This window comes from Bactrocera dorsalis, chromosome 2 (genome assembly GCF_023373825.1).
Source record: "Bactrocera dorsalis isolate Fly_Bdor chromosome 2, ASM2337382v1, whole genome shotgun sequence".
In the NCBI taxonomy this organism is placed as follows: domain Eukaryota; kingdom Metazoa; phylum Arthropoda; class Insecta; order Diptera; family Tephritidae; genus Bactrocera; species Bactrocera dorsalis.
The window spans coordinates 96,001,600-96,145,778 of record NC_064304.1 but is presented as its reverse complement, the minus strand read 5'-3'; the positions used below and the strand labels follow the sequence as shown (position 1 = coordinate 96,145,778).

General features: G+C 35.6%; 6 protein-coding genes and 1 long non-coding RNA gene across 8 annotated transcripts; 1 reads left to right on the top strand and 6 right to left on the bottom strand.

The window, feature by feature from the left end:
• Positions 1-16,934: 16,934 nt before the first annotated feature.
• Positions 16,935-18,858, bottom strand: LOC125776610 (uncharacterized). The gene is made up of 2 exons (XR_007421864.1): positions 18,565-18,858; positions 16,935-18,466 (listed from the first exon to the last, which is right to left on the bottom strand). It is a non-coding gene; the product is annotated as an uncharacterized LOC125776610 (long non-coding RNA).
• A 768-nt stretch (positions 18,859-19,626) lies between these two features.
• On the bottom strand, positions 19,627-21,369 carry LOC105231671 (uncharacterized). Its single transcript, XM_011213091.4, has 4 exons — positions 20,914-21,369; positions 20,683-20,848; positions 20,090-20,621; positions 19,627-20,000 (listed from the first exon to the last, which is right to left on the bottom strand). The coding sequence occupies exons 1-4, from the start codon at positions 21,297-21,299 to the stop codon at positions 19,822-19,824; spliced, it is 1,263 nt and encodes a 420-aa protein (XP_011211393.2). The 5' UTR covers positions 21,300-21,369; the 3' UTR covers positions 19,627-19,821.
• A 4,368-nt stretch (positions 21,370-25,737) lies between these two features.
• LOC125776601 (uncharacterized) lies at positions 25,738-27,387 on the bottom strand. The gene is made up of 4 exons (XM_049449793.1): positions 26,915-27,387; positions 26,683-26,848; positions 26,081-26,606; positions 25,738-25,957 (listed from the first exon to the last, which is right to left on the bottom strand). The coding sequence occupies exons 1-4, from the start codon at positions 27,298-27,300 to the stop codon at positions 25,776-25,778; spliced, it is 1,260 nt and encodes a 419-aa protein (XP_049305750.1). The 5' UTR covers positions 27,301-27,387; the 3' UTR covers positions 25,738-25,775.
• Positions 27,388-31,009: 3,622 nt separating this feature from the next.
• On the bottom strand, positions 31,010-32,657 carry LOC125776602 (uncharacterized). Its single transcript, XM_049449794.1, has 4 exons — positions 32,177-32,657; positions 31,945-32,110; positions 31,343-31,868; positions 31,010-31,219 (listed from the first exon to the last, which is right to left on the bottom strand). The coding sequence occupies exons 1-4, from the start codon at positions 32,560-32,562 to the stop codon at positions 31,041-31,043; spliced, it is 1,257 nt and encodes a 418-aa protein (XP_049305751.1). The 5' UTR covers positions 32,563-32,657; the 3' UTR covers positions 31,010-31,040.
• A 20,339-nt stretch (positions 32,658-52,996) lies between these two features.
• Positions 52,997-136,283, top strand: LOC105231698 (uncharacterized). Of its 2 annotated transcripts, none has more exons than XM_049449799.1 (6): positions 52,997-53,961; positions 63,574-63,960; positions 111,661-111,815; positions 118,722-118,932; positions 120,131-120,388; positions 128,417-136,283. In XM_049449799.1, exons 2-6 carry the CDS (start codon positions 63,891-63,893, stop codon positions 128,905-128,907), a joined length of 1,185 nt encoding a protein of 394 aa, XP_049305756.1. In that variant the 5' UTR covers positions 52,997-53,961; positions 63,574-63,890; the 3' UTR covers positions 128,908-136,283. The 2 variants fall into 2 exon arrangements, with proteins under 2 accessions (XP_049305756.1, XP_049305757.1); XM_049449800.1 differs by lacking the exon at positions 52,997-53,961 and adding an exon at positions 53,980-54,099.
• Positions 81,690-82,815, bottom strand: LOC115066528 (fibrinogen C domain-containing protein 1-like). Its single transcript, XM_049449810.1, has 3 exons — positions 82,556-82,815; positions 81,957-82,493; positions 81,690-81,897 (listed from the first exon to the last, which is right to left on the bottom strand). Exons 1-3 carry the CDS (start codon positions 82,735-82,737, stop codon positions 81,756-81,758), a joined length of 861 nt encoding a protein of 286 aa, XP_049305767.1. The 5' UTR covers positions 82,738-82,815; the 3' UTR covers positions 81,690-81,755.
• Positions 85,167-90,976, bottom strand: LOC125776603 (ficolin-1-like). Its single transcript, XM_049449801.1, has 4 exons — positions 90,692-90,976; positions 90,482-90,635; positions 85,523-85,902; positions 85,167-85,463 (listed from the first exon to the last, which is right to left on the bottom strand). Exons 1-4 carry the CDS (start codon positions 90,925-90,927, stop codon positions 85,289-85,291), a joined length of 945 nt encoding a protein of 314 aa, XP_049305758.1. The 5' UTR covers positions 90,928-90,976; the 3' UTR covers positions 85,167-85,288.
• Positions 136,284-144,179: the final 7,896 nt, after the last annotated feature.

Sequence of the window (144,179 nt, the reverse complement as noted above, 5' to 3'; positions counted from 1 at the left end):
ACCGGTTTGTAAGCTGCTCTAGCTTGGTTTCAAAGTCTTTCCTTTGAACTTGTAGTGCGGCGCTAACGGCCGCATTGATAATGCCCTGCAGTTGTTGTTCGTTCATGTCTTGTTCGCGCCTGAAACGTTTACTTGTCAATAGTTGGTTGTCAAGTCTATCCAACAGTTCACTAGTGTCAAGCTTGCTCATGCAAGGTAGTTAAGATGGCACGAAAGGGTAGCGGACGTAAGTGCACAAAAAAAACAAAAATGGGGAACAAAGTGCAATCCTGTTTATTGCAAATATCTAGTACGTATCTTAACTGGCAGTTTATGCAGTTGATTGATATAAATTTTGTTGCCCGTTCACTTATTTTTCCAGACAGATTGTTTATTGCAATCACACTAACCACACTTAATTGTCAAATTTTCACTGATATGATTATGTAAACAGAAGGCGGAGGGAAAAAAAGTTTCACTTACATTATTTGTCGGTTGGTGTCTCAATTCCTCTAGAAGGTGTCTTGATTCCTCTGCCTCCAGGTGGTGTTCCTTCCGGCGTGGGTTTTATTCTGGTTGGGCGCCAGTTATTTTTAATCTTCTTGTTATTACTCCTTTGGGATAGCGACGGTGTTGTCGACTATCCAGAGTTAAGTTATTCTTGAAGATGATATTCACACTAGTTACTTCTGATCTTCTTGTTATTACTCCTTTGGGATAGCGACGGTGTTGTCGACTATCCAGAGTTAAGTTATTCTTGAAGATGATATTCACACTAGTTACTTCTGATCTTCTTGTTATTACTCCTTTGGGATAGCGACGGTGTTGTCGACTATCCAGAGTTAAGTTATTCTTGAGAAAGATACTAACACGTTGAGTTTCGTACTAAAACTGATTTATTTCATTATTTGCAAGCTTATTGCTAACCTCCTATCTTTGCCGTCGCTGCTGCCGTTTGCTCGACGTTATTGCTTGCATAGGCACTTCCCACGCTCATGTATCGAACTGATCGAATTACTACAGCTAACCCAGCATGTTGTTTTGTTTACATAATTTGGTCGCGCATGAAGTGACCGATGCAGACTGCTTGCCTTGCAATTTTTGGCAGCATGAGCGCTTCAGTGCGTTAACTATTGTTAACTTGCATGCGAGACGGAAAAGAGGATTAACTAAAGCGGACAAAATAGACGGCGAATGCGAGCCACGCGTGCACACAGACATCGTATACTCACACATGCGTTAGGCTTCAATTGCACACAAATCTGCGAGTATTTTGTTTCTACCGTTTTAATTCCATTTAAGTGCACTTAAGCAAATATTCGTGCCGCACAATTGACGTATTAAATTTGTGCTTACGCTCTTCACTGCCATTCAGATATTAAAGCTTAGCTTTTGATTTAATAAAAATATAATATGAACAGTTGGGTGCTTCTTAATTTCAAACCTGCTTTTGGTACAATTTCTCAAATCATGGCATTTGAAGTTATTTCTGCAGGAGAGCAGCTTTTTATTGATTGTGCGAGAGCCAGATATTTTTAGTGCAAAAAATAACGAAAAAATACGAATATACATATGTATGTATATAAGAGAGCAGGAAATATAGTCTCTTCAGTTGAAATGCTTTAACATTGCAGAAGAAAATTTGTTCAAAAAGTTTAACATCCGATTGATTGATAACTTGATTTTGTAATCATTAATGTGTAATAATTACACTATAATCATTACTCAGTAATAATTTTTCTTGTAATCGTCACTCTGTGACCATTACTTCGTAAACATTAAAATGTAATCATTTCCAATGTAACTAAATCTCTTGTAATCATTACTATGTTATCATTTTTTGCGTAATCATTACTCTGTAATTACTACTATGTAATCATTCCTCTGAATTACTCATTACCTTAAGGTGTTTTAAATTCAGTCAACTTTGCACTGTGTGACGATTATTGCAGAAGAAAATTTGTTCAAAAAGTTTAACATCCGATCGATTGATAACATGATTTTGTAATCATTAATGTGTAATAATTACACTATAATCATTACTCTTTAACAATTACTTTGCAAAAACGTACGTGTAATCATTACTCAGTAATCATTTTTCTTGTAATCGTCACTCTCTGACCATTACTTCGTAAACATTAATATGTAAACATTTCCAATGTAATTAAATCTCTTGTAATCATTACTCTGTTATCATTACTATGTAATCATTACTTTGTAATTACTACTATGTTATCATTTTTCTGAATTACTCATTATCTTAAGGTGTTTTAAATTCAGTCAACTTTGCACTGTGTGACGATTACGATCCCTAAAACACGAACAGTAATCGCATAGCAATGAACCGGTATGCGGACGTGCTTTGGTCCGCTGCTACAACACAGAAAATCATTTTAAGAGTACTCTAATATTCCACATATGAGCCTCATGACCCAATAATTTTTGCAGGGAGAAACCTGTGTACATTTGTGTGTGTGTCTACATGCGACCAAGCATCAAAAAGTCCACAACTATGTATGAAGCGTGTAGACACAAATGCGGTTAGAGATACTCAAACCAGCAGCAAAGTAAGAACTAAACAAACTTTCTCTAAACAGCATAAAAGTCAACATGCTTTCGAGTGTGCTTACTCACTTACATCCAAGTATTATATGCATTTTCGAAAAAAGGGGTTATGTTAATAAGCATCAATACTCCCTGCTATAAGAACAGGCAAAGAAGTTTCAGTACAAAGAAACAAGAATAAAAATATACGCTTTTCTTGAATAAGATTTTTAATTTATTTAACCGCCACTTCGCATTAAGCATTTATTACAAAATATAACATTTGTTGAAATTGATTTTTTGGATATTTTTATATATATCCGCAGATTAAATATTAGCATGCAAATAATGCGACAGGAAAGTCAATTGGTCTGTGAAATTTACAATTCGTGGACAATTAAACCACTCATGCAATTCAATATTTAACAGCCGTGACTTTTACTAAAGCGAATGCCTGCGTATATTTTTAACTAATTAATTCTTAAAAATCGCAATTAATGTTTTATTACTAAATTCAAATAGTCATTTGTAACCTTAAATACTAAATTTGTTATGATGTCAAGTTGAAATATATTTTTTTTTTATTGCAGTTTTTCCCTAAATAAAGCAATCAACGCAAACAAACTCTTTATATTCACACAGTACACCATGTCGTATGAGCAACACAGAACTTGTAAGGCATTTGTATGATTTTTGTTTGTAAATTGCAATATGTTTACTTGTATGAAAGCACAAAAAAACCGTAATATTGATGTGTAGAGCGAAATTTTTTGTTTTAATATATCACCTTTTCAAAATTGTAGATTTACCTGCTTAAAGCGGAGTATCAAAAAATCCCATTTTATATATGCCAGCTAGTGCTCCAGCGTTTAATCTGCAATTTTCCACATGTGTTTTCTCACTAATAAAGCTGCTTATTTGTTCGAATCACCGACATTGGATCACTATAGCAGTGGTATGTTTTTCAATTTAATTTTTCACCACTATATTTAATACATTTTTCGAATAAAAACTGTTTCTCAAACATTCTATTTCCATTATCTCTTCATTACGCATTGCAATGTACATATGATAACCATAAATTCGCGGTAGTTACTAAGAAATTAATAAAAAGTTTATAAATGTTATGCACACATTACAATGGTACTTGAGTGGGAGCGCAAAGGCATTTAAGTATAGATGTATGCATGCATATTTTACGACCGCAGAACAACCCACACTAGAATAACATCAGTACTACTTAAATGGAAGCGTTGAAGTTGGAAGTTGTTGTTGGCTACTTTCTTGTCATGTAATACCTGTGGTCGGAATTTTTTACATGGGCGAAACGACTAAATTCCTGTGAAACGAATTAATAACATAACAAGTAAGAAAGGGCTAAGTTCGGATGTAGCAGAACATTTCATACTCTTGCAGCTTGCCAGGATCAAGTGAATAAATACATGTACATAAGGCTTGTTGTTTACATGGGGTCTTGCGCAGGTTTTCATCCGATCTTATTCATTCTAAGCACAAAGTTGCACCGTTATTAGAACAACACGCTTTTTCAATTTAATTAATATAAGAAAGTATTGACTCTATTCCATGCATTTTTAACAACTATAGGCACTGGAGTCGCACATATTATTAGTTAATCGCATATTAAAAACGTTTGGATAAATGGGCGTGGCTTCGATATTTAATAGGTTTAAATTTTTCAGATTGAACTATTGTAAAGGTGTCATGGGAAGTGTACAATCGGAATCAGGTTTTTGCATGGAAAACTTTTTCATTCGTGAAGGGTATTACACCTCCTAAGCAGCGGAAAGTAACTTATTTTCTGGTCTTTAATTGCAAACATCAGAAAGCACATATTTATGTCTGAAATTCTATTTTCATGTGCTGCAATACTTCAGCACAGATTAGCTGCTTGAGTGGCCTTTGATTAGATTACCAGTGTGTGTGTATAATAAAATATATTTTCTTTGTATTTCCCACCCATGGATTTTTCACAGGAAAGTCTTTATTTTCAAACTGACTAGAAACTTTTAAATTAATTAGTAAAACATAAAGTAAAAGGAAACAAATAAAGGATATCTCGATTTCTTAACAATATATCTCAAAATGGAACACTCTTTGTCTATGATAATGCTATTAAAGAACAGGCTTATTACTCCCATTTGGAAAAAAATTTAAGTGAAACACATAATAATTTGGCATGATGATTTGAAGGATAATTTTGATTTATTTTTATATTGCTTATGTGCCTTTAGCTTCTCTCTCTGCTCGATCGTACTCACTACTACTGTGGGCAAAAAATAATAAGACTTTTTATTTCAAACCTCATTCCTCGAAATATCTTTTTCTAGGTTGGTATAACCATCAGTGACCTCTGTATCAAATGTCACATCAAAACTATCCTTAGTGTTTAGTATACGCTTGTCTTTCTGAGGTACATATAATGCATTCGGCGAATTTTACGATGAGTGAAATTATTCAAAAAAGAAATTCAATTAAATTTTATGTGGAAACAAATTTCTGTTACCGAAAGGTTCAGAATGTTGGAAAGGCCTTCAGTGATAATTTTTTGCCACGAAAAAGTGCTTTTGATTGGCGCAAATTGTTCAAATAGCGTCGAGAACGCGTTGACGACGAAACATGTCCATGACGGCCATCAACATCAACTGATGATCAACATGTTAATAAAATAATAATGGGATTGGTACTTGAGCCTCGGCGATTAAAAGTCAGGGATGTTAATTTCATCGTTGGAATGTCGAAGGAGCAGTGAACCATTTTGCACGATCTGTTGGGCCTAAAAAAGGGAAAGCATGTTTGGTTCCAAAATTACTAAATTTTTTCGAAAACCAGCGTCGCGTTAACGCCTGTGAAACAATGCTTTCCGATTATAAGGATATCATGAAACGTATTACTACTGACTTGGAGCCATGCTTACTACCTGAAAACAGACGATGATTCGGCCGAATATCATGACAAAGTAGTTCAAAAATTGAAGTTACGTTGACAGTTTTCCTCTATCATCGAGGTGTTCTGTACACCGAATTCCTTCCAACCGGCCAAACTGTCAACAAGGAATACTATTCGAGTATTATGCGTCGTTTGCGCGAAGCTATTCGTAAAAAGAGGTCGAATTATGAGCCAACAGCTCTCAGTTTTTGCACCAGGCTAATGCGCCGTCGCATACTGTATTGATTCTTCTTGAGTTTTTCACAAAGTTTTGAACCAATATCGTTCCGCAACAACCGTATTCGACTAATATACATAGAGTAGTGTGACTGCTGGCTATTCAGTGAACTTAAACGATAGTTCCGGCAAACCGTTTCGAGTCAATTGAAGACGTTGAACGTGAATAGCTACTTTGAAGGCTCTACCGGAAATTGAAAGTCAACCAACAGGTTTGGATAAATCGTTGGCATAAGTGGGGCCACGAAAGATTATTTTGAGGAGTACAACTTAAATTTTGAGGAATAGATTAAGAATTTTTAAATTAAAGTAAAGTCCTACTATTTTTTGCTCATAGTTAGTAGTAAGTATAATATTATACCATTTTTTGTCTTTTAAGTCTTTACACAAATAGAAAACGGAGTCAATTGTTTTGGATTTATGCACTCATCACGCACTCGCACACAAGCACAAGCACTTTCATTTTCGAGAAACCGTTCCAATTTGAGTGTATTAGCCCCATATGTGTACTATATAGTATATGTGTGTATGTATATATGTATACTCCGTATATGCATAACACTCGAGTGCGTAAATTCTTTCGATTTCCAATGTTGTCTATGTTTAGCGCTGCTTGCAAGCTATAGGGAAATAAAACTGTCAACCCACTAAGTGACATTGTGAAAAGGGGCCAAATATGTATATATCTATGCATATATGTACATACATATGTGCTCATGTCGTTGTTTGTTTTTGAAAAGTACGCTGTGTACAGCTAAAATGGCGAAAGTTCAATACACATGTGGAACTAAATTGTTCTCGAGCAATGAAGACAAAAAAAGGAAATGAAATGGAAAGCGAAAATGTGCTTGTGCCAGCGCGCTCTGTGCTATAATTGTGCAGTTTCCCAATGAATACTTTGATTGTGCGCACAATTTGCGCTTGCGAATCTACATATATATGTACTCTATGTCTGCATTGTATGCAGTTCATGCAGTTTTATTAGGATTGCAGCCTTGAGCTACTAAAAAATGCAAAACGCTCACAATCCGAATAAAAAGCAAAAAGCAAAGCAAAATTTCGAAAAAGCAAACAGCTCAGGCAATTGAGACTTTTGCTTTGCTGTTATTTATACACATATATATGCAAGTTTGTATGTAAGTTACATAGAAATATCAATTCTTATCGATCACGTAGTCGGAGAATCATGCTGTCACTGGCAGTGACTTCCAACGCTAAGTGGGTGATTTCGATGAAGTCAAGTGGTTTGCAACAAATATCGAGGCACGAATAGTGGTGCGTGCCGAAATTCAACGGAGAGAACGCGTATGTGGAATGCATGTTTGGCTTGTGAATCCGTGGCTGAAATTTGCCCCGTTTTCTATCAACAAAATACGCTAGCCGTATTGAATGAAGTGCTTCACATGTGTCGCCATATATATGTATTTGTAGTTACTTTCATCAGCCACATTCGTTTCTATATTTACTTTGGACAATTGACATTTTGCATTTTATTGATTTCTGATTTTTATAGTGAACTCAAAAAGCAGAAAAGGCGACTTGAAAATTTTATTTCGTTTTGACTGTTGTTGAGTGAGTTGTTGTACAGTTATTTTATTTTGCAGCTTCACACGCGCTACAGCACATGGCAGTATACACGTGACCATTTTGCGATTGCAAGTTTTACGGCCAAATCATCGCGAGTGAGGACGTGGTGAAATAAACATTTATAGGAAGTATTGTTCTTGCCGCACGACACACAGTGTCATAAGTGAGATGAAAATAATAAATTGCAAAGCGGAAAATCTGAGTTTATAGTTTAGTGGACATTTATGAATCACTGTTTAGCCGAGGAGGGACAGCTCAAAATCTGCGCCAACCACCATGGGATAAGCCTCCTCAACATCGCAAATAGGGTTCTATCGTTCGTAGTGTGTGAAAAATTAAAGCCCACCGTGGATTCAAGCCTGAAAAATCGACAACTGACCAGATATTTACCATGCGCTTAATCTAGGAAAAGACCCGTGAAAAGAGGAACGACACACACCACCTCTTCGCTGATCGTAAAAGCTCCGTCAGGATCGGGAAGGATCTCTCGGAGCCTTTCGATACCAAACGAGGTTTCAAGCAAGTCGACCCCTTTAGTGTGACTTCTTAAATTTACTTTAGAAAAGAAAGAACTTAAAAAGAGAAGTTACCATCTTCTATGAGAGTGTGCAGATGCTGGCGTATGCCAATGACCTTGATGCAGGTGCTACTTCGGACTGAGTAGGCAATTGAGTTGTTAAGTCTTCTCTCGAGGAACAAACACCAAATTTTACAAGTCACTCATCAGCCTCGTCTTGCTATATAGTGCAGAGCCATGGACGATGACAACATCTGATTAGTCGGAGTTACGAGTTTTCGAGAGAATGATTTTGCGGAAGATTTATGGTCTTTGGGGCATTGGCAGCGGCAAACACCGCATTTGATGGAACGATGAGCTGTACGAGTTACACGACGACATTGACATACTAGTATACATACTATACATAATAGTTCAGCGAATTAAAAGACAGCGGATACGCTGATTAGCTCATGTTATCCGAATGGGCGAAAACTCTCAAGCTCAGAAAGTATTCGACGCGATAACCACCAGGGGAAGCAGGGGAAGAGGAAGACCTCCACTCTGTTGGAAAGACCAGGTGAAGGAGGACCCGGCTTAGCTTGGAATCTCCAATTGGCGCCAAACAGTGAAGAGGAAGAACGAAAGTTGTTGTAAACTCGGCTATAACCACGTAATCGATGTTTAATAAAAAGACGAAGATTTACCCAATGAATTTCGGAAGTTTTCGGAAAAATAATAGAAATATTTGGAGTCAAGCCAACGGCTTAAAAAGTATCAAAACATTTTCGTGGTCCTTCGAAGCTAGGTTCTAGTTCAAATAGAGACTCTTTTAGTTGAAAGCAGTAAGTTCCAGTGTTAAGTTGCATGTCGCAGAAAATTTTTTAGAATCTTAAGTTGACAAGAATTAGTAATTATTAATAAAAATCAGATTTCTTTTATTTTATAGTATTTTTACGGTAACATTATATGTGTCAGAGTGCTGAGGTACGAGTTCATATAGTAGTCTACTAGGGTATAATAAAGACAATCTATAAAATTCATTGAGTTTAAAGAGTATTTCAGTCTTGCGCTTATAAGATTGGATCAGTTTTTACTACATTTCAGAACGAAGTTAAAGCTTTTTCTTATTTTTTTAAATATTTTTTTCCAGAATAGAAGAGGGTATATTGGCGTTTTGACTCCCATACTACGACTACACACCTTCCAGTAACTACCGTCGTTTATATTATATGAGTGACGTATATACATATGGTTATCAGGCCTCTCTCCAAGTTCAACTTTACTTATTTATAGTTGCGTAATCTCAATTATCGCAGAAAAGAAAGAAAGAATACTATACAAGATAAGTGTGTAAACTCTCAGGAAGGTACGATTAAATGAACGTTAATGAAATGATAAAATGTTAATTTAAGGTGCCCCTCACATACAGTCTCTCACATGCCGCTTCAACAACAAACCACACTGCAATAAACTCTTCATAGCACAACACACATACGCACTTGTGTACACAGGCACGTTGACTCGCGTTTGTCAGCGGCGCTGCTGAAGTATGATAAACATAAATCTTAATATTGTATATTTGCCAAAACTGTCATAAATAACGACTCAATGCGGCGGCGACTGTAGTTGCGGCTGGAAGATGTTGTTGAGCCTGAGCGCACGAATGTGGAGAATGTTCATTGGAGCGTATGCATTCGAGTACATACACTAAGTTAGTGTGAGGAAAATGCATGAGCGTATATGCAAGGCTATAAACATATCTATTGAGCGTGCGGTTGAATGTCTCTCTGAATGCGTGAATGGGCATGGCACGTTTATGACACGAAATCATGATAAACTACGTTTGCCAAGTAATAATGTTCACATATGTACATACACAAACATGTGCGTGTATTTGACAAATTACTGTATGCACTCGTACTTTGCAGTGAAATCAACTAGTTGCAAGCAAATGTGCGACTAGTATGAACATGATAGTCTAACTAGTCTGCCGACTTTATAACTGATGCGCGCTGGTCTCTTATTGCTAGATTGTGGTCAGATATAAAGTAGTTTCATACTTTTTCAAAACAGATACATAAATTACTGGCTTAATTTATATTAAAAAAAATATATTTTACAGTCCTCGCATTCTTTTATTAAAAAGCTCTTTTTCAACCTGTTTTATGACTAGTGCGTTGTAAGTCAGCCAATTGTGGTTGTAAACTAATATCCAGTTCGATTCGATTTACCGCCTCCACGCTGTTTTATACCTTGTTATTTTATATTTGTATGCTAGGGGGTGTGCTGTGAGTGATATTATAATTTATGATGTCTCAAATGCATAAAGAAGAAAACGTAAATAGACCTCCTCAAACATGCCTATATAGGTATATGGTACAAAAACATGAATGTACAGAAACTAAACACGCCATAATATGGTACATGGAACCACTCACTTATATGTATGCGCTCTTAGCAATACAACAAGTACAAATTCACTCCCAGAGAGCTATCGCACACACTATGCCAATATTTATTAGAAAACGGACTAAGCTCTACATTTTCCCTAATCGAAGCGGGTGTCTAAGTTTTTTGTATTTTTTTATTGGCAAAATTCAAAACAGAAAACTGAAAGACCTTTGCATAAAGGAGAAAGGCAGAAAACAACGATAATTTCGTGGGTTTAGAGAGTCCAATTATCGAATGTTCTTTTGTTATATTGATATACATACATGTTCTTGAAGTACCAACAAATTTTCAGGAGTATTCATTGTTTACTTTGCCTTTAGTGGCCGCTAAGGTTAGAAGTGTTTTTAAAAGCTTGGCACAGACTAAGTTGTTTGTTTATGAATTCTTAGTCGAAAACAATACTGAAACAGCGGTGCCTACAACGAGCATCCATATTTGCCAGACAAGGCTCCGTATTACATTTTTAAATTTCCAAAAATGAAGAGAAACTTAAAGAACTGTCGTTTTACAGTTGAAAAACGCTGAAAGGGCCAAAGTCTAACCCAAAAATGGAGTTAGAGAAGTGTTTCGACGATTGTAAAAAAATCAATATCATTAAGATAACTAATATATTGGCCGATATATGCGGTGTAAAGTCATCCGGAAGTTCGAAAATCTTTATTTTAGTTCTATGGGGGCTAAGAGACGTATTGACCCGGTTCAACTCATTTGTAACACACAAACATACTACTATCAGGAACTGAGCAAATCCAAAATAAAGACATCAAAGGCATCGTCCACCATAAATTTGTACCTCCTGGACAAACCGTCAATGCCAAATTTTACGTGGAAGTCTTCAGGAGACTCAAACGAAGGGCCGGATCTGACAAGACATAGCAGCCGATTGGAAATTCACCACGACAACGCCCTGGCTCACGCCGCCTTTCTTGTAAACAGCTACCTAAGCAAGGCTGGTATCCCAACGCTTCCGCAACCTTGCCTGAAAAGGCCGATGAAAGGCAAGCATTTTGACACTATAGAGGGGATCCAAGCAGTATGCACCTCGGCTCTCAAGGCTTTTATTGAGAATGCCTTCAATGCTCGGAAATTGCGCTGGCAGCGCTGCATCGGAGCAGAAAGAGCGTATTTTGAAAGTTTTTAAAGAATTATAACGGTTGGTTCAATCCTTTTTTTTAATCGTCTTAGTCCTATTTCTTTCCGAACAAACCCTGTATATCTCAAAATGACCGACATTTTTTGTAAAATGTCAAGTATAAGTACTGAGGTCCAAACAGTTGAACAGTTTTGTTTTTCGAATTTCAACTCGTCTCATCAATCCAATATTTTATATATTGTATATAAAAAATAAACATTATTTTTTTTAAACTTCTCTCAAGAAGTCCGCTTTGAGTCTATCTGGACTTAAATAAGCACACATGGTTTGTTTTTAATATATATTTTTATTTTCAATTAAATACTTCATTTCGCTTAACTTTTTATATTAAAGGTTCTAACAATTAAGGGTCTGTATTCTAACATCGAACTCTTGAAAAACGTGTCGCTCGGTCTTTTACTCCTGCATATTTATATAAATATGTACATGCCAATGCGTCTGCGGTTCGTCCTTCAGAAACCTCATATATTAACGAGTTCTAACACACGCCCACCTTCAACTGCACTTCTTGATGTTGATGACTACACATTACTTACTCGCACTCGTCGAAATTTTAATTATAAAAGTTTTTCAAACGAAAACAAAGTGAAGAAGTTTAACACAAAAAAAAAGAAACACACACACAAAAGAAAACAAAAGAGACTTTCTTTTGGATATGTTTTCTTTTTTGAATGTAAATTTTTTTTCTTGACACTCATTCCTCATCGTTCTTGCTTTCATTTGGAAGCGAATCAACTCAAGACTATTGCACTGCTTTTTATTTGGGATCCAAAATTTGTTGTTTGTCTCGTCAAAGCGCTTGGCACTGAGCTTCGTGTTGAAAGCGTCCGAATCAGCAGCAGCTCTAGTTGGTGCGTGTGCGAAGATGACGCGCATTTAACGACACATCGAGCACCTGTTGGGCAACAGGGGGCGGAATTTAAATACATGTTTTTGAGCTCACTTGTATACATCGAAGTTTCTTGACAATGATGTGCAGCTAAATTCGTACAAGTCAGCGGATATGAACGTTTACGCGCACGAAGGAGGAAGCATGTTGGGATGTGCTTTGTACTCGATCTCATGCTTATGAGTGCGCCTTTGATATAAGGATTCTGTCGAAAAACTATATTTGAGAATTCCAATACTAAATTTTAAAAAATAAGTTAACGGACTTTCAAAGGGTGCGAATATTTGCCAAATAAAAGAGAAGTGTATCGCTCTGTAGATGCCGTAGACCACCAATAATAATTGAAAATATGTTAAAGCTTCGAGCATGTTTCCATGTGTGACCTCATAATACTCTCTCTTCTCTTCCTTAAACTACTGATTTTTCTTTGTTATAAAGCACTTGTATGCTTTGTACAACAACCTTATTAAAACAATAACGTTGTACTGATATTTGTATATACATACATATATATAAATATATATATATCCACTCACACGTTGTTAAGTGCGCTTCGTTTGTATTATATTAAGCTGTCTCATAGGCGTTTTTATTTTATTTTCTTTAATTATTAATTATTCCGTGTGCGTGTGCCTGTTTACCATATATGAACAATTCTCTCTTTAAGTTGTTTGCTATTACAAAAATAATAGTCAAACAAATGTATGTATGTATGTATATATCTACTCGCAAAACAATAACTGCAATGCATATGCGGCGAATTAGAAGGTACGACTCTCACTCTCTCTTTATTAGTCGAGCCGCGCGTTGAGTGAATACAGCGGAAATGAATAATTCTCAAGTGGCTCATGCTGAGAGTAAAAGCTCTTACGTGAACTACCGCTCAGCTTAGGTCAGTGGTCGGCATGAGAGGATCTGTCACTGTGTTGGTGAGCACGAAAAAATAGTAGCCCAGTGAGAAATTGGAATTAAAATTAAGCAATTTTTATTATTAATTAATAGTATAATGAAAATTAACAAATTGTCTTTTGAGGATATATTCCCTATTATCTTTAAAAGACTTGGAACATAAAGGCATTGCGTGGCATCAAAGGCATTTAGAATCATAAAATATTTCTCGCAGGGCATATTTCGTTTTGCGCTATGGTCTTGCGTGATGTTAATTCGTTGATGGCTCGACAACGACTGAACGATAGAGCGTAAGCGTACGTGTGAAGTTAGTTTGCAAAATTTTGCTATGAAATGCCGACCACTGGCTTAGGTATACGTATAATCACAATTAACTTTTTTGTTTTCTTTTTAAGCAAATTTGATAACGAACTTTCGTAAGAGATTGTTAACAGATTGTGACAAATGGTGAGAATAACATTCGCTGCTACAGCCTTCATCACTAGCTGTTATATTCACTAACATTCTGCGCTTATACTGCAGCTCTGTTACTAAAATGTTGGTGTTAGTTGAGCAGCGATGTAATAATATCGACCAAGCGTAGGAGAGTGGTCAATCGAACAAACCATAGTAATAGTTTAAAGTTTGCTCCGATGTTTTTGCCATCCAAAAGACTTCCTATATAGTATAAATATTAGTAATTAGCATAGCGAGCTTAGTTAATTTAGCCATGGTCGTTTAGGTGTATGTACTGAACTGGTTCCTGAATTTTTGAAATATTGGTCATATGTTTAGCACACGTTCTTTTCTGCCCAAATTGCTGGTCATTTATCGGAACCGTTGATATTGGACCACTCTATCATATAACTCCCATATTAACTCAACCATCGGAATCAACCGCTTGCATAGAAAGCTTTTTCATTTGACGAGATATCTTCACGAAGTTTGGCACCTGAGGAAATTGTTCAGATCGGAACATTATGCATTTACCTGACACACAAATTTTTGTTTCAAAATCAAGTCTTGTAAAGAATCCTTTGTATGTAGTTATGCAGACAATGATAGCTTTGGGGAGCTTTATGCAGGACATTATTATTTTAAACTCTTCCTATTCCATTACTGTTGTTTTAATTATAATTTTGCATACTATTTTTCCACTAGTCCAAAACGTTCAAATTCTTTAGTCGTAATAAACGTGTAATAACAACAACGTTTCGTTATGTAACAATTATGCCAGCTGATTGTTCCTGCGTAAAAAGCTTCAGACACACACATTTTTTCGCGCAAATTGCTGACCAGAAAGTACTTGACACATTTTGAATCTCAGTAATAACGCTGTCAATAATTCATATTAAATTATAATCGAATATGCTGGAAGGGAAATTCGCTCATAAAAGCAGCTGCACACCCCGAAGAATATAACTAAAGTAAATGCGAATACGAAAAATGCAATAATGCGTCTTTGATGCCAATAGGAAGAGTTTTAAAATGTGTTGGAATGAAGGAAAAAATTGCAGACATGCTAACAATGACGCCGATGAATGAAAACGCTGCTTCAGATGCTCAAGTAATGACAAATTATTCAACAAAAAAAAAAAAACTGAGCAAAATGCCATTCACTTGAATATGTGTCAGTTTTACAGTTTTTTGAGCAGATTTCGTTTTCAATTTTAACAATTTTTCGCCACTCTTTGGAAATCCGTAGAAAATGCAACTAATTTTTTGCTGTCACCATGAGAAGTGGCATTTGCGCGTGTAAAATGCGCGATTGAGCTTCTAAATTGAAACTATTTGCGTCAGCTCGTTGCCAACCGCTTTGCGCCCTTGCGCGATCACACTGCTGCCTGCAGACAGAGTCATCAATATAACTTTATGCTGCTGATAGTTTTGTTCGTGCTCAGACAAATGCGAAGCTGCTAGTTTAGCACCACCATGCCGGCGTTCTGCGTCCACGCACCCACTCATATGTTGGCGTGTGGCCACCTGTACCCGCACAGCTTGAGCTAGTTTCTGCGGAGTCTAACCATTTAACGGCAGGAATTCAATTACCAAAGTTTTGACAGTGAAAAATTTCAAACTCACTTGTGTCATTGCTTTTGCGTGGCACGCTGTGGCAGACGCGTATACAGGTGTATGAGAAACAGACAACAACTTCCTTAATGTTTGAAAGCACAATCTTATGTAAAGTTTATAAAAATAAACATGTAAGGAACCAGAAGGACCAAAAACGGTTTTGTGGATATATGAGTAATATATGTAGATAGCTTTGGACTAATTTCATCTACTTTTGACACAAACAAATATAAAAACAAAAATTCTAAATTTTTTATCAAGAAAACTTCTAACTAAAAGATAGGTAGCACTGGAAATAAACGACTGCAATGACATCGACTACCCAACGTTCACAATATACGGCCTATGGTCATTCAGAACATCGAAAATCATAAAGCGTAAAGAGGCTGGGGCTATTCGTATTCCCATGTGGCTCGGAAGACCAGACGCTGAACCCAATTTTCGGCGGTTTTCAAGCATAAATCGGCTGATACTGCTGCAATTTCACGTACGGCTCAATGACGCCGCCGGTCCATAAACCGCACTAAATCGTGATTTTTTCAGGATGCAATGAGCTAGAAATGAGCTTCATCGCTGATTACGATTTTTCGATGAAAATCCGGATCATTTTCAAGTTGTTGCTTAGCCCAATTCACGAACATACGACGATTCTGGCGTCAAGCGGCTTCAGTTTCTTGCGACAATTTGATCTTGTAGAGATATAGGCCGAGATCTCTTCGCGAAATTCGCAAAGTGAGGGGCTGATTTGCGTCTTCCTTTTTTGATGCGCTAGCGGCAGCAATATACTCGGCACTACGAGCACTTCTTTGACTCACTAAACGTTGCGCTCTTAAAGTTGAGACCAGACTCAGAATTTTGGAATATCTTTTTATGGTGAAATGCCAAACCTTACTGAAGCGAAATGCCAAAAGAGCCTAGAAAAATATGGCGTCGTTTGTTGTTGCTATCGGTTTTGTAGCGTTCGCATTGAAAAACCCGGAGTGGATGCTGCTTATTGATTTGATTTCTAATTTACTCGTAAAAATTAATTTGCTGCTTTCCTTGCAAATAGAAATGTAAATATTCTACTTTACTCCTCACCACTGACTTTTAATCACAACTTACGTTTATTCACTATTCATGCTATGATCTACTTGTCAATTCACTTGTCCACACCTTTTACTTGTATTTGTAGTTTTCGTATAGAAATTAATTTGATAAATTACAACAGCAACAAGCTAGGCAGATAAGAAATCCGCGACAGCTTAACCACGAAAGGGACATCACACAATCAAACGATTCACACTACTCGCTTTCCAACTCTCTCAAGCGAATCAATTTAATTTTGATTTTCGATTAAGCTTTGATAATGATTTCAATTAAAGCATGTTTCTAATTGCATTACGCTTGTTGCAATTTATCAATCAATGCCATCTCCAAACGTTCACCTAACCGAGTAGTCAAACAAAGCGACCCACCGAACAAAAAGTGTTTGCATTTTAAATTGATTTTCAGAAGTTAGCGATGCAACTCCCAGCAGCTGCAGTGTAAAGAAAAACGACCTTACGTAGACCTTTAAACAACAGTGCAGTTTGGATTTCTTCAAATCACTTTTAAGCTGTCATGGACATCAATGAAATTTAGAATCGCAGTGACTCTGATAGCAAAACACCCGGATATAAAATAAAGTAAAAGAAAGTCGGGATAAATACAGCTATTTTTTATATTTTATTTAAAGATATACATTTTACATTTATTTTCACTTACTTACTTTTTTACTTATCCTTAATTCTACAACAAAGAAGCAAAAAAGCTACTTCACATCCAACGCGATTTTTAATTTCCGTTTTCTCTGAATTTTTTCTTCATGCAAGCATGTGTCTATTGTGTGAAAATATTTCTTGTACCTGCATGTATTCCACTTTCCTTTGCGTACTTCTGTCCCGCTCTTTAGCGCATATATTGCGTTTCTGCTACTTTTTACTACTACTTTTTTAGTTGCAGATACGTTTTCTTCGGCTGAAGGGCTGATATGTTGAAAGCAACTTTGGGGCATAATCAATCTTGTTGCCTGCTATAATGGTTGCACCTAACGCAATAGCCACTCAGCAACGGCGGTGGCCCGAACCCAGGTGCACTCACACAGACGTCGCCGCATCGCTGCAGAAGTTTTTAGATACAAGTACATTTTCGGGTTGCACTTCCGGTGGCAAAATTAAGATGCCACGCATACTGAAATAGCTGGTTGCAACTTTCTCGGCCACGGTGGGGATTGAGGGTGTAAGTAAGACTGAAAACAATTGTATTTGCTTAGCTTAGAAGGATATAATGAAGAACTAAAAGAAATTTCAGCAGCAAACGGTAAGGACGAACTTGAAGCTATTGCATTACCTTGGTGGCTTGCGCTGCTTTCTGCGTGTTTGTATTATGCTGCAAGTGTTACCTGTCCGTCGGATGTGCTTGTCTCAGCCGCAGCAGGCGTTAAAGGTTGCACCTTGCCTTAACAAGCAGAGCAAACTGTTTGTTTATTTCGCAGCATTAAGCGCATTCACTTTTCCAACACGTTTTTATTACTAACTAAAGCAAATGGCTTGCTAAGAGAATACAGCTTGAGCGCTGCTTTCCGTTCTTCGTTATGGCGTATTGCAGTGAAGAATTTTAATCAGTATAGTAGTACTCGTACAGTGGTAAGATAAAATTGCTCCAAATCATGATTAATGTTGCGTTTCTAATTTTACTTCTGTGGCTTTATTAATAATGACAAGTAACGAGCGTGCTACGCTTACTTAGTGCAGCAATGTTGATAACTAATTGAAGTCTGAGCTAGAAAGTGGTATGAAATGGTTTTTCAAGTGATACTTCAATTGACTAATGAACAAGAAAACACGTTAACTTCGTCTGCATCGCAGCAACTGTAATACTATTGACAGGTGATACTCTGAAAATATAGTTTATATATAATATATAGGGTACTAAAAGGCCTTTATCGTGATTTGGATCAGTCAGTTTACGTGACAGCTATAAGCAAAAGTGGTCTGAACTAAAACATATGTTTGAAAATAACCCTTGCCAGATAATCCATGTCATATTTCATGCAGACATCTCATCAAATATCTTGTACAGCCCATCCTTCTATCGACTGCGATACTCGCCGTAGCCAAAGGACCATAACTCTTCCGCAGTACTTTGCTCTCAAAAAATCATAACGTCGACTTATCAGCCGTTGTCCTCGTCCATGCCTCTGTACCATATAGAAGGATAGGAATTATAAGTGACTTATAGTTATGTATATAGTCTGAAATTATTGCAGTTATGTAATAGATCAATATATGTACATACTTTCGTCTAACAATCCGATACATTTATACATACTATATTTTCATTAATAAAGACATGTTTTACACTTCAATCAGACAAGTGATTGAAATATAAATATTTTTATAGCGTTTATCGCTTTTTTTGTTTGTTTTAGGTACAAAGTCAATCACGGGCCGCAAACGTATTCTCAATTCATTTGTAGTCGAATAGCGTTGCAAAAATAATACTTAAATGTGCAATTACTACTTGATATTCACATAGTGTTGACAGTACATATTTGATAACAATTATAAATATATATGTAAATGTATGTTAACTCACAATTACGCAGCAAAATGTTTAAGCGTGCCGTTTCACATAATATTAACTGTTTTTGAATTGTTCACCGCATTTTTATTTTTGCTGAACACACTTATATTTATGTATGCCAATTTGTCTCTCACATAGAGCAACAAAAGTTAAGCGCTCACAACTCATTTGCTTGCGGACTGAAGAGAAAATTTGTTTATTAAATATTTGCATCAGCGCTGTTATATTTAGTGCCGCCTAACTCAACCAGCTTGGAGGGTATACCTAGCCAATAGAGCATGCTAACTACTACTTCTAAAGTAGTCTTAAATATTTTCTGCTTTAATGGAAACATGGCAGCAGCTCGATCACATTGTGGGCTTAATTATCTAAATTGCTTTACAAATAACATTTCAATGAGGCATTTTTAATTGTCTGTCAGGCATTATTCACAATACTTGAATTCTTATTATCTAACTGAGACCGCCTTATGCCATTTCAACTGCAGTTTTACACTCCAAGTACTGGTATATTGTTGGGTATATACACTTTTGAGTTAACAATGCTCAGCTAAGAACCATCAGACAACTGCTCGAAAGATACTCGAACTGAATACTTACGAGTATATTTATCAAGCAATTTAGCGCTAAGTAAAAATGTATACCCATTTTTGCGTATCAACACACTATATCATTTATGGTTGTGATGACACCACCAAAGTGCAAAATCAAATGGAAAGGGCGTTTACAAAATTTATCGCTAATATTAATTCTTTCAAAATAAAAATCACTAATATATGCAAAAATAGTATTTATTTTATTTGGTCCTACATTTGTTTGTGTCGAGCAAAGTATATAGCTCTTTTGACTTAACAACTTTATTGCTTGCATCACATCTCGTTTAACAACAGCCTTTATAAAATTAACACTAATTTGCACTTAAATCATGTACATATTTGTCAACTTATAGAAACTTATTTCTAATATTTTACTAAACATCAAGATAACCCAAATGCAAATAGTTCGGAATAATCCGCAGCAACTCGTCGAGGTATTCTTTGTCATAAATCCTAAGAGCGTACTCGCTGTCGGTGATCAGCAAATCTGGTGAGATATCTCCTCGACAAAATTTAGGCCACATCGGCAGAAATATCATCATCATTAGCAGTTCTTTCAAACGAAAATAAAAGAATATTAGCAATCTTCGGTCTGCTTATGTAAGACTTAAGACAAATCTTGAAAAACTTTCCCTCACTTACCGGCATATCTGTGACGGAACAATTGCTCCCGAAATTTGACCAAATTCGGCACAGGGCCGTCATATCCGATTTTCTCAAGAGTTTCCTTGAAAATCGTGAAGTAGTAATGCAGGAATTCAGCTGTACGTGGACGCAACTTATCATCTAACAACATGAATATGGAATATATCAAATCACTGGTTATTGGACCAACGTGGGAAAATTGATAGTCCAAGAGCATAACATCCTCAAATTTTCCGGTATCTGGATTATGCTTGTACATCATATTTTTCGAATGGAAATCACCATGATTGAGCACATAGTAAGCGTCATCAAGCGGCGCAATCCGATATTCTTTATAGGAAGCAGCAGCCTCATCGAGCAGATCTACTTTTTCCAAAAGTTTCTCAAAAGCTGGCAAATATTCCTTCAACTCTGGTGTTTTTTGCACAAATTTCATAAACTTTTTTGTACCGTTCATGAAGAATGGATTTTCCTTAATACCGTCCTGCGAGAAGAAACTGTGACGATATTCATCGAAGTAGTGTGGTTCCTAGGCGATGTTTGCAAAATAAAATTACTAAATAAAATTTAAGTTGAACCTCCTCACATACCTCTTTTATTATCTTGTGACTGATCGCGTGCCATTTGGCCAATTTGGCGTAAGCGGCTTTTACTTCTTCCTCATTCGCAAAACGTCCACGCATTACTTTGTAGCCCAGTGGCACGATATCCTCAAATACGATAAGTTTGTGTGGAGATAATGCATGGTAGAGTACACTTGAGCGCAAAAAAGAAATTGCATTATATCACTTTTATGTTTAACTACAATTACTGGTACTTACGGTGCTTTCAGCGTTGTGTTATCACCTATATCCCGCAATTGCTTTTCGAAGCGTGGCAGTACCTGCGTATACATGCCAATCTCAACCTCGAATACGTCAAAATTTTCCAACATTTCTTTTTTGGTGCCTTCCACCTCTGGCATTGTTTTTATAATCATCGATTTGCTTTTCTCTACACCACCTAACCGATACTCTGCCAATGCACGAAACATTATGCTGGCATAGTGGTCACCCTTAACAGTGGCGGGAGTGAGTTTGAAGCTTTTCAGCACCACATCACTTGCGTTTTGCTCACAGTTCTGCAACACTTGCGTAAAAAACTCACTATCCAACCATTGTGGCGGCTGCAGCTCATCCTCGTTGTATTCCTCGGCTTTAGGTGCCATATTATCTCAATTAGCCAGTCACTGCTTACTTGTCGATCGCTGTGCGTAGTTTGCGATCTGCGGATAAACGAACGTAGCTTTAAATACGAAAGCGCGAAGTGTTGAGTGCGATTTCTCTCAAATGACCAAGCAACATTTTATAAGTAGATAAGATCATTCCGCTAAAATTCTATACAATGAAGCAGAAATAGAGTATTTTAAAGAAGACAGGTTTTTTTTTCGTTTTGTTTTGATTTTGCTATTTTGGTTCTAACATCACAACCATAAATAATATAGTTTGTTAATACGTAAAAATAGGTATACATTTTTATTTAGCGCTAAATTGCTTGATAAAAAATATTCAGTTCGAGTACCGTTCGAGCAGTTGTCTGATGGTTCTTAGCTGAGCATTGTTAACTCAAAAGTGTATATACCCAACAATATACCAGTACTTGGAGTGTAAAACTGCAGCTGAAATGGCATAAGGCGGTCTCAGTTAGAAAATAAGTATCCAAGTTTTATGAATTATGCTTGAGAACGATCAAAAATGGCTAATTGAAATGTTATTTGTAAAGCAATTTAGATAATTAAGACCACAATGTGATCGTGCTGCTGTCATGTTTCCATTAAAGCGGAAAATATTTAAGACATCTTAGTAGTAGTAGTTAGCATGCTCTATTGGCTAAGTATACCCGCTAAGCTGGTTGAGTTAGACGGCAATAAATATATAGATAATTTTCTCTGCGGTCCGCAAGCAAATGAGTTGTGAGAGTTTTACTTTGATTGCTCTATGTGAGAGATAGATTATTATAACAATATATATGTATGTATATTAGGGTTTTTTTTTTTTTTAAACTATTCATTGTTTTCAATCTTATCATTAAATTTCCGTAGAAATACCCTAAAAAAATTCCCAGAAAATGTTAGCCCTTAATATTAACATTATTTATTACATACCATCTATGAAAATGCTATGAAGACTTACTTAAAAAGCCGAATATCTCGAGAAGTATTAATGATGACGGTTTTGACCTTAGACCTTTTTTATAGCAAATAAAATTTCCTACAAGTTTGTCATGTACATTTTTTCCACAGCTCTTGTCATTTACGAGATATATTCAAAAAAATTCGAATTTCGTGGAAAAGACAGGTTTTGAGCCCCGTGCTACATCGCCGGCGTAAGTTTCGACTTTGTCGCACTAGGCATTTTTGTAGAGTGTTCAATTCTGGGAAACACGTGTTGAAAGTCAAAGCGATACCATAAAATGCCTCTGCGATAGAGAAATTTAAAGATAAAAATCACGATTGTCCTGTATTTTTTACAGAAAATTTTTACATGTCTTGATCCAGTCCCTAAAGTTAATATTAAGGGCTCAAATTTTCAGGGAATTTTTTTAGGGTATTTCCTAGGAAATTTCATGATAGGATTGAAAAAAATAAATAGTTAAAAAAAACACCCTAATGTATATACTAATGATATGATCTTTAATTAATTCAAATATGACACTCATGATTTTGCAATAAAGCGATGGAACGACAAGCGTGTTTCTAATTATATGCTTCGTATCTAAGCAGTAGCATATGACGTTAGTAGAGAGCAAATGAGAATGTTTAGCAAAAAAAAAAAATGCGGTAACAGTTAAGATTATGTAAAAAAGCACGCTGGAAAAATATGCTGTGTAATCGTGAGTTAACATATCTACATTTGTACATATCAAATATGTACTGTCAACACTATGTGTATAGCAAATAGTAATTGCACTTTTAATCAATATTTTTGCAACGCACTTAGTATTCCTAATAACAGCGCTGAAGCTTTTGTTGAAGATCCTTGCTGAGCGCCTCAGAATATTTTTTAAGTTATGGTTTCGTTGTCAGAAATTCATTAAAAATATGAATACTGATTTTGATCGTTCTCTTTATATGATAGCTATATGCGGCAGTGTCGATATCAATGGCTCTAAGACATAAGCAGCGTCTCTGAGAGGAAAGATCGTGTGCACATTCCAGATCGATACAGACAGACAAACATGACTTAATTGACTCAGCTCATCATGCTGATTATTTATATATACATTTTGTAGGGTCTTCCATGTTTCCTTTTGGGTGCTACAAACTTTGTGCAAACTTAATATGCCCTGTTCAGGGTATAAATATGATAAAAGATTCTATAATGACTGTTCATTTGAATTCCATTTACATATAAAGTCTGGCCACTTCATCAAGAACTGCCCACTTTTCAATATTTATTTTTTAAAACTAAACAAACTTTCCCTTAATTTGTATATGGTATATGACATAACAAGTTGTGTAAATTAAGACACAAATATTAAGTGGCTTTGGGTCAGGGATCAGCATTTTATAGCGCAATCTTGCTCACCTCACACCTGCAGCTTCACTTTTTAGTTGGGGCATTGTCCATAAAACAATGAAAAATCAACGCGCATTTCAATATGCGAACTGTTATATAATTACTTAAGGTTTCTGGCGACGTTTAATACATTTCGTGGTGTAGGTCAATATTTTTTTTACTGCTGATATGAACAAAAAATAAATAGAGAAACACGCGGAGGAAGATAGTCTCCAAAGATAAGATATATAATTCTCACTTTGTTGCTTGCTTCAAGTGCTCACTCACACCACCATAGTTCCTCTCAAGCTGTCCAACAGCTGTACTAACTTATGGTAGAGACAAGTGAAATAGAATAGCCGTAGGGAAGGGAAAAGAAAGCAAATTTACATGCGAAGGGCAACCAGAAGAAACCAGTGGTGATATTTATTGTAATTAAATAAAAGTAAACATACATATATATCTATATATATCTATATATGTATGTTTAATGTGTTAGTTCACTAAAAGTGAATTGATAATGTTTGAGAGCTTGCGGCAGGTGTTCTCTATTATTAACGAGTAAGTTATTTCCTGTTTTGTTCGAGAACTACTTAAAAGCAGTTAAAAGCTCACTGATAATTCACAAGTACCAACTGTCAAATACCGTTATATCAATATTTATTTTATACTCACGCAACATGTTGCACGGAGTAAAATAGTTGATTTAAAAAATTGTTTTATTTAAGCAAATTTGTTGTTTCTGGGTCATAGTAATGGGAAATTGATCGAAATCAGACTGTAAACACGCCTACTTTACATACATATATCACAATTGTATCTTGCATTACGGTACGTACCTGTATTGCGGTACTTATTTACATGCCAACGAAGATGAGAATTGTGCTGATGAGGACATTTTGGCCGAATTTGAGGTTATCTTAAAAAGAATTGAGTGGAACAAACTTCACAAATTCTTACCACAAATTTTTGCAAATTGCGAGAAAATAAACCACTCGTTAGATCTAAACTTTGTACTGCTTTACTTTCTTACTAAAAAAATTTTTGCACCTGAGAACACTTCACCGCCTTCCGGTTATACCTTCATATAGCACTCCGTACCCAGTTATTTTTATTTCTTTCATTTTCAGGTACTTATGATTAATAATGACTTTTTTCTTATCATCGCACTTGAAAAACGTCGATATTCAACTATAAATATTAAAATAATGATATCAAGTACTACAGTAAGTGCTGAAGGTTGAGTCAATACTTTTATCTGTCTAATCTCACAATGGTTTTTTCGTAAAATGTCGAGATTTTTATCTATTGGTTTTTTCACCTTTTGGGGAATGCGTTCTTTCATTCCTTTGTGAAATAAAAAAGGTCTGAATATTTCACCAAATGAATTGAACTAGCTGTAAGTATCCATAATTTCCTAAGAGTGCCTGTACATGGCTTCCGCATCCAATATGTTTTCCAGATCTGGCCCCCAGTGACTATTTCCTGTCCCCAGATCTCAAAAAAATGCTCGCTGGGAAGAAACTGATCGCCAAAACTGATGCATATTTGGAAGCAAAGGACAAATCCTACCAGACAGAAGGTATCGAAAAGTTCAAAGGTACTTATAAACAGTGAGTTATGCTTGGAGGGAATTTTGCTGAATAAAAAAGTTACTTTTGCCAAACGCATGTGTTTTACTGTGGCAGACAGGGGACTTGTTTCTTGATTTCAATACTGGAAAGTGAAAGAATCTGAAATAATTTAAATTTTGTTATATGAGAAATAGGCGTGATTTTTGTCAATTTTCCCAGTTTTGTAATGGTATATAAGAATGAAATGATAACTATACCTACCGAATTAAGTATAAATCGATCAAGTAGGTCTTGCGATATGGATTTTCATCTAAATGTGGACGCTGTCCATTGCAATATCACCTTGGAGAATTTACATTCAGGAAAGATAATGGAATTAAACCACACATGCATAATACGTCTTCGTTTCGCCACTCGCTACTATGTTTGAGAGCAGTACACCAAATATCTTAGTTAATTTGTTTAAATAATGTAAGCTTGACCTTAGGTACTTTGCCAAGTTGTCAATTTCATCTTTTAAGAATAAAATAATGTGTTTTCTTTTGTTTTTTTTTTTTTATTGTTAATAAAAATTTAGTCCTCCAAATAGCCTAGATGCAAGTACTGAGGTAAAATATGCTCCACATATTTTATATATTCCACTGAATCGTACAAAGAGCGACGATATTCGTCGGATGTCATCAAATTTTCCACGTTAGCGTTCTTTTCCCTGAGCGCGTACCACATAGGCAAAAATGTCACCAAGAGAAACAGTTCTAATGAAATAAGAGAAATTTATTTTATTATATATCGGCCAGTAGTATTACGTTCGTTATATAATTATTCTACGCCGTTATTTTCGAACAATTTTTAAAAGTAATTAAGTGCCCAATACTTGCCCAAGTCTTTATGATGCATATGTTGTTGTCTTATCTGCAAAAGTGATGGTGAAGTACCCTTAAAACCTATATTGGCTAGAGTGTCTTTGAAAACGGTGTAGTAATAGTACAGCAGTGCTGGAAAGTCTAAGCGTAACTTCTCATCCATCAAACAGTAGATGGAATATATCAAATCATTCACACTCGGTCCCACGTAACAAATTTGGAAGTCTAACAGCATAACATTGACCATATCATCACTTTCCTTGTGATGTTTGAACATCATATTTTTGGCATGAAAATCACCATGACAGAGAACATAGCAAGCGCCTTCTTTCGGCGATTCACGGTACTCGGCATAACTTTGACGACAACTTTCTAAGAGTTTGGGTTTCAATTTCTCAAAATATGGCAAATAAGCCTGTAAAGAAGGCGTTTTTCTCAGTAAATCTACGAAATTGACTATACCAGTTGCCATAAATGGCTCTTGTGCTATGTTCGGCATGTTGAATATTCCCTGCTGAAATTCGTCAAAATACTGCGGTTCCTGAAAATGCATTGAAGAATGTATTTAATTACAGGCGGATATCCAGTTCGACTAAGTCTTTTAAGTGTATAAGAACCTCTAGATTGATTTTATAACTGATGGCATGCCACTTGGCTAACGTAGAATATGCCGCTTTCACTTCGTTCATGGTAAGAGCTCGATCACGCACCACAACATAACCGGCGGCCACTAGGTCTTCAAAGACAATTACTTTCCTGGGCGTCAAAGCACTGTACAAACACCTGCAATTATTCGTTCATTTAACTGTATGTGAAATCGCACAACTTTGTTGTTTGTAAAATACTAACGGCACTTTCAGCACTGTATTATCGCCAACGTCGCGTAGAATCTTTTCGAAACGCGGTAGAATCTTAGTATACATGCTTATTTCCTTTTCAAAAATATCCGTCTTGCCTAGCATCTCCTTTTTGTGGCCATCGCTTTCGGGCATAGTTTTCAAGACCACAGATTTAGTTTTGTGCACACCATTCACTCGATATTCCAGCTGCGCGCGAAAGATTACGCTTGCATAGTGATCACCCTGCATGGAAGCTGGTGAAATGTTCACATTCACAATTTCTATTTTGCTTGTTTTCTGCTCGCAATTCTTCAACACCTTCAAGAAGAAATCATTGTTCATCCATTCGGGCGCCTGCAGTTCGTCGGCATTGAAATCTTCGGTGTTCCCGGTCATTCTTCGTTACACACGCTTCCGTTTATTTTGCGAATTCAATGTGAATTGAAAGCATTCACAATTCTAACTGAACGCAAACTGCAAATTACTAAAGGAGCTGAGCATGCATTGATAAGCGATGTGACAAACTATTTAATTAATAGAATACACTGACTGAATGCAAACATTAGTTACACAACATAAGTAAAATAATTGAGAGAGTGGGCAATGTAAATATCAACAAGCACAAGTAAGGAAGAGCTTTATTCGGGAATAACATAATATTTTGTACTCTCGCAACTTGCAAGGAATAAAGCGAGAGAAGTATCAGTTCAGTTGCGTAATGTTTGTTAGTTTTATGGGTTGTAGGGCAAGTTTTCACCAAATCCTATTCATTGTAAGCACAAATCTGCTTCGTTATTGGAAAACTAAACCCTCTAAATTGTACTAAAGTGACTCACGTATTGGTCGATGTACCTATATGCATTATAAAGTCACCCGGAAGTCGAAAATCTTTATATTAGGTATATGGGGGCTAAGGGAAGTATTGACCTGAATCAACGCATTTGTGGGTCACAGATATACTACTATCAGAAGAAGGATTCTCTCTGAATTTCTATTAGACATTACTCACATTGACCGATATTTTCGGTAAAAAGTCAACTCACTGAGTTTACATATTCACTACCTAGGGACTAGAAACCGCTTCGTTTGATTTACTCAATTTTGGGTCATAAGCTGGCACACTTCAAAGGCGCTATTCGTGCAAAGTTTTGTCCTAATATGTTCTCGACAAATATTTTGTTTGGTTAATGTTGACACAAATGTCCAATATCGAAATAAAACGATTTAATCGACCAGTGTTTGACCCTAGAGACATCTATGGAAAAACGGCGGAATTGATTCTTAATTTGTATGCTGGAAACCGAATGTTTCGAATGGAATTTAAAATTGTTTTATATGGCAACTAGGCGTGGCGGTAGTCCGATTTTGTCTACTTTCACTCCGATTATGCTCATCTACGAACTCGTATTTTTTCTACCATACCAAATTTCATCGATATATCTCAATCTTTACTCAAGTTACTTTTTGCACGGACGTACGGACGGACGGATAGACAGACAGTCACCCGGATTTCCACTTGTCTCGTCATCCTGATAATTTATATATTAATAACCATATATCTATCTCGATTAGTTTTAGACTGTGCCAACAACAGTTAAGTAAACAAAACTATTATACTCTGTAGCAACATGTTGCAAGAGTATGAAAGCAGAATAAGGGGCATTTAAAAGCTTATAAGACGATAAAGTCAATTTCAGTTTATATATCATCCTTTTATGTGTTATATTGATCCGATATTGACATACCGACAAATGAGTAGGTTTTTGGAAAAAAAGTATGTCAAGATCGATACTCAAAGACTGTAACCAGTTCGCACATAAGCAGATAGTCGGACAGACAAGCTAAATCCACGTAACTTCTCGCGCTGATCTTCTATAAATATATCATATATTTAGAGACTCCTTTGTTTACTTATGTGTATTACAAGTTTGAAAGGTTTTTTATTATCGGGTGTGGGCTTTTTAACAAATATGTTCTTTATTTGATAAATTTTTGTTTCCTTATCTTACATACTTCGTAAAATAAATGCTTAAAATTTCGCAAAATTCTAAAGTGTTGTTGTTGGCGTGACAGTAATAGAATTTATAGCACAATAAGAGTAGACAACCCAGATAATGTGAATGGACATTAGAGAAGCGTCGAGCAAACTAATCTAATATGTATTTTCTGTAACTCGTTGTTATCTCATTTGTGCGAGAGAACTGCTATTTTAAAAGCTTATAGAGATATGGAATTTTTTAATTATTCAGTTCAACGTAATAATTTTCCCATCACTGCACAAGGTGGATTCCAAAGTAAACAGGACATTAAAAACAACAGAACAAATGGTTTTTTCGACAAAATCAAATTACTTTATTCAAAATAGTCTCCTTCTGCTTCAATACAGCTTTTTCCTGGTCCAAAAGCATGTCGAAAGAGTGTTTTAGCTCGTGGGCCCGTATGGTCGCCAGATTGCCGGTGCAAGCCTTTTGAATGGCCTCTACGTCTGCATAACGCTTTCCTTTTATGGGCAAATGCATTTGTCCGAAAAGAAAGAAGTCGCACGGTGTCATATCAGATGAATACCGAGAGTGATTAATGGTTACGTTATTTTTGGTCGTCAGTCAATTTGTGCGGAACAAACGGTGCACACACCTTTCGTAAGACAAAATAGTTTTTTAATGTAGTCCCTTTGTTCGAAGCTCATTTTTGCACCGTTAACACATTCATACTGACATTGAAACGCAATTACTTCACTTCCAATCAATGAAATGTCATGAAATTCTCTTTCTACTTTCCATATGTCACAATTTTATTTTCAACTACGGTACATACCTGTATTACGGTACTTATGTGCTTATATATAGAGAGCCAACGAAGATGCAAATTGTGCTGATGAGAATATTTTGGCCGAATTTGAGGTTATCTTAAAAAGATTTGAGTGGAATAATGTTTACGAATGCTCTCCAAAATTTTTTTGCAAATTTCGAAAAAATAATTTACTCCTTATATCCGAACTTTTTACTGCTTTACTTTCTTATTAAAAAAGTTTTTGCACCTGAGAACACTTCACCGCCTTCCGGTTATACATATTATACTCTCATTTAGCATGCCGTACCCCGTTATTATTATTTTTTTCATTTTCCGGTACTTATGATTAATAGTGACTTTTTTCTTATCATCAAACCTGAAGAGCATCGATTTGCAATTATAAATATATAAATAATGATATCAAGTACTACAGTAAATGCTTAAGGCTGAGTCAATACTTTCATCTGTTTAATTTCACAATGGTTTTTTCGTAAACTGTCGAGATTTTTATATATTTACTTTTTACCTTTTGAGGAATGCGTTCTTTCATTCCTTTGCAAAATAAAAAAGGTCTGAAAATTTCAATAAATGAATTGAACTAGGTGTAAGTACCCATACTTTCCTAAGAGTGCCTGCACATGGCTTCCGCATCCAACATATCTTCCACATCTAAAAAAAAAATGCTCGCTGGGAAGAAACTGATCGCCAAAACTGATGCCTATTTGGAAGCAAAGGACAAATCCTACCAGACAAAAGGTATCGAAAAATTTAAGGGTACCTATAAACAATGAGTTATGCTTGAAAGGAACTTTGCTGAATAAAAAATTACTTTTGCCAAAAGCATGTGTTTTACTCTGGTAGACAGGGGACTTGTTTCTTGATTTCAATACTGGAAAGTGAAAGAATCTGAAATAATTTAAATTTCGTTATATGAGAAATAGGCGTGATTTTTGTCAATTTTCCCAGTTTTGTGCTGTTATATAAGAATGGAATTATAACTATACCTACCGAATTAAGTTTAAATCGATCAATTAGGTCTTGCGATATGGATTTCCACCTAAATGTGAACGGCGTTCATTGTACATTTGAGTCCTCGGCTACTATAGAGTCCCTAATTTCACCTCGCAGAATTTACATTCAGAAAAGATAATGGAATTAAGCCATACATGCATAAGACGTCTTCGTTTCGCCACTCGTTATTATGTTTGAGAGCAGTACACCAAATAACTTAGTTAATTTGTTTAAATAATGTAAACTTGACCTTAAGTACATACTTTGCCAAGTTGTCAAATTCATCATTAAAGAAGAAGAAGATTTTTTTTTTTTGTTTTATTGTTAATAAACATTTAATCCTCCAAGTAACCCAGATGCAAGTACTGAGGTAAAATATGCTCCACATATTTTATATATTCCACTGAATCGTACAAAGAGCGACGATATTCGTCGGATGTCATCATATGTTCCACGTCAGCCTTTTCATTGACCGCGTACCACAAGGGCAAAAATGTCACCAAGAGAAACAGTTCTAATGAAAATAGAGAAATTTATTTCATTACATATTGACAAGTAGTATTACGTTCGTTATACAATTATTCTACGCCGTTATTTTCGAACAATTTTTAAAAGTAATTAAGTGCTCAATACTTGCCCAAGTCTTTATGATGCATATGTTGTTGTCTTATCTGCAAAAGTGATGGTGAAGTACCCTTAAAACCTACATTGGCTAGAGTGTCTTTGAAAACGGTGTAGTAATAGTAAAGCAGTGCTGGAAAGTCTAAGCGTAACTTCTCATCCAACATACAGTAAGTGGAATATATCAAATCATTCACATTCGGACCCACGTAACAAATTTGGAAGTCTAACAGCATAACATTGACCATGTCATCACTTTCCTTGTAATGTTTAAACATCATATTTTTGCCATGAAAATCACCATGACAGAGAACATAGCAAGCGCCTTCTTTCGGCGATTCACGGTACTCGGCATAACTTTGACGACAACTTTCTAAGAGTTTGGGTTTCAATTTCTCAAAATATGGCAAATAAACCTGTAAAGAAGGCGTTTTTCTCAGTAAATCTACGAAATTGACTATACCAGTTGCCATAAATGGCTCTTGAGCTATGTTGGGCATGGTGAATAGGCCCTGCTGAAATTCGTCAAAATACTGCGGTTCCTAAAAATGTATTGAAGAATGTATTTAATTACAGGCGGATATCCAGTTCGACTAAGTCTTTCAAGTGTATAAGAACCTCTAGATTGATTTTGTAACTGATGGCATGCCACTTGGCTATGGTAGAATAGGCCGCTTTCACTTCGTTCATGTTAAGAGCTCGATCACGCACCACCTCATAACCGGCGGCCACTAGGTCTTCAAAGACAATTACTTTCCTGGGCGTCAAAGCACTGTACAAACACCTGCAATTATTCGTTCATTTAAATGTATGTGAAATAGCACAACTTTGTTGTTTGTGAAATACTAACGGAACTTTCAGCACTGTATTATCGCCAACGTCGCGTAGAATCTTTTCGAAACGCGGTAGAATCTTAGTATACATGCTTATTTCCGTTTCAAAAATATCCGTCTTGCCTAGCATCTCCTTTTTGTGGCCATCGCTTTCTGGCATAGTTTTCAAGACCACAGATTTAGTTTTGTGCACACCATTCACTCGATATTCCAGTTGCGCGCGAAAGATTACGCTTGCATAGTGATCACCCTTCATGGAAGCTGGTGAAATGTTCACATTCACAATTTCTATTTTGCTTGTTTTCTGCTCGCAATTCTTCAACACCTTCAAGAAGAAATCATTGTTCATCCATTCGGGCGCCTGCAGTTCGTCGGCATTGAAATCATCGGTGTTTCCGGTCATTCTTCGTTACACACGCTTCCGTTTATTTTGCGAATTCAATGTGAATTGAAAGCATTCACAATTCTAACTGAACGTAGATCGCAAATTACTAAAGCAGCTGAGCATGTATTGATAAGCGATGTGATAAACTATTTAACTAATAGAATATAGTGACTTCATACAAACATTAGTTACACAACAGTAGTAAAATAATTGAGAGAATGGGCAATGTAGAAATCAACAAGCACAAATAAAGAAGAGCAAAGCTCTTCATAACATAAGGTATAACATAATATTTTATACGCTCGCAACTTGACAAGATCAAAGCTGGGGGAAAATACCTTCAGCTGCATAATGTTTGTTAGTTATATGTGTTCTAGGGCAAGTTTTTACCAAATCTTATTCATTAGAAAACTAAACCCTCTAAATTGTACTAAGATGACTCTCGTATTGGCCAATGTACCTGTATGCATTATAAAGTCACGCAGAAGTTCGAAAATCTTTGTGTTACTTGTAGATATATGGGCTCTTGGGCGAGTATTGAGCCGATTCATCGCATTTGCGGCACACATACAAACTACTATCAGAAAAAGACTTTCTCTGAATGTCAATTAAATATTGGATAATCCGAAAAATCTTTTCGTACTTCTAGTCAACTTTCAACTTATTTTTTTTTAATAAATAATAATAATTAAATAAAAAAATACGTTCCATTTTGGTCGACCAATTTTTGTCATTTTTCCGCTAGAGATATTATTCCATCAGTGTAAATCGAAATTTCGAAGTTTTCAGAACGAAAGCGAACGAACCAATGTCGTGCTACCTGAACTGATACAGCATCGTCTCCGTAAACTTCACAAATTTCATTGGTGACTTGTGTGGCATTCTTCTCTTTTTTATACAAAAATTGCAAAATATAGCGTCATCATTATGTTAATTTTTGAACAGCTGTAACTTTTTTTTCAACTTTCCCGAACTATTTTTTTTGTTATGCTTAAATGGAGCACGTTTCCAACACTATATGGTATGACACAATGTGATAGATAGCACTGGAGATATACGAAGGCAACTACATCTTTTGACAAAATACGAAAATACTTTTTCGACTACCGATTATAAATGATCAACGTGACGAGCTGAGACTTTTTCCACTACCCAGTATACTTTGTATTTAGATTCTCCTATATTTTCTTCTGTATATTACAACTTATTTAACAACTTAGTATAACCTCTATAGGATATAAAAACAGCTGAACAGCTTTTTATTATCAAGTGTAGACTTTTTAACAAGTATGTACTTTATTTGATAAAGTTTTTTTTGTATACTTATCTGATATAATTTGTAAAATACCACATAATAAAAGTGGGCAATCCAAATACTGTGACTAGACATTAGGGGAGCGTCGAGCAAACTGATCAAATACTAAGTATTTTCTGAAACGCGTTGCTATCTCATATGTGCGTGAGAACTGCTACTGTGTGTTATGTAATTTAATTTAAAATTCAGTTCAACTTAATAATTTTTCCATCACTGTAACACGTAATTATCTTCGCCATTATTAATTTGATAAATTAATTTAGAGACATTATAATTATACAGAAATAACAATATTGCCTTTTATATTTTGAGGCAAATAATATTCTTTTAGAATTGCTATAATGTTTTTTCAACATATTCTCCATTAAGATCTTTACCCTACACATAAATGCCAAACAAACAGTGGCAACATGTCAATTGAAAAGTCCCCGGCCTAAGGCAACCCTCCAACTTTTCGATACCAATTTTGTAACACAATTTTTTCAGCTTTGGCGATCATCATGTGGTGGATGCGGAAGCAGTGTGAAGCTAAATTCATGAACTTTTGCCACCACTCTCACTAACTTGTTTCACGACGTTTTGTCTCAGTGAAATAGCACATTCTTTTTCTTCAAATACGGCCGTTTTTGGGGGGATTTCGTTCTTCAAACGATTTGTAATAGTTATACAAGTAGTAACGTTGTATTGTATAAAAGTCGCTGTTGATGGTCTTACCCTTTTTCAAGATAGCGAAAATAATCTTGCCGGCCGACTGTTTTTTCCACGCTTTGGAGCTGGTTCACCGTGTTCAACCCATCTGATGATTTGTCGATTGGAGTTCGGAGTAAAATGATGTAGTCATGTTTCACGTCTTAAACCAACAGCTACCAAATAGGCGCCAATTGACAATATGCGAATGAATTTTAAATAGACCAGCTCAGGGCAAAATCGAACAACTGAGATACGAAAAAACAACTAGCTCTATTTTGCTAATGCTCTAAGGAACAGTCGATTAAGTGCCGAGCAGTGATAAAGATCTTCAGAAAGGCAGACGAATGGTGTCAGATTACTGATCCATTAAAAACTCGGTAATATTCTGACTATTTCAATATCATAGAAACCATTTGACTCAATATAATAATTTTTCAAGTATTACACCGACACTTATATATGTACATACATATACAAACGCATATACATATGTGTACCAGAGCTTCCTGGTAGGAAATTCCACAAGCATTGTAAGCTCATTAAATTTAATCTTCTTCGTATGTCTTATACGTACAAAAAATAGGAAATACGTTGAACAAAAAAGTATTCATACAAAAACTTGCTTTGGATTAATCACTTTATATGGCAGCTATATGCTATAGTGAGCTGAACAATTTGTTCAAGGATTGTCTTAAACAAAAATCCATGCTAAATTTGAAATTTGTGAAGAAATCTTCTAAAAATCCAAGAATTTGATCGACAAATGAGCAGAAATGTGTTGTTTTCTTAGTGGATCCAAATCCCTGTTTCACAACAAATCCGCAGTGGGTCCCAGGATATAGAGACGTCCATGAAAACTATGAATCAGATGTACTGGCGAGAACAGGCGCTACACTACAAAAGAGTGGAAACTTTTATGCCTCCTCTTAACGATATAAGAAGTCTGTTAAGCATGTTAACAGAACATTGTCAAATAAGCAGGTATTCCAGTAGATTAGAAACATAATATAACAACTATTATAGCGAAGACTGTAAGGCTCTATATGTCGTGGCAATTCTTTGCCAGTTGTCGGGGTTTTCTTGACGACGTTTTGGAGGTTGCGCAGATAAAATTTTTCGAACTGATGAACTTTATCCAGAGCATGCTGAGGTTCAGAGAGGAGACTGTAGAATGTGGAAATTATAGTCCCGGTGGTATTACCTAGATGTGTAGTTAGACAGCCACTCTACCCGACTACCTATATACCTAACCCTGTTTAAATAAATAAATTTCCAACTTGAAATACTCGCAATACTAAGCCTGAATTTGCTTTAAAGTCAGATTAAATGCAAAATTTCTTATAGTGCTGACGCAAAGCATTCATGTTTATAAAGCTTACTGTAATTTATTGCTGTTCTCTCGCACAATTACATAATAACCTACAAGCACTTCACATAAGCACACTTCTCGTTCTCTCATATAGCATGCTCCGCCGTTTACCCCCTACAGCTGTTATGCACATACGCCTCCGCACATACTTGGAATTACGCTCTTGGCTTGATAGCAATAAATATTCATTCATATTTGTAATTTGTGCGCTCTCTGGCTGCAGTTTTCTGCTTCACGCTGATTTCTTATATATGTATATCTCATGGTGTCGTTGTTGTTGTTGCAGTTATTATTGTTAAGCCTTTTGACTTACAACAATGCGGCGACGATAATTTATGAGCTACATGTGTGAGGATTGTACGGTGGCAGGTAAAAACTGCCACACAACACACACACATAAATGCACACATGCATAGTGGCTCTGCCGTGCAATGTTTAACATACATTTGAAATGAGAATACAAAAACGGCATAGTTAATGTCATCAGCAGCAACAACGCTAACAAATAAGCAAAATAATTGCTCTGCTGTAATAATGCTTTTTATTTATTGATTCAAAATTAAAATATGCCATTTACGGTACATATCGTATAGACATACATGGTATGCTGTTACAGATGTATGTGTGCTAGGCTATGTATACTGCTCAACTGGAAGTAAAAAAGTTTCGTTGTATTGTTATAAGTGAAATATGTCAGGCATGCAAAACAATAAAATACCGTAGCATAAGTTATGACAGTCAGCACAGGACATGACATGACGCATATGTACATACTTATATACATATTCGGAAAAAAACCCACTATATATTTGAGTGGTATGCGCTAATTATTTACACTTATTAATTGAAAGGATAAAGCTTAGTGCTCTTGCTTTCATTTTCCTGAATACTATAAGCAATATTGTTGTGGGAAATTCCTAGCTCAGTTTGTTCAGCAAATGAAAAGCAGTTTATGTGTTCTTGCCACATTTGACTTCTATGAAGTCTGCTTATACGAGTATTGCTGCTACCATAAGCAATGTTTCAATTATTTAGTCTCACACTATAATCGTGTGGTGTACCAAGAGATGGCGTAACTTGATTATTATGGCATTGTTGCCGCTGTTCTTATTTAGGTATATGTCGTTCACTTGAAGCGTAAATACATATATATTTTTTTTGATGAAATCTGTTAAGTTTTGTGGCTGAAAAAGGTTTTTTGCGGGGAGTTCTTCTTCACTACTTTAATATGAACAAAATCTTAGAAGAAAGTCATTGTAATTTGGAGACAATTTATGCTAAGTATAGTGAACTAATACAGCATCGTCTTCGTAAACTTCACAAATTTCATTGGTAGCTTTTGTGTCATTCGTTTCTTTTTTATATAAAAATTTCAAAATATAGCGAATTTCTTCATTATTTTCACGCATTTTTGAACAGCTGTAACTTGTTGTCAACTTCCCCGAATGAAGCTTATAATCTTTCATTTCCAACACTGTGTGATATGACACGATGTGATTGGTAGCACTGGAGATATACGACTGCGACGGCATCTATTGACAAAATACGAAAATTCTATCCAATATATGGATTAATGCTATTGTCATTGCTGCTGCTGGCACTTCGTCACTTGTCATAACACAATAGAACAACTGAAGATCGCAGTCCAGTCAAATGCTAATAGAAACAACTTCAAATAAGATTTGAGCCAGATTGGCTGTCCCGCCTGTTTCATCGTTGCCGCTTAAGTAGAAATACAATCACCTGCTGTAGATAGCCAATTTCTGTATGATAATTTGGGATGCTATTTCCTTTCAACATAGGTTGAATGCGTCGTGCGTTATGGCACAATAGTTTCCAAATTGAAGACGAAGCCTGGATTCAAAAATCTTCCTCAACTTTGAAGAGTTTATCCACTTTATATGAATAAAATAGACGCACAAAGTGGAAGAGACTGATCAAGGCACATTCTTTTTCACGTACTCAGTAGTTTTACGTCTCATTGTGTTTATTTGCTCTTCATAATTTTAGGCTATCTAAAAGCAAATAGAAGATAGTAAGCCACATGTTTAAGATTTTTGTGCAGCGAAAGCCACTTTGCAGTTTACGCATTTGAAATTGTTGCACAAAAGAACGTAGTCTAGGAGTGAGAAAAGAGTATGGCTCCGATAACTTCTCTGTTTATGGCATTAATCGTCGTTGAATTTAGCTCACTTGTACAAATAATTGAATAAACGACATATTTTCGTTCCTGGCAGCCCTTGGACAACGAAGCGATATATATTTTACCTTTTGCCGAAAGTTCATTGTCTCACATTGTCTGTCATACAGCAACAACTATTGACACACGTTACAACGAGTACATATGTAATGTTGAGTGTTGTTATGAAGTTTAGACCTCACATTACGAAGAGATGACTCAGACACTCACACCATTCTGAGAGACGGCGGGCTTTACGGTGTTCCATTAGCGCAACACGATTAAATTACTTTCCCTATTACCATTATGTTGTCAGTTTTTTGTGCAGCCAGTGCGTGTGATTGCCACGTCAGCTGTCTTTTATGCCATTTTGTCATCCCTACACGTGTTAATGCACCATTTCGTGGTATAAAAAGCTAGGTAGCCACCGTGTTTTCGTTTTTCGGTTTCGGCTCTGGATTCTACAACGTACTTTGGTTCTGCGTTGACAATGTGCTGCATCAGACATTTTCTACGTGCTCAATTTCACGTGTTTACAACAAAATGACACATTGAAATTTTGAACAGAAGCAAAAACATAGATAACACAGTGTTTTGCGTGAATTTTTCTTACTTAATGACAGAATTTTAGACGAAATATTAAACAAAACAAGTGCTAGCTCTGCAGCAGCGATGATTTTGGCTCAGCATTACTACTAGTCACTTAGCATCACGGCATACGTGGACGCTGCGCTAATGAGCATTCCCTTGTCATGTGCTATCGAGCAGCGAGTATTGTCGCGGATGTAGAAAGTTAAAGTTGCATAATCACAGGATTACTAAAATATTAGCAAACACAAAACTTTTGGTAAAATATTTCGCCCTCACTAATCTTGCTTCATTTGCCATGAATGCAAATAAACCTCATTCGTGCCGAAACTTATGCAATATTATATAAATGTTTGTGATTTGCTTAATCCGTTTCACATTAGCACAGTTAAAGAATACAAACGCACGAAAAGGTGAGGGATAAGCTATAAGCATAATCCATAAATTGGCGAAGTAAAGCAAGTTATCGGAGCGAACGAAGCATATTTCGAAGAAAAGCTGACTTGAAACTGGTTTATTAATTATTATATTTAAGGGAAAAGTATACAGTTCAGAATTGGGTATGTCAAGCGGGTCTGGGGTTGAATATGGAGAGCACGGATCTGCTAGGAAATTAAAATTAAACCATAGACGTTCCCTTCGATAAAGCGGACTCAACTCTCTGTCAAGACCACACCAAGTACATTGGGGTAGTCTTTGATAGCAAACTGCTGTGGAAGAAAGAGTGCGAAATCCCCTGGCTTATAAGCATGTAGGCAGATGCTCGGCACAACCAGGAAGATTTTCGTGTAGAACCTTCGGGCATCGCTCGATGGGTAATGGTGGTTTGGCAAGTATCGTCTACATGATCTCATTTTTTAACTGGGAATTAAGGTGCAAAGTAAACAGTGAAAAATATGGTCAGCTGCGATACACTAAACAATGACTTGAAACTAATGATGGAGTTGGTGCGAGACATACTGTTCAGCAGTATATTTCAAGCAGAGGTCTGTGCTTTTGCGAAAACCGGGGAGATAGAGTCTAATATAGTATCTACGTACATAGCCAAGAAGCAATCATATCTCATACTTGCCTAAAGTGCCTTGAAAAGCAGGGCAGCAGTGGAAAGTGTCGCTAGAAGCCAGCATCTTCACTTCTACTGGGTGTCAGCTTACAAGGTCATCGATAGCAATGAGATATTGGACGATATTACCTAGAGTGATGAACGGTTGACACTCGAAAATGTGATCTATGTACATTTGAAAAGCCATGCATTTATATACTTTCTACTATACGACGATCTGGTCAGAAACGAGCTACCTGTGTAAAAAACTTCGTAGTCATGTGTAAAATGGTAGTTCGGGAGTATAGAAAAGTCCTAAATGAAGGCACTGTAGGAGCGTGATCAGAATACTTACTGGTCAATTACTGGTGGCGGAACACACCATCGGAATCGGGACAATAGATCGAGAAGACTACAGAAAATGTCAAGAGCAAGGCACGAGGTAAACAATGGAGCATCTTTTGTGCACATGTTCCGCATTGACAAAGCTACGCTTATAGCATCTGTTAGGCCCAGGATACGATACATTGAAGGCGTATCGATGGTGAGGCCGCAGAGTCTATTGAAATACGCGTCAAGCGCAGGCACCCAAAACTGATTTATGCGTGGATTAATAGCCCATCATACTAACCTAAAATAGTCCAAAATGAAAAGAGAGTTCTAATACTTTTTTGGATGAATTTTTTAAGGTTAAAAAACATTAATAAAATACAAGCCTTGGCGCCTTTTGTTCACGGAAAATATCGCTATATAAAAGTTATGCCAACACACTGAACCAGCTAATCAGCGATCGTGCGGTGCAGGGTCACATACATACATAATGTTTCAGGAGTTGTGTGCATTGCATGTTGCAAGCGCCAATCTGCAGCAGAAATGCGAAATCGGAAAATTAAATTAGCCAACTAGTGGAGCAGTAAATTCTCAAACGTAGCCTTAAACATGCAAGCAAAAAGCACTCAAGGGTAGAGGGGAAGATACGAGCTTTCAAAAGAATATATGAGGGCTAAGGTAAAAAAATTTCTTGAATCACATACACAACCATGTTGACGTCTCCTCACATTTCAGCATTCAGCAGTACGAAGTCAGTCCACGTAGGAGTAAAGCGGAGGCCATTCAATGAATTACTATCTTCGTATACGCCCCAATCCATCAGTTAGTCAGGCAGGTAGTCTGTCAGAAGTAGCATTCAACGCGCTCATCGCTCACTAATGCGATAAAGATCTGGGGGTGGTGCACCGGATATGCGCTTGCTCCACTTTCAGCGTGTTGAATTGAGGAAAGAAATAAACTTGAAGAAAAAGCGTATGTTGAAGATAACGCTAAAAGGGTGGAAATGTGCTAAAAATCTATTTGCATTCAATTTAAATTTATTAAGCGTTGCTGCGCTAAAGCAAACACACGCACAAACACATACCTGCACTAGCGAAATCGGTCTAAAATGATGTTGGATTTAGTTTGAGCGGCTTGCTTACGCTGTTACTAATTATATCTTCGCATCGAGCAGCGAATTTCTAGCGTAGACACACATGAATGCAGTACACAAGCTTAGTGCTGCACTTCGTTGGAAACAGAGAATTGGAGAAACACAATTCCAACATATTAATTGCATACCATAAATCGTGGCCTACCGTAAGGCGCAATACTATTGGACTAGCGTATTCGTACTTCTTGGCGAACATGTAATATGTAACAAATTGATTCAGTTAGATGCCAGTGGAAACGTTAACGGTGCTCATGTCTATCTGATTCTAATTGTAGATAATGAGCGTGCATGCGCGAGCTGTAAGCAATAAAGGAATTTATTTCACATACGTCCATTAAACAAGAACTCATTACCTTCATAGGTACGTGTATTGGTAGAAGACATGGTGCAAATTCAGGTGGAGCACAAGCACATAAGACACTCGATATTTAAAGACTTGCCGTCTACTGATTTCTCTTAACCGTAGTAGCTTTTTGTTCGAAATTTTTCGAAATCGTTGTATGCGTTGTTAAAGCCGTGCGAGCTTTTAGATACCAACTCTGTTGTAATGGGTACTTTCTTAAATCTTATAAGCGGGCCCTACTTGAGCAGGCTCACTTTATATTTGTCGTTTGACGGGATATCTTCATGAAATTCGGCGAGCAGTATTATTCGAGACAACGGAACACTCTTCGAAGAAATTGATTGGTTCGCCCACTATAGCATATAGCTGCCATACAAATTGATGGGCCTAATTTAGTCATTGTATGAAAAACTACTTTATTTGGCAAGACATCTTCATGAAATTTTGAGTGCATCATTTCTAAAGCCAACGGCAAAATCCCCGAAGATCTTGATTGAATCGGACCACTATAGCATATAGCTGCCATAGAAACTAATCACCCAAATGTCACTCTTTGTAAGGAAAACTTCTTTATTTGGCGAGATATCTTCTTGAAAATTGGTGTGGATTATTACTCAAGACAACGAAACCATATTCGAAGAAATTGATCAGATCGGACCACTGTAGCATATAGGTGGCATTCAAACTGACTACCGAAATATCGTCATTATTTAGAAAAAACTTTTTTAATTGAGAATATTTCTTCAGGAAATTAGGCGTACATCATTTTCCAAGATGACATCATAATCTCCGAAAATCTTGATTGGATCGGACCACTATAGCATATAGCTGCCATACAAAATACTCTGCCACAATTCATCATTTTATGGAAAACTTCTTTATTTGCCGAGATAACTTCATGAAATTTGGCCCGGATTATAACTCCGAAAAAGAAAATAATCTCCGAAAAAATTGCTCAAATCTAACCACTATATAGATGGCCTACTAACAGACCAATCAAAATCAAAAAAATATTTGTATATCCTTTTATGTTATAAGAAATACACCTCCCAAGCAGCCGAAGTAAACGATTTTTCTTGTTTTTGTTTTTTATTGGCAAATTCTATCTTCTTCCGAAGCATAATCAGATCATGGTCTGAAAAAACAGCCCTATTGGAAATTAAATGGTAACTAAACTCCTTTCCTACGATTATATGCAATATAGTTTATCAGCAAATTATCTGGGATTGCGCCTCTAATAACTTGAACAACATGCCATAATTATTGCTAGCCACCACGAAGGTGCACTCGTGTCAACTCGTAAGCAACTCCCTGCCCGGCACGCATAAATTTGTACAATTGAGGTGTAAAAATTAAGCGAAGCCGCCTCTGCACCGATTGCCTTGCTCATTTTGCAGTGTTGTTTAACAAAAGTTTCCTCTTCGTGTGGGTGTGTGCTTTGTTTGTTGGTGTAGCTCCCAAAGTCATGTATGCCACGTACTGTGGCAAGTTTTAATGCTTAAGCATTTCATACATAAATCTTTTAAGCCTATTCTCCACACACGACCACTTGCGAGTGCGCTCACGCGTGTATGTGCACATTCGGTATTGCTGTTTTAGGCGCTAATGCGAATAAATGTTTTGCTTGTTGTCGATGTTGGCTTATTTATGTTTTGTGCGTTGCACGCACAAGTGAAAGCACAGCAGATTTATCAGGTGTGATTTAATGTTGCAAGTTCCAAAGTGACTTTATTTACTAATGAAGCGGATACAACGCATATTTCACAGAAGTTTTCAAATTGGCCTGAGCTCGATTTAATGATTACAATTGGTGTTTGCCGCTTTTGTTATTTCAGTGGGATCAATGGATTTAATGAACAATTATGTATGCTTCAGTGTAGTCAGGTATTTAGGTAACAAGATAATTGATATGTGTGTCAAAAACGTTCAAAAACAAGTTCTTGTATGGAAAACTTCTTTGTTTGCCAAGTTATCTTCAAGAAATTTGGCTCAGACTATTTTCCAAGGCAGCGCTACGAGCTCCGAACTTACTGTTCAGATCGAATCGTTACTGCATGTAGCTGCCCTACAAAGTGACCGTTCAAAAACAAGTTTTTGTGCGAAACACTTTTTTTGACGAATTAATCCCGATAAAGTGCTTTATACCTTTTTAAAATTTATATCCGAAGCAAGTCAGGGCTTTCGTATAAAGTCGACGATGTGATCAAGTCTTTGCTTCGCACTTAACATAACCAGGCAATCGCTTGAAATGCTTTTAATGGAAACTCCACAAAATATTTCGGGGTATTTCTTCATTTTACGCGACTTCGCGACTAAATTCAAACACTGCAACTAAATTGATTTTTGTTTTTGCAATTTCGCTTTAAGGGCGCTTTTATGCCACGCTTGAAAGTGCCGTATCTTGCCATCAAATCGGTTGGGTTCACGTGCGATTTCTGTTCAATTGAAACGCTGCAATTTGCGTTCATAGCAAGTGCGAAAGGCAAGTGCATTGAATTATTTGAACAAGTGTTTGTGCGCTTAAGTGTGTGCGAGTGTCCTCTCAACTCGGAGGTACAAAGCAGTCATACACCTATTGTAGTAAAATCGTGGAACGCAAATGTAAAAGTAGACGCAAGCAATGGTGAAGGAGAAATGGCAAAAACAAAGTGACAGCGGCGTTGCAGCTAAAAAGTATGCGATAAAGAAACGTGGGAGGGCACGAACTGTGCAAAGTCAAAAAACTTTCTGCAATAAATCATGAGCGAGTTTTTCGCTTACTTTCTTTCGCACTCGCGCTGCAAAGGAATGCAGAAAGTTTTTCTTTTCGCCACTCATTTATACCTGCTGAGGTGTGTCAGTGCCAAGAGCGGAAGCGCCAGTGCCGCCAGAGCCAAGTGGAGTGGAGCGTACGCTGATATATGATTATTTTTGTTAGCCAAGTATAGGTGGCTGGGCTGCGGGTCTTATGCGATTTTAAGAAACGACAGCAGCACTTTCTCGAACTGATAAGTGTAATTGCGCAAAACTTTCGGTATTTATTATGAAATTTCTCCATAGCAAAATGTTGAGAGCAAGAGTCATATTTAGTCATGTGGAAATTCCAAAAATTTAAGTTACTAAACTCCTTAGAATTACTTTTTTCTGCCAGACTTGCGCAACTCACAGCACAAATGCATATAAAATTAAATTTTTATAAATAGTGAAATTTCAAACGCGCAGTCGCACCCTGCCTTCCACATTGCTTATTCTTTCCTGCTTAAGAACTTTTTGTTTGGTGTTGAGTAAATATGTGGAAGCAACAGCGGACTGGAATTCAAGCAATGAAGGAAAATAACAAGAAACAGGTACAAACAACAAGACATAAGAAAGCATCACCACGGGCAATGGAAAGAAGTACAAGCTCGTATAACCGTATTGAAGGCGTTTGTAAAGCCTGGTCTGCAATATTGCTGCCGACCAAGTTGGAAAAGTCTTAAAGAATGCCAAGCGAGCGAGCGTGTCTATAGCAGCTGCCACATCGACGCATTCTCATTATCATTGCGAAAAAAGAAACGTGCGACGCAATCAGCAGGCGTAGTAGCTTTGCAACAAAGCGTGGCTATGCTGGTCATTAGGCAACTAATTGTTGGGCTTCAACTGTTCGCAAAATGCAACCCCTTTTAACCCACTTAAAGAGCAGTGTAGTCGACAAAGAAAGTATTATAAAGAATTGAAAGTGCTGCGACCTTGTAAGTGCCATGGATGGAGGGAGCTATGACAAATATAAGTTTCTAAGTCGAATTAATTTTAGATATTTGTTTTTGTTTAATAACATGGGCTGAATTTAAGTACGTTAATTAATATTACGAAGCTGAGACATGTGCAGGAATTATTTTTTTAACGAAACTCGCTACAAAATTCTTGTATATTTGACTGATCCAGAAAACTATGTACCAAAACCGAATTGATAAAAAGCATTTTCTATTGGACAAATAGCCAAAATCTATATCACGTGAGGTTGAGTGCACTTTTAAACGTAGTGAAGTTCAAACCAGCCATTAACATCTCTCACAGGCAGTGGAAGCACTGCTGCCTCTTACCTTGTTTCGAGTGAGCTTCTCAACTTCCTCTGGAGTTCTTCCTTCCTACACATGCCTCAAGTACAACTTTAGGCTGGCACCACTAACACCTACTTTACGTGGGTCGTCAGGGCAAACAGCTGCTAGTGCAGGTGGCAGTCTACTTCCACTATACCTCTTCTTCCTTCGCGCCGAGCAGCTGAGCCAGCTGTGGAAAGTCTACGTGGAGATTTCGCTGTCTTTTCCGGTTGCAGTAGGTGCAGCCTGTGTGAGGGCATATCATCGTTGTTGTCTCTGTCATGCACATCACACAACAGACGCTTCTTTTGCGATACGGCTTCTGAAAACTTAACTTTCGTTCAGTTCCTGTGTCACTATTACTTGCACCGGAGTTGCCATTGTCTACATTTGTTTCTTCTTGTTGCTGTAGTGTGGTCCATCTGGTGCATACGATCTGTGATTCATAACTAGGATTTGTAGAGTCTATGTTTACAAAGAGGACCGCAAAAAATCGCCATACCAGAGCTCCATGACGCGGTAGTTCAGCCGTTACCTATTTTGTCCAGTGTTAGGAAGGCTCCATTCGAATACAGACTGCAAATCATCCAATGGTTATGGGAGTCGTTTAATGGATGGTAGCTCTGGGTGGGTAACCACTAGTTACCCGCTTATGGAGTGCCAGTTTGTCTGGAAATTTTTACCATGGAAACATTTATTCAGGTTTTCCTAGCTGAGAACCCTACATTCAATAAATTTATTTTGAAAACTGCTAGTTAGACGTGAGACGTTTGTGAATATGACTTCGAACTGTTCTAGAAAAATAGAAAATAGCATTCCAAAAATGAAACTGAAAAAAATTTAAATTCGCTGAAGGCACTGTAGGGCATCGCAGACGAGGCTTATAACAAGTGTATGGTAAATACTGATTCAGGAGCCTAGTTTGATATAACTTTATATTATAGTGAAAATGTAGTGTTTTTCTTGTTAGTCCGGGTCATATTTGATCTTCTTCTTTACTGGCGTAGACACCTCTTACGCGATTATAGCCGAGTTAACAACAGCAGGCTTGTTGTTCCTTTTCATTGGTATAATTTTTTACGAGGCGGATCCCAAACCCAGCGCACAACCCTGCGAAGGGGATGTTTCGCCTTCTCACTTTAGCTCGCCTTCAAATGGATGTTCTTGGTTACTCAGAGGATACTTGGTCAAAGACCGGAAGCCGTGAGCTGCTTGAATCATTTGTAAAAGAATCGTTTCTGGGCACTCCCAAGTGAATGGCGGTCAGAGAACTTTCGTCACTTGCGTGAACTTCTACACATGACTCCATCCTCCAAGGATGGTCAGATGATATATTTTACTTGGCTTCACACCCTACATAGGTGCTTATTTTGAGGTGAGGGGGGAATATGTATTAAAATATATAAATAAATATCAGTCCGAGTCAATATTGATCAGATGGTATATTTTACGTGGCTTCAAAGTAGATAAAGCGGCTTAAGAGTGACAAAAACTTGGAAGTCATCTTCCCTAGAGTATATTTCTTACATGTTCTGAAAATACTAGTGTTATAAATTTCAATTAAATACAAAACTTTGGCTTATGCGTTGAAATCGAAGTAAAAGTTTGACATTATTTCACTCAGTTGCGATAAAAGTAACAGAGAGACAACTGTAACAAAAAGAATGTTGAAAAGCTTTGAAAACAGCCATAACAAGTGCTGCTAAGCGAGAACTGTGAGTGACTTGGAATGTAATTCAAGAACAGACAAATTCGATTTCACGACAGACTGTTTGCACGTCACAGCGTGCAATGAGCAACATGTGTGAAATTGCCAATGACAAAGGCAACACCACAATAACTATTGACACCACAAATATTTACAAAAACAACCATGTATGTAACTAAGAACATGCGTCGGTGTGTAAGAATAATACCGAAACAGACGGAGCGAAAGTTTCAATGAGGATACGCAACAACTGTAGCAACATACGAGTACAGCCAAATGCTGACATCAAAGTAGAAATCAGATCGGTTAAAAATTGCTAATATCTGTATAATTAAGTAAATTTGAATTAGCCGGGAATGAAGCTTATATACTGCATAGTAGTTACCTTAAATTACAAAACTGCATTCAAGAAATCTGCATATGCCACAACTTACCCATGCTATAACTGCAGAAATTACTGAAAATTTTACAATCGAGATGTGAAAAAAACGAGAGTAGAGGTGGGTTAACAGTTCGCCTTCTGCTGGCATAGAAAATCAATAGCGACTGGTGTCGAAGATTCGAAATTTGTTTGATTTAATGCAACTGTATATGTGCTTGAACAGATTTACTTCATATAAGATGGCGTTTTTGGTACAACACTGGCATATATGTATGTATGCGTATTGATTTTGCCGAGCAATGAAGCACAAGTACTCACACCCATACATACTAACCAAAGCGAGCCGATGAAATGCTTTATTGAAGCAATATGACTATTAGGTTGCAGCGAAAGCAACCGTATTTCTTCATGGTCACATCGCTTTCTTGAGATCACTTTTAGCGACATTTTTAAAAATTTATGCAATGTTGTTGTTTACTACTCATGGCTTCAGGCTGATGTCAGAGTGGAAGTGAAAAGCGATGAATCGCTCAAAGTTGTCAGTGTGAGAGTGAACACCAAAGCGAATTTAAGGTCACAGCCACAAAGCAGGCTATGCATTGATTTCTCGTTTGAACACTTCTTGCTATTTTTAGTCTTTGTTGCTTTCTTCTTTAACGTTTTGCAATTTTCTTTGTTATTATTAATTTATCACACGGTGGAATAAAAGTTTTCCAATTCTTTTGATAATCTGGTGCAATTTTTTTGAGGATCCAGCCTTTGCAAGATTGAGGCTGAAACATGTCGGTAATCTTACCTGCGGCGAACCAAAAGACATAGCCGTAAGTGATATTAGCCTCTCAACAAATCTGTGACAGGTTCAGAGCGCTTTGTCGATCAGTAAGGATTTTATGATGCAGTTTATGGGAGTTTATAAATATATGTAGCTGTCTAAGTGAGATCCTTCTCACATCGACTTTTAACCTAATCTAACCTACCTGATCGAATGCCGATTCTGTCGTAGTTATGTATAAAATGTATCTGTTTATATTCCTTTGTACATTAATTGGATGTATACCAAGGCATATTAACCATATATTTCGTATTCATAAAACTTTCCAATTCAAAAAGCCATGCCGTTTTAGCTCTGCCATTCCTTAGCATCGATTTTCGCTTGAACTATTAATGCTCCAGTCTTGGTATTGCTTTTCACTTTCACTATGTAGCAGTTCATATCCCAAACGACTTATGAATTGCCTTTTCAACAAAAATACATGTCGAACGAAAACGAGACTATATTTTCTACTAGCATAATTTTATAATATTAAACATGTTGCCATATTGTATGTTGATGTATTGTCGATTCAGAAAACAAGTCCAGACACATCTGCCATTTAGCATCGCAGTGTATTCGTAAGCCCACAGAGATGAGCTTTTTTTGTTTATTCTGCTAACCCGTGCAGTGTGAGTGAAGACCATGTGATCATATAACATTTTAGGCTCATAATGTGGAAAATAAACAATGGCTTACAAAAAAATATCAACCACACCTATACTATATGTATGCATATATTTCTAATAACACAAAAAAAGATCTCCTTGCAATAAATATTTTTATCACAAAGGGAAAATCAACTAGCACAATATAATATAGAACAATATGTGCCTTGCACAAACAAATATAGCTAATCTTGAAGCAAAGAGCATCTGCAGTAATAGTCAGCCATACAACAGGGGTAACTATCCCAGACAATCGAAGTTATAGCAAAATCATGCTAAATAGAAATTTATTTTGATTGTATTTGTTGATGTTTACTTTACTCTTCGCTCTACTGCGTGCCGTTGCTTATATGCTTCGAATAAGTTGAGATGAAAGTTGGGTTGAATACTACAGTTTTTCGTGCAAAAATGTGCAAAATGTAAAAGGAATTTAATAACGAATATTCAAACATATTTATATTTGATAATTTTGTACCTTTAAATTTACACACACTTTAAAAATCGGATCCACTAGGTAAAATTAAATAAATTACTATAGCGAGCAGAAGCATGAACCTTTACGATAGATATCAAAAGACGATTTCGACCTAAGGTCTATTGTGCCCTCATACACGCATAATGATAACACTGATCTACAGTAGCTTTGTTGCCCCAGACAAAAAATCAATTAGGATATATTAATGCTCACAATTCATAAACCATTAATGAGTTTGTAAGAACTGCTCTTTTGTTTCTAAATCTTGATTTTAATTTTGCTGTTAACATTAGAAAACATGTGACAAAATGGGCCTAAGTTGCTGCTCAAAACCATTCACATAAACGTACCTGCCCCATCAACGGCACACCACCTGCGCCACACAAAATTCATTGTAAAGGGTGATTTTTTAAGAGCTTGATAACTTTTTTTTAAAAAAAAACGCATAAAATTTGCAAAATCTCATCGGTTCTTTATTTGAAACGTTAGATTGGTTCATGACATTTACTTTTTGAAGATAATTTCATTTAAATGTTGACCGCGGCTGCGTCTTAGGTGGTCCATTCGGAAAGTCCAATTTTGGGCAACTTTTTCGAGCATTTCGGCCGGAATAGCCCGAATTTCTTCGGAAATGTTGTCTTCCAAAGCTGGAATAGTTGCTGGCTTATTTCTGTAGACTTTAGACTTGACGTAGCCCCACAAAAAATAGTCTAAAGGCGTTAAATCGCATGATCTTGGTGGCCAACTTACGGGTCCATTTCTTGAGATGAATTGTTGTCCGAAGTTTTCCCTCAAAATGGCCATAGAATCGCGAGCTGTGTGGCATGTAGCGCCATCTTGTTGAAACCACATGTCAACCAAGTTCAGTTCTTCCATTTTTGGCAACAAAAAGTTTGTTAGCATCGAACGATAGCGATCGCCATTCACCGTAACGTTGCGTCCAACAGCATCTTTGAAAAAATACGGTCCAATGATTCCACCAGCGTACAAACCACACCAAACAGTGCATTTTTCGGGATGCATGGGCAGTTCTTGAACGGCTTCTGGTTGCTCTTCACCCCAAATGCGGCAATTTTGCTTATTTACGTAGCCATTCAACCAGAAATGAGCCTCATCGCTGAACAAAACTTGTCGATAAAAAAGCGGATTTTCACATTTCGAACCGAACACTGATTTTGGTAATAAAATTCAATGATTTGCAAGCGTTGCTCGTTAGTAAGTCTATTCATGATGAAATGTCAAAGCATACTGAGCATCTTTCTCTTTGACACCATGTCTGAAATCCCACGTGATCTGTCAAATACTAATGCATGAAAATCCTAACCTCAAAAAAATCACCCGTTATTTCCTCACGCAATATTTACTACATTTGATGACACCACCATCCAGTATAAAACATCACACGTACATATTACCCTAAAACAGCACCAAAAACCCATCGACGACTCAAGTGACCACCCTCTCTTTGCAGTATATTTTGTACAATTTTTCACAATTTGCTGTGGTATGGTTACCTGAAAAAACTTCTCGACACATTAAACATAAACATTAAACTTTTCCAAGCTGGAACTTTGGGAACAGTTACAACTTTAATATAATATTTATCTTTCATGACTTGTCGTCTTTGAGGACCTGACAGCTTTGCCATATTAATCTCGGATTTTTTCAGAAATGTGTCTAAAACAATGTTGTTAGTTTTGTTGTAGTTGTGGCGTCAGAAATTAATACGTCTTGACAGTTCTTAACCAGATAAAATATTCGGCTCCGTTCCGGTTACGTAGACCCGATTGTCGTGTGAACGATATCTAAAACAGTTTTATTCAACGTCCAATGCTTGGACAAATTGCTGCATGATTCCCTAAGTTCATTTTGATAAATTAACTTTATTGTATGCGTTTACCCTCATATTACCATCCATTACTTTTGAAACTTAAAGGACATTTTCATTGAATAAAACACAGCATTTTGTAGAATAGAATTCTAGATATCTCAGTGCTTGATATTCAATAAAGGGTAAGAAACAGCCTCTGTTCAACATTTTCCTTTTTCATATAAAAAATTAATTATTTTATTAGAATTGTTTACTGTTAGTGTATCTCCGAAACTATTACTCGGATCAACTTGAAAATTTAGAACAATATTTTAGAGGTGTTGTTGAATTTAATAAGATATATTTAAAAAGAAACAAATTTTTTGAAACCCGCAAATTCGCATATTTTAGGCACGGAGTCTGAGAGTGGGTATTATGTGATGTTTGTATGCTTGAAAACTGTGCGTAGAGCTCTAATCGTGAGTGGAAAACTGATTTTTTATTACTAAAAAGTCGATAATTATCAGAATATATCAGATAATCAATTGTCATACAAACAAGATAAATATTTTGATGAATAACATCGTAGTCTGGATACTTGAAAGCAGCAAAATTTGCTAAGATGTCCAGGGCCAAAAAAAATACTTGTTTTCTAGAGCTGTGTGATTCGTTTTGCAAAATTTTGGATCGGTTTGATCTCGTAGACGATCTCCAAAAATTTTAAAGAAAATTTTGTTTCTCAAACCTTTCTCAAATCCAGAAACCTAAAACAAAAATATTATTACAGGCATCGAACGAAGACTTAGTCAAAAGCGCAGATAATATTTTTATAAGCGGACTAATATCGCTCTTACTGTTTTTAAAACAGCAGTGTTAGACTAAAAAAGATTTAGTTCATAGAATATTATAACGATTGCATTCAAAAGTTAGAAAATAGCGAGATAAAGATTTTAATAGAAAAAAATATTTGAGTTGAAAAAACAATCAGTGTTGTGCCAGAATTCAAAATGCCTTAAAACAAAATGACTAACTCAAGACTTACTCATATTCGCTGTTAAGCGCCAAGAATTATGCTTCAAATAGCGCCAAAGTATAAAGAGAAACAATAAACAACCAAAGAGTGTTTGCTGCAACTAAAGAGCAGCTAAGAAGAGTACCTTATTGTGCATAATAGTTAAGTAAATTAAATAAAATTGCATAATTAAAGTGCTTTATGGATATACCAAATTTACATTGAGTACCTTTGAGAGCCACACGCGCTCTAACGAATTGGCTACAGGTCATCTCGTGCTCGCGCTAGCTCCTCTCTGAAAGCTTCGACGTTCACTCCTGCAGCATACTTGACACAGCCAAGACACGTGGCTATATTTAGGTATGTTGATATAGTTATTGTGCTGTTCGCCACTAGACACTCTCTCCGCTCTTCGTTTGCGCTCGTATAGACGAACTAAACGACGGCGAATAGCTGAAATGTATGCCGCGCTTTTCGGTCACGCTGTGACGAGGGTTTGCAAACAGCCTGGCATGCGACATTTCTTGAAACAGTTTCAGCACGAAAATCCTTCCGAGAGGATGTTAAAATATTAAAGGCGCGTTCGTTTCAGCAAACGGCATATACAACAAATATTGTGTTAATAATGCATTGTAAAAACAAATAAGGAGAATATGTGAATGGGTGTTACTCAAATAAACAAATAATATAATTAAAGAAACAGAAAAAAAAAAAACAAATTTACAGATATTATGGTTCGAAGGAAGTGTGTGTGTATTAGTGATGTTGCAACTATTTGCAAGCGAAAACACTTTCAAAGTGGCTAAATATTTATTTAAAGTATTTAATATGTGCTCAATTTTTTGCGAAAAATAAAAAATATTGCATTTGAAAAGTAAAACTAGTGAAAAGCGAAACAAAATAAAAAAATCACAAAAACCGATTTAGGTAAAGCTAAGTTAAACGAGCGATCGATGAAAGTGGCGGCTATCTAGCACGTGTCCATTCTGGCAACAGCCGTTTGGTGTATGCAACTCTTGACGAGCTGTTGGATTATATTATATACTATATGTATACATGCATGTATATATGTATATTGGTAGTTGCGAAATAAGTTGCATCTCAAGTTAAAGCTGTGAAGTAGTTTAAAATATATACACATAAGTACAAATGTATATTGTGCTAACAGTGTGGTTGTGAAGCCTATAATGTGTAAGATGAATTACGAAAACAAGAGTGATTCACAGAAAATGAGAATTCGATTTGGAAAATTACTTAACAAGTAATCAGTTTGAATAAAGTGGTGAGATCCGAAATTACATGTACGGAAAGTGATACGTTATACTTTTGTTCAACTGACGTATTTAAGGTGTGTGCAAATACTCGGAATACAAAACCAACAAGCAGGTGTACTAGGAAGCCACAAGCTACTGCCAATTTCGAGCTATTTGGTGTCAATCGATAATTACGTGCAGAACAAACATTTCAGCTATTAAATCAACAATGTAAGCAAATAACGGATACCTTTGATGTCATAAGGCAGAGACAAATATTGGTTGAAACCATAAGCAAGCAATAAATTTTATTTTTATTATTATTTTTCGCTTTTGGATTCTTGTATAAGTTGTATTTATATTCACAAGGTAAGTTTTTTGACGACGTGCTTGAAAGCTGGAAGAAATTCTGTAGTCATTACAGAGGTGTAACATCATTTTTATTGAGGTTAAGCCTCAAAGTATTCCTCCTATGCAAACAATAACAAGAAAACACGTTCACTCTGGTTACACCGATGCTATAATACCCTTCCTACATACAAAATATTCCATACAAGAAGTAGGTTTTGTACGTTCAGTGAGCCTCACAGCTGTATGCTAAAGTAATCCCATCTCACCGACTTTTTCGGGGATTTTTCTGTTGCTTAGACGATAATTTGTGCAATATTTTGTGAAGATATCGAGTCAAATAAAAAAGTTTTCCAAACAAAGTTATGTTTTTGATTATTACGTTTTCATGTCAAGTGCATGCAATAAGAACAATAAGTTTGGAGATTGTAGCGCTGCCTTTGGAAATAAACTTGGCCAAATTTCTTAAAAATAATTCCTCCAAAAAAAAATTTTCCACACTCGACTTCATTTTGAACGGTGAGTTTGTATGGCAAGTATCTGCTACAGTGGTCCGATATCGACGCTTCCGACAAACGAGCAACGTCTTGATGAAAAAAGGACGTCTGAAATACCTCAATCCTACATCTAAAAATATGAGAGACTAGTTCGCGTATAGAAATTTAGTATATTGCCTTTTTAACTTAAAAATTCATCTCTGCAAAAAAAATGAAATTAACTCACGAAAATTTTTGCACGATTACAGCAACAATGCATGGACGATCTGAGTTAAATTTTTCGCCATTACGCTCCATCAAGTACCAATGTTTATCGATTGTATAGTGGACTTAAACGAGGTTGTAGATTACTTCAAGACAAAGTTCATATAGGTTAGGTTAGACTATTATATGCAGTTCTTTGTGTCTTTTATCATAGAAAATAAGAACTCACCTTAACAATGCGTGCTCGCACACACATCGACTGGAACAACTGCATTTTTGAGCACTCAACACTTTGAATTGCTGAATCATGCACCATATAGTCCCGACTTGCACCAAACGACTTCTTTTTATACCCGTTGGTAAAAAATAAACTAGAAGTCAGCGTTTCTCGACACTTGAAGCGGCGTTCGATACGTTCGGAATGCATGCTTTGGAGATATCTCAATCAGAGTGGCAAAAGTGCTTCGACAATTGTTTCAAACGCCTATAAATGTGTATAGACCTTAATGGAGAATATTTTGAAAAACACCCAAGCGATTCGTTAATTAAAATTTGTTTCTGTTCTCGAATTTCGAATAAAAAAGACATCCTTCAAATATATATTTTTTATAGAGGTATGGGCAAATCCTTGCTGACTTTGTTACAAATTTTTACAAATTCACTCATAATTTTCATTCATATTTTCCGCTCAGCATTCTCCAGGATTTATTGTGTGCAAATGTTATTAGATACATATATGCGGACATGCGCAGCCGCCAATTAATTAGTGTTTATGTTACATGAAGCTTTATTTAGCTAGCCACAATATGTTGCCAACCTAACCTCAAATCAATGAAAGGTTATTTATAGGCAGTTCAACACAGTAAAGGCTGTTTAAATGTAAATGTACAAACAATAAAGTATATGTAAATAAATAAATTGTGACAAAAAGGTACCCGAAAATTGTAAATGAAGCGCAAAATATTTTATTTTTATTTATTTTGCCGCCTTCAAAGTAGTCATCACTAGATATAGTACACTTAATTCCTTAAAATACATTCCAAAAACACTTTTTGGGGTGGCATTCAGCTCCTTCAGCGATTTTTGTTTGATCTGTACGATCGACTGAAAGCGGGTTCCACGGAGCATTAATTTCAGTTTAAGGAATAAAAAAATATCACACGGGGCCAAGTCTGGTGAACACAGTGGTTGCTCGATGGTAACCATGAATTGTTCACAATTTCGGCCATTTTCCACGGATTTTTTCACGCAAACTCCTCAATACGGCCAAATATAAAATCATATTGACAGTCTGTTCCTCCGAAACAAATTCATAATGCACCAAACCACGAATATAGAAAAGAAACAATGAGTATCAACTGAATTTTTGAACGGTTTTAGTATTTTTTGTTTAGGTATACGTTTTTCCCTCTATTCCCATGAGTGTTGACTTGTTTGCATGTCAAACTCATAAACTCATGTCTCGTCGGCAGTTGTAATGCTTTCTGAGAATGTGAGGTCGGAAATCGCAGGGTTAAACATGTTCCCAAAGACCTTACTACTAAAAACGAGTTTCACACAAAAATATCCACCAAAATCATACATATGGTCTTCCGAGAGATGTCAGCCTCCTTTGCCATCTCTAACACTTGCCTGATGATTTTCAGGCACCATATTCTTCTTTTTTTTTTAATATATTCTTCAATTGAAGAGGTCAAAGGACGTCCAGGCATGTCTTCAAGGAGCTCTCGACCGTCTTTGAAGGCTTTGTCTCACTCGTAAGCTTGCGTTTTTCATAGACCTGAATCACCGTAAGCCTTTTCCAGCAGTTGTAATGATTCCGCATACGAAATTTGGTTAGAAATATAAAATTTGAAAAAAATTGTTATTCCATATTTTTATCCAAAGTAAAAATCGCAACTTAGTACTAAGGTGTACCGACTTAAACAGGAGCTGTAAGCAAACTGGTCGACAGATGGACTCATATTTTGCATCGTAATTAAGAACAGTTCAGTTTATTAATATTAAAAAATTAAAATACATTATTTAAGAAAAATTTTTTAGAAATATTCTTTACCCGGTGCATTTAGTTACAATTTCCGGTTGCTTTTTTGTCATAATATGTACACATAAATATGTTAGATTACATTACATTAGTTGCAAATAATATTAGGTGAAAACGGGGAGTGGTTAATGGTTAAAATGTGATTTGTGATCAAATAATCGGTCACAAGCGTCGTCCTTCGAATGTTGGGTTCTTAGCAATTTTGCGTCAGTATTTATGCGGAGCAAACCATGCACACACCTTTTATAAGCCCAAATGTTCGGTCAAACTGCGATAAATCGATGTCTTGGAGATGCTCAATTCCATTTCCATAAATTTCAATGATGATTTCGGTTTCTATGGGCCACATGTTGATCGTCATTTATGTCCTCACGATCACTTTGAGAACGTTGAAACCACTAGTGTACTCTGCTACGGGATAGGCAATCATCGCCATAAACTTGTTTCATCAATTGAAAAGTTTTACCAATTTTAAGACAAAATTTAATGTTGACTCTTTGTTCGAAGCTCATTTTCGCACCGATAACACAGACATACTGACACTTAAAACGTAATAAATTCTCTTCCAATCTATGATGTCATGAAATTCTCACTAGACAATCGATAAAGATAGCAGTTTTTAACGCATCAGTTGACATATAGATTGCGCCATCAGGGGCCGCTAGATTCCTGTTTACTTTGGAAGGTACTTTATATGTCCGCTTAGATAGGACACGGAAAGTCGAAAGTCCCTTTTATGGCTATATAGCTAAGACATGAAGGCAAGATCTCAATTCAGTTACTTTTGACATTAATTTAACAAATTAGCTGATATATTCGGATATTACTTTATATCTCTAGATAGAGGCATGAAGTGTCTAGTATTCGATACCTGATGATCGCAAAAACTATATAGCGCGTCCCATCATTTTTAGAGAAAAATAACCGCTTTTAAGAAGGACTATTTATGCTAAGTTATATTCCGATATTGTTTCAGCTCTTTTGTTTATTTATTGTAAGGGAAATTAGGAGATTTAAGTAAGTTAACATACTTTGAATATAATTTATTTCGCTAAATCCAGTGTTACTGAGGCTTTTGTCAACTATATGGTAAATAATCAGTTGGTCTGAAGATTCAAGTTTAAGTGACAATCTGATTCTATTGTACGCTGCAGTAAAATCTTATAGTAAAACGATTTATAATTTATACTTCCTTGTTTCCTCCTTTCCTTAAAAATATCTCGTCAACCACATACATAGTTCTGAAGTAAACTCACTTATTGGAAAAAATATTATATGTAATTTTACAAATCCATGAAATTATTGGTGATATTACTCAGAAAATTTCGTTAAGGTTGGAGTGTGATTTTAATTGTCAAATTGATATAAAAGCGAATTTGTAAAATCATCGCTTCACTCCTTTATTAAAGGAAAGTCCGCCTGATACAGTGGAGGAAGGCAAAAAAGGTGTAAGTAGCTTGAAGAATTAATGCAACAAAAACAATACACAACTGGTACTTGAAAGCAGACGGTTCAGCTGCGGGTTTAATAGGGTGTAATATTTGCGCAGTTTCTATGAAACTTTGCCCATTGTGAGTGTTAATGAGCGAAAAGTATCCTTCGACTGCAACAGTTGTTAAGCATTTTCGCAAATCTTCATGCACCATTCGCCGTTCGGCTTTCGCTCTTCTTTTTTATCATTTTCATTTCGCTGTAATTATTTTTTTCAACGTCGTTTTCTCCCCTGGCACATATTTTATAACGCAAATAAAAGACGGCGAAGAAAATGCGATAGTTCCAATGCAGAAAATAGAGCGAAATAAGATACTGTAATGCAAAATATAGTAAAGAAATAAATAAAAGCTAAATTGAGGACAATTTCAGGTCAATCTAAATATAAAGGACCTGTTACTGAAAGTGCCGATGACTGCAGCACTTGCACAAACACTACAGCTCTGCCACTTGTGCACTACTGAGCAGGTCAAGTAGCACGATGAGATAGTTTCATAGTTGGGTAGTATTAAGAAGGAAATGCAACTACTAACAAAAAAGAAAAACAACAAGCAAAGCGCTTAGAGCGATATCGCCTTGGGTTTAAAAGCATTCGGATTATTGATGTTGCAGCGATCGATTCGATTTCTTTATTCTCTACTTATTATGTCATATTGTCGCTGGAAATTTATGCAGAGTCGCACCGTGCAGCTCACGTTCATTTCATAATGACAAGCTCGACGTTATGGCATGCTTATTTATAGTTTTCGAATTGATATATACAGATATAGTATGTACATGTACTGCATTGCTACTGTTAACTTGTCGAAACAACAACACGATTAATCCACTCGCCCCACTGGGTGATGCATGCGACACGGCGCTAAAACCACGTAGTTGTATTGTGATGACGCCGAGTGTGTGAAGGTTTGTAGTCGAGAGTGTTAGAAGGCAGCTGAAGCGTTTCTAATGGCTTTGGCGCTCTAACTTTTCGCCGCAGCTTGGCGTTGTGGCAACATTATCTTGCCGCAGCCGCGCACAACCATCTAAAAAATCAGCGGGATTGTGTGAGAAAGTTGTAAAAAATGCAACTGTAGGCTCTTAGGCATCCTTGTATAAAGTGGGACGTATCATGCGGTATGAGTTTACCTTGTCAACATTCTGCTTTTTTCTTCTACTCTCCATTATTATCTCACTCGTTATTTTCTCTTTTCATGGTTATGAAGTTCAAGCTGTCATGCAGCTGTTACTTTTGGCGCCTAATGGACCGATGTTGCAGCATAGTGTATAGAGAATGCAAAAACCATTGCAACAACAAAAGCAAACTAGATTTCTGAATGCAAAACTTAAAGCAACTGCAGTTCATGCGAAGAGGGGAGAAGCCGCCTTCCAGCGACTGATGTTGGGGTTAGTAACAAAAACACTAGCAACATTTGTGGCTGCTCGACTGGCTGTAATCGATGTCAATGCCACCACTTCCAGTGAATGCTCTGTGTCAAGTTTAACGCGAACATTTGCAGCAGCTAACGGCGCTTGAAGCGTGCTTCCTGTAATTATTGCTGTAACAGCTGGTTTTGAACTTTGCAATCTAGTGCGAGTTGGCAGAACGTTGGTGTTTTCCTAATGTGTAATAAATACATTGCAAGGTTGTGTCGTTTCATGGAGGAATAGAACTTCCAAATTTTCTTGTATACAAAATATTCAAATTCGGTTGGATTTTAGGATTTTATGTACGAGCTATCTACAAATTAACAGAAACTTGCTTGTAAGCTGAAAGTTTGCTTTGCTTAGTTGAATTTAATTATATCCAATTAAGCATTGCGTTATCGAATAACAGAATTAACAAAGATTTAACGCCATTCTCACTTTCAACCTTGTCAAGCTATGAAATGCACTATTAACCCTATTCTAGCAAAGTGTCTAGCTAATTGACTTGACCAGAATTGACTTTGTCTTTTCAAAGTTGAAATTTAATTTATTTTGCCAGGATGTTATAAACTTTCAGCGAACTGAATAACTTATCAGTAAAAATCGAAAGCAGTGAATTGAGAAAAATGTTACTCATACGCCATGCAGGTCGCTTTCCTCGCTGTTTGAATACTATACTAATACATTGAACAGGGTATGTTATGTTTGTGACACCCAGAAAAATGATGAAGACTCTATTAACCATATATACACATATATTTATATATGCTTATATAAATGGTTAGCTTACGATTTAGGCATATTCATCTTCATGCTCGCTTGTCTCTCAATATATACGCAAACTAGTCCTATAGTTTTAGAGATATTAATATGAAATTTTGCACACGTTCTTAACTCATCAACTGGCAGCTTCTCTGTCGGAACCACCATTATCGGGGCAGTGTAGCATATAGCTGTCATACAAACTGATCGCTCAAATCCAAGTCCTTGTATGGAAATCTTTTTTATTTGAAAATATATTTTCATGAAATTTGGTATGAATAATTGCCTAAAATATTGCTGCAATCTCCGAAGAAATTGTTGAGTTCGGACTAATAGAATATATAGCTGCCATACAAACTGCCCGTTTGAAATGAAGTTCTTGTATAAAAATTTGTTTATTTGACAAATTAACTTGACGAAATTTGGCATGAGTTATTGCTAAAGTTACGCTTCAATCTCCGAAAAGTTTGTTTAGATTGGACCACTATAACATATAACTGCCATACAAACTAGCAGATCAAAATGAAGTTCTTGTATGGAACACTTGCTGAGAGTATTAGAGTCGGTGCCAGCGCAGTTAAATATATATATTTTTTGTTTTTGTTTTGCAGTTCGGATATCTTTATCACGATGAATTTTGTCAGTATTACTTTAATGCACTTTACTCTTGATCGCGTTCGGCGTTCGGTTCCTTCAATAATGAGTGCTTATTATTTGGTGTGAATAGCCTATGAAATGCTACTAAAAAGTGCGTAAAATATGCTCAACCACAAAATCTAATGAAATGCCGAGAAGTGCTTTGAGTAATTGCAAATTTCTTGTTAACTGCAGACTCATGCAGTTTTTGTTTTTATATGAAACTTTCTTACTCTAAATGCTGCAGTATATTTGCGTTCAAATTCGTGTACAGATATACTTTCCGCACTAAAAATGTTTACTTAGTAAATATTGGCTCATTATGGAGACACGATTTCGTCTGTGTGCCTTGCAACATTTAAGCACAGACTTGTGCAATTAAAACAGTATCCACAAGTGCACTGCTACTGGTTTATTATAGAACGTTTTTCAAATTAGCCCTGCCGTGCGCTGAATACAAGCGCTGTTGAGTGCATGAATTTGTATTTGCTTTCGTTTCGACAGCAAAAGTGAGCGACACAGAGGCAAGCATGAGCTGGTATGTAGTTAATATTGAAATGCATATAATATTGTATGCTTTGTGTATGTATGACATACTTGCTTCTACATATGTGCTATATGTATATAAAAGTGTGTTTACTATTGCCGCTGGTGGCATTGACACGGTACTCAAGTGAATTGTGCAGCTGGCAAATACATGTATGTGTCTGTGTGGGTGTTTTTATTTTGCTTTTATATTTATTTTTAAAAACACACTATAAGAGCAAGCGGCCGTCACATGATTTTCTGTGCGTTGCACTATTTTCCACTCATGCACCAATTTATTTATATATATATAGAAGTATGTATATATATTTCTGTTGCTTTTCGAGGCAGACATTTAAATACTCGTATCATAATGCAACATAAATCTTAATTGCAAATAAGTAACGAGGCAAAGTCAGCAGACAAGCGACACAAAAGTGTTTGCCTAATCCCACCCCTCACAAACACAAACACACACACACAGATATACATTTATATATACACATGCGTACCTGCTGTTGTGGGGGGATTTGCATAAACGCTGCAACAGTGAGTAGCTTAGCGAGACCTTGCATGCTCAACTTTCGCTTTATGCCTACTATATGTCCATAACAAGCGGCACTGCACTGAATTAAAAATACTTGAGGATCCTTGAAAATGTTGCAATTACTGCAACATTACAATGTGCAACGCAGCACTTGCAACAGTAGTGGCAAACTAAACTTGGGAAACTGAAATACAGTAATCTTGCTGCCACATAGTATATATACATATATACGAATGCACGCACACATTTCTGCACATACAAACATACATACTTCTTGTTGTGTAAGAGCAGCCATGTGCATAATTCTAAATATGAAGCAAGCAGCCGTCGGTTGCTGGATGTGCTTATTACAGTGTACCACCGCAGTTGCAATCAACTTATAGCCATGTTGCGCTGCTCACCCCATGCTTGCTAGTGCAGTGGATTTCAGCGCTCTGTTGCTTTCATTGCTTGCCTTCAACCTTAGCGCCGCGTCATTGCTGCCAGTTGCCGGTTAGCAATTGAAATCTCCTTCCACTGCCTACTCCGCCCGCTGGGCTGGCTGTGCTGCGAGGCCAAGTTGTGTGATTATGACTGCCGCAGCGACACATTTACACTTTAACCGGCAACGCATCGGAGGTTAAATACACCGCAACCGACAAGCTCACTTCTGGTCATAGTCTGAAACCCTTTCGGGCACTTTTCCCTGCTCACTTCACTGCTGTATAGGTTCTTGTTTCCGCTTTTATGCCAACGCCTTTTGTCTGGCAACCTCGTCGCCGCTGCGCCTGTTGCAGTCCATTTTATTGTTCTCGCTTTTTTTTTGTGAGCCCTTCGTGGCGGATAGGAAATACCCATTGTTTGCATGTGAACGTTTTACTCATTAAACATCACTCAATCGGCACGGCTTGCTGTGTGTGTTTGGTCTCGTGTGGCCGCCTCGAATGCACTGCATATTCACGTCGCTGCCTTCGCGCAGCACTCATATAAATTTTTATTTTTGTTTTTGTAATTATTTCTTAATTAAAGTGTGCATTTTTTAAGAGGCACAAGTGGAATATGAAATGAAGCGAAGCACTTGCAGTTTCCTAACATTAAAGCGCCAAATTACATTCTCTGTACAGTCATAAACTGATTTCAATGGCTCCACGCGCGTTTCCATATCTCAATAGCGCTCCATAGAGCATACTTTTGTGACGAGAAGTTGACTTGGCAGATTTTTGATGAGAAGAATTCAATTTGCAAGCAGGTACTGGCAAGCACACTTTATAAATTCCGTTCACTGCGCTTTCAGCTGAATTTCGCTTGTGCTTTAATAGAGCTCTCTGCATACTATTGTGTTTAAGACATACGTACATGTTGTTGTTGTCGTTTTTAAAAGATTTTCCTTTCTATTGTTGCAGACTTTTGAATGAAATTAATGAGATTGCCGCACACAGCACGCCTAAAATAAAACGCTGCAAACAAATCGTCATTCCAATGCCAAATTTTTCTGTCAGTTACACGGGCAGGACAATGTGAAAATATCGACCCATAGGTGAAAGTCAACAATGGCGCAATGACAAGCACGGCTGTTAAAGAGAGCAGAAAAGCGAAAAGTGCTCGCGAATAAGACCTGCTGCGCTTCGTGTGTAAAACAAAGGAGTGGTGGCCGTGGCGTGAAGGGCGCCAGTGTTGGTTTTGCGTTACACAAATTGCTGTCGAAAATTAAAAGGCAATCATGCTGATGGATCACTTGCGTCGCTTCGGCTTGCTCTTCAGCACCCATTTGTTGCTGCTTATGCTGCTAGGTAAGTGTGCGTTTGCGGATTGTTTGTCATACACTTGCCTGCATATATTTATAAATCTGTTCTGTCGTATACGTATATGTGTACTAGGGTTGGGTCGATTTTTGTCTATAAAAGCGCGTATGCTGGAAATTGGCTACGGTTTATTCAGAACAACTTTGCCTGAGAGACTATGGATCTGAAACAGGTTTCGACCCAGCGATTTGTAGGGTAAAGTTTGAAAAATCTGAATAATCGGTTATTAACTCCCCCATAGATAGAGATAAATGATATGTGGACATGTGGATATCTCAAAAACTGGCGAAAAATACTTCTAACCTTTAAAAAAAAACGTCTTAAAAGGAGCTGGCTTGAAACCGGTTTTAGACCCAAGGTGTCTTTGAAAAAGTTGTTCAGAATAATTCGTAGAACATTTACATTTTTTAATATTTTTTTTTATTTTTTTTTATTTATTTTTTATTTATTTTTTATTTTTTTATTTTTTTACGACCCACTCTAATACCCAAGCCTGTATTTTTAAACATATGCTGTTGTATTTATGTTTAAACACATACTTCGTAAATAACCAGAATTTACCCAAAAGTGTTTTATTTCTGTTTTCTTTACTTGATTTTGATGAATGTTATAAAATATTTCTGAAATCAGACACTCCTACGCTGCAAATTAATTTTAAATAAATCTTTGACGCAATCAAAGTCCAATTGTACTATTTGTAAATGTATTTAATTAAATTCTGGTTTCAGGGAAATTTCAACTACATATTTTCATATTTCAAACAATCTTTGACTCTATGACATTAATTAAAATACATATGTCAAAATTTTGCCCAAATACGAATTATTTAACAGAAATTATTTATATCTGCATTCTCGTGGCTTACAGGAATTGTTTTCGGAAGTTTAAATGTCTTTGAGTAGTGGAATGAAAATTGCATAAATTCATGGAGCGGCCGACTGATCCAATTATGCGCATTGTAAAGGAATATTTCAAGCTTTTCACATTTATGCACGAACCCAAATTACACACAACAGCAATTATTTAATTATTGAATATATATGGTGTTAATATTTGAGCATTTAAAATCATATCAAATTGCTTGAGTCATATTTCCGCATTACATGCAATTTTATTCAAGAAATTCACATAAATGTTTTATTCCTCGAACCATCATGTGGCTCACGCACATTTGCACCGACATATTCCGCATTGCTGTACACGCCCTACGGTTTTTATAAAGGAATAATTATGGTAATTTCGCTGTGGTGTAAGGCAATGACACTGCCAGGCGGGCACCAACTCGTCTGCTGGGTGTCGATGGCCGCGGTGTGTGCGTATCCAGTGCGCTTTGGGTTGGGCCAGCCAGCCAGCTACCACCATTCGCTGCTTTGATGTAATATTTTATCAGATAATTTCTGTTGCTTTCACTTCATTTCGGTGCTTGTGTTTAACGTATACTCGCAACACTATAATTTGCTAAATTATTTCCGTTGCTTTCATTGCCCACGGTATTTTTAGGTATTTTTGGCTTGCGTGCTGTTGATTTGCCGAAATTATCACCGGCTTCATATTCAAATTGTCGACATTGCACGGCAAATTTCAGTTAAGCGTGCAATTGGAAAAGGTGAATTTCGACAAAACTATTAAACAGAGTGCCACAAGCCGTTGCGAGTGGAAAATATGCGGCCGTGTGTTTCAGAGCTCAAAAAATGTGTTGGACTTCAGCTGGTTTAAAATTTTATCAAACCGACACACAGTGGCATTTCGGCGGAAAAAATAGGATTTTTCCACTTTCCAATTTCAAAACTTTAATGTTTTTGGTTTGTAAAGAAATATTTGGATAAGAAAAATTCAACAAAGTTTTTTATAAAAAGTGAAATTTTATAGTTAAAAAAACTAACAGAAGTCGACGGAAAGTTATTCAATAAAATCAGATTAAAATTATTGCCCAAATGAAGAATTTTTTTTGTGTGTAAGTTTATAGCTATGACTTTTCTTTTATTTTTTAGTGAAAATATAGCACCTACTTGTTTATAAGAAAAAAGATTTATTGAAATTGGCAAAGGAAGCTAATTTTTATAATTTTTCAAAAATTATACTAAAAAATATCAACTTTTCATTTTTCGATGGAAAAAAACTTTATGTGCTTTGCCTTGCTTAGCCCTCTTACTATAAAAAAATGAAAGTTCCAAGTCTGTACTTTCAATTAAAAAAAACAAAACAACCGCCAATTACCGTCCCTTTTAGTAACATCGATTTTAATTTCAAAAGTCGCTTCCAATATTTCATACAAATGGTCAAAAAGCCAAAAAAATGTAGTATACTTTCAGGCGCTCATGTAAAGGGCAAGGAAATTAATGTATTACACAAGCTCCTTTTTACAATGCTGGATGGTAAAACCGCTCAGATAGTGACACATACTACTGCAGCAGCAGTATGCTACATTTGTATAGCGAAACCTACTGAAATGAATAACTTAGAGTTAGTTTCCATGAAAACAATTAAACCTGATGCATGTGAATTGGGAATTTCATCCTTACATGCTGGAATCAAGTTTATGGAATGCATTCTCCTTCTTATAATTTACCATTTCAGAAATGGGCTGCACCTTCCAAAACAAAGAAATTAAAATACAAAATAAATTAAGAATACAAGCGGCCTTTAAAGATAAAATGCGGTTACGAGTTGATTTTGTTCAACAAGGTACAGGAACTTCTAACGACGGAAACACGTCAAGGCTTTTTTTTTTAAACCCACAAATGGTTGCGGATATTACTGGCGTCAAGAACTTATCAATCTATTCAGGATAATTCTTCAAATAATTACATGTGGCGAAAAAATTGATAGTGACAAATTTAAATTATATACGTCGGACACTGCGAAATTGTTCGTACAAAATTATAGTTGGTTTTATATGCCTGTTACTGTGCTCGAAGTACTAATGCATGGTAAGGATGCTGCCGTATTACCAATAGGAATGCTTTCAGAGGAAACCGAGGAAGCCAGAAACAAGGACTACAGGAAGTATCGATTGATGTTTTCGAGAAAGTGTGATCGAATTTCCACAAATACTAATGTCTTCAACAGACCGCTCATAACTTCGGATCCTTACATAAGTAGCTTAAGGCGTCATTCGAACAAAATTTCCTTAGAACTAGATCCCATTTTTAAAGATATGGAGCTTGCATAATATTACAAAAAAAAACTAACACAATTTTTCCCCTGTTACATATTCAATTAAAACATTGCATATTATATTGGATTTTTATCAAGGTAAAGGTATAAATAACGTCACTTTGCGTTTAAGTTTAATTTTTTTTCATCAGGAGAACTCTATTAAGAAGTGTCCCGAATTTCAAGTCCCTAGGTCCAAAAATAAAAATTTTGGCAATTGCAGTTGTATGGGAGGTGGGTGTGGCAGTGGGCGGTTTTCCAAGATTTTTTCAAAATTTCTTAATTTAGTCCAGAGAAGTGTTTCTGCAAAGTTTCATTGTTGTACGACCACTCCTTCTATTTTTTTCCAAGAAATGTATGGAGCGGTGCCACTGTGCGACAGCTAGTTTTGCTTATTTTTTCTTGTACTTTCTAGAGTTTGTTTACCTCTGCTTGATATTGTCATTAAATCTACGAATATATTTTTATGACTTTATTACTCAAGTAATTATTTAGGAAATCAAATACTTATATAATTATTATTAATTATTTTTGACTGAATAAGTTGATTTAGTGTCATGATTTGGTTAGCTTGAAAAAATGTTTGTGGCGTGGAACCATAAAATTAAATTTAGTTGATTCTAGGCTGAAATGCATGAAGGTTTTTCAAGCTTATTTTCAACATAATACATAAATATTAATTATCCGCAGCACGTAAATTTGCCTAAGTAATTATTTTCATACATTAAAGAAGCTCTACTTTTTCACAGTAAAAAAAAACAACATAAAAATGCCAAGCATATTTTTTTTAATATAAACAACAAATTATTCTCTCATTTTGCTTTTAAAGTTCACTTTCCATCCGTAAAATAAACACTTGACAAAATGCTGTTAAAAGCACATGGGATACACAACTGACGTGAACTCACAAAGGATAGAGGCAACTGGCAAAGTTTCTTAGACCGATCCTAGATTGTAGTGCTAAAAAAAAGAAGAAGAATAAAATATAGTATATTTAATTAGGCAAACTTAAAACGTCTTTCACGAGATTGAGCTCTTCACCTACCTCATCCCTTCCTAACACTACTTTATGAACGGGAAGAAAGCGTCTTGGTAATAGAGATTATGTACGACGATGTGGCTTCATGTATCCACAAGTTCTTCAGATCTTGGTGGTGAGAAAACTATACTAAATATCACAACGTTTTCGGTTAGAAAAAACAGGAAAGGGAAAACCTTTATGGCGCCAACTTCAAACTTCTGCAAATATATTATATCTGATAGTCTGATCGACAAACTCGGTCTATCAAAAAACTACATTTTCACATATTTCAATATAAATCTTTAATATTTTAAATATCCTCGTTGAAATCAATTTCCTATACATTTGCTTGACTAAAATAATTTTTAGTGCCTTCAGTAAATTTTGGTTTTTCAGTTACGCCTGCTTTTTGAAGCGAAATTCGCCAGATTGTTGTACAAAAACCCAAGTCTCGACACCCACAAAAAAGCGTTTGATGAATGTAATGCTCTCAGCAACTTTGTCAAGCATCTCCCTTGCGATCTCTACCTGCTTTTTGAATAACACTCAGGTATTTTGGTACTAGCCTAGTTTTTACGCGCTTCATACCCAAAACAATAACCAAAAAATTAACCATTAACCAAAACAATAACCAAAAAATAACGAAAACATTAACCAAAATGTGTTTAGTCGATCAATATAAGATTTTGAGATCCTCTGTTATGCCAGCACAAGATTTTTTATATTTTTTTTTTAAATTCATTCGATGTTAACGTCATTCGTCGAGTTCGACGGAAGATTCGAAAGTTAAGGCAAGTTTTTGATAACATTACGACCTTCACTAAATACCACTAAAATGTTTGTATTTTGCTTCTGCAATACTTTCAATGATACCGTACAATATTTGCTTTCAATAGCAAAAGTTCCCAGACAAACTTTTAGAATCGTAAACAGACAGCCGTCCGACACACACTAATTGATGTATGGAGTTCAAGCTTCACACAAAGAGTTGCAACAACAAAGTATGATTTTTTTTTATCTAAAAAGCAGTCTGAGTTCAATTTAAACCTTCCAGCTGTTCATAAAAAAACTTGTAGGAAAAATTTATTTTTCAAAAGACCAGTCCGAGTCAATTATGACCATCCATCTGACCTGTACTTTGCTACACTGACTATTTCGGCTTCCAGATTACAAGTACAAACTGTTAATTTTAATTTTATTTTATATACATATTATAATTAAGAGTCTTTTCGGGATACTGTTCAGCCATAATTCGAAAATATTTCAGTCAAAGGAATCCTCCTCACGTGAGTACATAAGTTTCAAAAACGCTTTGCTATTGTTGCTCGCGATAGAAAAATGAATGCAGTAAAAGCTTCTAAGCCTACATCAATAATTCAGTAGCGCATAGCTAATCAAAACACCATCAGACAATCTTCTTCTTCCTATTTATTCTTCTTCTTCATTACAAAATTATATTTTATTGCTGGAAAGTTTCAACATAAAGAAAAGAAGTATGTTTTTACCGTTTTATATGTGCCAGTTGCTGCTGTTTGAAATGAGGCAACTAATTGCTGCTATTCTGCTCACAAATTGCTTTTAATTAACAAAATTAAGTTAATTTATTGTACGATACTCCAGCTAACGCGCACAAAAGAAACATCGAAACTATGGAGAAGCACAATAACGGAAAAGTTGAAACAGTGAATAGAGTGAGCATTAGCAAATGTACTGTTTCGTTTGTACGAATAAATCTATATTAATGTGCAGCTAATTAGTTAGCCATTTATGCGAGTAATCGAATTTCCAGCTAGCCTGAGGGGAGCGGAAAACTCCAACTCCCATGTGAACATAAGAGCTCATGCCAAACTTTCGACATAGATAACATGGAAAATCTAGTGTACGCATTAAAATGGTAAAATGTCGGCCTTCATGGGGCCAATTAAACACAAACTCCGCCATTGGAGCGACCAAACTTTCACCCATCCATGCGCCGCACGAACGTATTGTGTTAGTTCATGTGCATGAGTTCACAGTTTCGTATGCGATTACTGACACGGCGCACAACGGACATCGCTGAATGTGGTGAGCGCACCGCGATCAGGCATTCAAGAGTTAAATGAACGCGAAAATAGCAAAATAATTGCGAATAAACGGAAAGTTTCATGTTAGCATGATATAGCGGAATTACAAATATTAATCAGAATACAAACTAAAATTTACAACACAAACTACTTTGAATTTGCAACAATACATAAATAGGAAAGTTGCAAGTACGCATGGACTCGATTTACGCATACCCAGCGCAAAAACTTTGCAGGCGAACATTTCTGTTACATGCGAGTTGTGCCGCGAATTTTAAATAAAATGTGTTTGTTGCATCTTCAGAAAATTAGACAACAGAAATTGATATTTTGTGTACATTGCTTACCTTAAAAAATATTTAAGCCCCGAATATCAAGCAAGAATGGAGTAAGTAAAGAGGTGATCGCCGAAACAAAGAACAAATCGTACTACCAAAAATGGTATCGCAGATTTGCATGGTCGCTATAATCAGTTTATCATCTTTGAAGGGAAGTATGTTGAATAAAACAAAAATGAATTTTGCAAAAAAAATATTTTTACTAACGTAGGCCGAGGACCTTTCAGTTGACTTTTTAATAAAAAAAAAATATTGTATGCTGTGATCAAATTGAAAGGTGAATACATTTACACCACTATAGTCTTCTTCGATTCAGCTTTTATATCCTCAATTGAGTCAAAACGGTGTCCTCGGATTGGTCATGTGAATTTGCTGAATAGCCAGAAGTTACACGAAGATAAATCAGGCGAATGTGGTTGAAAATTTGGCCAAATGATCACTAATAACCAATGCAGTATGAGATGGTGCATTATCGCATTTCTATGTTGAATAAATTCAGACATAGTAAAAATCAAAGAATTCACTTTTAGATCCTCTAATACTAATGAATATTTTGACGTGAAATTTAGCATAGATGTCACTAACAGTATTACCAACTTACAGAACAAAAATAACCGATTCGAAAAACACGCGAAGTATAAACTAAAAATTCACCTTTCATTTTGATATAGTGAAATCTCCCATAAGTGGATACTGACATGACCAGCGCGCTCAATAGATTGTCCTTCTTAGGAATATGCCTGCTTAATAGAGTATCCGTTCAATAGACGTTTCACTGTATTTGGCTTCTTCAAGGTCTCTAACAATAATCTATAAGCACACCTGCGTTAAGGAAAAGTTCTAAAGGAACCTTTCGCCTTGTTCGTCGCACACAGCACCCAAATTTGTTGGAAAGAAATCCAGTTGACAGTCCGGCATATATTTTTAAAAACCTATTAACTCTCACAACTTTAAGCTAAAGCTAAAGCTATAAGTTCATTTATTTAAGCTTTGTAATTTTGTGATTCATGGTATCCTAGAAAATTTTGTACAGTCTTCACAAAACATTTCCAGATGACTGTTCATAACTGTCCTAATCAATTGGTTTTTCTTCAAAGCTAGTCGACCGCCACGCCCATTCATAAATAATCGAAATAATACCATTCGAAAGTGTATACCAAAACGTAACGATGGTTCACCACATTTATTCAATTTCAAATTCAAACCAACTAGACTGGTGGTGTGCGTGGTTCAAAAATATTTTGCCAATAAAAACTTTCACCAGGAAACAGCCGAGTAGCAGAGCAAATAAATATTAATACAAAAGTTTGCTGCGGAAATGCCAAGCCACGTTAATGGCATGAATGTTGACCTATCCGTTGTAGCCACTATTGTTGTATATACATGTATACATATATACATACTCATATATACTCTTAAATATATTTATACATATATGTATGTATTTGGTATGCTCATAAATATGCTATAACAGCGCAGCAAAAACAATAACGACAATAGTCGAGTTGAATAATCATATGCGAAAGTTGCCTTCACCGTTAGCCACACCTGCGTATATGTGCACACATATACATATATACTTATGATACATACACAAACATACAGACATATACATATTCACACAAACATTCACACATACAAACAATACGACATGAATCTCATTAGTGTGTATTCATTAGGTGGAGTGGTATGTTTTGACATTTTGCGCGTCGTACAGGGCGTATACGTAATGTGCAAAGTTGTTCGTTCACTTCTCATTAGGTTTGAATGCATAAAAGTGTGTGCTGTCACGCATTAGCTGTGTTGTTTGGCCGGGCGGGACTATATTCCACATTTTCGACGTATTTCTGTGCAAGAAAAATGTGTTCAGCAAAAATTTATGACAATTGGTTAGTTAGCAAAGTGGCTTATATTTCATTTTCCCGCATAAATGCGACAAGCAAAGCAACTAACTCTGTACATAGCTTCATAGAGCTAAGTAACTGCTTAAATTCAATGTATGATCATATCTAATAAACTCTCCAGTTGGGAATTGGCTGCTATCATTATAATTGACATGGCTTGTTCTAGGCATGAAGGAATTTTATTTATATTTTTTTTTAATTGGCCACTACTGCGACTACTTGCCTTTTAGTCACAGCAAAGAATGACAAAGACTTGTAAGTTTCATACTCTTTTTACTAAACCAACGTTGCTACTATGAAGTGTTCAAATCACTTAATTTCAAACTGGAAGGTCATGTAAGACATTTTGTGAAAAAGATTGATATACATACTGGCTACCCAAACTGTTAAAATTTTAATAAAGCTGATATACTGAATTTTGCTGTAACCTTCATACTTTCGCCGCAAAACTTAAGCAAATATTAATAAAAGTAATGCTTTGGCAGCCATTCTCCTGGCTCAAAGTCTATGCCACTCATGTCTGTACATTTGTGACATGTGTCACAAAAATTTACACACTTCTTCGTTTTCCCTACTTTGCTATTTTATGGCGCATATGTATGCATTACGCAAAGCTTTTGTGTTCAGCAACTCGTATTTTCGTAAACACACGTTGCGCACGGCAAGAAAACTTTCAATGACAGCGCGACACATGAATTGAACTTTGTACGCAGATGTAAAAACCTTCGCCAATGAGTTGGACAAGCTATTAGCTAAATAACAATGAAAATGTAGCTGAAAGCAAGCAAAAAAGCAAACACAAGCTCATAATTAGCTAACGCTGAGAAGTATCTTTTTCTGCTTTGTATGTAATCTAATGCATTGAGCGTAAATTTATTCGTTTTAAATTCCATATCAGCAACATAAATGGTGAAAATTTCGTATTTCGCATGTAAACAATCAACTGCGTGGCCATGCACACTTACATATGGTCACCTAAAATGCAAAATAATATAACATCACTTTGCATAAGTTTACAGGCGCTGGAAAAAGGCTATAATAGAAACCACGTAAATTGAACAAAATTTGAGTTTTGGTTATAATTTGGTTATAAAATGGTTATATTTTGGTTATCATAAATATATAAAGTGGTTACATATTAGTTATTATAACTGATACAGATTTTATTTATTTATTTTTTGATGATTTTGCATTTTAAGTGACGACGAATAGTAATATATATATTGTGTTGCTACACGTCTGTACGATTAGGCTGCGGCTACCACAGTAAGCAACCACTAAGTCAACCCGAAAAGACCGTTGTTGCAAATGGGAAGCAATTTTCCCTACAGTTCGGTTTCAATGTAGGTGGCCATATAGCAGCAATAGCAACATTACTCATAATCGCAGTGGATGAGTAATGCAAAAGCAAATCCTGCTGACGTTGTTATTGTTGGGTGGGTTTACTTAAAATATCTATACCACACACATATCCAACGGCAAATTGAATTGAAATGCGCACACATCTAGCAGGAGACAAGCGCTGCCATAAATATTTGCAAACCGAAATAACGGTAAATGCTATGTAAATTCATCTGCAGTCGTACGTGACAGGGTCGCATGTTCAGCGCATAAATTCTGCATATTTGCCAATGTATTAAAGTTTGTGTGACTCAAATTGATATGTGCTATATTTTCGATATGCGCAAATGCTATGCATTATGCATAATAGTACATTAGGCGCACTAGTTCGTTACCTTTCATGCGGGCTGATAGCCTATGAGGTGATTATGTAATAAATTATTTATTTATTGAAAACGTACAGTTGTTCATATATTTTATATGCAAACTCATATATAAACTCGAATATTATTTGTGGAAAAGCTAAAAAATTTTGGACATAATATTGAAATAACTGTGTCCTACCTGTATGCGCAAATTGAAAAAGTTAATAACTCTGTTCAATTTTATAAAAAATGCTTACTTGCAAATATACAAACCGCTACAATATTTACCTGAAAATATATAAATAAATAGTAACGGTAAAAAATGGCGGAATAAATGAATATTAATGAAGCACTTCCGCAGTAATATATGCAGATGCATTTATATATAAATATTTAGTGGTATTTTTATTAACTCAGAATAATTTCTATGCATTATGTGGGCGGGCTTAAACTTATTTATAAATATCTTAAATTAAAAATAAGAAACAAATTTAATTTAATTCACAATTAATAAAGTTTTTCATACATAGACTTCATTTTGGTCGTTCAGTTTATATGGCAGCTATATGCTATAGTAATCCGATTTACACAATTTGTTCAGATATTATAGCGTTACCGTAGATATTAATGTGCGTCAAATTTTGTGAAGATATTTTGTTAAATAAAAAAGTTTTCCATATAGAACATGGTTTATATCGCTCAGTTTGTATGGCAGCTATATGCTATTGTGATCCGATCTGAACAATTTTTTCGGAGATTATTGTTTTGCCAAGGATGATATTCCGTGTAGAATTTCCTCAAGCTGTATTGTCAAATAAAAAAGTTTTCCATACAAAGACTTTATTTTGTTAGGAAAGTTTATATGGCAGCTATATGCTGTAGTTGTCCGATTTCGATGAATAAGTAGCTTGTTCATGTGCAAAAAACGTGTGCAAAATTTCTTCTTTTTATCTCAAAAACTTAAGGACTCTGCAACGTTTTCTACTGTAGTACCCAGTCGAAAAAAGCTGCGACGCCGACTTCCCTGTTATGTTAGAATTATTTGAATACAATAGTCTTTGCTACGCCGCCACAACCTTTAGAAAAACTAATATACAATTTTCAGGTATTTAAGATACAGGTTTTAGTGGAATATACTATAATATACATATTACATTTTAATACAATATAAGATTGGAGCAAAAAAACGTTCTTTGCAAGCCGACTTGCGCGAAAGTCTTATCAAATTTTTTTATCGAATTACAACAGCGACTGCATACGAGTACAAACACTCATTAATGCAATTCCAGGTGCAATAAGTTGTCTCTAATTTTTGTTTTAATTTTCCAAAAAAACAAAAAAAAAATAACTAAAAGCTCTTGTTAATAAATATGCACCAAATATACTAGCCGAAATGTCGGCAGACCCTTCCTGTTATAATTAAGGTTTTGCCATTGCTATTTTTCTTTAAAATATTTCATCATACTTTGTTCTTTTTTTTATATACATATTTTTTGTTATCTAAATTACCTAAACCTAAATTACCTAGTTCAAGGCCACGGCATCATCGCACTGGCGAAAGTTTCCATTTTCTCATTACTGTTACTGTTTGCGACTTTCGATTTCACTTCCTTCTTATACTTGAGTGAGGTGCCTGGTTTTTAGCGTGTTTTTTATAAAACACTGCTATTTGCTGACACATCAATTAACGAGTGGGTATTGAGGCGCCGCTTCATTTCCGCTCCGAGCATTTCACTGGCAAGTGCACGTCACTGCTCTCACCCAACTATTTTCTTTGTTCATTTTGCTTTCGATTTGGCCATTTTTCGATTCCTCCAACCGCTATAATAATTGTCTATGTTTGAATGTAACTGAACTTCTACAAACTTATAATCAAGTTTCCGAACTTTTCATAGTGATTTCTGTGCTGCATTTGGGCACGCCTTGCCTTCCCGGCCCCTTTACTGTGTGCGTGCTGTTGACTGCATGCTTTACTGCAGGCAAATGTTACGTATCGTTCAGAGCAAACTTTTGCTTGCAACTCTTCTCAGTTGGCAGCGAAGTGCGGGGAAATCGGAGGCAGTCGTACATATATAACATTCGTCTTTTCACGGAACTGTGTAATAAACTGCTGCTGTAGGAGGTTCGTTTCAAGGTTGTTGCAATATTAGTTCAAATTTCGAATTTATCATTTGTTTGCTGTTCGTGCTACAAAAATGTGGTTTGGGTTTTCCTTTAAAACAAAATTTTTTTTACATACTCGTTATATTAATGAACGCATTTTTTAAGAAACTTATAAATTAAATATACTATAAATTGATGAAAACAACCTTTCGAATCTTTGCGGTTAATATTTCAGTATTTCTATTTCTCATTTTTAATTAATATTTTAACTATAAATCGAAGAAAAATTGCATCCAAAAAATATCGAATATTAATTTAATTACCTTTCATCAGCACAACTTTTAATAAATATTAGACAATATACAGTAATAACGGTTCCTTACCTCAGCTTCATATTTTTCTCAGAAAGTATAATTATACAAATCAAAATCAAATATAAGTGCATATAGCAAAACTTTAGCATCAATGACCACATTTGCATTTGCAAATACTGCGGTTGTTCCCAAAGCAAAAATGTATCAAAGAAAAATAATTTGCTGACGAATGCAGTGAACAATATTGTCGAAGTAATATTGCAGACTGCATGGTAAGGAAATGAGACAACTGTACATTTGTAAAGTGACTACATAAATGGAGATTCGGAATTTTGATTGAGCTCTTTTAAGCAATCAAAACGTATCTCTGGATTGCCTTTTGTCATGTGCTATCCGAATGTGTCTATGACGAAGTGAATGCACAACTGTAATGCAAGTAAGAACAGTCTGTGCCGTTGTATGCTTTAAAGGAACACTGATATTTTGTACCTAAAATTTAGTGTTTTATATTTTAAGATTCTCTACAGACTACTATTGCAATATATTTTATATACTGCTTAAAAATATTCCTCAGGTGTGCTGATTTCCTCTGCAATCTTACCTTGAATTCCGCCGTTTCTTCCGTGAATGTTTCGCTTACCCAGATTTTGTATGCGGTTACGGTAACGCTTGGTTAGCTTGAGTCACTTCAAAGTAGACTCCAAGTTGCTTTAATGAACTCCTGCCTCAAACACTATTACATATCGCTGAAAAATCTTTGAATATACTACGCCGACTCAATACTAATGAACGAATTGTACACGAGTTTATTGTTATTATAGCGGCCAAAAACATTATGAAGCAGTTTCGAAGACTGGAGTCGGCTGAAAATCCGAATCCGTTTCCATTATTAGACTGGACTGTATTGGTAATGGAACATCCTTTCATTGATATCTGCGCAACGTCAGTTTCCTCCATCGATTTTCAACTGGTTCTTTGAACTCGTCATGAATTCGAATCGATGCTGTGGGGTTGAAGTCTAGATTACTCGATTTTAGCGCATTGTAGGGATAATTATACGGTTCTCAATAGCAATCTCCACTTTACTTTGTGTTCATACTTATCCAACGCCCACTACACTTTAAATAATACAATTAAGTTCTCGAAATTTTCGAGTTTTTGAAAACAAGTGTTGGTCCATGTCGTAATTTATTATAAAAAGAGTATTATAGAAGTATTATTAGACACTGTGGAGGGTATATTTAATTTGTAAAATCAGAAGGAAACATTGTAGACATTGGAAAGTATACATAAGTACTATATATACAGCATATATACAAACTGATCGATCAAAATCAGTACAAATAATTATTAATTATTTTAGTTAATTTCCTTTCTATTTGTCGAGTATGTTTGGTGGTTACGTAGGTTGCGCTTCATATTCACACAGCAGCAGCAATAAATGCAATTTGTGTGGGATTATATTGCAGAACGCAAGAAAATCTGTTGGTTTAACATTGCTTTACATGGAACTGTTTGCCACTGAGAGAATATTTGTTTTCAACAATTTCAATACGATACTTGAGCACATTTACTAACCAATCTTAATGCATCGCTGACATTCTACTACAGATCGTAGCTTAAGGTAATACAAGCGGACTAAAGTACGTTTGAGCAAACATGCAATTGAGAGAATCTGCAGATGCAAGTAAAATAAATATTTGCATGCCCACAATGAAGCAGAATTTTCCTGTGGACAGCAGCTAAGTGCATGCCAATAAGAAATGTGGATCGGGTGGCATGCCAGGTAGCATGCATGCATAACTGCTGGCGCCCAAAGTGCTGACCAATGCATATACTATACATACATATATGTCGATATTGAAATTCTTTGATTTTTCTATGGTCCATTCAAATATAGATTACAATTTAAATTGAACATTTCTCCACTTACATTTCCCTTCAGTTTGGCTTGCTGCTATGTAAATATAGTATATACATATTTATACATACATATATAGGATGGTTTATGCGAATTTCAACTGTGTGTTATGAACAGCTGTCACGCATTCACTCAAAGTACAAGCAAGCAAAGCTATGCAAATACACCAATATAAATAAGTGCCGTCAACCAATTTTCGTTATGTTTATACATATACTTATGTTAAACAGTGTTTGCCATGGCACATATCGTTTTCTGTTATTTTGATCAATTTGTTGGAACATTAGTGTTTTGATATCTTGCAGAATCTGCAAACAGCTACATGTGTATATAGCTATATATATAAACGAGCGTTTCTAACTACTTTTTGGACATGTGTTAGTGTGTTAAAAGCGACTTGTTATGAATTTTACTATATAAAATATTTGTTTAACGGTACGAAATAATATTTCACTACTGACAACATCGTTTGATGTCTGTATTAATTACACTAGCTTTCAGTAATTTTGCAACTGTGTTTTTGGCGGTTGTTTCTTGATAATTTTGGCTTGCTAAAATCGAAAATGGTTGTAAAATTTCCTAACACATATGATTTTTTGTGTTTTAATCGTGAGATGTAAGAGACAAACCAATACCATTTACTAAAAAACACCATCCACCACCATTTACTGAAAAAAAATTGGAAAATTTTTGAACTCAAATTCGTAATCAGGACACAAGAACTAGCGCTCAGTTTCGTAGCATTTCAGTGGCAAATTTTTCCTTCAAAATTGTTGAGAAATGTTATATTAGCATCTATATATGTATGTATATACCATCTAGCGGCTGATCAAAAATGACCCGGACTGACAAAAACTTAACAACTTCAAAATCGCATCCTGAACCAACAGAAGCATACCAACGCTTACTCGGCTGGAATTTACTATTTCAGTGTCTGCATTTTGGTTTTTATCGGTTTCGGTTCATTTTTAGAGCGCCATACGTCGGTTAAACCAGGGTCAATAATTTTTGTAATGGAAATTCATTGTTCATTCAATTCATCGAAAAAGGAATTTAAATAACAATAAAAATGAAAAGAAACATAATTTACTGGCGATCTGAGACCGGAAAGAGAAAGGAGAATTTTAAAAAGTTAAAAACGGTATATGTAAATCGATTTTCGTAAAAACGACGAAACTGTTGAATTATTGAAAAAAAGTTAAACAGCGAAGTTGGTGATGATGAAAAGAACTACAATTTTCGAGTTAACACTTTTTCATATAATTTCAAAATTTAAGTGAAATTTTCAAACAAGCAAGTTTTTCAATATTTTTTCAAAATTTTGGAGTAACCCAACCTTTGTAGGTACCCAACACACCCCACTGTTTTTATTTAAAATACTTAATTTGACACTTTATATTGACTTAACATCGAGAAAGGACCATATTTTTCCAACGAATTTTTTCTTTTCAATTTTTTTTCTGTTTTTTGTAAATTTTTGTTCAATTCCGCTTCTCGTGTGACTTGCACAACTAATATTTATTGCATGTCGCCCTCGCAGACACACTAATTAATATTGCAAACGGACAAATGAGAAACGGCCAAGCAAAAATGAAAAAATCAATAAAGCAAACATTCAAAAAAACAGAAAAAAAAAACAAATAACAAAGTAGTAATAAATATAATACTTAAATAAGGTTATACAAGATGACCATAATGCGATTTTGGGTTGATCGCATCAAAATTTTTCACAAAAGTAATCGATGTCACAGACGTTGAGTATTTATGGCATTTTGAAACTAATATTTGTGGCTACCGTGAAAATCTACAAATATTTATTGCAACTGAAGCACGCCAATAAGATTGGTTAATCAAATTATGGTACAGGTATTTCAACTACATAATATTAATGTGTATTATATAGAAAAGATATATAATGTTATATATATATATGAGCATGTGCACAAGGCATAACTATGTCTGGCTAACTGTGTGAATGCGCCAACATTTGCCTTTATATCTAATAATATACAATATGTAAGTACTCCTATACCCAAGCACGAAGACTCGTTCAAGCAGATGAGCATTATAGCCTATGAGCGCACGAGTTACACATGTATGTGTGTGCACCTGCTTGCTAATAATAATCGCATTATTTATAGTCCGCGTACACTTAAGAGCGAATTATGTTGCCACATAGCTACTTATATACACACAGTCTAAGCGAGCTTAAATTAGTTCAAGTGTGACGAAGGGCTGGTTTGTTACTTAATAGCTCGTTAATTACAAGCTGAGGTAGTTCTGAGGCATAATGCATTGGATTTAACATTAAAGTATTCCATATCCATAAACTTAGTTGAAACTGGAATTGAAAATCGATTAACAATCGATTTTTTTCGTATATCGTTACCTTTAAAAACACAATTTTTTACATCCTTAAAATCAACATACGACAATTTTTATTGAATTTTGAAATATTTTTGAGATATAGCTGTCTAATTTAAGGCAGGTCGGTTCAATCAGCTCCATCAGTTTGAGTTCCTTAAACTCATTTTTCTCAAAACTAAATTTTGTGAAATATGCGTGATATATTAAGTAAAGACAATTGATCCGATCAGTAGCAAATTTTTTCTTCTTATTTGTTGTCATGAAATGGACTATCCATTTTCTAATCGACGTTTCTTGGAGTTGCCGATATGGATTATTTAACCAATCTATATGAAATTTTACACAGGTCCCTTTTATATGAGAAAAAAGTTGTTGAAAGAGGCTGTTTTTTACCCGAAAAAAGCCATGTAATCCCTTAGAAGCTAAAGCTTTCAAGAAGTTGTGCATACAATTTCTAGTGTAATAAGTCAGAGTATTAAATAATATGTCAACATTTTTGGATACCTGAAAAGGCGGTTGATGCGTTCCGAATGCATGTTTTGGAAATACCTCAAACAGAGTGGCGAAAATGTTTCGAGAATCGATTCAAACGTATGGCAAATGGCAGACATTTTGGAAAACAATGAAGCGATTTTCAATGAATAATATTTGCTTTCGTTCTCTAATCCCGAAAAATAAGCAACTCTACTGTCTCTACGTTAAATTCTGTAAGTTCAAAAACAAATCCTTTTTCTCGCTTTGAAATTTCATCCTGTTATTAAATTGAAAGCATTATTTTGTTCCTATGAGAGTGTTGATCAAAGATTCCGTATCAAAACGAACAATTTAATAAAAAATTAAAAATACGTTTAATTAATAAAAATTAAAACCGTTTCTAAAAAATTATGAAATCATTTGGTCTTCAGTGACATGCGTCTTAGGCATTTCTCTGTGGGGCGTATCATCATTTGCGCTGATTTCAAAGATTCCTCCCTAGTTATGCTGATCCAATCGACGCCATCGCTCCTTTGTCCATATCGTCCATTAAGATGACTACAATACACACATAAATCTGAAATACACGTGGCACAAGCTAAAGGTCCTGCACTTACCTAGAGTAACACTTTTTAAACCACCAGGCGCCTTTGAAATCAACAGCACAATTATTTACGGGGGCAAGGTCATTATCCTGATCACGAGTGGTAAATTTCAAACCCACGTGCTGTTTCAAGCTATCGCCAGCAGTGCCTTCATAAGTACCCAATATTTTAAGAGGATAGCCCTCCGATTCACCTCCGACTACAAATTCCGAGTAGCGCGCATAATAACTTTCACCACTATATCTCTGCATTTCTATATAGAGCTCATGCTGACAACTACTGGTGAAGGCATGTAGTTTTTCCAAACCAATCCAATAATTTTCATCCAGCACCCCGAAACCGTTCTTATACTCCCGCCAATCTCTATCGAAGTCCACAGCATCACTGACACGTCGTTGTATAACCAACCAACCACCATAGTCCACCTCTTCGTTACAGTATACGGCAAACGATGTGTCACTAAACTTCTCTAATGTTATATTATAAATACCACTTTTGAAGCTCTCAGCTGCTGCCTCCAAACAGCTTGAAGACATCGATTTCCGAACACTGAAATTTTACCAAAAATAGTACGAATAATCTTTACTACTCGTAATATTAGATTGCAGTACCTTTGCTGCTCTTCCCGCTTTCGCGCAGCTTCCAATTCCTGAATGAACGTTTTAACGACATCTATTTCCACATCACAATTACAGTCACAAATCGTGCTTGAATCTAGATCTTCACCGCAAACGTTCTTAATGGAAATCCACAATAAATAATGTAGTAACAGGAACAATATATAGCGGAGCATCTTAATTTCTGCGACGTGCTCTAAGCGACTGTTTCGTTAAAACTAAGCTGGCGTACTCAAAACTTTTCAATATTATCACCGTATTATACATGGACGGGTATTACCTACATCTGTGATAACCTCCGAACTTCTTGGTTATCAGTTCCTGCTCACAGCAAATCAAACACATATTTGTGAAGCTCAGATCGTTGCTTTCGTTTGCAAATATTTCCAGAGTTCAGCAAAGTTCAGACTATAAATATTCTGAATATAGCTTACCACTCGAGTTTAATACTTGCATATGTAGTTGGTCTATTGCAAGCTATTTTGAAAGTGCATCATATTTGTATATTGATTTTCAGCATATTATATATAATATAACTATATGCACTTCCAATCAATTTCAAGGGTTGCCTATTATTTTTCGGGTCTCAGACTCGATTTTAATAGTCAAAAATCGCTATATTCTTTTTCTATATATTCTGCATTAAGATCTATGTACCTTTGCATGCGTTGGAACCTATTTTCGAAACACTTTTGCCATTCTGATTGAGGTGTCTCCAAAACAAGCGTTCTAAGCGGATCAACCGCCGCTACACTTGTCGTAAAGCGTTGATATCTTAGTTTATTTTTTATGTACGGGAATCAAAAGGAATCATTCGGTGTCAAGCTAGTACCAAACGGTGAGTGACTCATCAAATGGTTGTTTTGAGTGCCCAAAAATGAATCTTTCCTTACTTGTTTAACATTTCTTTCGTCTAATCCACACCGGACTTGTCTTGATCTATTGATAAATTGTGTGGGACTCAACGTAAACAATGTTTTTACAGTAAAATGTTCATACAATATTGAATCAATGCTAGCTAGTCACTTGATAGGTACATGATGATCTTGCAATATCAGTTTGATCAAAGCGTCAATGGCTTCCGCAAGAACAACTGATTTTGGGCGAACTTAACAGAATTCGTTTTGGAGTGATCTACGACCTCGATTGAATTCACTATACACTATATGTCCATATGTATACTTTAAAGAGTCTCTGACATTTCTATTTGGGTGTTACGAAATTTGTGTTGAAATCAGGATTCAGGTTTATAACTCTCTTTGATTGTTTTCAAATGTTTTTATCACTCAATCAAGCAAACATTTTCTACTAAAACTGCCTGAAGTAGTGCTGAGCATTTGCATAAAATTTCCAATTTTTATACATTCCTGGATTTTATTTATTTCTATTGCTCTTCATTTGTTTGCATATGATAATAAAGGTGTAAAACAATAAAAGTAATATATGTGAAATATAACAAACGTAAGAACCCCGTGGTGAAACAAAGAAGTTCAAACTGCTCTACAACTTGTATGGAAGCAAGTTCGACTGTTCGGACGAATGCTCAAAAGTAAGTATTTTAAGAAAGTAATTTTCGCCGATTGAAGAGGCGATCGCCGAAACTGAGGCATATTTTCATGCAAAATACAAATCTTATTATAAAAATTGTGTCAAAAAGTTGAAGAATCACTATAATCACACTTTGTATCACTCTTGAATGGAACTAAGTGTGTTAAATAAAAAAAAAACGAATTTTGCAAAACCAAAAGGTGTTTTACTATGGCAGTCCGGATACTTTTCATTTTACCTGCTATGATTAAGAAAATTTATTAAGCAGTTGTATGAAAGCTCAGTATATTTTTGATTCACCTTTCAATTTGATCACAGTCTATTTGGCACAGTAATTAAGGCCAGTCCCACCAATTTAGCAAAAATTTTTTTTTTGAAATATCGTTTACATGGGGAATTTAAATACAATTTTTGTCTGTTTTTTGTTTCAATGTGTAGTACTATATTAAAATGGTTTTCTTTTACATGTTTTTCAAATTAATGTTCGGAGTACTTTGACAACTGATTGTACTGTATAAATGTTATATTTTCATTAATCTTGCCAAGGAATTACTAACCGTAAAATGGAGAGCAATAACCGAAGCTTACTTAGGACTTGTATGGGTTTAAGGGTTTCAAAATATCGATTTTTTAATGTTATATTAAATTCTACATCTCTAGAATGTTGTTCTAAATTTTCAAAGTTGAAGCGAAAAATAGTTTCGGAGCTACAGCTTTGAGAACTTGTGCGTTCAAGGCTAGCTAGGCTAGGTTTGCTGTCTTTGAAGGCGTTTTTCTCAAAAGCCATACATATACAATTTCTTGCGTAATAAGTCAAAGTATTAAATAATATGTCAACATTTTCCGACACCTGAGTAGTCGGTTGGTGCCACCCGAACGCATGGTTTGGACATACCACAAACAGAGTGACAAAAATGCTTCGAGAATTGATTCAAGCGCATTCCAAATGAAAGACATTTTGAAAAACAATGAAGCGATTTTCAATGAATAATATTTGCTTTCGTTCTCTAATCCCGAAAAATAAGCAACTCTACTGTCTCTAAATTAAATTCAATAATTACAAAAGCAAATAAATCTTTTCTTTCACTTTGAAATTTCACCCTGTTATTAAATTGAAAACATTATTTTGTTCTTACATAATGTAAAAATTTACTAAGACATTAATAAAAAAAATAATTATTAAAAATTAAAACCGTTTCCAAAAATTATGAAATTATTGGCCTTCAGTGACAAGCGCCTTAGGCATTTCTCTGTGGGGCGTATCATCATTTGCGCTGATTTCAAAGATTCATTCAGAGATATGTCGTGCCATACGACACCAGCTCTCTTTTGTCCATATCGTCCATTAAGATGACTACAATACACACATAAATCTGAAATACACGTGGCACAAGCTAACGGTGCTGCACTTACCAATGGTAACACTTTTTAAACCACCAGGCGCCTTTGAAATAAACAGCACAATTTTCGGAACCGAGGTCATTATCCTGATCACGAGTGGTGAATTTCATACCCACGTGAGGTGTCAAGCTATCGCCAGCAGTGCCTGCGTAAGTACCCAATATTTTAAGAGGATAGCCCTCCGATTCACCGCCGACTACAAATTCCGAGTAGCGTGCATAATAACTTTCACCACTATACTTCTGCAATTCAATATAGAGCTCATGCTGACAACTACTGGTGAGGGCATGTAGTTTTTCCAAACCAATCCAATAATTTTCATCCAGCACCCCGAAACCGTTCTTATACTCCAGCCAATCTCTATAAAAGTCCACGGCATCACTGACACGTCGCACAATGGGTAATCGGCGGCAAAAATATGTAATTTTTAACTATCTAATTTTAACAAAATCTCATTCCAGTAGTCTTTCTAGACAATGAATATAGTTTAATTTATCACTTATTTGCGAATTGCCATTTCACTGACATAACAACGTATTTTTAAAGTCAAATAAACAAAAAAATCTCTTGAAAATTGTGAAAAATATTGAGAAATATATGAGTACAGAAGTAAGGGATTTCGACGTTTTATGCAATAAGAAGTGACTTTAAAGTGTAGCCTAATATATATTATAATATATTATAAAATAATTATTTTCATTTCATAGGCCTAATTCATGTCAATTTTGACAAAGTTTTAAAATAAAACCATTTTTTAAACACTTTTACATAAAAATTATAGATTTGACAATTAGCTACATGTACCTACATGGTCTAGTTAGTCCTAATATTTGATGTACACTTTAAGGAATATGATAACGAAAAAAAAAACTGCGCATATGTGCGGATACGTGCGGATAAGGATCAAAGATAGCTATAACCTTGTCTGTTGGAATTTTTTTTTTCGTTGTTTTGTTTTTTTTTTTTTTTTTATTGTTCGGTTTGTTGCTTTGTTGTTATTTTTTGGAGTTGTCTCTCGTTATACAACAACAACAAAATACTAGTTTAGATGCCTTATATTATTTGAACTAATTACACAGTACAACAGCTAATCTGGGGGGTGAGAAATTCCAGGTCGGGGTGATGGTACTAGGTCAGTATAGTAAAACCCTCAAAGGGTTTGGTGTTCGTATGTGTCGTATGTGATACCGAGAGAAGTGCAAACGGGTGAAAAAAAATTAACAAAACACGAAATTTTGAAATGGCAAAAGAAATAAAATATTGTGATATTGCAGAAATTTAAAATAATATTAAATACAATCAATAGTCAAGCAGCAATAGATCCTCAAAAATTTGAAATTTATTGCATGAAAACTGCGAGGTTATATGTCAGCCTTTATGAATTTTACTATATGCCAATGACGATACATAAAGTAAAGATTACAAGAAATATAGGCTTAATCATTCTAGAAAATGCGACAGAATTTCTACAAATCAAGATGTAATGCACTTGCTTTTAGCTTCATCACCTTTGTGCCAAATTTCACTCTAATATCTTTATTTATGGCTTAGTTATGGCACTTTATAGGATTTCGGTTTCCGCCATTTTGTGGGCGTGGCAGTGGGGCGATTTTGCCCATCTTCGAACTTAACCTTCTTATGGAGCCAAGAAATACGTGTACCAAGTTTTATCACGATATTTCAATTTTTACTCAAGTTACAGCTTGCACAGACGGACGGACGGACAGACAGACATCCGGATTTCAATTCTACTCGTCACCCTGATCACTTTGGTATATATAACCCTATATCTGACACTTTTAGTTTTAGGACTTACAAACAACCGTTATGTGAACAAAACTATAATACTCTCTTTAGCAACTTTGTTGCGAGAGTATAAAAATGAACTGCGGATACGTGCGGATAAGGATCAAAGATAGCTATGAACGGTTGTTGTGACAACGGACGCAATTGTTTAATTTATTGCGCGTCTTCACATATTGATAATTTAAAGAAGCGTTTGTGTAATTTCGAAATTCGTTGTTTAATAAAAATCTAACAGTTTATAACAAGTGTTATTTGTATAAATATATATTGCAAATAATATTTGCAAAATGTCATTCGTTTCAATAAGTAATCGACAGCTTACTGAAGAATTTATTCGTTGCGGGCGAAAAAGTGATATGTTGACGCAGTTTTTGAGGGATAAATTCCCTTCTTTTAGTGAAGATAAGGTGAAGTTGATTTTAGAACAAATTAAAAAAAGGTACATAACTTCATTCAATTCAAAATGGAACCAGTGCCAGAGGAAAAAAAACCTACTATTTAAAAATCATTCTGTATGGCTGGATAAGAATTTTACTATCGAGATGGTTGATAAATTATTACCCGGGACTTCAAATAAACGTAGTTTAATTGCTGGACGACCGGTAAAGAAATTTGAAGACTGTAGTCAACGGGCTAAACGTTACAAGGTCCAACAACTTCGAGATACGTACTCTCAAGAAGAATTAAAGGCCGCGGCTGGATCAGCAGCTATTAAGAAGACAAACTTAGATTCTCAAAAAGCGTTGGCGATGTTAGTTGATGCACAGTTATCAAAGCATCAGTATGAAGTTGTTCGAAATGTGCTTAAAGATTTCGGATGTGATGTGTTGCCACCGTATTATAGAGTTCGGGAGGAAAAAAAGCATTGTTACCCGGAAAATATTACTATTACACCAATATCTGCACAAGTTGATTTGCAAAGTTTACTTGATCACACAGCTAAAAGAATTATTTTGGCCGCCGGGAACTTCACAAATCTAGCTCATGTTCCAGAAATAATGACTCTAACATCGAAATGGGGTTGTGACGGTTCGTCAAATCAAAGTCAATACAACCAGTTCATACCTAACGAATTTGATGGTATATCTGATGCAAATTTATTTATGGTATCTATGGTGCCTTTAGTGCTTAAAACTATAGACAAAACAGACACGTTATGGAAGAACTTTAGACCTTCTTCCACAAAGTTTTGTCGGCCGATTCAATTTGAATATGCCAAGGAAACCGCAAACCATACCAAAGAAATTGTCGAAAAGATGCAGGAAACCATAAGCAACATATTGCCAACATTTGTGACTATAAAGGACAAGGTTATTGAAATACGTCACAATCTTTTATTTACCATGATAGACACAAAAATAGCTCAAGCAGCAACTGGTTGTAAAGCATCATCTGTCTGTTACATATGTAATGCAAGCCCTAAAGAAATGAACAACCTAGAATCTGTCGTCAAAAAATCATGCAATCAGGAAGCAGTTAAGTTGGGAATTTCTCCCTTACATGCTAGAATAAAAACAATGGAATTTATTTTACATATTGGGTATAATTTAACTTTTAAAAGGTGGTCTACTAATGCGGAAACCAAGCCACTTAAAGAAGAAAACAAGAAAAGGATTCAGACAGAATTACGCCAAAGATTGGGTATTAGGGTTGACCATGTTCAACAGGGTTTAGGCACAACAAATACTGGAAATACGTCTAGAAAATTTTTTAAAAATCCCGAGGTAGTTTCAGAGGTAACTGGGGTTGACCTGGAATTAATCAAACGACTGGCTACAATACTTGAAGTAATTACTTGTGGTGAGAGCATAGACCCAGTAAAATATGGAAAGTATGCTTTAGATACGGCTAGACTATTTGTTGGGACGTATAACTGGTATTATATGCCAGTGACAATACATAAGATGCTGGTACATGGCGAAAGCATAATTAGAAGTTCTTTTCTCCCTATCGGTAATCTTTCTGAAGAGGCGCAGGAGGCTCGTAACAAGGATTATAGAAACTATCGCCTTCGTTACGCAAGGAAATGCAGTCGAACTTCAACTAATGAAGATATTTTAAAGAGACTCTTAGTTACTTCTGATCCACTTTTATCAAGTGTAAGAGTTACAACTGTAATAAAACACATAGATCTATTAGAAGATGCAAAAGGACTACTTTTAAATTAAATCTCAAACTTAGTAAATGAGAACGTATTTATAATCTTAAATTTGTTTATTACATGTTATCGTTTTGTTCAACTATATTAGATTTAAGAATTTATTACTATTCATTATAATCAACATAAAATGAAAGCGATTGATAGTGTTAAGTAAATATTTAATACATTATATCGTAAATATTCTCTGAAAAATATTAATAAATAACAGTTATTATTAATTATTTTTCTATAGCCATTCTTGCTATGAAAAGTGGCTTAATTGCAGGTAGAAGGTAAATCAATAAAGATTGATAGATATAACAGATAAAAGCCTCTACAACTTTTCTAATTGTAACTTTTTCCAACTATCTGCAATTACGCCTCTAGGTGGAGGTCATATAAATGATCACCCTGTATAGGTGTACTCTGTGTAAGATATTCCTGTTAAAACAAGTTATATAATGTCCCAAAAAATTGAATACTGTGTATAATTAAATTATTAAAAGTTAAAAAATCAACTGGTTACTTAATTTTTCATTCTACTTTTTCAACTCGTCTCGCTCATCTTGGGCGAGCCAACCTCTACTACAACAGGCTATAGGCTCGCTATATCTTTTCACCGACTTCTTAGATCTAAGAAATCACACTTATCAAAAAGCATAAGCCAATTCATGAGTAATTAGCATTTTAATCTACTGCAACTGCAAGTGATAACAGCGAAAATATTGCAACTTTTGTGATTATATTATATGGGAGATGGGCGTAATTGTGGGCGGATTTGCTTTATTTTTTCTGGACAAGCTTATATTTACAAAATATTACACTGTAGAAAATTTCGTTACTGTAGGATGATTTTTGATTTTTGTGTTATATGGGAGGTGGGCGTGGTTGTGGGCGGATTTTAACAAAATTTTTTTTTTAATCTAATTTGGCAATATGAGAGATGTGTGCCAAATTTCAAAGCCCTACCTCGAATCCTTCTATTTTTTGCCGCGGCTTGTATGAAGCGGCCCCACTGTGCGTCGTTGTACAACCAACCAACCACCATAGTCCACCTCTTCGTTACAGTATACGGCAAAGGGTGTGACACTAAACTTCTCCAATGTTATATTGTAAACACCACTTTTGAAGCTCTCAGCTGCTGCTTCCAAACAGTTTGAAAACACCGATTTTCGAACACTGAAATTTTACCTAAAATAGTAAAAATAATCTTTACTAATGATAGATTGCAGTACCTCAGCTGTTCCTGAACCGATTGCAGTTTGGCTTGACAGAGAGTTATTTGTGCCAAAATATCATCTTCTCGCTTACGCGCAGCTTGCAATTCTTCAAGGAACTTTTTAACGACATCTATTTGCACATTAAAATTGCAGTTATAAATCGTGCTTGAATCTAGATCTTCACCGCAAACGTTCTTAATGCGAAACCACAATAAATAATGTAGTAACAGGAACAATATAAAGCGGAGCATTTTAATTTCTGCGACGTGCTCTAAACGACTGTTTCATTTAAGGTAAGCTGGCGTGCTCCCAACTATTCCATATTATCAATAAAAATATAATGAGCTTGCATATGTAATAAGGGCAACTACATGGCTTACAGTGTCATATAACATTAAATTTTTATTTAAAACAAGTAAGGAAGGGCTAAGTTCGGGTGTCACCGAACATTTTATACTCTCGCATGATAAAGTAATAATCTAGATTTCTTTATCCGTCATTTACATATTTTTTTATTTTGCTGTAAAATTAATTAGATTAGTAATTCCTGAGATATGAGTTTTGGTCCATAAGTGGGCGACGCCACGCCCGTTTTCAATTTTTAAAAAAAATCTGGGTGCAACTTCCTTCTGCCATTTCTTCCGTAAAATTTAGTGTTTGTGACGTTTTTTGTTAGTCGTCTAACGCACTTTTAGTGATTTGCAACATAACTTTTGTATAGGAGGTGGGCGTGGTTATTATCCGGATTCTTCCATTTTTGAACTGTATATGGAAATGTCTGAAGGAAACCACTCTATAGAGTTTGGTTGACATAGCTAAAGTAGTTTCCGAGATATGTAAAAAAAACTTAGAACGTCCAAATATGAATATTTGTTTATATATTTATATTTTATTTATATTGTATTTTATTACAAAAATTTGAAATGTTACATGAGCCTATTGTAAAAAAACATTATATACTGTATTGTGCATGGGTAATACCCACACCTGTGATAACCTCCGAACGTTTTGTTATCAATTCCCGCTCAGTGCAAACCAAGCACATTTTGTCGTTGCTCTCGTTTAAAAATATATACAGTGTTCAGTAAAGTTCAGACTATAAATAGTCTGCATATACTAGCTTACCACTTGAGAATAGTACTTGCATATGTAGTTGATGTGTTGCAAGCGATTTCGAAAGTTCATCATATATTGGTTTTTAGCAAATTATACTTCCAATCAATTTCAAGGGTTGCCAATTACTTTACGGGTTTCGAGAACAAAAATAGATTTTAATAATCGAAAATCGCTTTTTTCTTTTTCTATATATTCTGATTAAGATCTATATACCTTTGCATGAGCTGGAACCAATTTTCGAAACACTTTTGCCACTCTGATTGAGGTGTTTCTAAAACAAGGGTTCTAAGCGTCCACACCGGATTTGCTTTGAGCTATTGATCAATTGTGTGGGACTCAACGTAAACAATGTTTTTACAGTAAAATGTTCATAGAATATTGAACCAATGCTAGCTAGTCACTTGATAGGTACATGATGATCTTGCAATATCAGTTTGATCAAAGCGTCAATGGTCTCCGGAAGAACAACTGATTTTGGACGAACTTAACAGAATTCGAAACACGAATTTTACAAAAACAAAATGTGTTTTACTATGGTAGGCCGGGGACTTTTCATTTGACCTGCTATGATTAAGAAAATTTATTAAGCAGTTGTATGAAAGCTCAATACATTTTTGATTTAATTTCAACTGCATATAGCTTTTAAGGAAAGGTTTTTGGAAACTTATACGGCCTGGATAAATATTTTAGAACAAAAACGGAACCTCAGAGGGGAAAAACCTAAACTTGGGAAATAGCGGAAATCCTAATATACGTACATAGTAGTAAGGTATTCGGTTATTGGTTTTATTTAACAACTGGCATTCCTCCAGACAACCTTTAAAAAATCAAGAGTTTGTCTATGGAGGAGAACAAAAAATATATTAGCGTGTCTTTTGAAGGTTAGGTCTAACTACGAAACATAAAGGTTCAATTCCAGTTGCTCCAATGTACTTTCCACCTGCCTCTGTTTTTAAACTTTGCAAATCTCGACCTCAGCTCTACTCCAAATGAAAATGTTCAGTCTCACTAATTCATATTATGCATGCTGTTGTTTCGAACGATTAAGGGTTTTGAGGCTATTACAAAAAATATAACTTAGGCTATGGAGAAAATTTCTCTGCAAGGCATAATGAAAAATTTTCTGGGAGCTCCTGAGAAGCGAAAATTAAAAGTATGTTGACATTGGCATTTAAGAAAAAAACACGTTAACTACTTTTTTATTTATCAACATTTTTTCATGATTCTAATAGAGACGATAACCATTCACGTAATTTTTAAGAATAAATTGGGTGTCATCAAAAAATTCCGAAAAAAAAATTTTATACACTCCACGATATATGTACATACCTCGTGGTATGTGAAAAAATTCTATTGTGGAAAAAAATGGTCAAAAAGCATATATATGTAAATATTCGCACGCCATTAATGCCCAAAAATTATCTATTTTCCTAGATGTCACAGTAAGCGTTCCGTTTAACTACGATCATGCTGAATTGTTATTGGGAACTCTCTTCCTTTGACTACTTTCACTTGCTATATGAAATCATTTGAAAGCAAATTTTGTGCAAATTAAATTCAGCTGCCAGCAAAACACATTTGAACCCGAAGAATATACTCGTATATATCTGAACACTTCATCCATTTGCTGTTACTTATGCAAAAGATTTAATCATGTATTTATGACTTATTCAAGACGTACTCAGCATGCATTTGAATTGCTTTGCAGTATCTTTAGGAGATGAGCTCACACATATTTTATGTTTTCCATTTCTCTTGCACCAAAGCACCGTAATATTTCGTTTTGCTAGTAAATTGTTTACAAACTCAAATTCTTTCTTTTGCTTTTCTTCAGTTTGTAACGATAGTAAAGATAATATTTTTACATTTATGCAGTTTTAATGTTTTCCCTTGACTGTGTTTGTAAAGAGCTCAGCCAGCGATTCAGCGTAGTAATGCGGAAAGAACCATTCAGACTGTAAAAGTTGTCGATTACACCTGAAATTTTGTCCGTGTTGTTAGCTTTCTACGATGGAGCCATTTGTAGAGGGGATGGATGGAGATGGAGTGGGACTCATGATGAGAGGAAGACTCCGACGCCAAGTCCTAGCAATCACCCTGGTGATATCGGTGATTTGCGCCCACACCCCGACAAAAGAAGAGAAGAACAATGTTACCCAAGATGTCTTCCATCTTGAAGCGCACCTATTGTCTACGCTGGCTAGGTCATGTCTAGTTCTAAAAGTATTCGACGCTGTATCCCCCGGACCTGGCTACGCTTGGAATCTTTAATTAGCGTCAAAAAGTGAAAAGGAAGAACGACAGGCGCACTGTTGTAAACTCAGGTTGTTCAGTAATGGGAAGACCACCAATTTAGTACAACCAAAATTACTATGTTAGAAAACAATTATCACTGCTGTGGTATATACATAGTACGTACATATTGACATTGTTTTTTGTATACGGCCCTTTATCAGTTTTAAATTAAATTTTGTGAAATTCCATGGAATATTTTCACTGCAAAAACAAAATAATATGCTTTTGCCGGTAGAAAAACAATTCAATTAATGCACACACAATATTTTTATTTACAGTTAAAATATGATATAATAAGTTATATTGCGCCTGATTTAAATGCCACACTTGCATTCATAATACACATTTTTGTAGGCTGCTACATTGCCATTTGAATACACATTTACTATTTGCAAGGCTGGAGCCTTTAAAAATAGTAAAAAAAGTAAAATAAAATATTGGGATGCAACCAATCGGAAAATAAAGAGAATATAAGCAAAATGAAAGTAAGAATTATTTACGTGCGATATGAGATCGGGAAGTGGTTGAGGAGGGGTGTTGAGTTTTAACAGTTAAAAAATTGTTTATCTAGTTATTTCGGAAAAATAAAAACTTCTGTGGAAAAATTACCAATTTGTAGCGAATAAAAATATCTGCAACTTTTGTATTAACACTTGTTTATCATAATCACGGAATTTATATGAAAAACTGAAATAAGCAAGTGTTTGGTTTTTGTTTATATATGTATATAAATATAGAAATTTTTTTGTAAGAAAGTATGAACAATTTATAAGGGCTGGGTAATCAAAAACATCAGTTTTTTGTTAAAAGGTCCGTGGGACGGTCGTTTCTTTAAAAGATTTTTCGTATTTTTTTATAGTTAGTGAAATGAATGCCCACAGAGCTTACAAATTTTTACTATTTATTAACTAAACCAATAGCTATAACTTTGAATTCAACTTTATTCACATATTGGCCGATATATGTGGTATAGGGTCACCCATAAGTTCGAAAATCTTTATATTAGGTATATAAGGGCTCAAGGAAGTATTGTACCGATTCAACTCTTTTATAACACAGGGACTACTATCAGGAAAGGACTCTCTCTCTGAACATCAGGATACAACAATTTGTTTTTGATTTAGAATTGTGTTAACTATGTGGGAAGTTAGCACGGCTCTATTTTCGACTTTTAACCCTGTTACATGAAAAATGTCAGAGAATTGTCTCGTACCAATTTTGGTTGATTTCTGTCAGGCAGTTGTCGATTTCACCTAAAAACTGGCCGTTCCACTGCCTCTGGCCGTTCCACTCCCTCTGGCATCTTTAGTTATTTACATATCGAGCTTTTTGTCGATATATTGGGATTGTGCGGTGATTTCATCCGATTTCATTTACTTTTCCAATGTCGGTAGGGATTCTGGTTGGCGATTTTGATTGTTGTGGCTTCGGTGGGTTAGGAGATATGTACATGGAACTTATTAGAAGGCGGGGCCAAGCCCACTGTTTAAATTTTGTCCCCACTGTTGTCCTTTCTACTGCGATTCCTTTTCGGTTCATGGCGTTTTGTAGGCGTTTCAGTGGTCCGATTACGCTCATCTGCGATTTCATACTTTTTTTTTGCCTAGTAACGTGCACACCAAGTTTCATCAAGTCATCTTAATTTTTACTCAAATTACAGCTTCTACGGGTGAACTGACGGGTTGACAGAGAGTCATCTGGTTTTCTCGTCATCCTGATCATTAAAAGTCGGTAGAACGTTTCTTCGCTGTGAACTTGACGCTTAAACTGATTTATAGATGCTACTAACAAGCCATATGATTTGCCAAATTTTCGATTCAAAACAAAACCCAACAACATGAAGAAGATAAAGAATATTCGCTTTCCACCAGCACCACCCCCTCTTCCACTTTTTTCGCGTTAAACGCCATTTTTCGATAACAAATGATTTCGTATTCAGCTTGCAGCAAACTTATTACTACCAACTGTTGTTGCGATTCGGTGAAAAGACAATTCCAGAATATTCGTATTTACCCGCCTAAAGTGCCATCATTAAAGAGCGTGCCAAGAAAAGCACTAAGCGGTGCGCGGAGCAGAAGTGTACGTAGCAAAGATAACAACGATAAAACACAGCAACGTAGTAAGTGCAGCGCATGCAACATGACTTGATCGTGAGTTTGTAGATAATGTTATATAAGAGAAAGTGCATTTTGGCAAAATGGCTCAGTTTTCGAAAAGCAAAAAGAAGAAATTTATAAACTCTTATATAAACCACTTATATAAGACACTTACGTTGCAACCACTTACTTGCTGCCGCACAGCAAACATTATGCGTGCAAAAACAACAAAATACTTAACATGCTCGTAACCGACAACATATGCGAGCTAGTGAATTTAGCTTCCATGCGCATAGTCTCAGCCTGCCATCAGTTGTTGCCTCTTCATTTACTAGTACCTAAAATCCGGCAAACACTAGCACTTAGCTATATGGGTGCGTGTGTGTGTAATATGTGCTATGCATATGCCATATTTCTGGAAATTTGTTTACCCGCGCAGCAGCGTGGCGGGTGGGTAAACACACTTGTAGCGGCATAATATTTAGAAGGCAGCAAGTGTTTGGCTATATCACTTAGAATTCATAGCTATCAGTTGATAGTGCTTTTGTTGCCGCGTATGGCTGCGCTTGCTCACTTGCATATTTGTATTATATGCGTATGTTATCCATTTGCGGCGTGGCAAGGACGTTTCAAAGCCTGCCTTTTTGCCAGACCGCCGCCACATGCCCGCTGTATGTGCTTCAAACCGTTTGGAGCGGTAACCAATTGTAAAACACATCTTCACATCTGCATATATGAGTGGCAATTCGCCAACAATGACTTGCATAATTGCATATAATTAATAAAAATAACAATAGAACTAAGATTCTGCCAGTTTGCTGCAGAAGAATATTTCTACACATTACTTTTTCCTCAACTGACTGCGTCTTTTGTGCCATATAAAGATGGCAATGCAATAATTCTACCTTTGGCTGCCTCTTATGCAACGACTCTGTTGCTTTTGGTTCGAAAATATTTCTATTTTTTTGGACTTATTACAAACGAATATTTCTTAGCTCCCCTTTTAAGTAAAGTAACCAGCTTTCTCTCAATCCATTGCAGTATTTGCTTTTAAAACCGTGGTTCTTGATTCATTTCAAATTCAGTACCCTTTACTTGCATGCTCGCTGTCTATTAAGTAGTAAGCTTAACTTGGAAGTAGAAATGGTGAATGTCTGTGTAGGGACTAAATATAACGGACGGTATACAACTTCGTGAATAACTCTTTTGCGGAAACTTTTTCTCCACTATCTTAACAATATTCACATAATGAATAAGGAGATTCAGGATTTATACGACTTTATTCACTGCCACATGATTTAAAGTGAAAAGATTCAAAGCGGACTCGTAAAAGACAACGTCAAATAAAAGGAAAAAGCAAAAATCATGTGCTCAATCTATTTGCACATTTTTGCTTATTCCACGCACAAGAAAATAAGCCAACTTTAATACATTTCAAAGCATTCTAGAAATTACTTATTTATTTCAATAAAAAAATTCTTATCTTTGAATAAGAGATGAGCTTTTTCATCTTTCTTAATTTTTAAATCACAATGTAATATATCATATCAATGTGATTCGGTGTTTGATATTGCTATAGCTGATTCTGAGTTTTATTGCAATTTTATTGCACAATATTTGTATCAGAAACCAATAACTGAGCTTGAGCTTCAGAAAGCTTAACGATGACGTTATATTTACAATAATCTTTCATAAACATCATACAGGGAACATACATGCGTGGCTATATACACATATTAGAGTGGGCCAAAATACGGTTTACTTTTTTCTTACGTATCGTGAAAATATTGTCCGTCATTAGACCAGCGCAAAAGCCTTTGTAAATTTTTAAATGGAAGAAATACATAGCAGGCTGAAACCGCTTGAAAACAAAAGAAAATATAACAAGTGAGGAAGTGCTAAGTTCGGGTGAAACCGAACATATTATACTCTAGCAACTTGCAAGCATCAAAGCCCTTGAAATACTTTAAGGTGTAAAAGGTCAACCGGAGGATCGAAATCCAAGCGATTTTATAAATAAGGTTATATAAAGTTTGTTAGAAAAACAAAAATTATTATATGTTGTATAGTATATGGCAGTTGGGGTAGTACTGACCAAATTGTATCTATTTTTGCCAATATCACATACTATTAACATGTCACATATTAAAAAAACTAATCATATAGAGTAAAGTCGGATGTTCGAAAATCTTGATATTTGTGTTAAATAGGGGCCAGGTCATGTTTTCGCTCAAACTTATCGATTTTAGTTACATAGACACATTGTTTTCCCATTTTCCTTGAGATAACTCACACATTGGCCGATAAAGTCAGCTTGAAATTCGAATATCTTTATAGTTATTAGGTATACGGGGGCAAATGGAAGTATTGGCCCGGTTTAACCTATTGTAGCCACACAGATATCCAATCGACAGAGAAGGATTATCTCCGAACTTCAATTATATATCTCACATATTTACTGATATTTTCGATTCTTTATCGATTTCAAATTGAACAGGCTTAGTTTTCAATCAAGAATTCTAGACAAAGTTCTAGAGTTTTTTAAGAATTCAGTAGGCTATGTTTACTAAAGTCTCTTCTTTCTTATGACATAAAAAAATTGATACATTACGATTCCATATATTTTCAGCGAATAAATAAAATAACTTTTATTTTTTTTTTTAATTTTTTTATTTTTTATCCCTTTGAACGTTTCATTGTTTAGTGATAATAGCAAATTTAGGGAATTTATACAATCATTCACTGATTCAAATATTTATTAATATCACAAATTTTACCAGAATTCTTTTTTCATCATTTTGAACAATCTTCTCAGTTATCTAACAAATATTAAAAGTTTGTTCTTTGGTCCACCTTAATATATATTAATATGTATGGCAATATAAATATGATAATAAGTACTCTAAGGATAAGCGGTTTCCACTGCAAAACAATTAAATAAAAACGAATCTCATTCTCCGTTTTTGAGTGCTTAACACTTATTAGCACTTCATAATGCAAATTGTTCTTAGAGATTCCAACACTTCATTAGCACCAAACTGTTGCAAATTAAAGAATGCTTAAGATATCCCTCTTACAAGTGTATGGCGGTAAGCTGTGCAAAGCAAAAATGTTTTCAAATGCAGCAAAGACAAAAGTTGAAAAAATATGCTTGCAAAAAGTTTCGTAATTAAAATCCTTTTCAAGTAATTGAAATGTATTTAAATGCTCTTCTGGCCCCTCACACATTTTGGCAACGTAAATACATTACAACAAATACTTGAGCCATATTTGTTTATATGCCGAGCGTGTGTGTGTGTTAAATCTAAAAATGAACACACATACATACGTGTTTATGGTTTTTTGCTATTCGCAGTCACTTAAATGCTTTCATTCGCTCTGCTGCCATAGCTTCGACTTTAGACGTACACAACTTGCACACAACCAGTTGGAATTAACGAAATACTATTTGGTGAAAATATATGTATATATGTATGTATGTATGTATGCCAAGTACCATAGACTGCTCTGAATAAATATATATGAATATATATGCGTGAATAAATCGAGAGCAGGAAAGTCAAATATGCGCCTGTTAGAATGAATGCACTTTTCGAGTGTCTGAATAAACCCACGTACATATTTATATAATATAACGGCACAAAATTGTTATTCAAATGCACTAAAATCTGGGATTTACCCACACTCGCAACGTATATTTGTAAGTGGCGCATTGGAAGATTTAAGTGTTGAAATTTTAAAGCAAATATTATACTCAAATAAGTAAAGAAGGTTCAGCTCTATGCGATCAGAAATTTTGTATTTATGGAAAAAAGTCGAGTATAGGCTATTATCAAAAAAAAAAATATCTCCAAATTTTATCACCACAACTCAAAAATTCACGATATATGTACTATGTAGTATAAAGTCAGTCGCAAGTTCGAAAATTGTGTGAGTCTGTATGTATCAGGAACTTACCTTAACCTTTTTTTGATCAGGAAATATGCTTTCGGAATTTCATTAATATATCTTAAAGATTGAGCGCTATTTTGGGTTTAAAATCAGATATAGACACAGACCAAAGGGATCTGTTTACGGTGCTCTTTTTACAAAAAAATGCATATTTATCGAAACGAGTCAAGTAAGAACGCGTTTCATACCCAAAATATTCACCAAAATCAGTTCAAAGAACTAACGAGAGATGTTGAACTCTCTATACATCTCTCTAACACTCGTCTGATGAACTTTTAGCACCATATCTTTCACTTCCTTAATATCTTCATCAGTTGAAGAGATCGAAGGTTGTCCAGAACGAGGCATGGCTTCAACGATCTCTCGACCGTCTTTGAAGGCTTTGTACCACTCGTAGGCTTTGCTGTTTTAACAAAACTGAATCATTTTCCAACATGCGCAACGATTCTGCACCCGAAATTTGGTTAGAGATACTAAATTTGAGACGATTTTTTTTCGATTATAAAATTCGCAAAGCACTACTGAGGTGTACCGACTTAAGCAGCTGCTGTAAACAAACTGCTTGACAGATCCCGCTCATATTTCGCATAGTAATTAAGGATAGTCCTACCTAAACTATTATTCTCTATTATGCTAAATTTTGCCCGAGTAAAAGAACAACAACCAAGGCTATAGCCACATTTGGTGACAAGATGATGCGATTTTCTCCTAAAACACTGAATTAAATCTTCTTCATTTGAGAAATATCAGTGCCAGATACTCGACTACGTTCTAAGTAGTATTAAATTACCAAAAACAACTTAAAAACTAACAGGACCAGCGTACAATGGTGCAATATTAATAGGAAAACATTGCAGCACAGCATGTTGCAAGCATGTCACCAGCAGTAAAGTTGACGCAGAACTTCAGCACTGTGCGGCAGCTAAGTAACACAAGTAAGGGGACTATGTCAGAAATAAAAGAAGAACTCAAGAATAACGCAAAGTGGAAAGTCAGTTAGCAGGAACTGCCTGCTTCGTTGGCGTTGCACGGATGCCTCTGGAATGCCTGACAGCATGCTACGCAGTAAAGTGAAAAGTATTTGAGGAAAAATGTGGAAGGCAAGCAGCGCGCTGTTGCCGATGACATTAGGGTAAACTTATGCTATTATATGTGCGCCTAATGGCCAAATTGAAAATTTATGAAGATAATTTCAGCATAATTTCACATCAAGATGCAGTAAGTGCATTACAAAATTTACATAAGTGCGGTGGGTATGAAGCACGATGACTTTTTTAAATTTTATTTTTATTTTTTCACTTTAATGCAGTTAAATGTCTGTAAAATATATATCTCTTTGCATTTTAATACAATTAACTTTTTGTTGAAAGCGGCGAATTTCAAATTTTTTAAAATTCACAAGTGGATGTAGCACGTGAAGAGCATTAATAACATTTAAATTTAGTAACAAAACTGATGTAGATATGTCAAGTTATTGTCATGTCTCTAATTTGTTTAACTTTCTTCCGACCGTCACTATTTTGTTTTGACTTTTAGTTTAAAAGTGACCTAGTATGACTTAGTAGTAATATATTCAACAGTTACACATATGTTTTCTCGCTTGTAGCGTCACATAAATGCGAAATGTGCCTGTGATATACAAACAGTTATTGAACTTTTATATTTCCCTATTTTTTATGTCACAATTTTTTCTTTATACTCCACCAGCCGCAGCTTTTTTATGAAACTATATATAGAGATAATAAATAAGTTTGTCCATATATACTTGTACATACCTACAATAATATGTATATTTTTAAATTCGCCTCGGAAAACATATTCATAATTTATGTACATATTTTATTTGCTTAAGTTATTTATGCAAATTTAATTCACACAAAGTTGGCGCAAACGCAGTCTCCACTCATTTAACGGGTGCTTCAGTAGAGCTAATTTCCTCAACTGTTTTTTTTTTGACAGATCATGTGTGAATCGTGTCAAGCTGTCATGTTATTTTTGTTCAGTTTTATTTGGCATTTCATTGTGGCAAGTCTTACGCCTCAACAACGTTTAAAATCATGAGACCAAGCATTTATTTTTGTATAATATTCGACTGTATACACCACGTCCAGCATGCAGTGAGGAAAATATAGCAGCCATAGCAGAGAGTGTACACGAAGACCGTGGGTGTCGATTCGGCGCCGTTCGCAGAAGGTATGGAACGATTTGGAGCATTTTACGTCGAAATCTTAAATTGAAAGCGTACAAAATACATTCCCAAGCGACGTCGTTTCGCTCTATTGTTTTTTGAAAAGTTCCGAGAGGATTCAACGTTTTCAAGACAAATTTTGTTCAACGATGAGACTCATTTCTGGCTCAATAGGTATGTAAATAAGCAAAGTTGCCGCATTACGGATGAAAAGTAACCTGAAGAGATTTAATAGTTGCAATTTAACCAAGAAAAATAACGGTTTGGTGTGGCTTGTAAATCGGTAGAATTACCAGTCCATATTTCTTTAAAAATAATGCCGCTGAGAACGTAACCGTCAATGGTGACCGTTAGCGCGCTATGATTGCCAACTATTTGAAGTCTCAAATTGAAACTCGTGATCTCGGCGAAATTTGGTTTCAACAAGTTGAAGCCACTTTCCACACGTCTCATCAATCACTGGATTTATTGAGAGAACAATTCGGTGCACAAATAATACCATGTTTTGGGCCGGTCGATTGGTCAAAAAGATCATGTGGTATCACACCTTTTCCTATGGGGATACGTAAGTTCTAAAGTCTATGTTGATAATTTCGATTCAGGCCTTGGAGCAAAATATCGGTGTTTCATACGCCAATTACCAGTCGAAATGCTCCAACGAGACATAGGAAATTGGACTCCACTTGTGGATCAGCTGAGACGTAGCCGCGCTCAACATTTGAAAGAGAAAATTTTCAAAAAATAAATACCAAACAATGTTCTTTCGAATGATAATAAACATTTCCCATTAAATTTGAATATTCTGTGTTTTTTTCTTTAAATAAGTAGATAACTTCGAATGGTTCACCCTTTATCTGTATACATTTTTATTTGCGTACATTGTACATTGCGCATTTAAAAAATTACAATTATTTTATTGGCATACGATAAAAACTGTATGTGGGTATGTGTGCAATGCTCAGAAGCTTTAAATTCCGTTGTAGGTGGTGTGTGTGTGGATGTGAATTTAATTTGCGAATTGCGCCGTGAATTTTGTTTGCAGTGCCTCATCGGGAAATGTGAACAAAGAAATAGGAAAAATGCTTAAAATTTAAAAGCTGTCATTTAATATTAAGGTGAATGAAGTTTTTAATACTTAGTAGCTTTTTCTGGAGGCACTACTCGTTGATGCCTGAATATAAGAAGAGCTCACACAAACTTTGACAGTAACTAATTGGTCAGTAACTGAGTAATCATTTGAAAGCGTTTAAAAGTAGTTGAACACATTCAACTGCAAGGAAATTGGGTGATATATGAACTGATGCTAGAGAAGTTGAAATACCGCAAGTCATAAATGCTGCTCGAACGCTACAAAAAAGTCGTTATTGCATCGGATTGTGACTCACGATGAAGAATGGATCCACTACAACCACAATAAATACAAAAAAATGTATGCGAAATCAGTCAAATAAAAGCTGAAAATCCATGAGGCTAAGCATTTCGTGGTATCAGAATGGTGTGTTCTATTAGGAGCTTACGAGTATAAAACTGAGCCAAATCATTAAGTGGAACTCACAACTTATAATATTGAAGCGAGCGATTGCCAAGAAGTGACTGAAATTGGCGACTGAACATGAAGCAAGAATTTTAAATCATAACACCGCTCGGCTTTATGTTTCAAGATCGTTTAAAAACTCTTTGGTAAACAGCGGGTGGAAAACTACGCTTCACCCGCCTTGTCCATTCTAACCACCGTTTCCTATAGGCAACGTACAATGTCTGCCCTGGAATGAGGTTCATATCGGAAGAGGCTATAAAAATTGGCTTGACTCGTTTTCTGCCAGCTCTTTTGGAAATGGAATCTTCACACTAAAGGAGAGATGGGAAAATTTTATAGCTGCACCTGGGCAATACTTCGAGTAATACTATTGTACACGATTTTCTTTAAAAAGTTTAAATTTTGAATAAAAGAGGCAGGGAAATATTTAAAAACCAAACAGAGTAGAATTTGGCTTTACGATTAGCTACTCAAGCTAATATATTGGGTAGTCGAAGAAGTCTTTTCGTATTTCTTATCAAACTTCAACTTATTTTTTTTATACTAATAAATACTCGTAAGAAGATATTTTGGTAGACCACTAACTGAAGGTTTGGATCTCACCTTTCCAACACTATATGGCATGACACAATCTGATTGGTAGCAGTGCAGATATTGCAGACTGCAATGACATCTATTGACAAAATACGAAAATACTTATTTGACTACCCAATTTAAATATTAGTTTAACCATATTAACACAAGACTAAAGAATATGAACTCTTCAAAATCAGTGCACAACAAAAAAAAAAAATCCAAAGGCAAATATTTGAAAACAGCAAAAAGTATTTAGAGGGCGACGAAACTTTGATCGCAATTAACCATAACATTGCAACAGTTTTGCAGAGCTTGTGGTTGGCACGTTTATTCTTGTGCTGCAATGAAACGCAACGGAAATAAAACATTGGACAGCATTTCCTGCTGCTGCTGACATTCATTGTCACTTAGTACGCAAGTGAGAAGCCTGACGCTGGCAAGTAGGCCTAGAGACGCAATAGCCTCAAACGGCACTCAACTAAAGTGAACTCGCACGAAATAGGCAGCAAGCAGAAAAAACAAAAAACACAGCAAATAAAATACCATGAAGCGAGGCGACACATTCAAGTGGAAGCGTTTAGATACAAGCATTTACTTTTTTTCACTTTTACTTGCATATTGTGCTACATAACGGCATACTACTAGAGGGGCTGTTTAGTGCAACGCTCCGAGTATTGTTCGGGCCAGTTCAGAGAAGAAAGTTTTGCCATACAACCAAACACACACACATATACACTCAGTGGAGTATGAAAGCAGCGCATACACCCAGGCAGACAGACCGACTGCTGTGCTCGTCCACCGTTGGCGATAACTGAAAATGTCTGCTGTTGGAAATTTAGGTCGAAACGCTCAAGCAGCGCGTCTGTGTGTGATCACTTTATAGTACTGTTATTTTTATAGTTTTCCATGTTGATGTTTTTAATTTGCAGTTTTTTCTGTTTTTTGTTTTCTGTTTTATTTACTTGCCTCCGCTGCGTCACCGGCCGCAGTGGAAGTGCCAGCGTCAGCGCCAAACTGCCGCAATGATATCCACTCGAGCGTGCGTATGTGTGTAGTCGAGCGCTCGACTTTCAGTGCATATGTTCGTTCGGGTAAATGTGTTGATAAATGAAAATGTTTACTTGCATTTAGTTGTGCACATTAAACACAGCACAGTAGTGTTGTGCTTTTCTGTTTGTATGTGTGTGTGTGTGTGTGTGAGCACTCACAGGCATGCATATGCGCACACACGTGTACTCCGCACGGAATTCGCTCAAAGTGTGTCACCAACTGCTTGTTTGCCAGCGCCGTATGAAAGTATGAAAGTTTTTATAAATGAACGTGTGTGTGTATTTGTGCTTGTATTGGTACCAACATAGTTGTGTGGCTTCGTTGAGATTCCTGTCCGTTTTTTAACAAGCGTGTGTGTGTGTTTGTGCTCATGAATATAAATTCGACTAAATTAAATGTGACATTGTAGTTGTACTTGCCACCAGTTTGGCTGTTTTTCGTCCACATTCACTCGCGTGTTCAACATAAATGTGGTTAAGTGCTTTTATGGCATAGCCTCGTTGTTGCACCCTTGCGCCCCACAATGTGCACGGTTTTAGAAATGCAAATTGCTAAAGAAAACATGAGAAGCACAAGTGGAAAGGCATGCCGAATAGGTCAAGAGTTCCGGAGATTCACAACTAAAAGTAATAGCGAATTGTATTAGCATGCATATTTATTCGTGTTCATGAGAGCAGATATTTAATTCATTTGACAACATGCAGTTATAATAAAGGAAACTAATACAAACCATAAAAGGAAGTAAATTTCCAACAAGCGCTAATATTGTTTTTTAAATATTCATTCAGATTTTGTTTAGTCACGTCTTAAACAATTTCGGTTTACAGATTTATAGTAGAAATGAAAAGGAAAGTCTATAAAATTGTATTCGCAAAATATCTAGTAGGTTTCAGAGAGATAGTGGAGGCTCTAGTAATACAAATTGAGTCAGCTCAAGGCATTTCGGATATATGAGATATAATTGTCAAAAATTGCATGTACATATATGCAGGCAGACACATAAATATGACGTGATTTTGACAGCTCGTGGCGGCACCGCTTTTGCCGGTTCTCCGAAACATTCACAAAATCCTTTAAATCAAGAAATCAACTTCTCAGATGATTGCCATTTTTGTCTAAGCGGCTTTGTCGAAAAACCAATTGATTGCTATTGATAGAGGGTAGTCTTTTTGTATTTCTAATCATACATACTTACACTTATTTTTTTATATTTATAATAAAGTTTAATGAGCCAAATATGTACCATTTTGATCCACCACTTTTTTCAACTTTTCCGCTGCAGACATTCTTCCATCAGTATAAAACTTTTCTGATTTTTCGGCGAAAAACGGCGGCAAGTAATTTTCACAGTCTTCTCTTGAAGCCAACTTAACTCCATTCAGGGACCTGTATTGACCGAAACTAATAGTAGTTCGATGGTGCAAAGTCAGGGCTATGTGATGGAAGCATCAAAACTTCCAAGCCACGCTCTCCCAGTTGTTGTGGAGTCATCAAAGATGCATGTGGTCTAGCTTTGTCCTGATGGAAGACAAATCCTTTTCTGTTGATCAGTTCTGGCCGTTTTTTTCGATTGCTTGTGTTTTTTCTTCTTTTTTCTTTTTTATTTTTCCTTGTTTTTCTCATATAAAAAATTAAATATTTTATTAGAATTTTTTAGTTAATTTTCACTATTAGCAAAGAAGTTTTGAAATTTTTAGAAAAAAATATTTTAAGAAAGTCCATTGTGACGCCATTTGCGCTCACCCCTCGGGAAACAGATTCGTCCGCGTTGGCAGAATAACTACTTGCAGGATCGTCTAAAGTGAAAAAATTCGTTTTGTAGTTAAAACCTTAACTTAGAACTTGAACGAAGGAAAAAAATTGAAAATGGGATTTTTGCAGACATTTTACAAAAAAAATTTAAATTAATGAAAATTTCGCGACAAGACCTGTGTAAAATTTTATGAAGATCGTCATAAAAAAAATAGCGGAAAAAATCATGTTGAGCAGTCAACTCGAAAAAAAATAAGAGTTGAATACGAAGTACACAGCGTTTCAGGTATTTACTTGCAGAAACCGAACGCTGAGCACAATTTCTTTTGCCCCACATACAACACAGCAGAAAGTGAAGCATAGAAAAAAATCACAAAGAAGCTAAATAAACAGAAAATGTGAGAGGAAGCTTATGTAAAACCGAATTGCGGTGGATTGAGGTGAACTTAAACAAACACTGTTGAAAAATGGCGCAGAAGAATAGTAACAAATGAAAAAGTAAGCAAACGCGTTAGCTTTTCGTGACCTTGCGTTCAGTGTGCCAGGAGAGTGGAAGTACAAATATTTGCTTGAACGAAAATGGTGAAGTGAAGTATTGGCTCGAGTCCACTTTTGGCAAATTAAAATAAGCAAATGAAGACGTTTTTATGAATATTCAAGATTGTTAAGCGAAGAAGGTGAATTTTTTCAAAAAAAAAAATTAAATTGGCAGCTCGGGACTCCAGTCTGTGTCTAACATTGTTGTTCTACAGAGACACGCTACTAACATTTTAATATTTAATGCCGTAATGTTGAAGGCAGTCGCTTTTTAATTGCTCAGCAAAGAAAATAAATATTTAAATGGCAGGCGGTACGCAGCGCAATTAAAGAGTCAGGAGCAATTAATAGAAGATAAAGGGGGTTACACATTTTCACGTGAATGTACAGTAAAAGTATATTGTAAATACGGATGTTTATAAGTTTAGGAAAGCAGTTAAAAGACAATTAACTGTAGCAGTTGCAGACTTCACAAACACTTTATTCCTTTATGCATATACATATGTATATTATTGGATTATATATATATAAATTTATTTTTTTCTTATATATATATATATAAATTTATTATTTTTTTTTTTTTTCAAAGGAAAAATGTTTTGATAGATAGCTGAGAAGGCTATCAATTATTTCAACTAACGTCCTCAACAATCTGGTAGCTTCACATCAGCATCAGCTTATTCTATCTGATTTTTTCTCTAGTGAACACCTTTTCGCAGTTGGCTTTGCTTCATAAGCGCTACATCGTAATATTACCTATAGTAGTTAGTTAAAAAGTCTCACCCTCATGCCATAAAACTTAATAAACAATAAAATGATGCAGTAGCCTTTTTAGTTGTCATCACACATGAGCTTCTTCCCACACAATTAATTGCCATACTTTGCCAACTGCCTGTGAATAGCCCTCGGTGTACACGTGCGTATAAGTAACATTTCTGAAACAATCAAATTGGTGGCGTACACGTGCCTTTGCTAATAGTCTCCCTTGCGGTGAACAAATTCAATTTACACTGCATAAAATAATCCTTACAACACGATTTTAAGCACTTTATCTGCAAAGTGCACAACAACAAACTGTTCAAAGAGCACCTTTAATGCCTATAAAGCCAAGCACAACTTAAATGCTGATATGCAAATCGTCAACAAAGCCCATAAAATACTTTCAATTAATGCCCAAACAGCCGGTTCAAAGAAGAATTTCGATGTGGATAACACTTGAATGTCGTGCGCTAATTCCAAGCAGGTAAATGGCTGACATGGAAATACTGGCATGAGCATGCAGATGTGTATTCGTGTGTAAATTTTAGGACAGTTGGCAAAGTTGGTTGACGATTATGAGATTTGAGTACATGAAAAGGTGCGTCATTATGTGCTGTGTGGAAGATGTATCTACGTTGGCCAATAGGTATGTGCTGTTAAGGGCATGGTGAATAAACTGCTGGACTGTAAATTAATTATTTTTTAATAGCAAAGTTTAATGGCACGCCAGGTGCGACATTTTGATGGTGTTCATAGAAAACTTGGTAAGTGAATTGAACCTATGAGGGTATGCAATATACGAGCAATAATTGCTTAACGCTTTGAGTTGTAGGGTTCTTCAACAATATGACGGCGCTGAGGAGGAAGTGGAAGCGGTAATGAGTCGGTTTCAACATTTTGCGTAGTTCTAGGGCGTCCCCCCTTCTTTTGAGTAGAACTGAAAAACACCGGCGTAACACTTAATAACTCAGTTGCGTTATCCAGAAATTGATAACTACTGTGCGTAATCTCCAGTGAAATATTTTCCAGTACCACTTATTGGAGCGATGTTTCGCTTTATACAACTCCATAAGCATGTCGGCAAGATCACCAATATCCACGTGTCACAGACAGTTTTAACGGGAAAAGGCATTAGTTAGTGAACAAGCACACGGAGCAGTGGCAAGCAGGCGTATAAAAATTAATTTAATTTTCTTTGAAATAAATTCTGAATTCGTTCAATAATAATTTTAAAATAGATTTTGTATTCGTTTGATAATAATTTGAAATAAACAATTTGGACATTCTTGACACACGTCTTTATTATATTTTGAAGTCTCGGAACTTCAACAAATTTTCCAATGCTTACAAATCCTGATTGGTTCATCTCTCACCAATGTGGACAATAACTGAACTAGCTTATTATCCAGCGCACCGAGGCAATGCCAAGATTAGTTACGTATTTCATACGATCCCCTGCCAAACTTTTTCAAGTCTTACTCAGATTTCAGTTCACACTTTCCCATTGGACATTTTCGGACCGACTTAGAGGGGCTTTGAGCAACAACGAATTTTTTTCTTTAGAAATTTTTTGGTAGGCAATACCTTTTAAAATCTCTTTCGAACCTCCCTTCAGAAACTCATCGTAATATTCATCACTATTTTCGTCAGAAGATTTGTCAAAATCCATCTTTAATATCTGCTGTATATCTGTATCATACAGATTGCAAAACAACTTTGAGGCTGAAAGGGTTAAACTAAGGAACAAGTTCCCGTTTATTAGACGGGCATGGCTCGCTACGCCAATAAATCAATAACATATAAACTTTGTACGGTGACCGATCTTGGAAAGAATAAAATCGTGTAAAAGCTCGCTCTAGACTCCATACAACTAACAAGCTTTATGTACCTGTATGTATGCAAGGTGCAAGAGAATGAATGTTCGGTTATAGCCGAAATTAGTTCTCCCTTATTTGAATCTCCTTACCTTTATCTGCAAAGGTTTCAATTATTCTCATTTAGTTGATAACAATAATGATCGACGTGAATGAAACGAAATATTTGTGTTCAGCAAAACATTTACTCAAGCCTACGCAGAATACCAGGCATAAATGCGAAGTGCCCAAGGAAGCACAAAAACCTGCTTTTGTTTTTGCTTAAGAGTAAAAGTTATGAGAAGTGTATATCCATTCATAAATATAATATGATTCAACAATAAAAACAACACCTGCTTCATATTATTTTCAGCCACAACTCTAGGACTATTCCAACAACCCTTAGCCCAAAAGCTGTCAGTGTGGCGTTTCAATGAGTTCTCCGAAAGAAATACAAGCTTTTACGCTCAATTTTGTTTTGTGTTTTTTTTTGCGGTTTTTACTCTCAAATTTGTTTTTACTTTTTCGCATTTAACCGAAACTTTACTACTTTGTGGCTGCGTATTGTGCGTCTGGACACATATGCTGCAGGCCGCCTTTAAACGCAGCCTTGGTCGGCTGTCGGCTGTTGGTGTGGATATAATAAAAGCGCAAGGGTTGTGGTCTTACTGCAGTAGTACGCAGAATTATTTGTTTATTTTTCTGTAAGCCATTTGCGGTTGACTTGAAAAAGAACGTCGAGTGTCTGAAAATTACTCTCGGCTGGTCAGCTGTTCGATGTGCGAATTTGGCAAGGCAAACATTTGCCACATATATGTATAAATAGCAGAAAGAGTATTAATAAAGGCAATCGGGCTGAAAAGTTAAATCATGATTTATATTAAGTACTTCACACGGATTACTTATGTACACGCGTCTGAAATTGTGACTGCGGTCGGCAATGACAAGTCGGCCATCAAAAAGTCAATCGGCTTTGTGTTTTCAATGCGGATTGTTATTAATATAAGAGGATATTGCACACGAATTATATGTATTTATGATGATATTTTTTAAATATTTTTTTTTTGTTGCATATATTTGAAGAAAATTGCATTAATTTTAATTTAAGTTTAATCAGGATTTATGTTTTGTATTGACTTCACGTAGATTGTATCAAAAAATAAACTGCAACTGTATACACTCTTCAATTTCTCACTGCATTTTTTCCTTTATACAGCAATATTTGCAATTTATGCTGGTACCAAATACAAAAAGTGCATTTTCTTCATTTACAGAGACCAAAACAATATGTGGAGATGTGCCGCCTCACTATTGGGAAACACCTTATTCTCAGCCCTACTTTGACAACTCGTCGAGACGTGAAGTGACAGCGACAGTGGGCCAGGCAGCGCTGTTACATTGTCGCGTGCGCAATTTAGGCGATAGAGCGGTAAGTTGCCTCCTTTTAGGGGCTAAATACAAATAGAAATGATTCGTGTTCTTCGCATAGAAAATACACTGAGAAAAAAGACACTGCGTAAGCCTTTAATTTTTTTATTATTGGTAGTCGAAAAAGTCTTTTCGTATTTTGTCAATAAATGTCGTAGCAATGATATGACTCCAGCGCTACCAATCACATTGTGTCATACCATATTCTGTTGGAAAGGTGATATTTTAAGCTTAATTTAGTCAAAAATAAAATTAAACAAAAAGTTACAGCTGTTCAAAAAATAGTGAAAGTGATGAAGAATTCGCTTTATTTTTAAATTTTTAAAAAAAAAAAAAGAAATGCGAAAAGACTTTTTCGATTACCAAATATAATCAATATTCTTGGCATTTAGGCTATAGAGCGGTAAGTTGCCTACTTTTAGGGGCTCAACACAAATAAAAATCATTTCAGCCATTCGCTTGGAGAATACACTAAGAAAAAAGACGCTGCGTAAGCCTTTATTTTTTTTTAAATTTCATTTCTACGCCTTCAAAGAGCTGGAAATTGTTTACCAGAAAATACAATGAAAGACACTTTCCCTTGAAATCACATGCCATATTCTATATACATAAATTCATATGCACTCATACTTATGCAATTTACATTCATAATATTTCATGAAAAATTGCATAACGGAACTCTGTTTTTAATTTCAAGGTAAAATCTCTCCACAAATTGTTGTAATTACACTACTCGCACGTAATTCGCCAAACACCAACTGCGAAGTAGATAAGCGAAAGAAATATTTAAACTGCGAAAGCAAAGGCGCGAGAACAAAACGCATTTAAAACAATGAGAGCAGGAAGTGGCCAAGAGGAAAGAACGAACAACAAAAGAAATAAGCAACAGCACGAAAATGCACGTAGATGTGTAATTAAATATATTGTGGCCGCCAACATAATTGTCTCTCTGTAAATGCAAGCTGCAGGCGCAAAACAGCATTGCCGACGGAAAACTGTGGCAACGCTACAACCGCCAAAGCACGCACAAACCGCCACCAACAAAGGGATAACCACATTTTATTGTTATCTTTAAATTTCGTCGGCACAACACAATAGGCTGCAGTGAACATGAAGCGCAAATAAATACATGTAAAGAAGCGAACGAACCGATAGTATGCCCCGCGGTATTTGCCTCAGGCTTTCGCATAAATGCGAGCGTGTGTGCGCCTTATACTCAAGCCTTACCCAAAGCGCTCACAGTGGCAGGCTTATGAAGCCTCAGCTTCAGCTTGCACAAGTGCCCAAAACAATTGCGGCCCGACAGCACTTGCAACCACACACACATATGCAGAAATGTGTATAAAGTGGGCTTTGTGTTTGTGCACATACTTATTACTTTTATCTGTCTGCGGATTCGCATTCACCTTGGCACATAATAGAAGAAAAAAACTTAATTTAAACTAATAATTTAGCGCAACTGCTGCATTGTGCTATACAAGTATAAAGTAATTTCGCTGTGTGCGCACTAAGAAATTGCTATAGCATGTCTACACTTCCGTCTGTGCTCTACATTCTGCATTTGGGTGTAGCGCACTGCAATGTAGTCAAACCGATACGTATTCACATCCATTTACATAGCTGTGGCAGGTGCGGCTGACTAAATACTAAAGTATTTATATCGCAACTGCAATTCACATTAATCAGATAGTGGTTAGCGCTACCCTGGATATATCTTGAAATAACTCACAAAACATGAAGTTAAGAATTATTCGCCATTTAATTGATATACAAGTAGTGTTTTGCAAGTGACCTTAATATAATATTTTATATGTTGACTGATTTACATAGGTACATAGTTATACGCAAGATTGTAGATCTTTATAATCCTGCTGTCCTATTGCATCGTTGCGCTCGGGCCATTTGGTGCTCTGAATGAAACTGCATATCTCCATTATGCTTTTTGTAGACAGCCACTTTAGGTTTGGTGCCTGGAGGGTTCTAAGTTCCAATTCCAAGTGTTGGGATTGTGATAAGCCTGCACATTTACAGAGATTGCGGGAAACCGTTTCCGCGTTGTTGTGCTGGCAGGCAAATTTTTGGCGCATGTTCTGCAAAGACCAGTACCCCTTTATAATGGCTGGTAGTGTGTATAAACCATTTCTGAACCTACGTAATAAATCTTTGGTTCTTTTCCTGGCAGCTTCCTCTAGATTTCCGTATTATCTAAGCTATATCTTCAAAAGCATTAAAGTGGTGGTTGTAATTTATCTTTCTTCTCTGTTAAACCTCTCTTTCATTTACTTATAGCCTCAACCGAGAGTGACTTTTAAAATCTAACCCTGTAAGGATAGTCTAACTAGCTTACGTTGGCGTTATGTCGATAGTGTCGACTATATCGAGGTTCCAAACTCCCATTTACTTCGTCCTTGTAGCAAAACTTACAGCTTCATTGCGGGTAAACACGTCTTTGCGAGTTATTGACCGATATATGCTACGTTCCTTGGAATTGAGTATTGAGTATTGTTCAGTCGGCCATTACCATTAAATTGTATGGGTTTTGAAGTTTGCATTGGAAAGTTACCGCGATTTTAGAGGTGATGTATTTGGGTAGTATGTCAATCTTTTTACTCCTTAAGTGCCCCTTAAAGATTAAAATAACCTTGTTTGACAGAACAGTGGGCATTTTAGAGAACATTTTTTTTAATAGGCATATTATTTAATAAATTATTAAAATTGTGAATTTAAAGAACTTAATGTTCTTTAATAATCGGTTCATAATTAAAAAAAAACTCCGAGGAGAGATACTTGGCAAAAATTTTCTGTTTAAAATAAAATAAAAAAAAATCAAAACACGATGGAACGATCTACCTGGATGCAAGACTGCAAAAGTTATGTGCAAAACGGTAGATCGGAAGTACCCAAAATTCCTATTGGCACTCGATAGAAGATACTGTAGAAAAATTACCGGAATACTAACTGGTCACTGTCTGGTAACGGCAAACGCCCACAGAATGGGGCTGATAAATCGAATAGACTGCAGAAAATGCCTACAGGGAAACAATGGAACATTTCTTGGGCACTTGTCCCGCACTGGCAAGACTACGCTGAAAGCATCTGGTATCGATAGGGAGGCCGTAGAATATGTTAAAATTCGCGTCAGACGTGATCGGAATTTAGTTTTTGTACGGAAAATATTTTTTTTTTAAGGAGATATCTTCACGAAATATAGACGAAATATTCTGAAAAACAATAAAGAATTTTTCTTGGAAGTTGTTCAGATTGAATCACTATAGCATACAGCGGTCATACAAACTGACCCATCAAATTCAAGTTTTTTATAAAAACCTTTTTTACCTCTCAAGGATAGCATACATAGCTTCTGTGCAACCAAAGTTAACGTTTTTTTCGTTTTTATTATATAATGTGTTAATATTTGTAATTTTTTTGCACTTTTTTGTTAAGAAAAATTTTGAAAAGTAATAGCAAAACACGCTTTACGCTTCGTGCAAGTAGAGGACACCAATTTATTAGCTTCTTATAATCGCTTTAACTAGTAAAAATTCTGGTCAATTCAGTGGAGTTCTTGAAAAGCTCGAAGTCATCATAATCGAGACACTTTCGATACTGCAGGAGAGAAATAAACTTTCTTTAGTGCTGGCAGTTTATTTTTATCTCTTTTGAATTGCAAACTCATAAAATGCCTTATTAATGGCACATCAATTTATGCAAAGCAAGCAGAATTTCTTATTGCCAAACAGTTCGAGTATGAAATACCTTTTGAAAGGAAACTTTACTTAACTCACTTAACGGTGAGGTGTCTTACCCCGTCGTTAATATGTATATGAGCTAAAATCCATACACACACACACGTGCGCTGAGGCACCTATTATCGTGTAGACTTAAGCGCATGTGTTCAGATGCTCAATTTGCTGCCAGCGCCGCATAATTTCGCCGGCACAATGCCCAACAACAATGGTGGTTACCACGCCAGAATGGGGGTTAAGTTATTACCGAGCGCCAAAGCCATAAAAAATGTTTGCCATGAAAAAATAAGTAATAAGTTTTAAACTCAGATTCGTAGCGAAAAAGATGGAAGCTTGCACATAATTTTTAGTAGCCAACAGTTGTGGTCCACATACAAAAGATTTGTGCCTGTGTAAGTGTCTTGTGCGCTGCTGGAAAGGTTGCACCTTTTATCCTTTAGGTAATATTTTATGACAACCAATTCGCCATTAAAAGCAATAGAGGCAGCTGGAAAATAAAGAAAAAAAGCAAACGAGGCATCAGACTGATGCCGCAATATCCTAGAGGAAGCGAGGTGAAAATAAATATAAAAGCAGAAAAACATTGAAAAAAAACGATAGCGTTATTGAAGTGTTACACTATCGGCCCATAAAATTTACATAAGCGCATTGAAGGCTTAAAATATTCATGGCATGTGAAGGGTCAGCCACTAAACAAGCGCTCGTACACACATGCACACACAAAAGCGCACGCTTCAGTGTACACCGTGCAGCCACAACCTGTACCCAGTAGAGAATTTTATTGAGTGATTAATCACTGAAGGCTACCAAATAATATTCACTAGTTTATACATATATATACAATAAAAATTGGCAACATTGTTTACAATCGATTCTTAAGTGTACTGTAGGACATACTAGGCCGCTTTCAGCTGTACATTTTGTATCAAATTCCCACTGAGTCAGTTTGGTGTTTGTTTTCCGCACACTTTTCTACTGGGATTCGTATGAAATTAGGCACATATATAGACGCATGTGTAGGGCTGGCTTGAGTAGCATAGGCCACTAGATTGTTCGTTATAGGCATTAATAGATAATGACATTTTGAACGTGAGCTGCCAAGCAATTAAGGGATCGAGCTTGGCAGTATGTGCTCAAATATTTAAGCTTTCACAAGCGTTAAAATATAGCATTTTTTGTTTCTTAAAATCTGAACCAATCTATCAGCTAAACGTAGGTCTGTAAAATAATTATTGAAATTTTTGCCACAGGTTGGTTATGAAAATTTATAACTATTTCTGATATAAAATCGAAAAATAAAAAACAATTGAATAACTACGCTTAAGATGAGGTAGTATCTTAAGCGCAGTTATTCATTTTTTTTTAATTTTTCAATTTTTAAATTTCATATCAGAAAAAAATTTTAAGTTAACACATACATTTCGCGTATTAATCAACAATCTGCGGTAGTATAATTAATAACAGGAATCCTGTTGAGCAACTGTAGTATGTACATATTTCATTAAAAAACTAAGTAAAAGTAGTTCAAAAATTAAAAAAAAAAAAAATTATGTAAAAAAACTTTTGTATACAAAAAAGTCCAAAAATGTAATTTGTTAAAAAAAAAATCGTAAAAAATACGTGAGCTGGTTATTTAATAATGAAATTATTTTCTCCGTACACACAAATGCTTAAACTTACTTTTTTCAAAAGTTGAAATTTTGAAAATTCATAATAACAAAATTTTTCATAAAAAGTGGAAAAAACGTGTCCAATATTTTGCCCAAACAACGAAAAAAAAATTCCCCAAAAACCTTCTAATGTAAATTTTAGATTGAATTACCCTTATACAGTTGTATACCCGCAGGCAAGGTATTAAAAGTTGTTGCTCACACTAGTATTTAATTGCCGGAAATAAGTGAATATGCAGTAAAAAGTTTACAAAGGGGTATCCTAGTGCAAAAAACAACCTTTTTTCAATAATTTTTCTTACAAAAAAAATCTTCTTTGAATTTTTTTTGTTACAAACATACACTATTAACAAAGAAATTCTGAAATTTTTGGAAAAAAATTTATACTTTTAGACATTGCGATGTCATTTCCGGTAACCACTCAAAAAACAGATGCGCCAGCATTTTGCAGGATAACTCCTTACAGCAACATCTAAAAGAAAAAAATAGATGGTTTAATTAAGACCTTAACTAAGAACTTGGATGAAGGGAAACAAATGAAATTTCGATTTTTAGCAGACATTTTTACACTAAAATGAAAATTTCAGCAAACATTTTGCGAAATTTTTTTTTTATAGTTGTAATAGAAAAAACAAAAAATCCTACGTCCAAATCCTTAAGAATTGTATCTCGAAGACCTGTTTGCAATTACATTCAGATCGGTTGAGTAGTTTTCGAGAAATCGTTACAACAGACTTCAAACGCATAGTTTCGAGAAAAACCCGTTTAAAGACGGCGCACTTAACCTAGCTGGCCTCGAGCGCACAAGTTCTCAAGGCTGTATCTCCGAAACTATTACTCATATCAACTTTAAAATTTAGGACATTATTATAGAGGTGTTGTAAAATTTAATAAGACACTAAAAGAAAGCGATTTGATAAACCCCACAAACACATGTAACTCCTTAAGATGGATTATATCCATTTCCAAGTCAGTATTTTGAAGAAATTTAATAAAAAATTTAAATAATAAATATTTACTGAATTTACTATGCTTAAATAATCGTCAATACACTTTAACAAATTTTGTATTCTTTGTTGACGTAATCAATCTCCCTGAGGACTCAAAATATGTTATCTGGCATTGAATGTTTTTAGATTTAGTAAATATATTATATAGTTAATTTTTTTGTTATATATTTCCAATTCTGATTATTATCCAGAAAATCTATCGGAAAATTAGACCTTAAATTAAACAAATAGAATCCTAAAACATTTCATTACATTAAAATAAAATATTTATTCATTTTTTGTTCCAAAGTGAGCGTAAAACTGCAAATGCCATAAGGGAACAGTTGTTAAGTAGCTGAATGTAATTTCAAGCTCGCTAATTAATAGCATTGGTTTAAGTGCTTAGCAATCACATATCTGCAATCAATCACTTGAATGTGTATTTACTTGAACGCTGAATTGCTCGATTGCTACTAAGCAGCATTTGGTTGGCTCTTTGCAGGTATCCTGGATACGTAAACGTGACCTGCATATACTCACCGTCGGCATACTCACCTACACGAATGACCAACGATTCCAGTCGCTGCACACAGAGGGTTCCGATGAGTGGACCCTGAGGATATCGTCGCCGCAGCCAAGAGATTCTGGCACATATGAGTGTCAAGTGTCCACAGAGCCAAAGATAAGTCAAGGCTTTCGACTGAACGTAGTTGGTGAGTAATGATTAGATACTAAACTGTTTATGCATTTAACTGGATACTTATATCTTTGCATTACTACTTAGTTGGTTTCGTTATAATACTAAAGGGTAACTTAATTGTATGTGTGAATGAATTAAATTGATTTAGTTTAGAATTTTGTAGCTTCAGTATATTTTAGTGTGCAGTAATAAATTTGGAATGGAAAATTTTTAAATTTTAAATAATCGTAAAATTATATCAAGTTGGTATGTTTAAATTTTAGGCTTTCTGGGTTCTCCGAAGAGACTCACTTTCATCTGATTGGTGCAGTAAATAAAAACAATCGATTCTGATGCTAAGAAAATCCAAAATTTATTCAAGAACAATCATTACATGCACATAAAATGACAGTTTGGTGTGGTTTTCGAACTGGTGGAATCATGGGGTCCTTCTTCTTTCTAAATGAAGAACATGACACCGTGGAGAGCGGTATGGATCAATAATAACCAACTTTTAGTTGGAAGAAATATTTCTTGACAACATCTGGTTCCAGGTGTAATGTGTGGAGATTCGATTATTTCAAGAAATTTTGACATAGAGAGGCAACCAAAAAATTATGATCTAAGACCATTAGACTACTTCTTGTGGGTTATTTGAAGTCCCATGATTTTGGCAGTAAACTAGACTCTTTTCTAGCTTCGGCAGTTAATATTGAATGTGCTATTCATGACATATGACTTGATATAGTGGAAAAGTACTTGAAAGTTGTGTTGATCGAATTCGTTCCTGTAAAAAAATGTCGTGGAGGTCATTTGAATGATGTTATATCGAGTGTTCTTCAAACTAAACAAAAACCATTTGAATTTCATTAACAATTAGTGTTCTTTTTTTAAAGAATTCCGATTACTCATATCGGAAAACCCTGTATAAACTTAAATTTAAGACTTAAACAAAACTTTTGGTCGCAAACTAGTTTTAGTTGCTTATGCGAAGGTGTAGTTGGCACTTAATTTAGAGCACAAGCGGCAAGGAAAATATAGCAAAAGAACATCCTTGAACCGCTCGTTTAATTAGAATAGCGAAGAGGTTTTTTGTTTTGTCTTGGTTTGTTGAGTGTTTCGTGGCTGCTTTTTTACACAGCTGTTTCACGTATATATATATGTGTGTGCATAACTGTATGTGTTTACTTTTAATTTCCTGACGCTATTTTCGCCTTTTTGTTTTCTTACAGTATCTCGTGCAAAAATTCTTGGCAATGCAGAACTTTTCATCAAAAGCGGCAGTGACATAAATCTCACCTGTCTCGCCATGCAATCGCCCATACCGCCATCCTTTATATATTGGTATAAGGGTAAACGCGTTATGAATTATTCACAACGTGGCGGCATAAATGTCATAACGGAACGTTCGACGCGTACCAGTAAATTATTGATAGCCAAGGCAACGCCAGCCGATTCTGGGAATTATACATGCTCGCCGAGCAGTTCAGGTAAGGTCATATACATACATCATATACATACTTACACATACGCATAACTAAAGAACCCAGCTTTATTCAACCGAGCGAGCGTATTTTAAACCCCATCCACAGCAACAAAGCCACAATAGCACCTTCTTCAAACCGAGACGCCGTGGTAGCTAGTGATCTGCTGCCGCGCGGCGTGCCCCAAAAATGCCACATCACCGCAATAGGTACATATTTGTACGCCATTGTGCTAGTCGCATGTATCTTCAGCCGAAGCTTTGTGCTGGCATTGTTAAAGCACTTGTAGATTAAGTTTGTGGCATGTACGTGATGCATTATCACTCATGCATATTATGATTTTTATGGCGCTCAAAATATCAAAATATCATTGCTGCTATACTTGCACGTAACTGTTGACAGTTAGCTTAGCGTCAGTGATGCCACATTGCGATACTTAGTATGCTTTGGGGATATGGTGAAACGTACACGTGCAACAAAAAGGCTTAACTTACCTTTGAGCGCAATAAAATCCTTGCAACAACAAACAAATCTAGAAAAATAGTTACGCTTGGAAATTTCTGACTAAAAGCGAAGTAGTGGGAGGAGAGTCCATATTTGGGAGAGTTATCGGGTCGTTCTTTAAGCAATTTCGCGTTTTTGGTGTAATTTAATCACGAATTTTTTATTGTGTAAATGTTTATAAAAATATTTATTCTGCATTTTGATCCTTTTGCCATATTTCGGAGTATGAGAACTGATTCAAGTGGTTTGAGGTGAAAGTTGTACCCTTAAAAAAAAAATTATATATACTAGAACAAGTAAAAGCCCGAAAGTGCCAAATGTGTGGTAACACATTTTATTCAAGCTGCGAAAGGTTTTGGCAAGTCATCAAATTTGTTTGAATTCCGGCATTCTGCTGTTGGAACATCACACCTTCTCGTTTGATCAATTCTGGCCTCTTCTGTATGAGTGCATCCCTAAATTCCTCCAGCAAATCACAATACACTTCAGAACTAATATTGGTATTGTCGAATAAAATCTTAAGATAAACAATCTAAATGAAATCCCATCAAACAGACAACATAACCATTTATTTTTTGGGGACCATCGGTCTTCGAAGTGGTTTGAGCACTTTTGATAGTGAAACAGTAAATTATGCATGAAATGCTATTAGCGATCTTCCATCTTCGATGGGGCGCGAAATAAAAATTATTCAAAACAATTTAAAAATTTTTTTAACAACAAGCGCTTCTATATCAGGTGTAGAAATATATAAAGGTTAAGTATGAAGTTGGCAGCGAAAAAATTCAATAAGGTCAATTGGTATCCTTATAGGAAATTACAAAGTGGACGACCCATCGGAAAATTTAATTAAAATGCTTCTGAGACAGTAATGTGTCTGTTTCCTGCCAGCGAAAAAAGTGCTATGTTTCTGACCGACTGACGAGGTTTACAAATTAGCGCTGTTTGTTGCGCAATATGACCTTTGTTCGTGGCTAAAAAGGTAGCAGTGCTCCTTTTCTAAATAACAAAAAGGTTTGAACATACTACATAGTCATCATATAAACAACTTCTTTTCAAAATTCTTAAATTTTTTAGTAGCAACGTACTACTTGTAAGACTTTTCGCAGAATCGAGCCACAAATCGATATCATAAATTTAGAAACTCTGCAGAGTATCCAACAAGGTTTTTATTTCATGAAAACTCAGATAAAATTATGCAATAAAGCAAATGTTTGGCATTGTCAAACGTTAATTATTTATTTCCGCTCCCTTTGCCTTCACTAAAAAAAAGAGCAAACGAAACAAGTACGGGAAATTAATGTTCTATGTCAAACCTCAAACTGTTGAATAAACAAATTATTAAGCAAAAGGCACTCGCTCTCCTTCTACTTAAGTGGCAAAATCAACAAAGAAATGACGGGATATGACAACTGGTAAAAAGCATCCGGTTTCCATCACTACCCTTATCAAGCAACGACTGAGTGCAAATATTTTCGATTTACTGCTATCCCGGTGTCCTTTATGTGTTATGCGTCCTCTAAGCCAGCATTTGTTTTACTTTTTCGTTTGCTGGAAGCGTAGAAGAGTATTTAGATTTTAAGGATACTTAATTGCTGGCATGTAATCGCCATGGTGAGTGCCACGGAAATGAACAACACAACAAGTGATTGAACAAAAGGCATTGCTAAGGATTATGTTATACCTATAAAAGGCTGTAATAATAAACATACATGTTCGTTCGTTTGGTTACTATTGTATTATTGGGATTATGAAGCCGTTATCTTACTTCTTTGTGAATTTTTTACGCTTCTAAGCTTATATTCGTTATTATCCTGGCTTTTGTTTAAGTTGCAACATACTTGTTGTTGTGTACTCGAACGTCATAGCCTAGGACTTGACACTCCATTAGTTTATCTAACGATGCCACAGCTGTTCTTTGGAAAATTGGTTATTAAATTTTCTTTTTTTGCTTCAACTTGTGCACTCACAGAGCTGCTTTTCATAAGCCAGCCAGTGTCTTTTGTATTTCTGCCCCTTCTAGTCATTTTTCGTTGTTTAGCTAAACTAGATATTTTACAGATAAAGAGGCGTAATATGTGCAGACGTCATGCTACTGGTTTGGTGCTGTGTTCAGAATTTGCTGCAATAAACTATTTGTCATTTTAGAATCACACACATACATAATTGCACATATGCTTGTGTATGAGTGAAAACTAAACAGCCTAGAGACTTTATATAAGCCGATCAAATTTCATAGATATTGAAAGAGTTTATCGGGTTGGCATGATTCATTTAAGCTGCTTTGTCTCTGTCAATACCAAGTGCCTGTTGTTGGTTTTATGGGTGTTTATTTTGTTAACGAGTAGAGAGAAGGAACTTATTTTTTCGATAAGGTTTGGCGAAAACATGGCATTTGCGCGAAAAGCTATAAGCAACTACTTGAAAGACAAATGAGCTTCACACGGCGGGTTCGTTTAATAGTACAAGCAGATGTAGCAACTTTGGAAAATTCATTAAAAGTTTCTTCTAATGGTCTGCAATAAAGGTTTAAACAGTTTTTTTATATAAAAATATTTTTTGATTAAATTTATGGAAACTTTAAATAAATTTAGTCAAACGCACTGAGCATTCTTAGAAGTGATTTGTACAACATTGTTACTCATACGACATGGTGTACTGCATTAATGCTAATAGTGAAAAATGATGGTGTGCTGCATGAATGCTCATGGTGAATAACTGTTGCACGCAGTTGGAATATTTTCAAAGAAAGAATTTTTCATTTTCTGTAGAGCAAAGCTTTTGTTTACTTTCCCATTTTACATGCTTGAAAAAAGAAAAATGATTTAGACACAATTTTAACTGAAAATAAAACTCTTTAGTTGACGTTGAAAGGTTTTTTAGTAGAGAAACTGAAACTTCGGGAGTCAGAAAAGAAAAGAAAAACTAACACTTTCGAATAAACGTACAGCTTAATATAGTTTATTTGGTGGGTTAAAGGTACTTTGCGTTTCCTTTGAAACAACTGCCGTCTTAGCTCATACCAATTACATTAGGTAGTCGAAAAAGTCTTTTCGTATTTTTGTTAATAGATGCCGTTGTATATTCTTACGCTTTCTATAGAGCAGTATATGGTCTGACATATACCACCGCAAACAAAAGCAGATTTCCTGGTTCTGTATACTATGTAATATCAACAACTACCGCTTCTTCTGGAAGGGAGAAGCAATAAAGTAACTTTAAAAGCCATAAAACGCATTCCGACAGCCAAAGTTAATATTGGCGCGATTAGACCAGAAATGAAAACAGCAAGTATCGCAATGGTCAAAGTGTAATAATTTTGAAAACTTTTGATTGGCGTAAGCTTCTGTTTGATACAATTTGAATTTAAAAGCTCAACGGCATAAGCCAATAAAACCCACGAAACTGAAATATTTTTAAAGCATAATGCTTTATGCTAAATATTTTCCAGGACTTCGCGTCAATTTAGCTTTAACACAACACAACAACAAAAAACAAGAAATATATTCCAATGCGTGCATGAAAAATACGCAGCTTGCAACCTGAAATTGGCAACCGTGACGGCGACATTTATTTTTGCGCACACAACATGTCGCATAATTAATTTGTTGTGGCAGCGAAGAACTGGCATATACGATACACTCAAGTCTTAATACATTATATAAGTATATATATATATATATATGTATTCATATTTATATACATGTATTTGTGTATATACATATATTCACTACTTTGCACGAAATCACTTGTGTTTACACATAAGTACCGACACACACTTAATTGCACCGAATAAAGACAAAGTGTTTTACCACGAAAATCCATTAACTGCTGTTAAGTCAAAAGTTTTATTGTCGTGAGAACATTTGGATTAAAAGGATTTGCTGAGTGAAGCAAACAGTGCACAAGGCACAAGCTAAGTTAGTGCGCCAACACAATGTAGAGTATACATAAAATTTTCAATGTTAGCGGGTGGTAAATTAAATGAAACATTTCAAGGATAGGTTTTCAAATATATTTGCTCATAATGAACCGACGAAGGTTGGTGCACTGTCAAGACAAGAGAATTCATTGCTGATAAGTTTAGTTAACTAATTTAAGTTACTGCCTAACTTCGAAAAGCCAAACTTTTTGAAACCGAAAATTCGAAAATTAAGAACGAGCATAAATACTTGTATAATTATTTTTAGCTGCGCTTAACAGCTATTTGTAAACCAAAAAAGTTAATGAAAATTCAAGTTGAAGCCACAAGCGGCATGTTGTTAGTACAGGCTGATGCGGCACGCTGTTGCGACATGCCGCTGTCGAAATTAAACCGAACTGTTTTCAATAGCGCGTCTTACCCAACTTAGACATATTTTAAGTGGAAGCAGTAGATTTAATTCCAGGAAAGCACTTACAACTGAGACACATTCAACTTCCCCTCTTCAACCTTCCCTGCTTCGCAAATGATTGATTCAACGTTGCTGCAGCTTACTGTGTGCCAGCAATCACATAAATTATGCCTTGTAAGTAAGTCGGTAAAAATAGAATTACGTGGGTGTGATCTCATCATGGTCAAGTGCAGACAAGGAAAGTTCATTAGTGCCGAAAACGGCAAATTCAATTACTCACCCAACAATACAGGTAGACTTTAGATCATTGAGTTGACAGAAGTCAGGAGCCGAATTATTTACTTTTTCTTCTTCTTCTTTAATTTATATCACATACTCATTTATCAAAATTTCTACTTTATTTATGCGGCTTACACACTTTAAAAGAGGACACACAATGTCAGTGACATACATATATACTATATACTCCACACGCACTCTTTGTTTGTTGTAGTATTACTGGCGAACGTTGCAGACACTTACGCCCGGTCAAGGTTAAGTTTGAAAAATCATAATTTTCTGGCTTGACATCTGACAATATTTGTAACTTTTCAACGCTCTTACAATATTTCATATCCCACAAGCACATATACATCACACAACTCAGCGGTAGGTATGGATTTATAAGATGAGAATTTCCCGTTAGTTCATTTAAAAGTTCAGACGAGCGTTAATTCACTTGCACATATATGTCCGCTGTCAGGCGTTTGCACGCTTACCGTTGCAAAAGTCGACTTGTTTAAAATATATACATATACATTAGGGTGGGTAGAAAAATAACAGTATTTTTCGGAGCACTAAAAATTTAAAAATTGTTTTTATTGATTTTAAAATTAATTAAAAAAAATCGGCTTAATAGAAACAAACCAACATTGATATTTTTAGAGACTAGTTAGGAAGAGACCATTCCGTAGCGCATTCAATTTATTGCCAAATCTATGAAATGAGATTTATTTAAAGTAATTAGCTGCGAGGCAGAAATTTTTCTATATTATTATAAAAAAAAAATAAAAAAATTTTAGATGGAACACCTTCCTGTTACAATTATGAGCTTCTACTTGGAGAAATTTTTTTATGGGTGTCTATTTTTCAAAGTACGAAAAGGAAAAAAAACGTTCCTTTTTGGCTCAACCTAATACAAAATTTTTTTAATTTCTCTAATTTTGAACTCAATTTTTAGTTTTTTTTTACCCACCCTAATGTACATATAAAGCATATACATACGGTCTATTCATGTTGATTTTTATTATTTTTCTTTACTGTGATTTTTTTTTTACCCACCCTAATGTATATATTTACATACATATATGAAGCATATATACGGGCTGTGCATGTTAATTTAATTATTCTTATTATTTTCTGTTCTTAGTCTTATTTTTTTTGACCCACCCTAATACATATGCAGGTCTATAATGCACATAGTATGTACATTCTGTTCATGTTAAGTTTTACTATTTTCTCCAAGTCTGATACAATTTTTTTGCCCACCCTAATATATATATTTATACAAAATAATACGTGTACGAGAACCACCCTAATATACGAGTATATATTCTGTTCATGTTAAGTTTTACTATTTTCTCCAATTTTGATTTTCATTTTTCGTTTATTGCGTCAGCCTTTGGTTGTCACACTGGCTGTCACTTTCTTTCCTTCAACACGTTTATTTATATTTTTTGTTGCGCTGTCTTGTGCGAAAATATTTAATATCTCAACTTTTATGTTTTTTGCGCTTGTCACATTTTTCTTTTTTTCTTCGAGCTTATTGATGCCGCGATGTCGCAAAGGGCTTAACAAATTGAATTATGCTTACCGAGCGCGAGGGAGTTCTACGAGTTGCTACACGAACAGTTAAGTTGTTGTTGCTGTTATGCGTTGCGGTTACTTGTGGTCGGATATTTTCGCAGTGCTTCTTCTCACCCAGCCATTCTGATATTTCACACTGTTTGGCTTTTTTATGCTTTTTCAACATATCCACTTTTATTTCTTACATTCTTTGTTTTCCCTCAATTTATCTTCGCATTCCCCAGGCTGCTGCGCTGGGCCCTTATTGTAGCTCATTTTTGGCATAATTTAATTTAAAAACTTTTTGTATGTTTTTATGCGCGCTGGTCAGCCTGACGCGGCGGTCAAGTGGCAAAATCTTAATTTTAAGCAATTTGTTTTACTCGCAGAGCTGTCAATTTTAAAAGTTGTCTCTTGGAATAATGTCCTGCTGCTGCCGGGCATATATAGGTATTATCTAATTAAAGAATGTAAAGAACAAATATGTTTTGACAGCAAATTAAAGCATTTTTTCGAAGCGTTTATTCATTCGAATTACTGTGAGAAACTCTTAACACGTTCGCGGACGCAAAAAATTTTAGGGAGCTGCAAAAATATACAGGCAATTATTTTTGAAACTAGTTGTAATATCCGAAATCTAATTAGACATATATTATAAGAGTAGTCAGAACATCGTATTTTAACCGTTATATACAATGAATGCTATAGCATCCACGACGATATAGATACTACTTTTCAACCAGAATGACGTGAATGAATTTGTAAGTACTCTGAGAAAAGATAAAATAATATGAAAGTATCTAATGAACCAATTGGTCATTATTTTGAAATGTGTATTAATTACAAAAACTTAAGATTGTATTAAATTAAATGAATAAAAATTGGCTTTAAAGTTTGAATGCTATAGCATTCACGTCCGCGAACGTGTTAAGTTCCATTAGTATATATCAGCGGCGTAGATAATTCTAACACCTTCGAATTACTCAAGTTTAATCTAAAAAAATCATACTCTAGTAAAGCCAAATACGTATTAAGTTTCTTGAAATTTCCCACAGAATACCTATATGTGAGACTTTATCCAAATTTTCTCTCTCTGTATTTCTACTTCACAACCTATCCGCTTTCCTCTCTGCTTTTCCTTTCCCGTTGAGGTTTTCTTAGTGAAGAACATTTTCAATATTTTTTATATTTTTTTTTAAATCGCAATTCTCCAACTGCTTAGCTGTTGTTACAAAAAGGCCACACTAATCCAAATCTCTGCGCAAATCCTCTTAAACTAAACTAATTAAATACGTCAACCAATATTTGTCTACTTCCCCACGTTGCATATGTCACTACTAATATATTTCTTGCATACTCTTCTCTCGTATAGATTCTGCATCGGTGGTGGTGCACGTCATCAACGGTGAACATCCGGCCGCCATGCAGCACGGCAACAGCAGCGCTAATCGCCTCTCCAGCACACTACACGGCTATCTCCATCGAATAACCCGAAGCGCGCTCACCACACTGGCCGCAAGCTTTACCCAAGTGACAACAACAGCTAAATGTCCAAGTGCACATCCTTTGGACACCGGCCTGCAGCAACGACAGACAGTGTGGCCGATGACGTTGTTCTGGCGCTTGCTACAACAACTGCTGCTCGCCGCGGCCACAACAAATTGGTGCATCGTGTCTGTGGGCTGGTTGCTCTCCAGGTGGGCCCTGCAATGCGGTCAATGGCAGCACCGTCAAGCACAACTGCAACAACAACAACAATTGCAAATGCCGAGACATGAAGTGCGACGGCCACTAGAGACGCATTGCTGGTGTTGGTGGCGGCATTGGCGGCGATGGTCGGCTAGCGCTTCGTTGCTTAGGTGATTGCAAAATTGAGCAAAAGCGCTCAACTAATCGAGTATGGACAGATACACAATGGCATGTAGAGGAGCATATTGACTGCGATTTTACACGTTTAGTGATTGTAGTTGTAATTGTATATATGTAGGTATGTGTATTATTATTATTACGTTTTTTTTCTACACTTTTGTTACACCAATCGCTCAGACTCGCTATGGTTCAAACACACAGCTGCATTTCGAAAATATGTGCATTAGAGCAGGTCGATTTACAGGGCGCCAAAAAAAAACGGAAAAAAGGGATCATTCTGAACAACTTTGACGAAGAGGCTACCGGTCTAAAACTGATTTCGATCCAGCGATGTTTAGGAAGAAGTTTTTCAAATTTTGATATAACTGAATGAAATGTTAATATGAAGTTATAATTTGATATTCCATTGTTCATTTGTCGAAATCGAATGGATAACTACATTTTCTATAATTTTCTACTATAATTTGTCGAAATCAACTAATTCGGATAACTGTATCACACACCTCTCCAATTATTCAGATTTTTGAAAGTTCATCTTAAAAATGGCTGGCTTGAAACTGATTTTAAACCCATACTCTCTTAGGCAAAGTTGTTCAGAATGATCCGTGGATCATTCCCGCTCTAATGTGTATATAAGTATATGCGTTATTTTCTTAGTTGATTGTTTTTCACAGAACTTTTCCCTGAAGTAACGGTTTTGGCGCTAAAAAATCAAAAATAATCCTAAATTATATATCTTTGCTTATATATATAGAATTCTTTGATCTTTTGCATTAAACAAATAGACCGAGAACTTTGAAATAAGTATCTATCAACAATAAAATTTGCGCTTCACAAAAAAGTTGTGGCTAGTTTTATCATAAAAAATGTTCCTTTAAAACCAAAATACAATTAAAGTTGTACAACATGTACTGAGCATTCATAGAGTGCACCATGGCGTATGCGCAACACTGTTGTTCCATGTAAATCACTTGCATGAATACTCAGTATATTTGATGCATAATTTTAACTTCATAAAACTTTTAAACGAAAAGATTATCAAATCCATTTCTGGAGCTCAAAATTGATTGAAATAACCTAATTTTAGAATTTTAGGTTAACTTGCTTTATGAAAACACACGCAAAATTCCATCGTATATACTTCAGAAAAGTAAATTGGTTTACGTTGATTAACATTTTAGTGTAAAAATCGAAACTTCAGCGTCATCAGCTAAAATAAAATAACTTGGAAAATAACGCACAGCACTTATGTTTGTGGTGAATTTCGCTCATACAGCAGCACTTCATAGCCAACCAAAGCATGACACGAGTTATCTATGCACTCCCACGTACATACATACTCGTATATGTATGTGAACAGGTGTTATTCTCTTCGCTAAATTTTAATATTGAATTAATGTGATTGGTTTGCATGGAATTGTACTCGTATAACAGACATTAATACAACTTCATTTGTACTGCAATTTGATCGTTTTAAATGCAGATTTAATTTTCACGTTGCTACGTTGAAGCGAGCAAAGCGCATTGTAATCAAATCATGTTTTGAATGTAAATGAAAATTGCAAATATATGTATATGTAAAAAAAAAGCGAATAGAGCAATTGGTGATGTAAAATAAGTGAATCAGTAAGCACAAGCGCCAGTGTATAATTGATGTATTGACTGTGCTGCGTACATTTTTAGAACAATAATTCGTGAAAACAACGCATTTTCCCATTGTATATGAGCAATGGGCTCATAATTGTAATTAAGTCACTTGCTGTAAATGTATATGATAAAGATTAGCATTTATATGGCTTACTAATGGTGAAAAACATTAGTTAAAATGCCATAGATTTGTAAAGACTATAGAGTGCTGTTAGGCACAGAAATTTCAAACAGTATTGCAATCAACGAAAATTCGAAAGTACTTTAGGGGAAACGGTTACAATATTTACACATGCATTATTTTGACGAAATTCTTTATTATGAACTGAGGTACAATGAACTTTTTTTTGAAACAAATTGATTACCAAAACACTGCAACTTTTTTCAATATTCATTTTATTTTGATCTATTCGCAATGCAAACTCGGCTGTAACTCAGTAAGGGATGTCTACGATGGGAAAGAAGTTTCGATATGCATTCTCTTATAGCGAATTTTTCTAAATAATGAAATTCTATGATAATAATTAGATTTTTCATGCGCTTTTAATATAACTTTCACAATTTTTTTTTAAATTTGCTTTTTTTTCTAAACAATAAAGGCAAATATGCAATCCAGAGTATGTGTCAACAAAACAAAGTGCAATAAAAGAAAGAAAATATTATAATTTAAGGTTTTTTTAACTCACAAAGCATACTCTATAGTTTGTGGAATTTGTTCGTTAGTTCAAATATTTCACTCTTTTTCTTTAATCGTTTGACACAAGCGTTTGAAGAACGATTTATAAGCAGCACGCAACATACCATACCCTAGTCCATTTCATCCTAAATTTTAATATGCCTGTATTTAGGTGAAGTCTTGTATTACAAAATTTATGATAAAAAGCAATACATATAATGTCATTACTACAACAAAAATGATGGTTTGTAATATGACAGGTTCGGAGAAGCATTTCATGTTTGTGTTAAATCAAAAAATTCTTTCTTTGCTTCGAGTACAACAATTCTATGAATGTAGCTCTTGTGTAGAACAAAAGATAATTGAATTTCAAGCGAAATTTTAGATAAATTGGCATTGGATAAATGGCTTTTGAAGTAAACAAAAACAAAAATTTTACCACTCGTTGATAAAATTCATACATTTTATTTTTTTTTTGCTAATTTTTGCTTTTTCCTAACATATTTCTATACGCTGAATGGAGTACTATATATTAAGTTTACCTAGAAGTTTACTACACCTTAAAGCAAATATTGAAGATTCTTCAAAATATTTATGATGACCTGAGTCGATTCAGTCTTTTTTAAAGTATAAGGAAGTATCGAAAGCCGGAGTACGGGACTTTAATCCGCTAAACCTAACCAACTTCCATCTCATGTCTCTTTCACGGGACCAGTGGACAAATTATTACTTCATGGAAGAGAAAAAGGCATCTAAGTCTCCTCTATTGTTCGGTTTGACTGACCGCTTCACTGACAGCTTTTCACTTTATAGAGGACTCGCACAAAAGTTTAGTAAAATTTTCCACCGCGAAACTACCTCCAAGAGTGGTTTTCAGCTTTTGCTCTATATACGATATAAAAATCAAAGGCAATAATTCACGTGTTCAGTGTCTTTTATACATTTTGTACACACCAAACAATATGGGCTATTTATTCACAAATGTATATCGGAAATCAGTCAGTGGGTCCACCGTCGCACGCTATATGCGAAGCAAATTACCATAAAATGAAATCGACGGAAGTGTTATAAAAAACACAAATTTCAAATTGCAATGTAATTTCAAACAATTTTGACTTTACTAAGTGAAAGCCGAATAATTTTGCGCACTTGAAACCCGAATTAAAAGTCCCAATGCACACGAGAGCTTTCCCGGTACTGTATGCCCGTTCAGCATGATGGCTTACCTGCTTATGCCCAGCACCCTACGCACACTTATTTCGCATTACATAATTTTCTGCTCTGTTTCATTGCATCGACGCACAGGCAGTCAAATGGACGGATGTACGCGCGCATACACTTAAACACCTTAACCACCTTCACATGCATACGCATATACATGACTCCTGTGAATGTGCGTGTGCAAATGCATGTGTGTAGCACATAAGCGCGCACGTAAGCGGAAGCAGCGCCAGCACTAAGCGCTCTTGCGTGGCCATGCATGAAATTCGTACGCATACAAATACACACATCCCCTCCCTACTCATTTCCTCACGCCATGTGGCAATAATTTACTAAAATTTTTATGCACCCATATGTAAGTAATTGTCCTCCACAGCGCTCGTTCATAAAAAATACATTAGGACATAATTTCACGCAACGCCCTTGGTGGTTTGGTGAGCGGGTTTAAAGCACGTCAAAGAGGCTTAACTACAAGTGGAGGTTGCTTTTCAAGTGTGCGCACATTTTTCGTGTACACAACATATTTGTGGCAAGGGCTTAAGTTACCAAAAAATTGTGAAGAAAGCGTGTTAGAAAATGTTGGTGTTGTGAAAAACCTATGCAAGTGCACACATTTTCTTTGTAAATGTAAAAAATGAAAAAAAAAATATTTTTACGTTTTTCTGTTAAAAATTTGGTTAAGGGCGACTTTTTCGTGTTAGCATACTGATTTAAAATTCTCGAGAGTGCGATTTGGTGGCTGATTCGCCTTTACAATAACAAAGTTTTAAAGTTAGCTTAATTTTTTTTTTTAATTTTTCGAAAACTTTTGAATTGTCATCAGTGTTATAACAGGTCTTTCAATAAAAGCGTTACAAATTATGTATGAGACTCGACTTCTTTGGCATGGCCACCCCGGTCACGCTTCCAGAAGACCACAAGATAAACCCAATTTTCGACGGTTTTCAAGCATAAATAGGCCGATACTGCTGCAATTTCACGTTCGATATTCGCAAGAAGTTCATCACTCGTCGCTGGCTTCTTGCCATAGACCATAGACTTGACGTAGCTTTACAGAAAACAGTCTAACGGCGTCCAATCGTACGACGGAGGCGACCAATTGACTGGGCCATTTCGTGAGAAAACACGTCTAACAAACTTGGTTTTCAATAAATCGATTGTGACACTCGCAGTGTGGCTTTCTGTTGAAAACACATATTCTCTAAGTTCATATCAGTTAATTCGGCTCATATTTTGTTTATTGACGAAATCATTCAGCAAGAAATGAGCCTCATCGCTGAAGCTGATTTTTCTACGGAAATCCGGATCATTTTCAAGTTGTTGCTCAGCTCAATTCACGAACATACGACCATTCTGGTGATCAAGCGGCTTCAGTTCCTGCGTCAATTCGATCTTGTAAGGATGTTTTATATTTGTATGTCAAGATCTTTTCGCAAAATTCGCCACAACGACGCCCAACGCTTGAGAACGACCTCTGAGATACTGACGGAAGCGATATTATCGACACTTCTTTGTCTCACTAGTATGAGAACATTTTGTACTGTGCCTGTGAATTCAAATTTTTCCGCTAGACGCTCAATTGTTGATCTGACAGTACGATTATGACGACCTTAAATTGGACGTGCCGCTCTTACAGTTGAGGCCACTGATTCCGAATTTCGGTAATAAATTTTAATAAATTCAAAAGATTGATGGATCGTATATCTTTCCATAATGAAACGGCTAACCTTACTGAAGAAAAATGTCAAAAGAGCGGGAAAAAATAGGTCGTCGTTTGTTGTCCCTATTGAAAAACCTGTTACATGCATTAAAAATAAAATAAAATGAAGTAAAATAAATTAAAAAAATAACAGATAAAGCTAAACGAAACATACCCCGTAGTTTGTTTAATTTATTGACCACCCTAATGTTCTTCAGCATGCTTTCATATCTGACTTACTTACTAGTAAATATATACAAACACAACAGCTGCTGGCGCACTCTCTTTCTCTCTCTTATAATAACGGCTTTTTTGTTTGTGCCTGCACTTGTACATTTGTGTGCATAAATATGTATTGGTTCGCTCCAGGGAAATATAATTTTATTAATATCATCAAATTTTATGCCACAATAATAAAAGTAGGCCATAATGTTGCCAATGACAATATTTAATATTTAATTTTGCTTTAAATATTTGTTTTTGTTTTTGTTTATGTTTTTCCTACTGCCATAATTACTTCCTTTGTATGCGCGCATTGTCTATTTCACACGAATTTAATGTCACACGGGACTTAATTTTTTGGAATCATCTCTCCGCCCATAGATAACTGGAGCATGTAATTTGTGAATGTATTTAAATTGCGAAAATAATGAAATTAATTTTTCATTGTCCTGAAGGATATCGAAAAAAGCTAAAATATTTGCATTTTAATTGCGCCCAGCGCGCGTTACTTTCGAGCATCAATCGAATTAACTTTCAGCGATTGTAATATGTTTTGTGCCTTGAGTGAATATTAATTATTGGCATCTGCGCTGATACTTGGCAGATATTAATAACAGCATATATGTAGCTGATGGCAGTTCTAAAATGTTGCGGAAAATTTAAACATTAAAAAAGTTCTAAAAATCATTTTTGAAAATTTTGCATAATTTTTTTAAGACAATTTTGGATGTGTTATACGGGATTTCATAAATAAAGAGAATTGAGTTTTGTTGCTATGAAATGAGGAATTTGCCACCAAAATGTTGCTGGAACGTGCAATCGAATATTTCCGATTCCCTCGAAAGTTCCTAGACCGCATAATTTTCTGAATTTCAAAAAATAGTAATTTAACCGTTTGTACTTCTAAGCATGTAAATAGTTATGTACATAAAATATATGTATATATATAAATGTATATAGGAATTTTGTAGGTTAAATTAAGCAGTTCGTTTTGGCGAATAACGCCTCTCATAAACATACATACATACATATACCTTTACATGTAAGAGAATATTACTCAGATGTTGAATGTAAAATTAGAGCCACTTAAAACAAAAACAATAAAGCAAAGAATTTTTGAAATGTGAAACCTTGTAACCCGAGAATTACCTTACTCTACCAAGTTAAAAATAATAAAAATAATAAAAAAAAACAGTAAAAATAAAATAATAAGTGTAAAACGAAAACCAAACATAAAAACCATTTAAACTTGATAAATAAGCAACCAAGCATGAAACAGAGCTAACGTTAGTAAGCATTTGGACCTACTGAAATGAGCGTTGTTCAAATCCAAACAAAGCACAAAATATAAATATATTAAATGCTACACGTGTGACTAGAAATGTAAGTTATTGAGAACACTCATCACAACACAGTTCTGAGTCTAAACGGTAAATCTAAGCAAATAAGAATGAAACGAAGCGAGAAAACCAAACTACAAACAACAAATGTTGCATGCATTCTTAGCGGTATATGAACTAGAAAGCGGTACATTTCCGCTTAAGCCAGCGCGAGAATGGCAGGAGTAGTTGCTGAACATAGTTCCGGTCACACTATTCCGCCGTTGATTACTAATTGTTAGCATTAAATTAGCGTAAGTCACATATGCAGCCACATGCAGTGGCGAATTAGCCATATTTATAGACGAATAAAGTAAAAACAAAAACAGTTAGTTAGTTAAGTTAGTAAAAATAAATACAAATTAATTACCAATGTAAAAAATATTTTTTATTTGTATTGAAATATTAAGTGTTTTTCGTCGTTCTCTTTAGTTTAGATTATAGAAATTTAAGATTTGGCGGGAGAAACGATGACACAAAAGTGTTGTAAAATAAAAAGTATATGTTAAAATTAAAGAAAAAAAAATCAACGCCTTTTTTCTAATTTTTTGGCAACAGTAATGATGCGGAGAAACAAACTGGAGGTGAGTAATATCACAAGCCACGCCTTTAATCATATTCGTCTATATATAATTACGCTAACAAAAAAGTTTGTCATTCCTTTTTGACTGTGTTGCCATTGACATATAGGGACAATATTTATGCACCTTGTATACCATTGGGGAGCTGATGACAAGTCCTCGTAGCGTTGGACTTGTCAAAAGCCTTTGACATAGTCAGTCACACAACGCTACTGCAGGACATTAAAAAACCTACTCTTCCTTCAGGACCGAAGAAGTGCACCATATACTACCTGAGCGGTCGTCAATCATCCATATTGTTTCGAGGAAAAAATTCAAAACTGAGAAGAATTAAACAAGGTGTTCCGCAGGGAGGTGTCCTCTCCCCTTTATTGTTTAACGGCTATCTCTCCTGTTGGAGCGGAACCGTATTCTACGCACATTAGAGATCATTCCTTAATTAAGTTACATTAGACAGTACGCCGACCAGGATTCGGATGCAACAAACTTCCGACAAGCACTGACCGGCATTTACCACCACCCATCGCAGACGAAGAGCCCGAGTTGCCACGAGAAACGAGAGTGACCTTTCCGCAGCTTTGTTCTGGATACTGTAGCAGGTTAAACCCCTACTTATCCAGAATAGGGACCGACATATCCACTATATGTCCGGCGTTTAATGAGTCTCCACATGGCACTGGCCACCTCTTCGCATGTCCCACCAACACTACTTATCTAACACCCCTCTCCCTGTGGCCCGACCCTCTAGAAACAACACGTTTTTGAGCCTTCTGTTAGATGAAGTCGACGACAACTTAACTACTTCTTACCATCCGAAAGAATTAAGTCAAAACCAGAAATAGAACAAGTGACTTTGCACGAGCATAAATTAATTTTTAATTTATTTTGTACATCTTTTTTAAATTTTGTCCACATTGTATAATATTAAAATTTTTCTATAAAATTTTTATTATAAATGTATAACACTGTCATTTCGTATGAGTCGAATTTCGACCTCTGGCGACTCTAGTGTACACATTTAAGCTCACTTTATGTAATAACATATTGACAGAAAGTTACTGATAAATCAAGAGTAGCACCAAATTTAATTTTGATCGGTCAGTTTATACGGCAGCTATTTCTTATAGTGGTTCGAACCGAATAGTTTCCTCGGAGATTTTGCCGTTGCCCTCAATAATAATGCCTGGAAAATTTTGTGAAGATATCTCTTCATTTTTTTTTTCAGTTTGAATGGTAGCTATATAATATAGTGGCCTGATATCGGCGGTTTCAACATATAACCAGTTATTTGAGGAAGGCGACGTGCACAAAATTTTATATCGATACCTCAAAAACTCAGCGACTAGTTCGGGTGTAAACGACTCCTAAAATGGAAAACAAAAAAAATGAAATTTGTTTTGTTTTTGCTTGCGATTCACTACAACAGATATAACCAATACATAACCAATATATAACCAATATATAACCAATATATAACCAATATATAACCAATATTTAACCACTTTATAACCAATATTCAATTTTTTTTTAAATATGGTGGTTTCTATTATATTTTTTTTTTCATTCGCCTATCGACTTATTAAAAGTGAGGGTGCGTTATTTTGCATTTTAGTTGACGATATGCCAATTTATTATTTATAAATATATACGTTCGGGAATCTACGACAATTCTTTCTGGGTGTAACAACTTCGTAACTTACTTAATATACACTTGTCAGGATCTACAAACGTTTTAAGTAGAGTTAAGAAATGCTCGCTTAGCATAAGGCTCCTTCCTTGTGTTGCTTGAGAATGATTACCTTCTATTAAACTATGGTGGGCCCATGTCACAGTAACTCCTGAAGATAATAAAATAGCTGTATTTAAGCTGGGGATAAGCTTCTTAATATACACTTGTCAGGATCTACAAACGTTTTAAGTAGAGTTAAGAAATGCTCGCTTAGTACGATAATATAAGGCTCCTTCCGACTAGATTTTCATATTTTTGCTTTCTTCTGAGTATATATTTTTGCCACCGAGTATGTTTAACAAGTATATTTGCATGGTTGTTGTTGTTATTGTCGCAGCAGAAAACAAGCCAGAAGTAATTTGGAGGAATGGTGTCGAGTTGACAATACTTGGCCGTATTAAAATCTAGATCCCTTGCGTTTAGGTAGACCCGACTGACGACCCGAAGTTAAATGGTAAGCGAACATTACTTCGTATTTTCATGATTTATATCACTTTGATTTATATTATTTTGATTTATATTGAATTGTAATTATCCGGAAATTTGCTACAACAGTGCCACGTTTAATGCAGCTTTTATCCGTCCCGTTAAAAAAATGCAAATATACGCGCATAAAAGTATGCAATTATTAATGTATAAAACTACATATGTAATACTCGTTTATTATGGTTTTTCTATTAAGCCGCATATGTAATGGCTTTCATAATCAAAGAGAATTATGTCGCGACCACAATTCAATGCACAAACAAGTACTTACTGCACAGTCATCCGAATAATTAACGAGCTCATTAATTTGAAATTGATTTTTTGTTCGTCATTTAGCTTTTTAAATCATACATTTATGACACAAATGCGAAAAAAAAAGTTCGACGAAAAAATTAATCGCTCATTATATGTGATCAAACTCGTTTATTTATTAAACTAATAAATTTTTTGTCATGTTGCGCCATTATATAATATGTTACATGTATACAGTTCAGCTTTGCACGCTTGTCATTTCAGCGGTCAGAGTTGCAGAACTGCTCATACTTTAGGCTTCACCTTCCTGCTGCGCCCCCCACGGCTCCTTGCAACGCGCTGCGTAGTATATGAAAATGAGCGCCTCCATATACATGACAATGTGAACGACATCCGGCATTTTGAGGCAGGGACGTCAGCAGCAGCTAATTACTATATGACCTCACACGTTTTTCTTTTCTATATACGATCCAAAGTGGTTTCTTTGCTGCAATTTATTGGCCAAATCTTGAAATTTTTCTGTATCACATTGAGATCTAAAGCTTTTGTTGTATTTTGTTTGAGAAAAATTAGTTGATTCTTTAAATTTGAATATGATGTTTTGCTGACATAAAAGAAAAATATATTATTGCCAAGAAAACGATTGAATTGTGACTGTCGAAGACGTCGCATTTGTTGCGTGATTACTCACAACAGAAAAAGTTGTTTACGTATTGAAAAAAAGAGTAAATTTGCTCATACTAGAGCCAAACCATGAAGGCCTGGTTTAGGTAAAAATATTGGGTAGTCGAAAAAGTTGTTTCGTATTTTGCCAATAGATGTACATAAGTCACATTGTATGACATACCATATAGTGTTGGAAAGGTGAGATCTTAAGCTTCATTTAACCAAAAGAAAAAAAAACAAAATTAAATTGAATAAGTTGAAACAAGTTATAGCTGCTCAAAAATGAGTGAAAATAATGAAGAAATTCGCTATATTTTGAAATTTTTGTATAAAAAAAAGAAAGAGAGAAATTTCGATGTGAAAGATGCACCTCGCTCTGGTCGACCTATCGTTGAAAACGTCGATGAAATTTTGGAAAAAATTGACCAGAACCGTCACGTAAGCAGCCATGATATCGCTATGAAACTTAACATTCATCATCAAACAGTTTTAAACCATTTAAAAAAGACTGGGCAGAAAGTGGAGCTCGATGTTTTGGATACGAAAAGACTTTTTCGACTATCCTGTATTATTGCCACACAAACTGATCGATCAGTTCTTTGTGCGAAAAATTTACTAATTGGACAAAATATCTTCGCAAAATTTGGCAGACATAATTTTCTAAGATAACACTGTCAATCTTCCAACAAACTGTTTCTATAGAATACTATAGCATATAGCTAACATACAAACTGAAGGGTCAAAGTCAAGTTTGTGAGGAAATCTTTTTTACCAGATACGATATCTTCACGAACTCTGGCACAGATTATTTTCTAAGCCAAAGCCACTATATGCGCGGAAAGTGTTCAGATCGTACGGCTATATAATATAGCTGCTATACAAGTTGTTGGTTCAAAGTCAAGTCTTTGTAGAAAAAATTCTGTTTGAAGAAAGTCAGGAATTGAAAAATTAATTTTTCCACACAAAAGTAATATTCAACCTGTAAATCAATAAAATTCAGACAACATAATTTATGTCACAGCATTTGCCGTTACATGTGTGCATTCAAGCCTTTGTTTGTGTTTACATTCTCACGCATACACACAGCTTTTACGAACTATTATTTTCCTTACTGTTTCAGTTCAGGTTTTATTCCATTTTTTTTTTTTTTCAAATTATCATCTGCAGGTATCGGTTGACGCAGCACTTTATGCAGTTAAACAATACTGGTGCAGCAAGTGGATTCAGTAATGCCGGCGCACTTACTGAATCAACGAACATTAACGTCAGCAGAAGCCATTAAGGCATGTCAATGGATGCGCGCGCATGTGTTGGTATTCGTATGCATATTAAGCAAACGCAACTGTAAATGTGGTTGTGTGCATAAGTACGCATATTTATGTGTGCATGTGTGTGTGTTTGTGTTTGTATGAATTGCTTGTCGCTTTTGCACGCTTTTTGCCCCTGTGACCCAGTATACCCAATGCGTATGATGATCAAATTTATTGATATTGCAACAGTTGCACAAATACATGCATACGCGACACACTGCGCCTTTCTTATGCGTATGCGAATTTATGCTCGCATGCCTATGCATCTGCAATCGGCCAGAGTTGGTTACGCCAGCAAATTGAATTCATTACAAGCGCTGCATTCACAGTATCCACATTTCCACTCGAACGGTGAATGCAAAGTATAACGGTCGTTTTCTTTTGCTCTGTCCTCCTGTTGTTAATATGTATGCATATTAATATGTATTTATGTGCATATGCTTGAGAGTGTAACCAATAATGAAGGTATAGATACAAGGGTGTGCGTAGTACCAGTTTGTTTGTATTCATCGGTGCAACCCTAATGATGTTATGAATATCATAGCTATACGTATACATACATATGCATATACATATGTATAAAATATACATGTGTGTCGAATCTTAATTTTAATGCAAATTACTTGAAAATGTCTTAAAATACTTCCCACACCTCGATCAATTGCGAATATGTCTTATTTCTGGCCGCAATTAGTGCCACTTTACTTGTTGTTATACCCTGAATAGGGGTTTTTAAATCTTCCACGAAGTTTATAACATCAATCAGGAAACGCCAGAGATACTATGAATTCGTATATGGGTCATTTGGTTCAAAATCGACATTCAAAAAGTTTTTTAGTCGCAAATATTTTTTCTCAATCTTCCAATCTTTTATAAACAAAAGTTATATTTTAATAATATATGTATGTATTTACTTTTTTCTCAATTTTAAATTATTTTTATTAAGTTTTTTTGTTGACAAATCTCTTTGTTTACTAATTTACAAATCGACAGTAAATTTTTTGGTGGAATGACCCATATACTCGTACATATTGTATATGACGAGCTGAATCGATTTGGCCACCTCCATCTGTCTGTATATACATATGAGAGCCAGTCTCTCAGACGCAGCTATTATATAAGATATTGCCATAAACTCCCAAGAAATTGTTCAGGTCGGACAACTACTGCATATACTTGTATATAGCTGACAAATAAACTGATCCACCAAACTCAAGTCAAATCCAAATTTCGACGGTTTTCAAGCACAAATCGGCAGATACTGCTGCAATTTTATCGTATCGTATGATCGTATGAAGTTAATCTTTGCTGGCTTGTTGGCATAGACCATAGACTGGATGTAGCCCCATAGATAGTAGTAAAACGGCGTCAAATCGCACGACCGAGGCGCCCAATTGACTGGGCCATTTCGTGAGATAACACTTTCAAAAAACTTGGTAAAAAATAAATAGATTCTGGTATTCGCTGTGTAGCTTGTGACACCGTTCTGTTGGAACCACATACTGTCCAAGTTCATGTCATCCAATTCGGGCCAAAAACATTCGGTTATCATTTAGGGTTGGCGATTGCCATTCACAGTAACGTGCCGTCCTTGAACATCACGGAAGAAGTACGGCTCAATGACGCCGCCGGCCCATAAACCGCACCAAATCGTAATTTTTTCGTGATACAATTGTGACTCATGGAGTATGTTTGGATTGCTGCCTGACCAATAATACATATTTTGCTTATTGACGAAGCACTTCAGCCAGAAACGTGTCTCATCTCTGAAGATGATTTTTCGATGATAATCCAGATCATTTTCAAGCTATTAGCGCTCTTAAGCAATGCAAGGCATCACACTTTTAAAACGGTTAAAGACGTAATGCCTTGTTTCCACTATTTTTTTTACATATCCAAGAAATCGCTCAACTGGAACCACCCTATCTGTGCCAACATGTCGAGGAAGTTTGTGATTACATATTTTAATTGTGGCACGCTTGTAAGTTCCGGCAGGCGGCCTCAAACTCATTTCGCATACAAAATCTTGATAAATTTAATTGACAACAAAATGAGAAAACACGCATACTTTAAATAAAAAATTAAAAACTCATATTCATAATAACAAACAATGACAACAAAATCACAAAAACAATGTCACGCAGAGGCGGCAACGGGCGCATGAAGAAGGAACATTTAATAAATATTCATGAGACTAAAGCGTGCGATAATTACTCGAGCAACCGTAAAACCGGCAAGCCAAAACGAATATACATACTTATATGCCAGAAATATACATATACAATATGTATGTATATGTATGTGCGTGTGTGCTTCCCATGCACCGTCGTAAATTACAGGCGCCTCCTTGCTGACAGCGTGTCACAACATAGCAACAAAATGCCGTTAGTGGTTACAGAAATATTTTCAAATAGCAGCAGCAGCGTACAAATTACAACAACAACACAACATGAAGGTCACAAGTTAAGCAATACATACGGATGCCGACGTAAAGCAGGTGGAGAGCGTGTTTAAGGTTATGTACCTACATAAGTACAGAAGTAACAGTAGCGTGGTGTAACGGCGCGTAACGTGTCTTCTTCACTACCCATACACTCCTCCGACCGTTGCTTCTCCAGGGACTTGTACAAGCGCGTGCTCATGTATCCTCCAGTACTTGTGCGTCAGCCGTGACGTTTTGGCGCTGACGGCGACTTTTAATTGCATGGAAATTTATGGTTAATTAAACGGTAGACAACAACAACTGTGCGAAATATGAAGTTTCGGGAAAATTAAAAATAGGCTTGACAAACCATAATAACAAAATATGGCGACAAGCACGATAATGGAGCGAAACGAACACAGCCAAAGTAGCTAAACGTCAGCTCGCAGAATCGCAGAATCGCCGGTGTGTCAACTGCCTCCAGGGGCTGCGCACTATTAACGCTATACGTTGGTGTTTCGGTTGATGCACGCTAGACTACCGTTGCAGGCAATTTAATAACGCGCTCCGTATAAGCTCTTCTAATACCCCTTATACAGCAAACACCTCTTTGTGGTGTATTCGTGCTATTAATAAGCAAAGCAATGGCGTACGTGCGATTTTACTATTTGCCGGTAATAGCTCACATAGCTCCCAGATATAATAACCACAAACAGGTACAAAAATTTGCAATTCTTATATGCATGTACGTAGATTTTTAAATACTGTATAGTCGCACTACAACTATATGTGCTCGCGGACTTTCTCTGAATGCTATATGCTTGCAGGCGTGGCATGCCGCATGCGAGCAAACTTTAAATTTGTTCTGCCACATATAACACATGACGCGTGGCACGCTAGTTTTGCTCTTTACCACAAATTAGGCGGAAAATTCCACGAACTTTAATTGCTGTAAAAATTTACTGTCATCACGTGT

Excerpts from the sequence above, each read along its gene's own strand:
- LOC125776602 (XM_049449794.1), bottom strand. The coding sequence starts at position 32,562 with ATGACCGGAAACACCGATGATTTCAATGCCGACGAACTGCAGGCGCCC. Across the intron at positions 31,869-31,944 it reads GTTACAAAATCAATCTAGAG|GAACCGCAGTATTTTGACGA; the intron begins GTTCTTATACAC and ends ATACATTTTTAG. Across the intron at positions 31,220-31,342 it reads TATGCATCATAAAGACTTGG|AACTGTTTCTCTTGGTGACA; the intron begins GCAAGTATTGAG and ends TATTTTCATTAG.
- LOC115066528 (XM_049449810.1), bottom strand. The coding sequence starts at position 82,737 with ATGCTCCGCTATATATTGTTCCTGTTACTACATTATTTATTGTGGATT. Across the intron at positions 82,494-82,555 it reads AAGCGGGAAGAGCAGCAAAG|TGTTCGGAAATCGATGTCTT; the intron begins GTACTGCAATCT and ends GTAAAATTTCAG. Across the intron at positions 81,898-81,956 it reads TTTAAAAAGTGTTACTCTAG|TCATCTTAATGGACGATATG; the intron begins GTAAGTGCAGGA and ends TGTGTATTGTAG.
- LOC125776603 (XM_049449801.1), bottom strand. The coding sequence starts at position 90,927 with ATGCTCCGCTTTATATTGTTCCTGTTACTACATTATTTATTGTGGTTT. Across the intron at positions 90,636-90,691 it reads TCGGTTCAGGAACAGCTGAG|TGTTCGAAAATCGGTGTTTT; the intron begins GTACTGCAATCT and ends GTAAAATTTCAG. Across the intron at positions 85,464-85,522 it reads TTTAAAAAGTGTTACCATTG|TCATCTTAATGGACGATATG; the intron begins GTAAGTGCAGCA and ends TGTGTATTGTAG.
- LOC105231671 (XM_011213091.4), bottom strand. The coding sequence starts at position 21,299 with ATGGCACCTAAAGCCGAGGAATACAACGAGGATGAGCTGCAGCCGCCA. Across the intron at positions 20,849-20,913 it reads AACACAACGCTGAAAGCACC|TGTACTCTACCATGCATTAT; the intron begins GTAAGTACCAGT and ends TTTGCGCTCAAG. Across the intron at positions 20,001-20,089 it reads GTTCCGTCACAGATATGCCG|AACTGCTAATGATGATGATA; the intron begins GTAAGTGAGGGA and ends TTCGTTTGAAAG.
- LOC105231698 (XM_049449799.1), top strand. The coding sequence starts at position 63,891 with ATGCTGATGGATCACTTGCGTCGCTTCGGCTTGCTCTTCAGCACCCAT. Across the intron at positions 63,961-111,660 it reads GTTGCTGCTTATGCTGCTAG|AGACCAAAACAATATGTGGA; the intron begins GTAAGTGTGCGT and ends CTTCATTTACAG. Across the intron at positions 120,389-128,416 it reads ATGCTCGCCGAGCAGTTCAG|ATTCTGCATCGGTGGTGGTG; the intron begins GTAAGGTCATAT and ends TCTCTCGTATAG.
- LOC125776601 (XM_049449793.1), bottom strand. The coding sequence starts at position 27,300 with ATGACCGGGAACACCGAAGATTTCAATGCCGACGAACTGCAGGCGCCC. Across the intron at positions 26,607-26,682 it reads GTTATAAAATCAATCTAGAG|GAACCGCAGTATTTTGACGA; the intron begins GTTCTTATACAC and ends ATGCATTTTCAG. Across the intron at positions 25,958-26,080 it reads TATGCATCATAAAGACTTGG|AACTGTTTCTCTTGGTGACA; the intron begins GCAAGTATTGGG and ends TTATTTCATTAG.